We start from the raw sequence: 121,229 nt of genomic DNA on the forward strand, positions 1-121,229 counted from the left end.
ATCAGAATAGCAACAAAATCCCTTATTTTATAACTGCACTCTCTGCCTCATCTGATTAACACTAAAGAAAGTTACTTAAAAACTTAACAAACAAAACAAGAAGAAACCTGAGTATGTATTGTAGAAATGTAGAAGACAAATAAAATATTTTTTCAAATGTAATTACTTTTAATATATGCTTGTGGAAGGTCTGATCCTATGTATTCTGTCTCTGTAACTTTTGCTGTAAATAACTTGGGACAGTGAATACACTGATTTTTTTGTATGTCTCTGTTTAAGCATAAGACTTTGTAATGATTTTTTTTTAAAGAGGAAAAACTTCAAAGAGCAAATTATGTACTTGCTTCCTGTAAGTGTAATGTACTCTTCAGTTTTTATGGAAACTGATTGTAATAGATAAAGCCTTTTGACCAGCCATTGATGTTTAGTGTATACTTCTGTTTGTAATGGGGTAAAAAAAAAGATGGGACTGTCAATGAAACATGATCCCAGTGAGTCTGTACAGTGAGTACTGTATTAATACCTGCAGACTGCATTTGACTAATATAATTTGAAGAAAGGTTACTCAAGCAAATAATGTTTCCTTGCAGCATATGGCTTTTACCGATCCTTCTGACATTAATTATATTAATAGAAACCTTTCTTTCCAATGAGCAAAATATTTTTATATGCCTTTAATTTCATATTCAACTTTGAGGTCAGATCACTCATAAGCTGTAATCTGAAGCCATAACTGACCTTCACCAAATACATATTTTAAAGATCATAATAGAAAAAGAAATTATGTCCAGATAATCAACAGCTAGAATAACACAGGCAGGAGCATAAATAACACACAAAGTATTTGGATGCTTTTCCAGCATCTCAATATGACTTTAATGGCTAATATTTTATGATTAGCAATTTATAAAAAAGAAAAAAACATAATTAAAATAGATATTTAGATTTAAATGAAACTTTCTAATATTTTTGAAATATCCCTGAAAATGCTTCCTTGCTTTTAGGATTGTGAGAGAAAATGATTTTTCTTATACTTCCCACTTTCAAGTATCTAATGCTTTTATCCTATTTCCAGTTCTTTTTGTTAGAGTGAAATGAGATGTTAAGACCCAGATCTCCAAGCCTTGAGCTAGTTAGTGCTCGGCTGTAGATATTATTGCTGTAAATCAATTTGATTTGAATTTTGGGGGTGTGTTGCTTGCTACTTGATAAGCATGCTTACCAGTGTTGGTAACACACAAGAATTGCATTGCCTGTCAAGAAGTATGATAAAAAACAGTCTTATGAATAGCATTCAAATGAATCACTCTCAAAAGCTGAATAAAAATTTCTGTCTAAAATTGAATGTCTCATAGAGCCAGCAGTTTTGGGTTTTTTTAAGCTTAATTGTATAATAACTGTGATGTGTCTTAACTGGCTTGTAGATGCAAAAAGCAAAACCACAAATGAACCATGACATTCTGGGTAAAAATCTGTTTCCATCGAAACCAACTGCAAAATCCCTCACTGATTTCCATGGAGCCAGAAGTTCATCCAGCATTTTTACATCTGCAGTTTTCTTCTGATCTTTCTCCCTTGTTTAATATAACTGACCTAATTTATGTGTATGTGAGTAAAAATACAGCCTGATTCATTTAGAAAGTGACTGTTGAGGGGTTTTTTATCATGAATTTCGTAGGACCAGCATCCCTGTCAAATGAAAAGGTTCTGTATTACTTTAGAATGTAATAGATTTTTGTCTTATTTTATGTCCTGTAAATTATTAGTTCAATACAGTTAGCATTCCATAATAATGCACACATGATTTTTGAATGTTTTCTGTAAATGACAATCAATGTCGATGAAGTTCTTTTCTTTAATGCAAAATTAAAAAAAAAAAAAAACTGTATAAGAAAATAAATTCTGTTGTGTGACCTTTTTCCTTGTGCCTTTAAATTGCCTGGATCTGTCAATAAAAGGTACAGTCTGTGCATTTCCAAAAGAGAAGAGGAAAAACAAAAATGTAGACATCAGAGGACTGTACTTCCCAGGTTTTCTGTTAACATTTGAATTAAGTATAGCATGTTGCTCCATCAGTGCATCAAAAGTGGATCTGTTTTGCAATTTAAATTACAGCTGCAATTTCTGAATATGAAAACTGATAGATTATTTATTTATTTTTTGGAAAGCCTCAGCCAGTAGAAAAACAACATAAAAAAAACTCGCATGAAGACAAACTGCACAGTAATGTAACAGAACATTATTTTATTTAAAAGAAGATACTGTATTTAAAATAAATTATAACTATATATCAATTTTTTGTTAAGTTTTTGTATGTCTAGTAATAATACTGAGGATGGAACAGAAACTGCTAGCTGTTGAGCTGAAGATAGTACCTTTCAAAGGTATATCTAAAGCAGGAGTGAATTTTAACATACAGTATCTAAAGGCCTTGTTTTGCAAACTATTAAGTTCATTTTAATAGTGTTATTGACTTTAACAGTTTAATGCATACACTTATACCCATCTATAATTTTAGATGTTTCTTGCATCACAATGCAAGCAAGCGTGGGTTCTGAGATGCAGTAAGTAAATAAATCTTCAAGTTCTAGATATTTAAGGCTCATTTGGAGATTTCACACCCATCTGAAATAATTTCAGACAAATGTGATAAGTTCATATAAGCATATTTGAGATATCATGAAGCTGAACAGTTTACTAGCATATGAAGCACATTGACCGTTGTATTTAAATGTTACAAAACAGGGAACCCTACAATATGCTGTTTGTATGTGTAGTGTCATAGCATCAGAAGTACTCTTTTTATACTAACCAATGGCAGTTTTTTCAGTTACAAAATTAGAAGCAAATTTTTTAAAATTATATCAACAGATTTTATGCAGTTCATGTTTTCTTAGTATTTTATTCTCTTTGACATTTTAAGACTGCCTTATCTGATTTGGGAAAAAAGGTTTTACTAAAATACCTAATTTTCCTGAAAGATGGAAAAAAACTTCCATAGGTTCTGACTGGCAAATAGCACAGCGATCAATACTCTGAAACACAGTTATGGACAGAGTCTTACAGGGTGTTGCTTACTAGTCTGTTGTGCTAGTTAAAGGACAATGTAAATTAAGTGTGCCCAGACCCACAACAGATTTTCTCCTATGTGTATGAACTATCATATACATTTTACACATTACAGTTTCTCAAAGATAGATGGATTATTATATGCTTTCAAGAAAAGCAATGGTGAAATGCATTAGACAAAACAGGCAATAACAATAGCTGTCAGTCTCAGAAGAATTATATAGTTAGAATCATAGAACAGTTAGGGTTGGAAAGGACCTCAAGATCATCTAGTTCCAACCCCCATGGCATAGGCAGGGACATATCACACTAATACATCTCACCCAAGGCTTCGTCCAGCCTGGCCTTGAACACTGCCAGGGATGGAGCACTCACAACCTCCCTGGGCAACCTATTCCAGTGCCTCACCACCCTAACAGGAGAGAATTTCCTCCTTATATCCAGTCTAAACTTCCCCTGTTTATGTTTGAACCCGTTACCCCTTGTCCTGTCACTACAGTCCCTGACGAAGAGTCCCTCCCCAGCATCCCCATAGGCCCCCTTCAGGTACTGGAAGGCTGCTGTGAGGTTTCCACGCAGCCTTCTCTTCTCCAGGCTAAACAGCCCCAACTCCCTCAGCCTGTCTTCATATGGGAGGTGCTCCAGTCCCCTGATCGTCCTCGTGGCCCTCCTCTGGACTTGTTCCAACAGTTCCATGTCCATTTCATGTTGAGGACACCAGAACTGCACACAGTGAGGTCTCATGAGAGCAGAGTAGAGGGGCAGGATCACCTCCTTCGACCTGCTGGTCATGCTCCTTTTGATGCAGCCCAGGATACGGTTGGCTTTCTGGGCCACGAGTGCACACTGAAGCCGGCTCATGTTCATTCTCTCATCAACACCCCCAAGTCCTTCTCCGCAGGGCCGCTCTGAATCTCTTCTCTGCACAACCTGTAGCTGTGCCTGGGATTGCTCCAACCCAGGTGTAGGACCTTGCACTTGTCATGGTTGAACTTCACAAGGTTGGCATCAGCCCACCTCACAAGCGTGTCAAGGTCCCTCTGGATGGCATCCCTTCCCTCCAGCGTATCAACCGGACCACACAGCTTGGTGTCATCAGCAAACTTGCTGAGGGCGCACTCAATCCCACTGTCCATGTCAGCAACAAAGATGTTAAACAAGACCGGTCCCAACACCGATCCCTGAGGAACACCACTCGTTACCGGTCTCCAGCTGGACATTGAGCCATTGATCACAACTCTTCATGTGTGGCCATCCAGCCAGTTCTTTATCCACAGAGTGGTCCATCCATCGAATTGATGTCTCTCCAATTTAGAGACAAGGATGTTCTGTGGGACACTGTCAAACACTTTGCACAAGTCCAGGTAGATGACATCAACTGCTCTACCCTTGTCCGTTCAGTTCTGTAGTCCCATCATAGAAGGCCACCAAATTGCCCAGGCAGGATTTCCCCTTAGTGAAGCCATGCTGGCTGTCACCAAGCACCTTGTTGTTTTTCATGTGCCTTAGCATGCCTTCAAGGAGAATGTGCTCCAAGATTTTGCCAGGCACAGAGGTGAGACTGACTGGTCTGTAATTCCCCAGGTCCTTCCTTTTCTCTTTCTTGAAAATGGGGGTTATATTTCCCTTTTTCCAGTCATTGGGAACTTCACCTGACTGCCATGATTTTTCAAATACGATGGTCAGTGGCTTAGCAACTTCATTCGCCAGCTCCTTCAGGATCCATGGATGGATTTCATCAGGTCCCATGGCCTTAGCCTTCCTAACCTGGTCCCTAGCTTCCTGGACAACATCGCTGTACTCTTCCCAGGCTGCCTGTCCTTGCTTCCATTTCTTATAAGCCTCTTTTTTTCATTTGAATTTTCCTCAGCAGCTCCTTATCCACCCAAGGAGGTCTCCTGGCCCTCCTGCTGCACTTCCTCCTATTTGGGATGCAGCACTCCTGAGCTTGTAGCAGGTGATCCCTTGAATAGCAACCAACAGTCTTGGGCCTCCCTGCCCTCTAGGTCTATGTCCCATGGAACCTTACTAAGCAGGTTCCTGAAGAGGCCAAAGTCTGCTCTCTTGAAGTCCAGGGCAGTGAGCTTGCTACACGCTCTTCTCACTGTCCTGGGGATCTCAAATTCGACCATCTCGTGATCGCTGCATCCAAGGCTGCCCTGGAGCATCACATTCTCAACGAGCCCTTCCCTGTTGGTGAGCACAAGGTCAAGCATGGCACCTCTCCTTGTCGGCTCCTCTATTACTTGCAGAAGGAAGTTGTCTTCCAAACAATCAAGGAATCTCCTGGATTGCTTGTGCCGGGCCGTACCATCATTCCAACAGATATCAGGGTGGTTGAAGTCACCCATGAGAGCAAGGGCCTGTGAGCGTGAGGCTTTTCCTATCTGTCTGTAGAGTGCTTCATCCGCAGGTTCTCCTTGATCACGCGGTCTGCAACAGATCCCCACAGTAATGTCTCCTATGGCTGTTTTCCCTTTAACCCTGACCCACAAACTGTCGGCTGCTCACCTGCCCCCAGACAGAGTTCCATACTCTCCAGCCTGTCCCTAACATAAAGGGCAACTCCCCCATCCCCACCTGCTGGGCCTGTCTTTTCTAAAGAGCCTGTAACCTTCCATTCCAGCACTCCAGTCACAGGAGCCATCCCACCACGTTTCTGTGATGCCTATTATATCATACCCCCGTAGATGTGCACACATCTCTAATTCCTCTTGTTTGTTCCCCATGCTATGGGCGTTTGTATACAGACATCTGAGCCGAGCTCCAAATGAAGCCAGCTCGTTGGCTGGAGTGTCTGGAATATATCTACATTGCTCCGAGCATTTATTATAGGTGTTGGCAACTGACTGGGTGTGTTGGGATGGAATGATGCCCCCCTCCCCCAACACATCTAGTTTAAAGCCTCCTTAACCAGTCTGGCAAGCCTCCTACCAAAACTGCTCTTCCCCTGCTTTATCAGACCACCTCCACCAGCCTCCAGTAGACCTGGTCTACAAACTTCGGTCCCATGTTGAAGACACCCAAACCCCTGACTATGACACCACCCTTTTAACCATCTATTGACCTGGCCAATCCTCCTAGCTTTTTTTAGGTCCTCCCTTGTGTCCTGGAGAATTGACGAAAAGACTATCTGAGCTCCAGAGCCCCTAACCACCTCTCCCAGGGCTCTGTAGTCTTTATGTTCCCCAGGCTACTACTATCTATATCCCTAGCACCCACATGGATCACCAGGAGTGGGTAATAGTCTGTGGGACTTACTAGAGCAGGCAGCCTCTCTGTAACATCTCTGATCTGTGCCCCTGGTAGGCAGCACACCTCCCTTGAGATGGGGTCAGGCCGACAGACGAGTGCTTCTGTCCCTTTCAAAGTAGAGTCCCCTATTATTACGACCCACCATTTTTTCATGGCAGTGCCAGTAGAGATCTTTACCGGTGCACCAGCCAGCTGTTTGTGGTGCAAGTGCGTTTCCTCGTTAGCCTCCTGCAGGACAGCAAAGTGGTTTTGCGTGGGGACAACAGATTTAAGAGGAAGCCCCTTGCTTTTAATTGTCCTTTTCCTCTTTTTTGTTGGGTTTTTTTATCACTAATTCCCAGCTTCCCGGGATAACGGCCTCCTTCTTTTCTTCATGAGCTGGAGGGGAAGCTTGAGGCCCCTGCAGAGTTTGGGGCTGGAGCAAGCAGCCCTGCTTCCTCTCAGCTTCCCTGACATCTTGAAGCCTATTAATAGCATCCCTCGGCTCAGCCCCTGCTGCAGGAGGACCTCCACGAGGGAGCACCGAGTGCAGCCCTGCCCATCGTGCACCTTTCCCTCACCAGCCCAGTGCAGGCACCCTCTACACTCCGAGCTCCGCACTGCAGCCTCCCCTCTCATCCGCTCTGTCTGGGTGCCTACGCTGGGCACCGCCGGGGCAGCCAGAGCAGAGCTCCCAGAGCGGGCCCCGGTCATACGACGGGCGCTCGCCATCCTGCGCAAACTGCCTCGACCCACTCTGTTCACCACACTTCTGGTTGCTCTCCCTCCCTGGGGCAGGTTTTTACCCCCTCAGGGCTGGTGCCGCTGCTCCTGGCTCTGCCCCCTGTGAGTCCCTGCTCGCGTCAGGGGAGCTGCCGGCTCCTGGGCAGGTCCTGTCGAGGACTTGAGGCTCCCTCCGTGGCTCTGGCTGCTCTGAGTTGAGGCTCCTGGACGCTGATCTCTCCCCCACTCCAGTGTTGAAGGTGTCCTCTCTTGAGCTACTCACCTCAGCAATTGAACTGTATGTGTAGCTGTGATTCTTCAAAAATCTGAGCAAATCTTTCATCTGGGTATTCTACTTGTAATAGTGATTCAGAGAAAACTCCAGGAACAAGCTCACCAACGAAGTTTTCAAGCTGACAAGAAGGTATTCTTTATTGCGGCACCAAGAGACACGGGGGATAGCTCCTCCTAACGTGTGTCTCCCCAGTTGCCACACAAGCCATTCTTTTATTGTCACCGGGCATACATACATATTCATGAGGTTACATATGGATTGCATCATTTTCCAGAGAGCTCCCTGCATGCGTACAGAATTGTGGTGGTGGTCTCTGAGGGGCGTTTACTTCTTCCAACAATCTTCATCACTTCTGGCAGCCTTTGGAGCATGCGCGGTAGATGCTTATACCAGTTTAATTGGTTCATTAGCACCAGAGACTTCTATCCTCCTACTTATCAGTTGGTTTAACTGTAGCCCATCCTGGATACCTGCAGTTCCCAGATACTCCTTATCCCTGTGTCCTGTTCTTCTAGACCATTTTTCTTAAAACTATGTCAATGATAACGATTTATCTTGTGTGAGAATTCTCAGTGTGTTCTCTAGCTGTACTCTATTTTTTCTCTATGTATCCTGCACCTCAGTAATTTTCCATTGCTACTGTTACAAAACCATCAAACTTAACATTACTTAAAACTAATTTTAAAGGTTTATATATTCCATTTTGTGATTTTGTGCCCCCCTTGTCTCAAATTCCCCCCTTTTTCTGTCCTTTTGCAAATTCTTTTGCAACATTTTCTATGTTACCATTACCATCAAAAGTCTTTTTGAAATAATTTCCCATTTCTACTTGGTGCTTAATTTCATTCCTTTTCCAGTCTTCATGATTTATCATAGATCGTTTGTGCCCCCCTTGTCTGAACAGCTCAATTCAATTGGGCAGACAGGTGTGTTGGTTCTCTTTGCATTGTTCTTGGGTACCTTGCTTGACCTCCTCCTGCTGTTCCTCTAGGTCTCAGTTTTATAGCTTTTCCCAGTATATGGACATTTTTATATAATTAGAGCAATTCCAATGTAACTATGTCTTGGTATTCAGGTATCCATAGAGTTTAAGCATGTAGCATACATGCTTCATATGAAAGCCTGGAATTTTGCATGTATGACAATAAAAAGATTAGGCACCATCAGTGATTTGGAAATAATTGTTGTGAATTCCCATCAAAATCCTCACGACAATAACTGCAAGATAGAGATTAAGAAACTACTTCCATGATCAGCAGATTCAGCTCAGTCCTAACAAAGCTGGTGTGCGAGGTGCTTTTATTTCAACCAATTAACCAATAGGAATTTTGAACAAATGCTGAGCTTGCCTGTATTTCTTCAGATTAATAAAAATCTTTCTCAGAAGGCTTTAAAAATTGCATCCTTTATCCTCCTGTTTTTTGTTGCATTTTGATATTTAAAAATACATTCAGTTACAAAGATAGCATCACAAAAATTGTAGTAGTGCTTGATAAACTTTGCAGCACTCCTCTAAATGACCCAATGGCTGATATAGGTGAGGTTTAGCATATCCTTTGCTTCCATGTGACAGCTGATGACCAAACACTGTGAGATTTTAGCAAATATATACTGGTATTACTCTCTTACCAACAAAAAATTCTGTTGGCTTATAAGTTAGATTTCTCATTTATTGGGTTTGTAATTAGCACAAAAATTTTTTTCTTGAGGCAGTGTACTCCAGAGTACTGTGATATCAAATTGAATGTAAGAGGGCTGGCAGGGAGGTCATGATATTAGGAGACAGCTCATCCTACCTTCATCTTTAGAAGACCAGGCTGCCATTATCAACATACCTATCTTTTTACCACAGAAGGGAGAGAAAAATTAATTTTCTTTTTCAGGTGACAAAATAGGTTTGTGCATAGTGCTTTGTATTAGATGCTTCTGGAGACACTCCCAGCAGATGTGGAAGGAATAGACAATTTCTCCCTTTTATTCCTCAGTCTGTGTATTTGCCTGGTATGAGTACTGAACTGCCATGTCTTACACTTCAGTGTAACTTTAAAAGGGGCAATCCTCTATTTCTGTCTTTTCTAAAGGTCTTTGAACCACCATATTATTAATTTTCTTCTCCACCCTCCCTGCCTTAGAAGAGAAGCTGAAGGCCATGCTGTTGAGGAGTCCCTGGAGAATCAGTGCCATTAGCTGATGTGTTCTTTTTAAGCTCATACCCTATCTGGAGAAATCAATACCTGCTCCCTGAGCTTACAGCTAAACGTGCCTACATAACTGTCTGAATGTAGCTATCCATGCAGCTTCAGGAAGTGCTGAACATTTTACTAGCCAAAAGCTTTGCAGAAAAATTCTGCTTTAAGAAATTAGTATTCTTGGTCAACAAACTAAATGATAATACCTTTATATAGCTAACTAAGAGACCTTTTGGAAAATGAGAATACCAAGTTTAAACACTATGTTTGAGGATGCTGGCTTTGATCATTGACTACTCCTGTCAATTTAGGCAAGCAGAAGATTTGGCATCTGTGAATCTATTTGTCTATTTTTCTTGGCATTTTTAAGGTTTTCTTCATCTTTACTGTAAGGTTTCCAGATGTTACCAAATAAACCCATACTGTCTTGGCAATGACAACCTCATTTTCTTGCTGCCATCTGGGTCACAAATGAAATCCACTCTGCCTCTCTCCAAGGTGAGTTATTGTTCAGGTGTCTCAGAGTGACATGTTCTGTGCAAGTTAGTCTGAACTGTAACATTTTCGTCCTTAAGAGAAAATCTTACAACCCAGTCATATCACTGAAACAGCTTGCTGAGAAGCTGCATCTGTTTGCAAATGAAGGTTTAAAGTTATGACTCCTAACCTTCAATGTTGCATGTTAAAGGATATCCAGCACCTCTTACACCTTCTATAAACACTAGAAAAACCTAAGTACCATGACTTGTATAACCAGTGAGCCAGACTGATAGACTTCAAATTCTTTGTATGAAATAAGAAATCTAAATTTGTTATTTTTCTTTTAATTTGAAAACATTCAGTGAGTACAATCAAAATATGTTTTGCATTTTCAAAGGTATTAAAAACTTTAGCGCCCAGGGAGAGATGTTATCCACCAAAACCAGGGCTTTTTTGACTGATACTGCTACAGGCATATGCACTCAAAAGAGTGAAAAACAAAATGCAACTAGTATTGGGTCTAGTGTTCTTTCAGTGAAAACAAACAAAACAAAACAAACAAAAAAGCAAACCAGCAGAATTCCTGTGAGGAATTTTACACTGAATTATATTGTCCTGTTCTCAGCTGGTATAAAGTTAATTTTCTTCCCAGTACCTGATACAGTGCTGTAATTAGCTTTTGGCCAAGAATAATATTCATGTATTTTTTTATTAAATTTAAAAGAAAATAGTATGTCTTTTTACGATTTTCCATAGAAAGACTAAGAATCAGAACACATGCCATAGAAGACCAACAACAGAAGTTCCATTTAAACTTCAGTCATTTAATGACTGTATATAACTCATTATTTACTACAAAATGTGACCCAAAATGTGTCCATTAAGTGTCTGCATCAAAAGCACAGAGAATAACTCTGATTCCTCTATTTTAAATTTACAGTCAATCCACTTGAGCTAATGAATGGTGTGTATTAGCTAAGTCTGAGGCGTAAAACTTTTTGCCAGTATCTTTTTAAGCTGTTTCCCAAGAGCTTCTCTTTCCAGTATTGTGGTGAACTTGGACCTCTATTTGAGCAGCTGTTTCTTTCCAATATGGAGCAGACTTGAAATATGGAGAGCCATTGACAGATTGCATTCTGGTGGAAAGATCAGCATAGGGTAAAAAAATACTTATTTCATCCTGTCTCCAGTAAAGAGGTGGAGGCAGGAGTGCTTCACATTAGGCCAATCTGTTTTCTTCCATCAGAAATTGTGTTTTCCCAGTGTTAAGTAGACAAAGTATCCATGCAACCATATGCTTCAAATGCCACTGTAATTTTTAAATAGAGGTTTTAAAATAATCATAATTTCTTTACTATGATTCCCTTAGAAAACATATGTAAGTAAACTGAAGAAAAATAAAAGCACATGAAACAAGGAATAGTTGATGTATTTGATAGTCAAGAACAGTCCTTTTATAGGAATGTTAACCCATACTTACTCTGAAATAGGCAGCATTACTTGACAGTGAGCTGGGGGCAGAAAAATGTCATATGAGTATAAAATTTACATGAAGAAATACGTACAGAAACTAAATATTTTCAAGTGTAAAATAAAATTATGGCAGGCTACAAATATTTATAGCTGCTACCAAACACGTGAAATTTTCTGCATATATTCAGTCTGTTTAAGGTAAAGAAACTCCCACTGAAGTCCAGACTCCAGACACTGGCTGCACAAACCCACAGAGTGAACAAAAGAGCACCTCTGACTTATGGAGGTTGTTTGCTGAATTTTGTTTCTCATCTGCCTTTGGCCAAACAGCTTGCAGATTGGTACGATGCCAAAGAATCATCCAGAGCAGGTGGGAAATTTTTTATCTCTTTACCTTTCATCATCACATATGCTGATCCTGTGTCACTGGTATTAGTTATTGAGTACTCTAGCTTAAGCAGGGATTTCCAGACCATAGGTCAAACACAAGCCATTTGGTCTGCTACTGCGCCTGTGGCAGTTCTTTTTAGCCTTGGGAGGCAGCTGTAGACGGAAGGCTTTGAAATAACATTCACTGCAGCTGAGTAAAATTATACTCCTTATGAAATTCAGATTACATCATTAAGTAATTTTCATAGCCACCTACTTCTAACTGCAGCCCTGATAGCCCATAAAGATAGGGTTATATAGCACCACTCACCCGAAACTAAAAGAAACATTAGAAGAAACATTCTCTCCATCACATCTGGCTGAATACCTCCACGCACATGCTGCAGTTCCAGCAGCTAGGTAGTGTGGGTGGATCCCCATGGAAACACCTGGGTAAGTTCCAAAATTAACACTTCACTCTCAGAAACCAGCAATTTGAATGTGCCATGTAATTCAGTCAGCTCCAAGCTTGGCTCATCGATGCCTCTGGGACACTGTGGAGCATTTCTGAACCAGTCACAGCACTGTTCTTCCTTCCCTGTGTTTTTCACGTCCATTTTGGGGATAACCAACTAGATATGGGTGAAACAAATCAGAGCCTGTGTTCCTGCAAAATACTGTGTGTGACCCTACATGCAGAGTTGTCATCTGGAGAGCTGCTCTGCTCAAATATGTTGATGAGAAATAGAGGACGCTGTGAAAGCGACAGGTTTCTGTAACAAATTAGAGAGACATTAAAATTTAGGGGAACATGGAAGCGGTGAAGCAGTGTGAAGGTATCAGTGGCAAACAAGGAGATAATGAAGTTCAGTAAGAAGATGAAGACTGCACTTTAATTCAGGTGCTACAGCAGCCCAAACTCTCCAGAAGAGTCCCCTAGTTTCCCTTATCAATTAAATCAGGTTTGACTCTCCATGGTTCTTCACTTCAGCTTGAATTTGAATGTCCTTAGAATAACCAGAATCAACTAGGTTGGAGAAGACGTTTAAGAGCATCAAGTCCGACCTCATAGACCATGTCATGAAGGGTCGGGTCTCATCTACACAGTTTTTGAACACTTCCAGGGATGGTGATTCCACTACTTCCCTGGGCAGACTCTTCCAATGCCTGATCACCCTCTCAGTGAATAAATTCTTCTTAATATCCATTCTAAACCTTCCCTGGCACAGCTTGAGGCTGTTACCTCTTATCCTATACCTTGTTACCTGAGAGAAGAGACAGACCCCCACCTCACTACAACCTCCTTTCAAGTAGTTGTGGAGAAAGATGAGTTTCCCCCTGAGCCATCTCTTCTCCAGGCTAAACGTCTCCTGGAAACAATGAGTTTAACACATTTATCTCCAATGGGAGCACACAGCCATCAACTTCCACTATGATGTCCTCATCATAAGTCCCATCCCAACTCCAGCTGCCATGAGGCTCCTTCTGTGAGTGGCTGGTTCTCATCTAAATCTCTGTCAAGTGGGAGTTCATACAGATGAGTTATTTGCAGATTTGAGGTCCCAGCTGTATTATTAAATGTCCTGCAATAAGAATTGCTATTTGATAAGAGACAGAAGCTTTTGAGAAGTGTTATTTGTGTATTCCTGCAACAGAGAGAGGCCTGAGAAGTGTAAATTTTCTGTGGAAGTTTCTCCCTCCTTCACAAAAAAGCCACTGACTGCCCACTGACACAACTCTGTGCCAGGGTACATCCCATTGTCAGGCAGAATTCCCAACCAGAGCACATCACTGTCCTAACATATCTAGTAACCTTCTGGACTTGGATCCAGTTCTCACAGTAAGCAGTATCTCTCTCCCCCACTGCTGGTAAGACTCAGGCCTCAGAGATGTTCCCTAGCACTGCCTGCTTCCTCAGCAGGCAAATATGGACAGCGCTTTTTGGACCCAGTTGTCCCAAAGGGCTTTCATTCTTCTCTTTAACTGTAATGTGAGAATTACATGCTTTGTCGTCACCTTCTGGTAAAGACAGCTGCAAGCTTTTCAGGTCTTGCAGGTCACCAGCATCTGCTGCCACTTTGTGGGTGTTATCGTGGGAATGGCAGCAATAAATGCGTGATGGTCCCTCCACCATAGGCACTTAAGTTCACTTCTTGCACTGGGGACCCCCATCATCTCTTGCACTGAGATTTGCTAGGAAATGTCAGTCAGAGCTTTTAGTTTACAATATGACAAGAAAGAGCATGTAGGGTCCTTGCAGAAGCACCAGCAAGCACAGTAGTTCCTGCTCAATAACCTCGGCAGTGTCGGGCAGGAGTCTCTGGTTCCTGTTGGTCAGAGCAGAAGAGTACAACAGCCTTTCCTGACCACAACATCTGTGGAGAAAGTTGATGTCTCTGTCAAAACCCTTCAGCCTGATTAAGGGCCAAGTTATTACAAAGATTGTTGAACTGCTGTTCAGTTTTTTCTTCATCCCATCTCCCAGTTTTTTTCCAAGTCAAAGAGGCAGAAGCAGATATCAACATGAGAGGGCACTGGAAAATAGTTAGAAAAGAACCATCTGGAAAGGTGAGAACTCTGCAATATGTCCTCCCTGATGTGGAAGCAAAAGTTTCACTGACCGGCTCCTGTTTCTTTACCTTCCACTGCTAGGAGAAGAAAACTCTCCTCTCACATCACCTTCATCAGAGAGGAACAATTGCCTCCATATATAATGCAGCCCATAATCAAACCAAGCCATCATTGCTCCGCCTGACGACAGGAGGATACAAGGTTTTTAGGCTGATGTTATTGAGTCTTTACTAGACATTAAAGAATTTTTCAGGGAAAAAAAACTCTAAGCACACCCTTGCTTAGTAATGAGCTTAAAATTAAAAAAAGAAATAAATACTTCTGAGTGCTTCCCACCTTCAAAAGCCTTGAAAGAATATAAGCTGCATTCAAAGTGATATTAATCATGCTCAATCTATTTTCCCTCTCACTGCAAATCAGTGCAGTTTTCAGCTAACAAGAATGGGTGCCCTACTTGAGCCGACAGACCCTATTCCCCCTGGTAGGAGAGGCACTTAGCATGGCATTACCATCATTACATCCCAAGGTTAAAGGCAATGAAACTCCAGGAGTGGCGAAGTCAAATCAGTTCAATTGTCTGATTGTTCATACTCATGAAGTAGTGAGACTGGCAGGGGTCCAGCATAAAACTTAGGGCTTTCCAGAGGAGCTCCTTTAAGGTAATTCATTGCCCTCTACAGTACCTTAAATCAGAAGGGCTAGAATGGTCACAGTAAATGTGGCTCCTGACATATCTTGAGAACAATATTAGCAGATAGCCAGCTGCTAGGCCAGATGTCAAAGGTGCATTAAGAGCACTTGGTTTTGATCTAACCCATTCCTGAGATGTAGAATGGATTTGGCTTTGAGCAATGCAATAAAAAAAGATTGTGATTAATGAAGCAGTACAGCTTAATAACATAAGTTGACTCCCGCTTCCTTCTCTCTGGCATTTTCACTGTCCACGAAGCAGTTCTTTTACTTACCAGCAGGGACATGTAAAATGTTAATCATCAATCTATGGGCCATTAAAGAAGTTGCTTTTCCTTTCTCAACTTGAAAACCAAGGGGAAGGATAATACGTTTTGTTAAGAGAGCTGTTTAGATAATGGAGAAATTCAAAGAAAAGCTTTCCTGGAGTCAGCATGGGAGCTCGGTGCCTTAATTCACCCCTCTTACTAACTTGAGTTCAACAGCTACATGAGGACTGGAATTCAGGATTGAGATTGAGGTGAAGGATTCTTTATCTTTACTAGGATGTTCCAATTCGGTGTGGCGTAGAACAGCAAGAGAAGATGAAAAGACATTACTCCTTGTGCCTTATCTTTTGAGCAGAGGGCACGCTTTCAGAAATAACTGGTTAATGTCTGCATTTTTGGACTTTCCGCTAGGTAAGGAAGTAAAACACATGCAATTGCAAATTCAAGAGAGAAAACTAAATAGAACATGGTATCTAATGAACAATGGATATTTATAGCAAGAAGTGAGCATATAGAACTCTCTCTATATTCATTAGTCTGCTACAAAGAGCATCTTGCACAGAAAACATTTTGGCACAAGCTTGAGCTTGGAAAATTGAAAAGACTGGCAATATTTAGGACAGGCTTCATGCAGCTCTGGAAGATATTTTGCAACCTGTGGGTGAAGGTAACACCAGTTCTGCTGTTTCGAGGAGAGGAAGAGGATGTAATTATTCCAAATATTCCAGAAAATTACTGTCAGTCAGCTGTTAAGCTATGGCAGTTAAAGGGCCCTGGAGATGCTTCCAGAATCCAGAACCCTGTCAAAACCACAGTACATCTGAGACCTCAGGCTGGATTCAAGCTACAGCTCTGTTCTCACAGGCATCTAAACTTGCCTTAGCTACTGTGTTTGAATCCTCGGCTTCAGGGGTGCTCTAGCATGAGATACAGGTCCAAAAAAAGAAAAAGTACTTTTCAGACTACCAGCTGCTCTTTGTAAATGATTTATTTACTTTGTGTGTTATGTGTCACATCTCAGAGCTCATTAGCAAGAAATAAGCTTTAGCTGCTCAAAAAAAACCTGTACTCCCACCTTGAAAGTTGCTACAGTAATTAATCTGAAAACACAAGTACCTGACTCTTTATACCACTAGAGTAATTATATCTCTGCTTTTATTTTTGTAGTGCTTTTGAGGCTTGCAGAGGGTGGTGTTGTTGGGCTTTCTGCTTGGGGTGGGAACAAAACAGATGCTTGATATAGAAAATGGTTATTTTACAAGATCTGTCAAATTTTAATTGGAAGGCTGTCACCAGCACTGTCTGTAATTTCCTCCACGTTGTGGACCCTGCAGGCTTCAATTAAATGTTGTTGCTTTACCCTTGATTTTGGTTTTCTGAGGATGAGAGGAGTGATCTCTTTGTAAGATCGTATTTCGCTTTCCACAGCTGTGCTACAACTCCTTGGGCCAGGCTCCCTTGCTGTGCTCAGGCAGCTTAGGTGGACTAATCTGTGAAGAAGGGGTTTGTAACCAAAAGCGACCACCACAAGATTTTTCAGATTTTGCAGTTTATAGTGCGATTTCCTAACAGCAGACACGACAGTCTACAAAAACCCTTTACGGGATTTTTTTGTTGTTGTTTTTTGGGGTTTTGTGAGTGTCTGTGTGTGTGCACCATTAAATCTGCTTTTTTTTTATAAGAAAAGCAAAACAAAAGTCCGAAATCATGCTATTGGAGTAGCTGGTTGTGTAAACAGTGATGGATAGATGTGGTGCCAAGAAACTACTGGGTATGAGCCTTGCAAAAAAAGTAATGCAGGTTTCTCACCACTCAAGTCCAATCTCTCATAAGCAGCAGTATTGGGAAGCCAAGAGCAAATGCTATGCGAATTGTGTGCCTGGCCCTGAAAAACAGAATGAAAGGTTTTAGAACCCAAACAAACACAGAGCAAACAAAAAAGTTAATCATTGCCAGATAATAATAGATGGTTTTGTTTGAAAATGTGCTTTGTTGCCCTTTGTATTATTTCAACAAACAGATGGCTGTTTAGTTCGCCTACACTTAAGAACAGAGATACCAACAGAAGACAATTTGTGCACTTTATATTATGTTAAATGTCTGAGTGTAAGAATTGCCTCCACCAGCACTGAATTGCAATTTGTGGTGAAAAGCACATCAGATTTTTATTAGTTTTCAGAGGAAACAAAGAACACTATGTACTACTGCTTCATATGCATGAAGAGCCCAGCTTAGTCCTTAAGCCTTGTTAACTACAATTTTTGACTAAGACAATAAAGAAAGAAAGAAGCAATGAATGAGATGTGGCAAACAAGCACATGGGAGGTTCATGAAAAGATTGATGTATGTGTGCTCCACTGTGTATTATTGACTGTTTGGCTTAACTAGTTAGATCAGATTTCCTTGGAAGTGAAGTTTACTCTTATGCCCTGAATGTGTGCTGCTCCATTTAGGTTTATGGGCTTCAACACAGTGAAGACCTACCTGTGATAAGGATTCTGTTCAAGATACACCATTCTATGAAGGACACAGAGGCGATGCGCAATATCTGTCAAACTAACGCATACGTGTCTTGTTTAATATCTTGGTCACACTTGGAACATTGAACAGAGGGGAGGGGTTCCTATATTAGATGACTCTTTGTTTCACAGGAGCCAGTGCGTCATTCTGCCACCTCTGAGAGAGAGTTAAGGTTCAGTTTGCTTCAGAAAATAGTAATAAGCTCGTTGTAATGACAGTTATAGCACTTACAGCAAGTATTGACTGGAAGATAGCAATCCCAATGAAACAGCTGAGAAAATAAATCTCAGGGGGGGGCCCTGAACAGACAAAAGAAATCATGATGCCTGCTAAGATTTCGATTTCTTTTTTTCAGTTTTTTACAACACAGTGGCCCATTTCTGGCTACAAAACATTTCATCTGGCTTTCTAGAAAAACAGGCTGTTGAGAAAAGAGCTAAAATATCTATTACAGTGATAAAAAGTTTCAGCTTGTTTCTCAACAGAACCATAGAAGTTTCAGCCCATGGATAAAAGAGCAGTAGTTCAGACTTCTATGAAGGAAGAGCAAAAAACTTTGTGTTTGCATTCAAACAAAAATCACAAAGCAGCAAACACAGTAGCAGCTTGCTCATCTGCTTGTTGTTTTGAGTACATGTCCCAAAGGTGAGGCTGAAATTTTGCACTGTTGCCTTCCTTTGTGGTCAGACCAAAGCATCATGACTGAGGCCAAGGCTCAGATGTTCAGATAGGATCCAGGACTGGATCTCATGGCAGGGAGGTAGTAAGATGTGTAAGGCAGTGGAAGCTTACAGGCAGAAGTAGAGGAGTAAGGCTACAACTGATGAAGTATGTAGAAGCAGAGGGAGGTGTGTCAAAGATGGTTATATGGAGGAGATCATGTTCCAGGCATGGAGACAGAGAAAAGATTGCACAATCAAGGAGAAGGTGAGGAACAGTAATATGGACCATCTAAAATAATGAACGTGGGTAAGAGCAATAGTCTGAAGCGAAGGAAACTGGTGTTCAATTTCTCTGCTTGCAAAGGGAGGCTATAGGATTAGAAACTAGGAGAGGCTTGAAAAATACATCAAATTAACTGCGAAGTAATGCAAAAGTAAGCCTTTTGTTATGAAGGTGCCATGCCCTAAGAAAACTAAGGCCTGATGCCTGCCTAATGGCAGTCAGTGGTGGTAAATGGAAATCTTTAGTGGCTATCCAGTAATCTAAATTGTGTGTCATTGATGTGCTGGTTTCCAGTTCTTCCTCCTAGCAATCAAACACAGTTGATGGAGAAAAGTACAAAACTTAAAACTACTCTTGCTATTTTCTTTGGTGCTTCAGTGAATCTGAACCAACATTGTTACATTTAAAGGCCACAAAAAACACAACTTCATCCTTATTCACATAAATAATCGTGTTATAGTAATTAAACGGAAACAAGCATGTAGATAGGTGAAAGCAATTATCTGAAATTTGCTGGCACACAGAGGGTAAACAGCTGTCTGACTTCTCTCTTGGGATTCTCTAAGGTTTCCAATTAGTGTATACATTTGTGCAGAGGAAAAAGACAGCAAATCCATTCTGTGCTGATATTTAGCCTATTCAATTTGTTTCATAATGATCTATTATGTACTTAAAGGATAGTAATATAGATGTGTCTACAGAAATTTAACTTGAACATGACAGCTTTATGTAGTGCTCTAGAAAGTCTATTAATCTCAGCTCGATATCTATTGAATGCTAGAATTTCAGTAAATGAAGAACTCAAATCTGGTGTAATTCCAGTCAAATTCTATCACCTTATTTCTGCCCCACAAAGGAATACCAGTCTTCTACCCTAACCCTTACCAAACTCTCCCCTCCATACACTTCCAGGCACACTAGTGCACAACAGTAGGCCTTCCTGCACAGACACATTTGCAGTGACAGTAATTTGATCTACACCCTATGATTGTAATATTCTTGTTGGAGTAAAGTGACTGCAGTAGTTGATGAAGTGTGTGAGGGGAGATGTCTGACTTGGGGAGAGACGTATTTTTTCAGTTTTGAACTTTGGTCTTTTCCAGTGGCTACACATTTATATTTTATTAGAACACACTTGAATCACCTAAGAAACACAAGTGGTGTTCTGTAAGTTCAAAGTTTATTACAGCAAAGGAAACATGAAACATTCAAAGAGACATTAGCTAAAGGGAGTAATGCATATGAGAGTCTGAGTTTCTAACAGGACTGATGTAGAAACTTTTCTTTCCTTCTGGGTGAAAGCGTATCACACAATGCAAGACATCTTGCAAAGGACTTGATATGCTGTTGAATGTAGGAGATAAAAGCATTTCCGTTTCTGAAACGAAGCAAGGTAACAAATATGAATTAGCATGAAGCCAGGGCTGGTGTTGAATACTTTATCATTTTGTATATTGTGATTGTACTGTTCATGTCCTTTCTGGCTGGTATCACCTGTCATATAGCTGGAATTTGTAGTTTTTTTAGACTAATGATGAAGGAGCAGCAAAGGACAATATATTTACTTGATGCTATCTGAGATTTTTTGTGGCTCAGGTTTATTATTGTAAGGCTATTTTTACTCATGAAGAATATGCAATGGTCAGAAAAGTATTGTTAGGATGGTTAATCTTGAAATCAAAACAATCCAGAGAATCATATAGCTCCACACAAGCCAAGAGGGTCAGTTTCAGCTGACAAAAGATGACCGCTGTTACCTATGCAGGCTGGATCACTGAGATCAGTTCTGCTCTGTGATTTAGTAGACAACCTAACCTAAGCCATCTTACCAGAAATACTCATCAGCAATACCTCTGAGGAATCTACCTGATGGAAAGTTATTCAGCACTCTAAGCAGAAAGCACAGAACTTCACAGCAAATGCTTCCATAATTCAAATACTAAGTTAATTTCATGTCTGCCTTGGTAGGAAACCTACCAGATTAATCTGGATTCTGAAGGATGTATTAGACACAAACAGTTAGAGGGATTTTAAATTCTGATATTTTTACATTGTAGGATGGACAGAATAAGATACTCTGGTTTAGGCGTTTTTGTGGCTTCACTCAAAGTTCCTTCTTCAGAATGAATGGTATTTTAAATTTTGGAAGTTCTGATAGTACTCAAAAACTATGAATCCAAGTGGGTCTTAGGGGAGAGGAAAACATGAGAGGTTCAGAGAGAGGGTTAGATGGCTAGGTAGACAGACATTCATTTGGAAACTGAAGTTTGGGTTTAAATCCTGGCTCCACTGAAGTCAATAGCAAAGTTGTGGACTTCCTTTAGTCCTGATTTTTACTGAGAATTTTGTGCAAATAATGTCTTTGATGGCTAACGCAGAACTATGAATGACATTTTGAGTCCTCAGTTGAGCCTGTAGCTTCAGTGAGACACTAGAATAGAGAAACCACATACCAGTTATCAGACAGCCCGCCACAGAGCTGGTAGCAGGACCTCAGGAATTGCTGATACCTGGCCCAGCCTCCTATTCATACGCATATGAAGCCACCTGCAGACTATATGTCCTAGTCAGTAGAAATCAGAGGTTGAGCTTCTCGTGGTTTAAGCCCAGCCAGTAACCCAGTACCACACAGCTGTCTGCTAACAGAAGAAGAAACAGAAGAATGTAAACCCCCAGTAACTAAAGGAAAATAATAATAATAATAATAATAATAATAATAATGGAAATAACAAGGGGAGAGAATATGAAACTAAAAAGAGAGAGAGGAAAAAAGAAGAAAACAGTAAACACAAGTGATGCACAATACAATTCCTCACTACTAATGATGCCCGGCCTGACCTGAGCAGTGATCCAGCCTTTCAGGTATCTCCCCTGAGTTTATATAGTGGGCATGACATGCTGTGGTATGGAATACCCCTTTGATTAGTTTGGGTCAGGTGTCCTGTCTCTGCTTCCTCCTGGCTTCCCCTCCTCCCTGGCAGAGCATGAGAAAGTCCTTGGTCAGGGTAAACATTACTTAGCAACAACTAAAACATCGGTGTTATCAGCATTCTCAGAATGAAACCAAAACACAGCACTGCACCAGCTACTAGGAAGGAGAAAAACAACTGTTACAGTGGAACCCAGCACAAGCTCCAGCATGCTTTGGTGCTCAAACTCTCTGGTGGTAGCTGCTAGCCTCTATTTGCTACTCAGATGACATTAATCTTCAGTGTGCTGATTTAATTTAAATCTCAAAATTCAGATGTGAGAGAGGGGATATTAATGGAGATCATATCCTGACACCAACTTTTGTAATGGAGTCAAGTGAGGTTAACAATGGATGCAGACTACAGTTAGGTCACTGCACCATTTTGCTGCTTAGGACACAACAGGCTCATTTACTTCTCCAATTTAAAGGACTCTTACAAGATCAATTACTCCCTCAGTTAATTATTCAGGGAGAATGTGAAATTAAATAATATTCTAGGTCCCACATCTGGGCTCAGGGGTCATGAGTCCAAAGCTCAATTACTATTCCAATTTGCTACTCAGGAAACACTCATAAAACTTAACACTTACATTCCATTTAGCTGAAATGAATTATCACCAACCATCTTCACAGTGATCACATAAAGTCCCACAGACTTTCCTCACTGGATATACCTTCAGAGGTCATACGCAGCCAGCACTGAGTAGCTGGATGTCAATGCCAGCCCTAGTTCACACATCAAAGGTCAATGAATATCAGTTGCTGACCCAGTTCACTGAACAAGGACGTCCAAATGTTAATAATACCCAAAAACATGTGTAAAGCCCAAACAGGGACACTTGCTGCCCTATTTTCAAATCTAGACATACTGTCAAACCCACCTGCCCACAACTTCATGATTAGGTCAGAATAATTTAACTATTGTTCCAGACTGCTGGTCAGAAGCAACAGGTATCAAATCTACCTTCTACATACACTGCACAGGGATTATCTGAGGTCAACTATTGAGCCACAGTTGCATAAAGAAGGTAAACGAAGTTGAACTAACAAAAACATTCATACATATTCAGTTCAAATACTGCATTAGTCTTCTGCTAAGATCAGTGGAGATTAAACACTGACAAATTCTGTGATCTCTGGTTGTCTCAAGCAACACAGTCGTACAGTTCTCTGCACCAGCTAATAGTAAAGAGCAGCTACTGTGAGATACAGTTTGCTATTTGGGGTTAACAGAGCTCAGTTCCTGCCACATCTGTATACAGAGCAGTTAGCCGCAGTCAGGCACAACTGTTTCGTAAAAGGACCATGGAAATAGAAGGACTTTGTCTTTTTTGTATGAAGCTGTGACCTGAGATTGAGTGCAGCCTGGGATTCATAAGACAGCATATAAACTCTCTCTCTTTGCACTCTTCTTAAATACAATACACAGAGGAAGGAGCTCAGATATGACACCAATTTGTTAGGCAGAGATTCTTTCAGTTTAAGTGCTAACCATATTTTATTGATCAGAGATCACTTGAAGTAAACCACTGCCCTCATTTTGATGCACTGTGGTCCCATGCAGAAAACAAATCCCCTTTTTCGCAACTCAGGAGTTGTTTGAAGTCAGCCGTGGGCCCAGTTTTCTTCTGATTCACAGGGCCAAGTACCAGCCACAGGGCGTAATCTCAAACACTCAAGCCGGGATCAAGAGTTGTTAGGATGTCTGACGAGAATTATGTAAAATTACAGATAGACAATCAGCATGACTGGACAGGCTGTGTTTTTAGCAAGTTAAGGTAGGATAACAAGTTGAGGCAAGTTTAGCGTGAGGTGACCCTGCCCATGGCAGTGGGGTTGGAACTAGATGATCTTGAGGTCCTTTCCAACCTTAACTATTCTATGATTCTATGATTCTAAGTGCTTGATACATCAAATATTTGACAGACACAGACAGACTGTCTGTGTCTCTCAGACAAGAGGGCGAGCAGGAACATAGCGAAGTGTGACAAAAGCAAATGTAAAGGCTTGCACATCCGATGCACTAGCTCCATGCAGCTGTACAGGCTGGAGGCCAGCTAGATTAGGAGCAGCTTTGCAGAAAAGGACCTGATGGTTTTAGTGAAATAAATAAAAGATGTATGATTCTACATTTTTAGCGAACTAAAAAGCTAACAAGAGTTAACAGAGTGACTTGTAGCAAAAAGTATGTTAGGGCCTCAGTGTGTCAGCAGGCTCTGTAATCTCTTCCCCTCACTTGTAGCTAAAATGCATTTGCTCTGGCACAGTGATCTGGGATAAAATTGCTATGAAAAGAGCTATGTGACAACGGGCCTTTGGAGGACACTGTCTCTCCCCCTAAGAGCCAAGGCCCTCAAGCTTGCTTTCTACCTGCACCTGCTCCATGCTTAGCTAGACATTGACCTGCGGCCTCGTCTTCGTGCCTTGACACCACAGCTGCCCCATCATTGAAGCATTGCCTGGCAATCAGAGCTATTGGCAGCAAGCAACACATGAACAGACAGGAATGAAGCCAGCAGAAAATATAGCCAGCAAGAGGTGCAATGGACACAGGTTGAAATGAAGGAAATTAACAGTTGAATGCATGGAAAACTTTTTTTAAAGGAAAAAAAACAAGAACAGATTGCCAAGAAAAGTTGTGAAATCACCTTTGTTGGAAAAAAAAGCAAAATTTACCTGGTAAAGGGTGTGACCAACACAATCTAATTGTAACTCCCTTGTGAAGAGAGATGGACTAGATGAACTTCAGAGGACAATTACAGACTGAGCTAATCTATGTTTATTTGAGTTGAGGACAGTCTTGGCTGTCATTTGCTCTTCAGAGATTGACTGAGGTCAATGTGAGATGCAATTAGATGCACAGAGGTCATTCAAGGTCAGCCAGCTCTCACTGCATGACCAGGTCAACTTCAGAGCCAATTACCTACTCATGGAGTCATGTAAGGTCAATCACAACCTTTATTTTCTGCCTTGTAGGTCATTTAAAGTCTAATTTAGACCCAGTGAATTTCATGGGCATAGTATGAGGTCTACCTTGATATCAATTCAAGGTAAAAACAGACCTCATCTTTTGTCCAGGAATCATGTGGTTAACTTGAGATACAACCAGTTGACAGTGGGATATTTGAGATAAGCAAAGCCCTTGTGGGCTTCCTAGGAGTCACTTGAAATAAACCTGAGATCCATTTAGCTCCCTACAGATCATTTCAGCCCAAGAGTCTGCTCTTGCAGCCTGGGGTCATTTGACATCAACATAAGAGCCACTTATCTATTTGGGGATCACTCAAGGCCAATCATCAGCCCCGATTTCCTCCTTACAGGTCATTTGAAATTACCTTAAGGTACAGTTAGAGGCTCCCATCTGAGGTGAACATGAAACCCAAGTACCCGCTTGGGGTAATCTGAGGTTAAATGAGAGTCAATTAATCTGCTCGTGACAACTGGAGGTCACCATAGCTATTCAGGAGGGTCATCTGAGGTCAACTTGAGGGCAAATTAACCCGTCTGGGGTGGAGTTTAGCTGACATCACCATGAGAACCAGGTACATGCAAGGTGTTGTCTGAGGTCAACCAGGCTCTTGTTTAGAGCCCAGGATCATCTGAGGTCCATTTGACATCCAGTTACTTCCACAGAAGTCCTTTAACGTCTACACTGTTCTCAATTGAAGGAAGAGCAATGATTTAAGGTCAGCTGAGAATTAAGCAGCCAAGGTTCACTTGAGGTCAACCACATAGCTTGTTAGGGTTCATGTGAGGTCAGTGCAGCCAGTTGTTAGTGCAGAGGTCATATAAGGTAACCTGAGATCCAGTCAATTGCTTAGTTTGTCATTTGAGGTCAACTTCGACATCATTTGGTTTGTAGGAGTCATTAGAGGTCAATCACAGCCTTTGTTTCCTGTCTGAGGTCATTTGAGTTCAATCTGAAATGCAACTCTCACTGCAAGGTCATCTGAGGTCAACCCTGATGGTTGTTGGCCAGATAAATTCAGGTAAACATGAGTTCTAATTACTTACAGGGGTCACTTGAGGCACAACTGTTGCTTGTTTGAGCCCAGGGCTCATCTGAGCTCAGCATGCTAGGAAATTAGGTAAAATGGGTCACCTGAGAACAGCATGATATCTAGTGATCTGCTTGGGGGCCATCTAAGGTCAATGCTACTCTCATTTCGTGCCTGGGGTCATTGAAGGTCAGCTTTACACCCAATAAGTTGCCCAGGAACATCCTAGCCTTGTTTTCATTCCACAAGCTATGTCAAGTCAAATTCAGAACTGATTAACCTGCATGTGAGTCATCTGAGATCAACCTTAATTCCAGTTGGTTACCCAAAATCACCATTTGAGATCAGTCTGCCCTCCTTTAGTGCCCAGAGCTTACTTGGAGTTAATCCACACCACATTTCCTTAGGGTCACTTGAGGCCCACCTTAAATCCAGTTAATAGCACAGGGGTAATTTGTGGTCATGTCTAGCTTTCATTTGTTGTTATGGAGTCTTTGAAGACCATCTTGGGCCTCCCTTGCTCTCCTTCATCAGTTACTGTGTAATAGGGACCTCTAAGTTTATGTTCTCCAGTCCCTTAATTTGATGCACAGAAGATACTTAAGATCCATGTTAGACCTCTTCTATCTTCACTATTTTGTGGCCATATTCTGCTGCTATACTCTGCTAGCACTCCTCACAGGTCAACCCCACTCGTTTTGTGCTTCTCAAAGATTGAGAGTGGTCACAGCTCTTCTGTTCATTATGGCTATTTAATCTCAGTTTAGGCCTAATATGAGGCAGGTGCTGCAAGAGTTCAAATACCTCGCAGGGTGGGTGCAGGCTGGGATAATCTGTAGTCATCTACTCTTAATTTGTCCAACAGTAAGTTGAGCTCAGTTGGGTCCAACACTCTCACTCTGCTCCAGGTTCAGGGGAGGTCAGCCACTGGTTTGATTTAAGGCAACCTGTATAGCTTGAGTTTAATCTCAACATTTATATTGTGTTCAGTGGTCACCTCAGCTGAAATACATACTTTGTATTGTGGAAGATAGTTACACAATGCTACCTACTAACCCAAGTTGCTTCGCAGAGAAATTGAATATTCTTCTCATTTCTTGGGCACAATCTTACAGCCTGACCAAATTTCACTCTCCAGTGTATTGTGAGGTTAAGGGTCAGTGCTGATTTAATGGAGCAGTTTGCTCTAGTTCATGTGACATGACAGTTTGCTGCTCAGACACTTTCAGAGGTCATGTAATACTTCAGATTTCATAGAAGGGATGAACTGAGGAGAAGCACCACTTTTTCCATCATGAAGTGAGAGACTCCTGCTGAGACCAGGCCATCCGGATACACACAAATGATCTGCTTTGGGAAAGCCTGTCACATGCTACAGACCACAGAAACAAATTGATGTTAGCAGTATCTCCATGAGATTAAGAGTTCAGCTGGGTCAAACAGCAGGAGAAAAGCTCAGAAGTCAGAGATTGCTCTCTGTACCTCAACCCCCATCTACTTCTTCCTCTCCCTTCTCCTCGTCCTCTTTCATCTTCTCCTCCATTCTCCCAGCCATGGATATACTGGACTGCTTGCACAATGTCTACACCTAAATTGTATTTGTTCAATGACAACAGAAGAAATTGGGGGTTTTAGCCATCTACCTAATCCTTGACACAAAGAACACAGACGGACTTTCTGAAGAAACAAAGTCACTGCTTTTCTGCAGGACTTTTCACCCATTTTTCTTCTTTTATCTTTAGCACATCACAACTGAAAACCAACATCTAAATGGACAGAGGTTATTTAAAACACTTGTATTTGCTCTGTCCTGTTTATTTGTTCTGTCCTGCAAACAGAACTGATGAAGCCAAGCAGGCAAATGAACAGAGCATTGCAGCTGTTCACACCTTCTTCTATATCAAAAAGGAAAATAGCTTTTGTTTGGTTTTAGTTTGAAATTTTTCTTCCCCACCAACAGTTGCCTTAAATTTGGGGACCAAACTGCTTCCCAGAATAATTCAAGATCTAACAAGTACAGTGAAGAAAAGCTGAAAAGCAATATCAGATCTTGAAAAAGGTCTAGCAACAAGTCAAGGGGTGACAACTCTGGTGTGATCACAGTTGATGTAAATGAGTGGGTCACTCAAGACAGGCTTTTCTTTATTTCTGAGATGACTTTTTCAAGCAAGAAGTGACTGGCATCAACATCCTAAGAATGGAGGACAGACACAAAAGGTAGCTGACACAAAATAAAACATTTGACAATGAAGTCAATGGAATACCACTTATTTATATCTGCTCCTTGTTTACACTACTGGCTGTACACGCTTTTTACATCACAGATCTAGAATTAGAATACAAAATAAGACTCCCATGTTACAGGGATGATATTTATTTTTTTTTAAATCTGCAACAGTGATTTGGTCAGTAAATAAGTTTTCCAAGAATTTAGCATGCAACTCAGAAAAAATCTAAGTCTATTGAACATCAATTAAATTATGATCTAATAAATAATGAAAACATCTCATAAAATATCTACTCTCTGCTTCTGTAAAAAGAGATTTTTACTTATGGGACAGTGTAGAAATATTCTTGCTGTATTATATTGACTACAAGATTAGAAACTAATGCTACTACATTGTTAAAACAAAAGGAGCACTGGCAACCACATGAGAAACTAATTCCTGTTTATTATTTTGAGATTAAAAATAAAAATAACTGTATTCTTTTCTGTATGTTACTTTCACCTATTTCCTTCAGTGCTTGGAAACGTATTATTTCATTCTACACCTGTCAAGAACAGAAACATTTTGAAAATGTGTTTTTATTCTTTTGAACAATATGACATAGATTGACAAAACCACAACAGATATAAATCAATTTCTAGAAAATACAGATGCAATATCCCTTCTATCTTTATTGCACTAACAATAAATGAATAACCCCGAATATACCACAACTATGAATAAAATGAAAAAAGCCTTCCTGAGAATGAGGTTTGCAATTTCTGAATATTCTTCATGTTTAAACTACATCTCCAATGCAACAGCTGCCACAAACACATTTTGCTTTGAATAATCTCAACTGAATTCCTAAGTAAGATTATTTTAAGATCATATTACAGTGTGAGTTTATAAATACTTTGGTTTCCTTTTTTTTCCCCAGAACTTTACTGCCTGACTTATTTGAGCAAAGTAAGCAGGACTTCTTCTCCTGAACCTACTAGAAGTATAAAATAAAATCCTGTATGTGCTTTTAAGCAAAAAAAAACCCATTGAAATTAATAATCCTGCAGTTTGACACGCAATATTTCCTCTTCCACACTAGCTGTCTAGCAGCTAGAGGAAGAACCCTGTCCTGCACATCCTTCATTCCACATGCACCATAATTTTAGTGTGGGGCTTGTCTGTTAAAGGCTGATGGGTTTTTTTCATGTTTTCAGTGGCATGGGCTTCATTCAATCTGAGGTCAATACGTAGGCATCAAAAGACAATCTGAAGAATGCATAGAATTTGTAGTAAGAAATACATCAAGGACTCAAAAGAAATAAAAACAACTTTAAAAATTATTTTAATTATAACTTATTACTGAACTGTGACAAAGTTGGGAGGGGGTCTTTAACCAAATATCCAAATCTACCATTTAGTACAACGGGAATCAGACCTCCCCAATAAAATGCAAAAAAGAAAGGTGAGGCAAAATTAATCATCTGCAGAATGACTGGAATTTTTCAGCTTAGTCTCTCCATGAATGGGAAACTTAGTGCTAGCATACAAGTATATAATGGAACAATTCCAAATGCCTCCTTTTCTTGTTTCATCACATTAATATTTCATACTGAGTGAAATAAAGTATCAAACAAGTTTCTATCAACTATATTTTAACACAGATTAGTATCTTGCAAGGATGCCCAATTCAAGGCGAATTGCAGGTAGTAGGTAACTTCATGGGTATTAACATGAGTGAAGAAGATGAATAGACACTGAGCTGCATACTGTAAGAATTCTCACAAGTATTGTTAGCGCAGAATCCACTCACTCCTGAAGGCAACAAGGAGGGCTCTCAAGAAAAGAACACCAGAAGTATGACTTGTGTATATCTTCAAAACTTTAAAAGAAACTAAAGGTGCTCAGCCCCAGCCTTCTGTGGAGTTTATTTTTAGTGTTATATATATATATGTGTTCAGAATTTATGGAAATGATGGAGGAAAACAACATTATTAGGACAGAGCTTAAATTGTCCTTGGCTTTAAAGATAAATTTATGTGTCATTTAACTTCACTGAATTTGAAGGCATACTAACAGTTAGAGATCCTGTTGAGAAAGTTCTGTCTTTAAAGTATATATGTATGCATGTAAGTCCATATCTCCATAAAGCCAAATTTTAAGACGATAATCACTGCAAGCAGAACTACTACCTTACCAGCAAAGGGATCAAAATCCACCATCATTCTGTAGAGACACAGTTAAGCAATCTATTTCACAGACAACCTAAACCTTCAGATACATTGAATTGCTTCCAAAAAAGCCAAAAGGAAGTACATTTTTTTGCAAAATGAACAGTATATTCTAACAGGGTTTTCTACAAAAATAATCTTATAAAATTATTTTTAAAAAGATACAAAATAAGAAAAATCTTTCCCGGATGCTCACGGGAACTAGCATCTCAGCTGAACATAGTGTGAGTGATTATTTCTATGCCATCTTCAATACCATAATCAATATGAAAACTGGGAACATATAACTTTCAATACCTACGTATACATAGACATTTTCTAACTATAAAAAATGAATGATAGATCATAACAAATAGCTCCCTTAAGCATTAACATTTACTATAGCTGTAGTGGAAATATGATTTTGTTTCTTATTCAAGTATAAAGTTTTCTCTTGACTTACATTTCAACAGCAAGTATTTCTACTCAATACAAAAGTGCAAAGTTGCTTTAATGATAGATGTTAACTGGTAATACAACACTGGTTGTATTAGAGATATTTCTCCTGAGCACTTCATTTCAATCTTTAAAAAATCATATCGCACAGTTGATTTTTGTTTTTGTGAACTTCTACTGAAATCATGTAACATCAACAGAAACAGATGCAGATGCTGCAAAAGCATAGATATAACTGCACCACTGTTAAATGAAGGTCCTACATACAGCCAGACATTGACAACAAGAAGTTACATACCAAGTAGAATATATTATTCTTTGTGACTTTTAAAATCTTTGTTGCCAATTACAACTTTAAAACAATCTGAAGCTAAAATATTATAAAGAAAGGCTGGTCCTGGTTAAAAGTTGAATCACATTCAAGGTTATTTTTCATGTTTGGCTTAAAGAGCATAGATTTATCAATTTCATGAACTCAAAATGAGGAAGGTCAATGATGTTTGTGGGTCTAATTACCTAACCCTTTATTGTTCAACTTGTTCTTGTTATGTGAAAAGAATTCAAGCTGAAGGCCCCACAAAATTTTTCAGTCTACCTGCTATATCAGTGACTACTGTCTAAAACACTAATCCATTACTCATATATTCTTGGTTTGTTTCTGCATCAAAATCAACAATACAGAGAAAGTAGTATTTCTGCAGTTCTTGGAGAGCCTCCTATGCCCAAGAAAAGTGAACATGGGGTGGAGTGGGGTCTGCCTCTGTAAAGTAATGATTTGTACATGTGTATATATTCAGTTATTTACTAAAGTGGAGACAGAAGAACATCGAGTCACTCCTTGGAAATATGCTTGTCACAGTCATTTTCCTATGAAAGCACCGCTTGGAACCATTATTCACACTTAAAAATCCACAAACAAACAAACACTGACAGATGCTGCACTCAGACACCTGCATTTTGTTCTTCTGGACTGACCCATGGCAGTGATAAGCAGGCACATGCAAGCACATGGGCTCTGCTCACAACCGCTGCTTCACAGCCGCGTATCATACTCCAAAGGCTCATCTGCATCATCAGCTCCTCTGGTGCTTGTCTCCATTTCTGTTTCCAAGGCTGGACTGACCCTTTCTAGTGTGCAGTCACTTCTCAAATCTATGGCAAGAAAATAAATAAAATGATGCAGCAAAATAAATGTTTGAAAAACATGTACACCCCAGGAAGCGTCCAACCTGATGACAATGGTAGTCTGTTAGCTGTTTCTAGAAGGAAGAAAATCTGCAGCAGTGCAAATCAGAGACAGGGGAATAAGAGCCCTGGGGGACCCAAAATGGTGTGAGCTGATATGAAAGAACCTGCCCTGACTGTACTAATTCAGCTGATCTTTCCGTCTATTACCTCTAGCTGCCACAGACACAAATAATAAAAACCAGTAACACTACAGTTTCTGTTTCAGAATCAAACAGCAATTACTCCTCCATGTAGGCACTAAAGAGAAACCACTTTCCCCTAGGAAAAAATAGGTGGGTGGAAATTCATCCAGCATGGCAATCTGTTTTGGTTTTGAGTCTTTTAAAATCTGCCCTATATCAAATATAAGCATATTCTACCAAATCTAACACAAATAGGAAATCCAACTAAGCAGAAGGAAAGGCTGCATTGTATAGGATCCTACCCTATGGCCAGGAAACCTTCAGTGAGTTTTACCTTAGCTAATCCATTGCCAATTTTCAGATTGTTACTCTTTCTCATTCTAAAATTATTGCTGATGTTACGTGTAGTGATGACTGAGAAAATGAGCTGCCATTTTGCAAAGCAAAGGAAACAGTTCAGTGGGTAAAAGTTTTCAGGCTGAATGCTAACATCAGGTTGATCAGCTCCAGCCCTTATACAGCAATATGCTCGTATCCACCCTTTCAAACAGATAGTGTGCCTGCTATAATCTTTCAGCTCAATAGAATTTTGGTCCTCGTGCTTATAGCATGCTTAGGCCTTTACTTCCTTGCACTTAAAAAGTTGTACATAGATTCAAAATCTTTACTTTGCATACCAGGAAGTTTCAGCCTCCTGCAGCAAGAGTTACAACGATGCTTTGTGATGAAATTTCTTATTGCACCTTCTCCTAGGTTTGCTGGTCCAAATACCATCTTTCCAGATCTAAAAGAAAAATCATTAAATGATCAATGAACTCAAGATAAAGCAACTATAGGGGAGAGAGATGATAATGTTTTCTATTTTTTAAATCAGAGATAAATTAGCTTTTTGCATATAGACAATCAAAGCTTAGTACATGCACAAGTTTCTTAGCTCCAGGATAAGAAAACTGCCAGTTCTGGTAAAGTATTAGCCTACATATACCCCATGCCACTTTTTCCTCCTGCTGCATCTGAGATAGGCTCTAAAGGGAGACAGAACAGACCGAGCAATTCCAACAAAAATGCTCAAAGAAAATTTGGGCACAGAAACATTTAGACAACATATGCTAGAATCTGACTCTGTTGCAGAGTCTCATCAAGCAAATGGTTTGGTCCCAGTTTTGATGGTAGGCACCTGGGAACAAACCAGAGCTTGCAGTGACTTACTATTACCTTATTTAAGAACAGAAAGCCAAAAGCAAGCAGAGCCCTAGTCACATCAATATGCACTACAGAAAAAAACACAGTTATGCTGCTGACAAGCAAAGCTTTAAAATTTATTGGCTTCTTCCTATACTCATTTCCATGTGTCTGCACTCTGGCCAATTCAGCAACATTACTAGAGGATCCATTTGTGGAAGTATATTGCATATTCTGAATGCAGCTGCCACAATCACAAACAGAAGCAAGCTATGCACACACATGTATTAGAAGTACCACATAATAACAGATTCTTGTTACAACAGATTCTTGAAAAATCAGTGTTCATTAATTTTAATACTGCTCAATCATTATTCTCAAGAATTTGACATTCTAGACATCACAGAACACAGCACACAAGAAACATTTCCAAAGAAACTTTATGAATGCTAGTATTTTATTTTAATGATATACAGAGTGTAAACAACACATTTGAAAATGTGAAATCAATTACAGCTCTGAAAAGCTACAGAAAAAATTTTAACTCTTGCAAGTCTATCTAATCCACACTAACAAAATATATTCTCTCTAAAGAAAGCAGTTTTGAAATATAACATTGTCCCCCTTCACACAGGAAAAAAGCAACGATTAGCCAAAACTACTACAGAAAGCTTAGTATCTCTCTAATTTCTGGCAGATGCTAAAGACTGTCTCCTGGATCATCTGAAGGACTTGTACTTTGTACTGCAAATTAGTACATCAAATGAAGTAAGAAGTGAAATATCATTTAAGTGCCATATATACACTTTAAATGACATGATGCTATATAGTCATTTCTATCCCTTCGTATAATCTGGTAAAATGCCAGTAAGAATAGAACATAATTATTTGCTTGGGCAGGCATAGGAAATTGAGAGGACTTCACTAACTCCAAGGCTACAAAACCACTCTGATGCTTCGTCTGATCTTTTATTCCATGCAAAGTGCAGCAAACAGCACAAGACGGACTGGTAATTTTCTCATGCTTTTGTGAGATGAACAGGAATACTGTCTGCAACGTATATGAAGTAACCTTCCCTTTCTATCTAGCACTGGCAATGCTTCAAAAGGAATACTGCATTTAAATTTGGAAAATTATTTCAAGAAATATGAGGATAAATTGATAAAAATAACAAGAATGACCAGCAGTCTAGAAATCATGGCACACATGAAAAGATTAGGGAGTAGCCTAAAAAGGAAAACAAAATACAAAACAAAACAAACAAACAAAAAAAGAAACAAACAAGCAACACAAAACCCAAACAACAACAAAAAAATACAATAAACCAAACACACACAAAAAACTAAAAAAAAAAAACAAAAACCAACCAATAAATTGAGGAAGAAGATGGTGACTAACTTTGAGCTTTCGGTAATATATTTTTTTTTCTATCTGTTGACAGTAGACAGGACCAGAAAGAAATGCTTCAAGATGGAAATCAGGAAAAATCTTTCAGACAGTAATGATAGGTCTGGGAAGTTTTTAAGGTCATCCTTGGAAAACCTGAAGATTTGTCTGTACAACACCTATAAAGCCAGGAATGACCCGATGCAGAAGAACCAGCTGAACATTTCAGGTCCCTTCTAATCCTACAAATATGTTACAAACAACTGTTACTCCCCTGGTTATTCAAGTTCTGATTTTGTCTCCAAGAAGAGAAAAATACTGAGCCCAGCTTTCCTGTTTCCCAAGCAGGTGCATTAATGTGAGCTAATGGGCTAAAAACAACAAAACATGTTCTTCCTTTTGTGCAGAACCTAACCTAATAGTTAGGCTCCATTAATGCATAATAGATTGCACCAGATTGGTGCTGGCCAGCAGGCAGGTTAACATAGACTGTGCTGATGCAGAGTGCTCCTTATAGTCTAGAGCTGCAAACACTCAAAGCAGACGATAAGACATTTAACAGGGCTTACTGATGGAAGGTAAAGGACTGTGTGGGGCTTCATGGCAAGTAGCATCTTCCCAGGGAGGTGCCCAAATCATTTATTCAGTATGTTTTTGTAGAGGTAGCTTCCAGCCCACCTGTTTCAGTTGTGCACATTTCTACAGCAAAGGTTCAGTTCATACAGATGTTATGTCTACTGGCAGCAATTCAACCATAAATTGTTTGGCTGGAAGCGCACAGCTTGCTAAAATTCAATAGATTTGTTCTTCAAAACACATGCTAATAAGTAGCTTCAGCGGACATAGTCTCTGCTCATTACTAAAACCTGCAGCCCATCACTATCTGCTTGAGTGCTTTCAAAAGGGAGAGTAAGAGACCTAGCACCTCTGACTCCTTTTCACATATTTGTAATGAGATTTTTGACTACCAGCATCCCTTTTCTCACCCCTCTCAGCAGGCTTAATGCATTAGTTCTATCCAATTTAAACTCAGCCCACTATTTTTCTCATCTCCAAAGCTGCTCTACAGACAATCTGCACATAGTGTCCATGAAAGCTTTACCAACGTGTACTTTGTTGTGGATTTGGCAAGTAGTACACACTAAAAAAGGCATCCAGAATACTGCTTATGAGGCAATTCTTCCCAAGAGCTGGGCAGTACAGGAGTCTGCAGGGACTGCACTGTCATAACCTTGCTGCTGTGCCTCTATTACTTCTGGTTTTTAAGGAAATCCTCTCATTAACATTATACCCGCCTTATTTGATCACATATACGTCCTATGCAGTGCACATGGCCAGATCTTCAACCGATGTTAAATATCCACGAATTTACACCAATTTACATCAGCTCGGGATCTGCTGAGACATCACAGTACCTGACATGCCTTCCAAAGAAATCTGGTATTTTTGTCTTGGTGCTATATATAAAACCAAGCCACAATGCACTACCACAGAATTAGAGTTCATATATTGCCATTACAAAGTCCATTTCCAGGCATGCAGTATGTATGAAAGAAAGGACTCATTGCAAGCTAAAAACATGAGCCACTAAATCAATGGAATTACAGAAGCAAAACCTAAATAATTTAAACATAACTAGTGCTAAAGTTTGAATCACTCCCATCAGACAGATGCCATCTATTTTCTCTCAGGCTTCTAAGACAGCATGAGCTCAAAGCAACTTTTGAGGCAGCACGCATGATTTGATTAAATATCTTACCTACAAATGAAAACTTCAAACAGATCTTGCTACTGCCAAAAATATTTATCTTGTGAGCAAATGAAGGTCAGAGCAAAGACAGTGTTTTTACATTGTTATTGTTATGACTATTTTAGGAAGTGTTTCTTAGAGCTGGGTATCTGCTGGCTGCTTACAGAAACCATCCATCATTTCACTGTCTTACTCCTTTAGATCACTGAATCAAAACAATATAGTTTCACAACTTGCTGTTCTGAAGATTTCCCCAAACATACATCAGAACTGGTCTTGATTAATTAATAACACTTCTCTTAAACTAGGACTTACCTGTTTTGCAGATGGTAAAAATAAAACAATAAAACATTCTGAAAATAAGATCTGTGTGATCAAATTTTAGTAAGCATGAAAAAATTATTTAATAGCAAAAATAAACATGCACTTCGAGAAAATATAGATAAATATAATTTCTATTTTAAAGAGGATAAGCTGAGTTGCCAAGTGAAATACTGTGGTCAGTGACTGGCCACAGTCTTCAGTAACAGCTATTACAGTTTATCCTAACACTGATACAAAAAAATCCACTTGAATGGTAGCAAACCAGATTTCCATACATCTGTAGCAATACTTTAAAATGTTTGCTGAAAATTGGTGAGCAACTACATGACTGACCTCTCTGCCTCTCTATCCTAAGCTATCCTTCTGTCCTATGACAAACTTAGGGCAAAAACTTAGTCACTGTGAGGTGTTCGGCGTATTTTTGATGTTGCTTCCAAAATAAATATTAAGTGGCTGATACACCTACATTTATAATTTAAAAATCATAAAACATTAATACAGTCATTTATTACTAATCTTAGTAATTAAATATTAATAATGGTGACAGAGTTAAGAGCCTGCTTTCAAAATTAACTTGCTATGAGTTCCAGGCAAGTCGTCTGATATTTCTATAGCTAATTGAGCTTTGTATTAAATCAAACTATTCATACTTAAATCTTCCTTCCAGACATTAGAAACCTCTTCAGCCAGATTACATGAACTGACCAAGAGGGAGCCAAGCTGAACACAAGACAGTGGAGGAGCAGAGGTGCCAGGACACAGCTGGAGATATGTATGGGCTTAGGAAGAATCTCCATAGAAAAGGACCCTGCAGAACAGCAACTATCAACACCCCGCTTCTCCTTTCGCTACAGCAAATACTAGTTAGGAGCAAGGTCACAGGATGGGAGAATAGCCATGGTTCTGATTCCGAAATTTGACGCATGTAGGCAGACTGCTATTTCTGTAGTCTCTAGTTTTTGTAAGTTTTCACACATGACTTATCATCTCCATATCATGGCTTTGAGATTGCTAATGTGTAGCATGCTTAAATGTACCACTAGAACTTATCAAAAAGATCAGAGATCCAGAAGCCCCTTCCTCATCCTCTTAAACCACTGTGGCCCCATATACTGCATGGAACAGTGGCCCACCAGGCAAGGGAAACCAGTCGGGTTTAACATTTAAGTTACTGATGACCTCCTTCAGTACAAATTTGTGGAGAGACTTACAGAGTCTTCTGTCTCTTGTTCCTGCTCTCCCTGGATAAACTCCTGTGCTCTTAGCACAGCAACACAGGCTCTTCCCACTTTCATACACTTTCATACACATTGGGAACTGGAACACCTGCAGTCCTTCTAAGCACAGCAGAGTATGGTGTCTCTCCACTGTCATCAATACCTTCACTTAACCCAAACACAGTGTGAAAAATAACTATGTCTCTCACAAATCATAAAAAACCACCCTAACTATACAGACTGTTAGCAGAATGTGTGAAGCAAATGATAATTTCATCAGAAATAAACCTACTTCTTGTCTTCAGGTTTAATTACAGATGGATCCGTAAGGTTTTCCCCAACACCTACAACAAAATCAACACCTGTGTGTTACAAAGGAAGGTAATCACGATTTTATAATCTGGCACTTCCAAAAATGTAAATATCCGTGTTCATACTGTCTCATAGTTAAAGTGGTCATGAGCTAAAAAGAAAATGCAATGAGTATAAAAATCTGTTAGGTAGTGGCAAACATATAGAGTTCTTATTACAGTCCTGCCTTCAGTTGCTATGAGGTTTATTTATTTGTAGATGGAAGGCTTATGCAAATGCACTAAACATTATGCTGAAACTCAACTAAGCAAAATGTGACCAACTCTAAGAATGCTACTTAAATTGGAGTAAAGGTATTAATCAGATGTGGATCTTATGGATATCAAAATATCTACTCTCGGACACATGTTCTTTTCAAGGTAACAAACATAAGCCACAACTCTGTCATTTGCAGATGCTTGGATCTGTTATCTCTTTTTTTCTTCTGTGTAGCCATGGAGGCTTATTAAATAAATTATTTCATATGATACCTGAATGCTAATACCTATGTGACAGTTTCCCCCAAATTGATGACATACTACCATTTTACCAAAAAGCTTTTTTCTTGAATCCACACAAATTATTCTGCTTTTACACTAATTAAAAAAAAAATCTAAGATCATACAACATGCAATTATTTTTATTTCAATAGTCCACTGATGCTAAGTTTGCATTCTGATTATGGAAACAGAATATTGTGACTGAGATATCCCCAGATTGCGACACTTTGCAATGAAGGTCATTTCAGTTGATGTAAATTAGGCAAAATGTGGTGCATATGTATGTGGAGATGGCCCAGGCATTATACAGTAAATTGTGATATAGACTAATCCTATTAGAATTCCAACAGGAGCAGCCCTTGCACTTTTCCTAAACTCCAGATTAGAGAACTAGAAGATAAACACAAGGCAAAAACTAGAGCAGATTTCAGTTTGTTTGAGATGGAAATTGAAGCTCCAGTCTTGATGAGATTTACATAGATGTCTAAATTCTCATGTCTGAGCCAACACAGTTGGTCTGGAACTGTCAAGAGTTGTATAATAAACTTAAGCAAACTTCAGACAAATTCTAGTATGCTGTAGTGAAGGCACACTCTTCCTGTATTTTTTTTCATATGCAGATAAAACCAAATGAAGGCAAGGATGGAATTATAGGTTTATTTTGCATAATAAGCATGTCTTTCTTGTAATTCACAACATATTTACATTTTATGGCATCCAGAAGCTAAGTCGTTGTCTATCCATACACATTTATCTTGACAGAAATGACAAACAATAGTGTTTGTACTGTTTGATGGGTGATGTTCATCTTCTGAACATTGTCAACTGTTTTATCTCTTTAAAATATGCCATGTTCCCACTTACACATGTACAGTAAAGTGATCACATGCTCTTTGAAGGAGTCACAAGACTTTGTGAATAGCATTCAGGTTTGTAGCTTATGCAAACTGCTTACAGATTTATTAATATGAACAATAAAATATACAGATAGCACTTCACACTTCTGACAGATATACACATACCATGTGCGTATACATGTGGGTACACTTGAATCTGTGGATTATTTATATATCTTATATAAAAATATCTTAACTGTGGAGTGGGTTTTTTTCTGCTGGCTGAAATGTTCCTGCACACTTTATCTACTTGCTCTTTTGCCCACTCAACCTAGATGTATTTGAACTCAAATTATTTTTCCTTTAAATCTACATTAATCTAGAGTGTCTGCGGATACCCGTTAATCAGTGCCACACAACAGATACCCAGGGGTTTCTTGAGCTTTGACAGTAGGTCAATGAGAATAGAATTTGGACCATTCCACAGTATTACATTCTTTTTCGAGGTAATTGCTTTACATTGAGTGTCAAATAGTGATCTCTGCTACAAGTCACCTTGCAAATCCAGGACAAGGAGCTCCCCACGGGTGTACACGTAGGTCCAGTGAGAGAAGGCCAGCATCAGCTCTTCCAGCAAGCTGCTGGGGGTAATCTCATCTCCATTATTGTTGTTGTATTTCCGAAACTCGCCAGTCATGTACTTCTCAATGGTCAGCCACTGGTTCGCTGAATGGCAGTAGATGAGGAAAACTTCCAGGAACCTGTAGATATAAATGCTGACTATCGGGACCTGGCAGGATAATGAATATTCTCACAGTCAGCACACGGCATGATGCAAAGCAAATATACCATAAAGAAGGACACATCTTCCCTAACTGGAGCATTTGAACAGCAGGAGATAAGAAATGGTGGGTAGCACAAAGGCTTCTTTCAGTTTGATAACTCTCAAAACAAAGTACTTTTATCAGAAAATATAGTTTATGCACAAACAACAAAACCTGATTTACTCCATCCTACTGTAAATGAGCTATACCAAACTGTTTATTGTATAAAAGACACTTCTTACTTAAGTCTAAGTAACAGCATTATGAAGAAGCTTATTTTGCCATCACATGTAGCTATAAAGACAAAGTTCAAAGCTGCCTACCTTTCCTCTGATGTTCCAACCCACTGGAAAAGAAGGCTACACTAGACCAGGACACAGCTGAAAAGAAAACCTTTGACACCTAATACTTAAAGACAGTGACTTTACCTTGGAGTGTAAGGAATAGTATGAGGCTTCACTTGATTGAAGGTATAGATTAACTTCTGGGCAGCCCTTTGCTGTTGGATCTCCTGGAGAAAATAATGTTGCAAACATAATTTTCATTTTCACGGAGAAAGATGTCATGAATTTGTCAAAACACACACAAGCACACACAGAGACACGATCGTATACAGTCTACAAATGGGAGATGTATCTTCCTCAAAAGCTTTTTCCTTTCCAAAAGATAACATCGAACCACATGTCAACCATGCTGAAGACACTCTCATGTACAAGTATAGCATTTAAGGCACATCAGGCTACACCAGTCAGTGTGCCTTTAGGTCTGAACTCACCCTCAGGCAGAGATGCAACACTGTGCCATCATGAAAGATCTTTTGCCAAGTCTGAACCACCTCTGGCAGAAAAGACTTCACAATAAATACTTGTCCCAGCTTTAATATATCATTTTCAGACCACGTACAGATGACCTTCATGGCCCTCCGCAGACCCCCATCCATTTCCTCCCTTGACAAGACTTGGATCATTGCAGCCATCCCACGCTGGGACCAGGAAGACATGCTTTTATCAAGGTTCATAGGTGAACTTTCTTCTAGCCGATAGACGGTCACTTCCTCTCCATCTTAAATAAATGGAAGTGTTGTTAGCAGAAGTCAAACATTGCAGCCCCAGGAGAGAAACGCATTTTGATTAGTTGTCTTAAAATAACATGACCACTTTACACACCTTTGTAAACCACACTATAAAAGAGCTTTTTTATCATCACTGTTTATCTGTGTGAAAACTTTGCCAGCCTAAACTTACACTACTTACTACATGCATTCTGCTGAAAATCTATTGTGATTGTATAAGTGGTCCAAAGAGCTTGTATTAAACCTCTAAAAAGAGATTAATTTAAGACCTCCTGGACACTACCACACAAACAAAAATTGTTGATTTATATAGACAAGAATATCAATCTCATCTGCCATACTTTTTTGAGTACTCAAGAGATGTTGAGCTTTGAAAATACCTATTTTTAAAGGGTTACCATTTTATCTTCAGTGTATGAATCTTAAATATCCTAAGTGTGGCTCCCTCTGTTTATGCACTTGTGTGGAACAGGCAGTTTAAGTTAATCAAGATCCATGCAATACTCACAGTATTTTCCTCACAACTGTGCTCAGCCAATTAAAAAAAAACAAACAAACAAAAAAAATACCAACAAAAAAACACACAAAAAACCCACCAAAAAAAAAAAAAAACAACCACACACACACAAAAGAACCCCAAACAAAAACCAAAAAAAAGAAAGTCAAAGAAACACAAACTGCTTCTAACAGTTACTGATTACAAAAATAAAGGGCTGGAGAATACCACCTTTCAACACAAACAGACAGCTGAGTTGTTCCAAAATGGTGACTTGGCCACAATGAGCCAGGGAAATTACACTGAAAAGAACATGACGTTGCTTGGAGCAAGGAATCCTAGGAGAACACGCTAAAGCAAACTGATTGGACGTTTACAGTTCTGGTGTTTTAAACTAAGATTTCTATTTTTCCTATAAATTCCAGTGTTATTTGTACTGTGCAAAATTCCAGATGGTCTGCTCCTGCTGATAACATCTTTCTGAAAGCAATACAAACCTGGTGAGCTTTAACTAAGTCACACTGTTTCCCTATGTACTTGTAGTAGCATTCCTCTCTTGCACCGTGAGACACCTTTGTTGCCATCATTTGTAAACTATATAGAAAAGTTAACTGATTTTTTAAACTTGGATTTCCTTCTTGCAACTCACACTATTATCAATGCTAGTTTGTAAGAAAGGCTTTCACCAGCAAGAATGATGAGACAACTACATTCACAGAATGGCAAAGAATGGTATATGGAAGGACAAACTGGATTTAGACCAGTAGATTTCCTCCCTGCTCCCAAGCCTGACTTCACTAGTTAGCACAAGTGTCAATGCTGTCAAACACCACTGTTTGCACACATTTTTATTTATAATAAAGCCAACAGAGAGCCAGTGTCTTACATAAAACACAGACACTTGAATAAAGATACTATAACTAGACACCTTTTTTAATCTTACATTTATTCTTCATTTTATTATTGTTTGACAATTTTATACCTAGAAAGGTGTTTCCTGGGAGCTTCAAAGTTTAAAATGTTCAATATGCTCATAGCTATATTATTATCTGCAGCAATCTAGTCCCAGGAAATCCTATGAGCAATTAGTTGCTGTGAGACAAAATATTCTACCCATTGAAAAGAAGGCACCTAGATCTCAAAGTGTCTAGAGGCAAAGCTTCTGCTGCTGTAAGCTAGTACTGCACGCTAATTTCAGAACTCTTCCAAACGATTCATATAGTATTCTCTACCACTCCTCAGTTACAGCACAGTTCTTTTTTCCTTGGTATACTACAAGTCTTCCGTACAAGATACAGGAATAGTGCCCTCTCAACCACTACCTTCTTTATGGGATAGCCTATACCTATAGCTACGTGAGAGTGTGGCTGTGAGAGAGAGAGGGGTAGAGAGTGAGCAGGTATTTAGGTTAAAGGCAATCATTTTGCTGTCTTCAGCTATCCTAATGATAGCTATAGAGAAGACAAAGTTAGATTCACCTCTGAAGCTGACAGCAGCCACATGAATGCCAACAGGTAACAAGCTACAACAAGGGAAACACCAACAAATACTGAGAAAAATACTAGGTTCACATTGAAGTCAGTCAAACACTGGAAAAGGTTGCCCAGAGAAGCTAAGGAATCACCATTTAAAGACATTTTCAAAATGGAAATGGACAGGACCTCAGCAACCTGATCTCAATTGGCCACAGAGGAAGTTGGACCAGATGACTTCCAAAAGTCTCTAAATTATTAGATGACTACAATTCTATCTTGCTTCACCTCTTTTAGAAAAAAGAATTGATGAAATTAACCCAAGCAAATTACTTAACAAGTAATTTAAAAGATAATGCACTATTTATAAAGTTTATAAATAACATTACCAGGAAGTTGGTACTCACCAAAGAGCTGAACTGGTGTAAATGGTATGGTCTGAGCAAGTCTCATTAAGTTGTTCCTTTCAACAGCTGCAAAAACCATAGATTTCACTACTTTGTAAATAAACAAGCTGGCTGAATTTCAGAAACATTTGGTGGCACTTTAGTGCACAAAGCCTAAGAGGGTGCAGTGTGATCCTATGTTAGATTCGATCACCATTCTACCCAGACAGCAAATCCCTTTTGCACACTCACAGTATGCCACAAGCGTTAGCTGCCACTCTTTACCCTGTTCACTGATTCCCTTCTTCCAAGGAAACAGGCTTTCCAGGTCAAGCCCCCTACACACTGGCTGGAAGAACTGCTTCTGCTAATTCTTCATCCTCCTCCTTTCACCAAGGGCTGCCACTACTTCCTTCTCCTGTCAGCTCCGGTGCAGCAACATTCGCACTGCCAGTAAGATGCACTGGCCCCAGCTGCCCTCACTGCCTGTCTCATCAGGCTCAAAAGTACCTAGGAATTTAACAAGGCGTCACAAAAAATCCAAGCTTCCCCTGAAAAGAGCACTGTCTCTTCATCTGGGCTCCTCAGCAAACAACATACCTAACATTATTATGTCTCCCTAATCAGCAGCTTATTTCTCAAGTAAACGCCTTCAAAACTTCATAGAGCTATCTAAATATTTATGGATTTGTCCTCATCATGGCTTCAGTTATCAGGAAGGAGAAGGGAGCTGTGAAGTAAGCCACAAAGAGGGTAAGACTAGAATAAGAAGGCAACTCAGATGCTACAGTGCTGACTGCCTCATTTCCCTGTTTGATGGCTGAAGACAAAACTAGCATCCAAAGCAGACAGTAAACCACAACAAACCTGTGTTTCTCTGCAGAGCAACCAAAAAGCCTCGATGGGAGAATCTTCTAGAGCCTAGACACCATCTGTCCTCCTTTATCTAAGATTAACCCTCTGAGCAGAAATTAATTGGAGATTATTTAGCCCAGAAGAGAAAGCAAAGGAAACCCACACTACAACAACTCATGAATTAAGGTCTTCATTTGAAGATCTACATTTCAGACTCCACTTCAAGGCTTGTTTACATATGCCAAATGCGACAGGCATTGGTTAACTTGCCTGAGTAGTTTTTGGAACATGGTCCTCCTCTGACCCCTCACTAGGAACATGCTGCAGTCACAAAACTAGTGCATAGCATGAACAAGGATGTTTAAAGGGGAGGTGACAGACCTGTGCTGTCTGTCAGACCCTGCTAGCACTCACTCTAGAGGCTTGAGAAGCAATGTGACGTGGACATGCACCAGATGCTGAACTTGGGTCAAAACTCAAGGTTTTTTGGGTATGCAGGGAGGCAGAACTGTACTTGCCTGCACATGATAGCAAAAATAATGCATAAGCAGTATATGGTGCAGGATTTCAGTATCCAGCTTTTAGTCTTAGTTGGCTAAATTCTACCACAATCTTCCTGAAGAAAGAAAACCTTCACTGGAAACCTCTCAAATCATTTGTCAACTCATAATGGTAACCACTCTCTGTGCTAAAAAGTCCTACCTAATCTCAAATAGCATGCCTGGCGTGAGCCAAAATAATCACTGCAATGCCACGATGTCAGCGAAATTACTCCTGTACACTGATTACGAACCAGGAGGTGCTATTCCCAGTGAAAATCGCGGGGTTTTGAACTTTAGGAGGTTGATAATGCTTCTGGTTTACCCCCAGCTTCCGTTTAAAGGCGGCCAAGTCCTGTGGGAAATAGAGACATCTACTGGCAAGCTCTGCTCAGCTTTCCTCCGGGAAAAACAAATCCAAACCTTGCGGGAAAATCTGTGCACACTCAGCTCAGGAAAAGACAGGACTGCAGGCAATTAGCATTCAAATGATTTATTCCCTGCCAAATTTCCAGGAGTTCATAGGTATATAAACACAGATTAAGTAGTACAGGACCAATTAACTGAAGAAACCAATTCCAGAAAGTACAAAGGAGGATGTGGGAGGTGTCAGGGTGACAGCTATAAGCAAATGAGTGGCTCTTCTGCCCTCCCAGGAATTGGAGCATTATTCATTGTTTCTACTAGTAGTTCGAAAGAGATTATCTACATTCTGCCCTGGATTTACCAGAAATACTGGAATTGAGCAATTAGCAGCAAGAAAATAATTCATAATTTCCTCACTGGAGTGCTAGGCATGAATAAATAAAGAACCTTCTTAGCAGTGGGCAATTGTGCAACTCTTCAAAATGAAAATCACGGAACATGACAATGGAAGAACTACTGTTCTTTTTAATTTCTCAAATTACTTAGCTATCATTCCGGTGTCTCCTGCTTACCTGAATAGTGATGATGCAAATCTTGAGATGTTTTCAAGCAGGCAAACATATCTGAAATAATGTTTAAAGGATCATTACATTAATTGATTTTTAATTTCCTTCCATCCCAGAGGTTGTCATGATTAATCAGAATTACTGTCTCAACATTCTAAAGAGAAGAATTACTAATAGGCTTTAGCTACGTTATAATGTACAGTATATTGGCAGATTTCAGTCATCAATGTAATACAGCCAGATGACTTATTTATTCAGGGAAATGGTGGGAAACTTGTACAACTAACCTCAAGGACACGTAGCTTCTCTAAGCCAATTACACCTCTTGGATATTAAAAGCACTTTGCTGTCCATCATGCTTCATAGCCTTCCAAAGGCATGATTTTTCCAACTTCATCCTCAGACATTAAACATTCCATTAACTATACTAATACACCAAAATTATACTATCTCATTAACCTACAGCATCAAAAATTCACTTAAATAGACAAACAATTTCTGTGGTTACATATTTAATAGGCACAGCTAGATCAAACCTGGTCCAAAAATCTTGGTTTTATAAAGTCTTTTTAATAAAACCAAGATTCATGAGCGTGTTTCAATCAATTACATAAAATCGCTTTATTCTATTGGAAAACAGTCCTTCAGTATGCCAGATTTCAGAAAACATGTATACTGTACTACTTGCAATTCTGAAAAAGGAGATAATCAAAACTGAATCTGCATAAAAATATTTGAATATTACACTGTTTTTCTTGGTGTATTTTATTTGTTTATATTCCAGTTTTCTAGCAAAAGAAATCTTAAATAAAAAAACATAAATAGATTTTGGGGGTAAGACCCAGCATTTCCACTAAGCATCCTTGGTGATTCAAGGTCCCTTTTGCTCTCTTTCTTGCTGGACCCAACTAGTTTTGTTACAGTTTGTATGTTGTAAAACAACAAACATGAAGCAGGGAACTGGCATTAAGCCATTCCTTTTGAGGATGGCAAAACTGGATTTTAATCAAAGTAATGGTGCACTCTAGAGACCAGCCCCACAATTTGATAGGCCTGCAGCATTGTGCTTCTTTACAGCAGCGTTTCGTGCACAGCCAGACCCAGACAGAGCTGTACTTGAAGGGGAGATAGTCTAAGAGCAACTCATTTCTGCACCACAGCTAGCCTCAAACAGTGATTGATGCCCAGCTGCTCAGCCTCTTTAAGTGGCATTTCAGGAAAACTGGAAGATAGACTAAAAGGCAACAAACAGAAGTGAAGTTAACTAACACTACTGTTGCAGATTGAAGTTATTTTTCACTATAACCTTGAATTTCTTTATTGGCCATTTCATAATAAATTCAATCCTTCACTGATTGCATGATTTCAGGGAAACCACACAAACAGAGGAATTACACCAAACTTCAACTTCAAAAATCATGCATATATTTAAAATTTTATATCTCAATCTATCCTCAGGTATACTCCCTGCTTTAACCTAGGAGTCTCTGCCAGGGATGAAAGCAACACCACCATTTTAAACAGTTTCTTCCTGCTGCAAAGGACAACATTACTGGGCAGACTAAAGTAAAAAATAGATTTTTTTTCTTTTAAGATTTTGCAGTTACCATAAGGAAAACATATCCTCATAAAACATCTTTCATTTTAAAATACAAATTAGTAACTAACATATATATCCTATGTTTGATAAGAAAAGGGGCAATGGCTTCAAACTTAAACAGGGGAAGTTCAGGTTGGATTTAAGGAAGAAGTTCTTTACTGTGAGGCACTGGAACATGTCGCCCAAAGAAGTAGTGAATGCTCCATCCCTGGGAGCGGCAAGGTTGGACAGAGCCTTGGGTGACATGGAAAGGGGGCTGGAACTGGACGATTTTAAGGTCCTTTCCATCCCTAACCATCCTATGATACTATGAGATAATAGTTGAACATTTTCCCATAACCCTCCAACTACATTAAATTAACTTCTTTTCGGACTTTTTACTTCACAATTGACAGTGAGATTTGCAGAGAAAAATTAACATGAATGACAAGCAACCAAAAACTTACTGTCAGTTTCCTCTGAAGTTCTCAACCTGTTTTAAAACAAACATTTGCTATTTTACTCCAAAATTTCTATAATTAAGCTAACACTTATAAAGAGATGTAATCTATGTGAAAGCAAAACTCACAAAGGTTTTATCAGCAAACATAAACCAAAATAACCCTCAGTGCAACTTTGTTCATTGCACCAATCAGCAAATAATTTTACTGAAGAACAGACACATTTTACAGCATGCTTCTTTTTCTGCTTCATATTGAGCTGCTTTTACAATCCTGCACCACTGTTCATATCATTTACACTGAAATAACAGTGTCAGTTAAAGACCACTTCAATCACGTACACAATTGTTCATTTTTCAATCAATGCTGAGATGTATTCAGAGCTACATACGCTATTACCATTGCTTGCACAAAACCAGACTTTTTAAACTGATGGTCCTTTGGATTAGCAAGGCTGCAGAAAGACGACAGCATCAGCGTTAACATTAAAGCAGTCTTTGTTACAGAAGACAGCGGATATGCTTCACCTCACAGGCCAGAGAGATCCCACTGAAGACAATGGGCTAAGTGACAGAATCAGGCCACTCAACAGCCTGTATGTCCTGCTGGCAAGCATGAGGTTTTCCTACTGCCTATAGATGACCAGGTAAAACAAACAGACAAAACACCCATCACCAAAAAAAAAAAAAAAAGCCAACAACAACCAAACCACCAAAAAAAAAAAAAGAAAAAAACAAAACAAAACACCACAACACAACCCCAAAAGAACCTCAAAACCAAAACCCACAGTATGGTTAAAATACAAAGTATCTTTTTTCCTCTTTCCACAGTGATACCACATGGGATATGACAGCTTCCTAGTGTTTTTCATTTATTACATCTACAGTGTTACTAAGTAAGAGAAACATAAAAGAAATCTATGAAAGTAAGAAAGAAAAGGAAAAGGAACATAGACAGCACTGCATGTGAAAAAATTACCTCCAATGCTAAGATAATGATTGATAAAGCTGGGGAAAAAAATCCAAAAACCCATAGTAAGATTGAAACCACTTTTAAAATCAGTACACTTTCACTAAATATAATCAAAGCTTAATAACTATTGAAAACCTATTAAGAAAACCAAGCTAAAAATTTTGTGTATGTGCAGGCTCAGTACAAAAGAGAATAATCAAAGAATGAGAGACACTTTCAGTAGCTGCTAGCATTTTAATTATTAAAAAAGGAAACATGCAATTTGCACAGCAAAAGCAAATATAACTTTTCATGCTCACTAGATTGGAATAATGGCTAGTTAAAGATGCTATGGTGATCCTACTGATTGAATTAGATTAGAATATTGTTAGAATAAAAAGGAGTATTCATTCCACCCAAAATTATATACTTTGTTTATATGGATCTCCTTTGTCTCCACTAATAAGGCTTCATTTAAAGAAACTCAGACATGCTGAATTGCTGTAACTCTTAATTTTACATAAATTTCTCATTTGAAGTATACTGCAGAACTGAAGTGGTAACTTGCAGAAAGTACAGAAGTCTCTTTCTAAAAGCATGTAATGAGCATCTTAATATACTAATAATACATACGATGAGCTCCTGTTCTGATTACTTCTCTTGGTGGTTCCAAATATGCTATTACTCAAATCCTGTAATGAAGAGAGATACTTTTACTGGTAAAATCTGCACATGACTGTCATATACTCACTGCACAACTCACAAAGGTACAATCCTTAAAACACTTATTGATATACTTATTGTTTGCATGAATGATGATGCTGCAGGCAGGTGAATCACAACATTGCCATACCTAAACTAAAATGGAACTGATTTGCTCACATTACAGTTTTCCGTGATGTCTTCATACATTTGAATTAAACAGATACCCACCTATATCTCAAAACATGCACAAAAGCATGTTAAAGGTCATCTAATATGGACAGTATTAGAGAACTCTCTTTATATTAGAAAATTCCAATTTAGGGATAGGCTTTACAGTTGTTGAAAATAAAATGCACCTAAATCTCTATAACAGAAGAAGGTAACACATTGAGCATCTTTCCAGTAATATTTAGATCACATATTTTCCAGGTCTTATAGTTAAAAAAAAAAGTACTTGAATAGTCTTCTATTTTACTTCCAGACATATTAGGGAAAATTGGGCCAGCCAGGTCCTCCTAATATACTAGTCAGAAATGGTATTATTCTTCTGAATAGCAGTCAGGCAGATTTCAGAAAAAAGAGCCCCCAAAAAAAATTTGAAAACATAAAGGTTGAAGATAAATTAACTAAAATTCAGCTTTAAATATTATCTGAAATATAACTCACCATTTTTTAATTTCACTCATATTTTTACCTTGTTGCTTGCTTTGCAGACGGAAAAAAAATATCTTTAACAAAGCCCAAACCTTCCTGCATACACCCTTGCTCTGCTCCCTCCTACACATTAGGAGGGATTTCTGAACCACTGGTGTTTAATGGGTAAATCTGAAAAGCATCTCTTTAGGGAAAATATATTCTTTAAACCATATCAGACTCCAAATGGAACAGCAACAATTTACATCGCAGTGATATAGATAAACTCTCATAACCCTTTATGACTTAAGGAGAGGCACAGCAACTCAGTGGGCATTGGAAGCTGTATCTTGAAAGAAGAAATAATTTGAAGCTAGTGTTCTAGAATTGACTCGTTCCAGCCTAAGCCTAATCCTGCTGTAATCACTGGAATTTTTCTGAGAACTTTAAAAATCTGACCCTTGATTTTTACGCAAGATATCTTAACATGAATTTTGTAGAACCAAATTACTTGGTCCTTTCACACAGTGTTCCTGGCTGTACCTTTATTTTGCTTGTCTGACCCTGTTTTTCACATTTCAAAGTTATTGATTCAGACTCCAAGCTCAGTTTTACAGAATACAAAATCAGTACATGTATTTCTCTCTCCCTCTCCCCACTCTTTCATTCAAAACCCTGCCATTTTAAAAATTTAGATTCAAGTTCTCTTCCCTGGTATTTGGGATTCAAATTCTACAGCACTTAGAACAGCAGATCTGAAACTATCTAACTTATTTTTATTCCTTATAAAAGAAAAAAGCAACTCGTAGAATTTAGAGTGAAAAATAAGCCAGACTTATAAAGATCACCATTTAATAACCAAGAGTGCTATAAGTAAAAAAAGGGAAGGAAGGGTGCTGTTGAGAAGGGAAGAAGAAACGATTATTTCACAGTTACTTTTCTTAATTTATTCTTTGTTAATTTTCTTTCATAGTTCTGAGATACCTTATGCAACATGGTGAAAGACACATTTTCTTCCATTAGCTACACCATTTTAAAACAGAAATTTCTATAATCCAGATTCCTACTCCCTGTCTTCAGGAAATATAAATTGGTCTAGCTCCATCAAAGTCAATGAGTCCATGGTGATTTACATAGGCAAAGGACCTTTGCATGATGGAGCTGCAAATTAATTCTGATAAATTATAAGATATGTTGGTTTTAAGACAGGGGTTAAGAAATCTAAGCTTTGCAATTATCAATATTTAAGTCCCACTTTGCAAGAAATAACTATTTCTATGTAGCCAACTTTCCAAAATTTACTTCATTTTGCTCATCACTTCTACCCACTGGTTCAAACCGAACCTGTGTTCTTGCTCATTACTTAATGAAACATCAACCCTTGTGTCATTTCTGACCCTCTTCTTCATACTCATAAATCAAATCTGTGATTTTATAATATCTCACTTAAATAATCTTAATAGAGTGTTAAGAGGCATGAAATTACTCATTTACTTGCACATATGCACTGTGCTAGCAGACAACAGAGTTTCCCATCTCTCAAGAGAGACAAACAACCTATAGTGGCAAGTCCAGGGACATCAACAGAGCTACCCAGACCTCATCCCAGCCAAAACTATGGACTAGGATGTGTAATCTTGGGTCTTACCTCTTGGGAATGCCTCAGGTAATCACAGAATGGTATGGTATGCCTACCAATGTCTTGATTTTTCATTTTCTGGTGCACACAACTGAGACGTTCCAAACCTACCCAAAAAAGCAGGTGTCAGCTATTTCCAGAGTGCAAATGAACATCTTTACTGCTACAAACTAAACATCGATGTAGTGTTATAAAATAAACACCTATATACCATATTCCTCCAGCAAGTGTGTAATGGGCTATAAAAGCAACAACAGAATTGCATGCAACAACAGAATTGCATAAGGTTAAAACGGACTGTTTCCATTTCGTCAGCAGATTTCAGAGGAGTGCAGTCCTTCTCAGACCATGCTGTGCTGAGTCACAGCATTTCCTGGTGCTTCTCCCAGCAGCTCGCAGGATGCAGCCAGTAAGCCATGCAACAGCAAAGCTGAAAGATAATATGTACTATGGAAAGGATTTCTAAGAATGAAAGAGCTGAAGAATTACTAAAAGAAAAGTAAGAATGCCATTCCCTTTTCATTCCAACAGAGATAATACAGAATTCATTTCTTCCCTTTGGAGGATGTGTTTCTGAGTAGTGAGTAATGAATAATGCATGCAGAGGGTCTGCCAGCAGATACAGTATCGCAGCACTGCCTGTGAGTGTAAATTCATGAAAAATGAGTGAAACTCACAAGAGTTTATCTTTTTCAACTAGCAAGGATGCCACTTTAGAAGACATAAGACACTTCAGGAGAGGAGGCAAGGATACCATCCTCCTTGCTTCCCACTTATTCCTGAGGATAGTACTCTACTACCTTCCACACCACACAGGCAGCACTCCTAGAAAGATTTAACTGACCTTCCATCCAACCTACGTCTCTTTTGCCTCTGCAATGATGCAATAAATAACCAAGTCACATGTGCCTGCAACCTAAGCCTAATTCTGTAAAAAATATACCATGAGGTGAAAGCAGTGGATGAGAGTTTGAATTTATGGATTTTTATTTATTGTTGCTTTTTAAAAGCTTTTCTGGATTTCATCATCTCCAAAATATCACATACTTAGCTGACTGAAATTAGACACGGTGAGCCAGTTCTTGCTATGTTTCTCTTGCTCATCCCAAACATTGATCTCTGCAGGCTCTGAGCTCACTTGGGTGTTCTGGGGACAACCATCCACTCTAATCACCTGGCAAGACACAAACAAAGTGACACTTGATTTATACTTTATTTGACTAGCACCTCTACAGTTCCTCCGACAGCTTATGACATGGCCTTTCAGAGCACTACTGAAATGCCAATGACTGAAATCACACCCAGCTGAGAAAAAAATGTTCCCATTTTTGTTGTTACAAGTTGCAGAAGACAAATTGCTTTTGTCTAGCAAATACTACTGATGAACAGTGTAGCACTTTAGCTTTTGAAAGCAAAGTTTGAAGTCCCCCTGAATACCTTCAGAGGTATTAGTTAGGTCTCAATGTTCAAGTCTAAGATCTGTTGTTGTTGACCTCAGCATCTTATGTAAATAAATCAGTCTTCAGCTTCTATCTTATTAAACAGAGACAAATCTTTCCAGCTGACAAACATTTTACGAATCTCTTTATAACTTTATAAATAGATTTATATGTATGTGCACACATATACAGTTATAAAAGTTGCCCCATACGTATGACATAATCAATATGCTGTCTGCAATGTGCTAAATGTTTGATGGATTCAGAGAAAAGACTCTGGGACTCTTGTAGGCAGGAGACAACATTACAAGGCCTGGCTTGCTTGTTTATAGTTGCACACCACATGGATATGGCTTACCACTATTTTAGTCTATCCTACAGCATACGAAGCTTCCCCAAGTCCTCTTGCCAGCTAAAGTGCAAGGACTGACTCCTTTCCATGTTAAATCAGTAACACCTCTGGTATAGTATCTAGCAAAGTCCATAGACTTCAACACATTCCAAAATGAAATCCCACACATTCAAACAAACAGGAAATTAAACCAAAGCCTGACAAAAAGATGCCCCAGTTTGTGTGCAGCATTTTAAATGTATACATTTCAAGTAAACTAATCTTAATGAATGAAAAAGACAGCTACTGGGTATGTGATTCTCTTGCATTAGCACATACCGGCACCTGAAGGGTTTTTTGATTCTTCTTTTCTCTCCCAGACTTTCTGTCTCTGTTTTGTTGTTGTGCTTTTGTTGCCTCACTGTGGTGTAGCTCACTGGATTGTAAAGACTCTGTGGGAAAGTCAAAAAACACCATTATGCTACCAGGCTTTTATTTACTAAGAGAAGATCTGATAAGACTGACAGCTGGCACTTCTTCAAAGCAAGCTGAGAAAGACTTGCAACACCCAAAGCTAATACTCATGCAGTTCAGTGCAGAGATGTGCACCATCACAAGACATAAAACAACAAATGTTATCCATCATCTCATACTATTCACACTTAGAACTGGATTCTGCTATATTTTAGCTGCTGGTAAGCAAACTTGGTGCTTGACAGGGACATTTTTAAACTGGCTATAAAAATGTATACCGCTTCATTCTCCATGCACTCATCTGACTTATGATCTGCTAATATACCTCTTAGGAATTGTGTAACAAATTTTAGCTCCTGCAGTTCATGCGTTGAACCCCCAGGGCAGGAGACTCTCCCAGAGCAAGCACAGTCCCTCCTTCACCCTGGCTGTGTAGCCACAGCCACAGGGATCCATGGGGAGAATAAGCATGGTGCTGCTTGGATAGCAGGCACACTCAGCAATTCCCCACAGCAGTCAGACCCAGCACAAAGAAAATCTAGACTCTCTGCTACTACCCTCAACTGCAACTAATACCTAGATGCAACGGAAACATTTTTATCATGTCTTGGGGTCTCCAGTAAAAGATACTCTACAGGTGTAGTGTTTTATAATTACCACCTATGGCCTTGCAGGCTTTCCCTCTTTTCTCTTTCTTAGTGGACTGTAAGCTGGTGCTCCTGCAGAAACTCCAGTCCCTCCAGAGTGGGCTGATCCAGAAGGAGGTGCTACGTTTCAGCTTGTTGTGAGAGATGAAGCTGCTGCGATGTGACCTCTCTGAATTGCAGAAGGATTTTGATTCTCTTATCTGGACATGCCTGGGAGGACCACCAGTGCAACTGCAGTCACTGTTATAGCTGGAATGTATGCACAGGGCCTTCTTCTTTGTTTCTGAGCTAAAAACCCCTTTTTCATCACCTTCAGAAAATCCCAAGTTCACATAACCACCTTTAGTTTTTAACCTGTCATCACAGAAGGGTGCTGCACTCTCTTCAATATCCGGCGACGGGTGAAGACCAAGAGAATGATCAACCTCTATGGCATTAGTCTTTTCTGATGGCAAATGAATAACAAAGTCTCTCTGGTTCCACTCATAATCTTCTGGCCTTTTTCCAACGAGGCTGACACTCTGCAAATTCTGCTGCACGACAATGCTACTCAGTTCACCTCTGAACGCATGGTCCTTGTACTTGTCAGGAGTGCTCAAGAAAGACAAATTTAAGGTGACATCCTCAGAGAAAGACCCTCCCTGATGGTCTGGGGGCACCAGCAAAAATTGTCCATATCTAGGGGTTGATTTAGTCTCAGAAGATACTCCTGAAGTCAGTGTGTCACTTTCTATTTCTACCTTTTGAGAGCTGCCTTCTACCTGTTTACTCTCCATCCTAAATACATGGTCTTTGCACTCTGATGGCCACTGACTCCTTACCAAGCTCCGTAAAAGGGAGGATGGCATGCTGTAGTAGTGGTATTTCTTGTCATATAAACACTCCAGGCTGCTCAAGGTCTTGGAATAGAGCACATTGCTCCAGCTATGGGGCAGCTTCCTACAGCTTCGAAGCTTTGTGTCAGCCAGTAAGGCTTCTTCCACCTGCAAGGTGTCTACAGCTGAAAGCACTTTCAGGATGTCCACTGTCAAGGCAGACAGGTCTTGCAAATGTCCTAGCTGGCTGTCCAGGGAAAGTAAAGACTCCTTGATACAAAATACCTTCTCATGCACTTCTTTAAGCTGCAGAAACATCTCTTCCACTCTAAATGGAAAAAGAAAATATCATGAAAATACCAAAACATGGATCTTCACTTCTGTTTGCCAGATGATGAAGGAAGCCATTAATACATTTCAAAAAGTCAGTTCATATTTAGAACAGCCTTTTTATATATATATATATATATTTTTTTTTTTTTTTTAATGGTGACTTCCATTCACATGAATACCTGTATTTGAAAAAAGCAATCCAAACTTACAAAACATCAATCAGATTACTGGGCAAACAGCCAGTGACTTTTAAGGAAACAAGCTTTTTACTCAAGGGGTATCTGTTCCAAAACCTGCTATTTTCCTATTAATGTCCATTTGTTTCCATAGAACTACTAAACATGGACAGCAAAACACAGCTTTGGAAATGCTGCACTGACTATTGCATTTAGCTGTAATGCATCACAATGCACTTCCAAAGCTGCATCCCGCTGTCAGTTCCGTAAAGTATACTTCCTGTTACTCAGTCAGGTCGCATTTCTACATTTCTTGTGTGAGCATAAGAACACAGCTCACACAAACCTTCAGATACTCTTACATTTCTCAAATACTGAAGACTGCTGGGAAAAGGGTCTTCACAAGAACCTATCCGAGCTCTGGGAACAGTCTCTTCATCAGTCACCTTCAGGTAAAATTCAACTGCCCAAAAACCAAACGCTTTTTTTCTGGTCTTCAAATCCCCAGTGCAAGAAATTCCTGGCCTGGAATTATATCATTTTAACCAAATAAATACCTTCATGTTTCCTGAAGATACACTCTCTGGTCCTCTTAACACTAAGACAATGATAAACTAGCTGCAGGCAATGTGCAAAAGTTGTTTCTTTCCTTTGTCACTGAGGAACTAAAAGACGTAGTATTTAACCAGTATCTGAATAAAATCAAAGACCAGTACAAAATATTTTATTCATCTAAATTAATTTCTTGTATTAATGTTATGTAATGCTGTGAAGTGTGTTTAACTTCTGCACTCAGGAAAAAATCCTCCCCAGGTCTATATCTACCCACTAAATGAAATCTTCTTGCTCTAATCTATTCAATGTATGAAGAAAGCTACTTATTTCATTTCTTTTGCAGGGAACATTAATTTTGCTTGCATGTTTTATTTTAGTATGCAGAAAATAAGATTATGAATGCACAACGATTAAGAAGCTATCTTTCTTTAGGCAAAACAAATTTATTGATGAGATCAGTACTGGCATTCTTTAAGACTTCTTATAGCACTCACTTTCTTTAACTCGTCACATTAAACATAATGGCAGGTCTGACACTGATTTCAATAGAAAGCTAAATTAGGTCAATACTGAGACTTTTGAAACCCCTTTGACAGTTGTGTATTGACACTCTGCAAAGACACTACACTACAGCTAATGCTACAATGGCTATATGGTTATTTCTGTAAACAGCAGTTATACTCAATCACAAGCAATACTCTTGAAGTGTTCTTAACACTGCTAAGCCTTTAAATAATAATATGTACTGTATGCCACACTCTGGATTTTGTGGTGCTACCTACTCTGCAAAAGTGAAACTGACCAACACCTTACTGTACCCATTTAACCACCTGTGCATTGTACACAGCTGGGGATGCAATTCTGTCAGCAAGGCATCCTAGCCAGGCCCGTCACGCCATTCAAACAGATACGTTACACTTCCATCAAATTAGCAAGGCCTATACATGCTATTGCTCCTCCTGTTCACAGTGGTCATACCTGCTCCAAAAGCATTAGCTTATCAAAGTCCTTTAATATGACAAATGTATATAAAGAGCACAAATCTGCAGAAAAACACACCTTTCTGTTGTCAGACGAATCCTTTCACTGTCACTGGAACTCAGGTTTTCATTCTTCTCATGAAAATATTTCTCCACACACTGTTCCTCAAAGTCATGGAGCTTCTTTAACTCCTCATCACTCAGGTACAGCTCTGAACAAAGAGACAGGAGTCCGTATGAAGCATGCCAATAAATGTAACTGTTTATAAGCACCTATGATAAAAATAGAAAATTGTTGGACCTACTTTCCTCCCCCTCCCTTGAGAAGAGTGAGTCAGATGTAACTTCCATGAATTTGGGCTTATGTATGAAGACTCAACATGTCAAATACAGCTAAACATGGGTTTTATCTTTCCTCAGGCAGGGGGCAAAACCACACTGACAAAAATTCCAGTGTACTCTTTTTTTAAAGCCTCAAAAGTACATACCCAAATGCTGCTCACAAACATGTATTTTCTCCCAACCTTTTTTTCTTGCATTTTGTTATGTCTGTGTGACACATAAGACTTACGTATAGGTATGTACGACTTACAAAGGTTTCATTGTAATTTGGTCCAGGCATCCATTTAGGTCTAGTCATCTATAACAATTAGAGTCCTTTCAGGTACTCAAAGCTACAAAGCTTTTTTTTTCACCTAATATCTTCCCATGTTCAAGATGACTGGGTGAAGAAAGAAGAACACATTCAAAAGTTTCAAACTTCACAGCTTGGGCTGCTCATGATGCTATTCTAGCACACCAAGAGCACATCTGAGAGAACAGATTGATTATAAGTCAGTATGAAGAAATGCATGCGGTGGCAAGCTGCTTCTCTGATCCGAAATCTGCATCTTCCAAGTTTCTTTTTTCTTTCCTTTTTTACATGCCAGAGTCCTCACTGTACTTGCTAGAGGTGTATCAGTGCCAAGCAGTATGACAGTTTGTCACAACTATATAGTACCAGCCTGCAAAACACAGCTCAGCAGGAAAGCCCGCTGCAGTGTTCTGGGGTACCCCTCTAACTCCAAATAAGACTTCTAGACTCCTTCTAGACACCTTCTAGACTCTTTTCCCCCCTAATCCATCTGTGTTCTTGCCTCCAAGATTTTACTCTGTATCTTGGTATTTTCATTGATTTTCCACAGGGTGGCACTGGATAACCACTACTAAACCCAGTTAATTATAATCATATCAGAATTTAAGTAGAAGAAATGTACTAGGTAATAAACAAGCATACAGAAAAGGTATTTAGAAAAGGTACCTAAACAGGAAAAATGTCTCTCTCTGCTAGAAGGACTTTTATATGTGCCAAGCAGTGTTTCAGCTTTTCTTGTGCCTACTGTACCTTAGAAGAAAGACACCCCCTATGCTACGTTAAGCCCATTTCTGAAATCTGTAACCACCTGTGAGTGTGCTATATATCTTCAGGGATTCATGTTGAGCAGAGTGAAGTATAACCCGGGAGGGTATGCTCACCTGTTCTTGGGCATCAAGGACGTATACTGCAGCAGGAAGGATGAAACTGTATAACACTATGGGCCAGCCTTTCCCAGTGTTTTTTTGGATAAGGTTACAGCTACCAGCTGCTTCTCCTCCCCATTCTCCTGCCTCACCACACCAACCATCAAGCTCCACGACTGAGCATTCATTCCCATCCCAAAATCTTGTTGTCCCCTCCCTGCAACAGAATCATAGAATCACAGTATGATTTGGGTTGGAAGGGACCTTAAAGATCATCCAGTTCCAAACCCCCTGCCATGGGCATGGACACCTTGCACTATACCAGGTTGCTCAAAGCACCATCCATCCCGGCCCTGAACACTTGGATGGAGCATCCACAGCTTCTCTGGGCAACCTGTTCCAGTGTCTTACCACCTCATAGTGAAGAATTTACTCCCAATATCTTGTCTAAGTATACCCTCTGTTTAAAGCCATTACATGTTGCCCTGACACTACATGCCCTTGTAAAAAGACCCTCTCAGATTTCTTCTAGGCCCCTTTTAGGTACTGGAAGCTGCTCTAAGTTCTCCCCGAAGCACCCAACTCTCTCAGCCTGTCTTCACAGGAGAGTTGCTGCAGCCCTCTGACCATCTTCATGGCCTTGCTCTGGACTTGCTTGTGCAGGCCCATGTCCCTCTTGTGCTAGGGGCCCCAAAGCTGAACGCTGTACTGCAGGTGGGGTCTCATGAGAGCAGAGTAGAGGGGGAGAATCACCTCCCTCAACCTGCTGGCCACAATCCTTTTGATGCAGCCCAGCACGCAGTTGGCATTCTGGGCTGTGAGTGCACACTGCCGGCTCATGTTGAGCTTCCCATCAGTCAACACCCCCAAGTTCTCCTTAGGACTGCTCTCAATCCAGTCGTCACTCCACCTGGATTTGTGCTTGATCTATACTAAAATAGCTAGGGCTGCTCCTAGCTGGCAACAGCTGGACAAGGAACTGGCATCACCTTAAAGGGCATTATGAAGGACCCTGGGATGGAGAAGTCCAGTTGGGAAGGGTGAAGGAGGTGTGCTTCCGATGCAGTGATGAGCCAGTGCAGAAAGGGATGCAAGCAGTGAGGAAGTGAGAGGTCCCTGTGCTCTCTCTCTGCATCTGCCATCACTGGCTCTCCTCTGCCTTTGGACTCCGTAGCTACTTTCTCTTGGCAATTAAAAACGAATTGTTGTTTTTTTCAGGACAAATGCACAGAATATATACCTCCGGTATTGTTTACTTTCTTTCAAAATAAGGATATTCATTCCTACAGAATAAGCTGCTGTCACTTTATTTCAGCTCAGAGTTGCGATGTGTCTTGACTGAAGCACAGTACGCATCACAGCAAAAACCAAATACAAAGGAAAGCATTCCCCTAGTAATTTTTTTCTTACAAGAGTTCTTAGGCAGGCAGGTTAAATTCAGTTTTGCTAATAAAAACAGTCTCCTACCCAGACAGCTACCCTACTCCTACTCTCTTTTTTTTGACAAACTGAGCTACGAAGTGATGGGAAGCTGGCAAAACATTCCTCATTGGCTATTTTGTTTGGTCCCCAGCTTAGCTCTGCTTACTTAGTCCAACATCGCCTTCCTCTTGATCCAGCTCATTTGGAGGCTGATGGTGGAAAATGCAGTTTATCAGAAGTCCAATGTGGCTCAGAAGGATGAATGGTGGAGGCAGCCATGGCTTCTCATGGTAAGTCATAATGTAGCGGTACCTGTTGTACTTCCAGAGCTTGTTTGATATGGATTTCAAATCAAAATAAACATTACTGAGAAGAGAGATAGAGAGGGAAGGAGGGTAAAACACTCCTGTGAGGAATACTCCCAATACAGCACAAGATGCCTGTCTACAGATCTAATTTGACGCTGAAGAAAAGTCCCATCCCTCCAGTGAGGTAAATCAGCTTAGCAACTTTCATTTAACACAGCAGTAGCATGTGCCTGCAGCTACTGCACTGAGAATGAGATCTTCAAAGCTGCCTAAAGGATTTGGAGATCCAATTCCCATTCACATTAATGGGAACTGGGCAAAAAATATCCCTGAAGTGGCTTTGAAATCTCAGCCAGATTATTTAAACATTAATACATAGCTTAACTGAGAATTCAACATTGTCTGCCTCTTTGGACTAGATTAAATGTAGGAGTCAGGCTAAGGGAAGAGCATTAATAAAACAGTTCTGTGCAATCCCCTAAACAAAATATTTGCTGCAACAGGCAGCTTCACAAACAATTCTTCTGCAGGGTACTCTTTGGAGCCATGATATTACTAAACATGACTGTTGTTGCACTGAATAATTTTCCGTATCTACTATCATAAATCCAAGCACAGGAAAGCAACTTTATGGTCCCTGGCTCTGTAACTTCAGTTGCACCGTCATGCTACACACCCAATATATAATCACAAAAACATGAGCTTTGCTTCTGGGAGCATAATTAAATATATTGCTCATACCCACTTTTGGTCCCACTTCTGGAACAATCAAATCACTAAGCGGAAGATTTAATATCATAATTGCTATAGGTTTAAATCTAGAAATAATTCAAATTATAATTTCACAGCTGCGTATTAAAAAAAAAAAAAAATTAGTGATGCCTTACCACAATTTCAGGAAAGGGATTTCTAATTGGAAGTGGGAATAGAATGAGTTTTGATCATTCACTTTTCTTGAATATTAATCACTACATTTCTCCATTTGATTTTTTTTTTTTTTTTTTAACCTAGAGCTGACTTCCAACAGTTTTCTTCACTAGAAATAGAACTCCAGGAAAAAATAATTAACTGCTTCAGTTAGACCACTCTTTACTAGAATTTCAAATAAATTGATCCACTACAAGGATTTTCCTGTTAAAACTTGAAAGATTAGAATTACTATAAAGACACTGACTAATTACTACAGTGTAATACGAATTACTATAAAGACCCCTCCTACTCTGACAGCAGACATTTAAAAAGACATAAAACCACAACATTTAGCTTTCAGTCTAGAACCCATCAGCTTGCACCGAACAACAGGAATTTTCAAATTATTTCCTAAAGGAAGAGCATGTTTCTACAAAGTCATTATTTTCTTCCTTTGAATACCTTCTCAATTTATCTGCCAATTTAAATCTTAGGCTACACTATGATGAAATGGGCAGCTTAAAACACTCTCAGCACAGCAAATACAACTTTTAGGAACAAAGGACAAATTAACCCAGAGTTGAATTAAAGTTGCTTGTTTGCCAGCTTTTGTCCACATTCAGAGAGTCAGATTTTGTTTAAATGGCAAAACAGTTTAGTTGTCTGCTTACTATCCCCTTCCTCCCATCCTCTTGCTTCCACTGTGCTTTTTTTATTCAGCTTACCCCCATGGAAGATGGGATAACAACCACCATCACCATGCCCTCTGCTGAGGCATTTTTGGCGAAAAGCTTTTGTGGAAGTGTTTGCAGAGCATCTAAAAGTTGCTTTTGCTTTGGCATCAGTTTACCATGGTACCTACTTAAAGAAAGCAATCAGCAAGTTGACCATGATGATGTACTGCACAAAGAGGTAGACAGCCTGGAGGAACGGCGTGAGGAAGGAGCCAGGAGGACAGTCTTCATTGGTTTCACAGACTGAAAGTGAAGACCATACAGAGCATGATTAGAATGGAAATCAGAGCAAAGCACAGCAATGGCATGTGCTCCTCTTTTGCCACAAGAAACAGAATGGTCCTTATTACTTTCACAGAGATACATTATTAAATTTCCAACTAAAAAGTCTACCTCCATTTAAAGGAGATCTGAGACCTCTTTGTGATACTACTGCTCCATAGTTTCCATTGCAGTTCAGAAGCTATAGACACCATTTCATGAATACGAGTTCTTATGCCAGTCACCCTGACTTTCTGTTAAGGGGAAAATTACGCAGATGAAAAGTATTTGGGAGATGGCACACACTCAAGTGAACTGAAATCCAAATCTTTGATCCTTAAAGCAAGTGGCAAAGATTTCGCTGACTCCATTGTGGAAATGACAACGTGCAAAGGCTACTTTATCAGTACTGGAGTGTTATTCCTTCAGAATTTCAGTAAGATCATATGTACTCATGTGCAAAAGGATATATGGCTACTAATATTCGTAAGATGAAGCAAGAAATCATAGAAATTAAGGGATCCTTCTTAATGTTTTTAAATTGTCAAAATACTTTTCAGTCTTTATGATTTTTAATTAAATTTTATATCTTTGATGAATTTTTAAAACACATTGATAAGGCAGCAGCCCTAAACTGAGGACATATTCCACAGCATAAAGAGTCACTAGAAAAATTATAGCTTTATTTGGGAAGTGTCAAATTTCAAATGTTTAGCATTAATAAGTGATTAAATGGATTAAACTGTGAAACAGTGTGCTTTCATTAAAAGAATTATGACTTATATAACCAAAATACATAGCCATCACGTGACTGTTTCAGAAATAATAATAGATGCAATACCTAAAATTATGTTAATGAATTAGGTCTATGCTGAACTATGTGTGTTAAATATATGTATCTACTTGCATACCCACTTTTCTATTTTAGGGATGGTTTTACTTGTACCCATCACTTAGCAGCATGAGAGTGCCTTCCATCTGTAATGCTGAAATAGTTCCTGGAGTGCCTGGTTCTTCTCTGTTACTGAGACAAGGTCAAAACCATAATCATTGGTTATATTTTTCCTGTGTTCAACTGGTTTATCTGTTTTTTGAATGATGCCAGATAACTCTTACACCGATGAAAAATATTTTTTTTTTCTTTATTTTTCCTTTTTTGTGGTTATCACTTTATTTTATTCCTTTAAGGGAACTTTGTAGTCCTTCCTCCAAGAGATCAGCAGCTTTGGATTTGCCTAGTTAGAAATTCATTTCACTGCCAGATCCCCTGACCATGAACTAGCTTAGTATTAGTTCCTATGTGCTTTGCTCTGAGCTTTGCAATATACTTAATTTGAAAGGCTAAAGTTGAAGGTTTTAAAGCTTAATCTTTATTTTTAACAAAGAAACTAATATTCTCACCTTTATTCATGCAGTATTACTCATTAAGGACACATAGATACTGGAATCAAAATTGTCTGAGAAAGAATAAACTCAGTATGTAGTCCAAACTCTAGTAGCCCAAAGCAGATACGTTTCTGCACATATTAAATTTCAGGTATTGGGCTGTACTGTGAAAATTACCTACCATCTATTTCTCCAGCGTAGACCTCACCAAATATCATCCAGTAAGGCTGAAATACAATGTCTCGTGCCAGAGTCCAAGAAGGAGGTTCTTCTGGTGAAAGGATTGCCTTTCGTGACACTCCAAAACTCAACAGGACTATGGCCATCATGACCACTATATAGAACATGTTTGCTGTCTGGAAGATATGTATGCATGAAAGAATTAGCTGTGCTGATTATATGTAAAGGAAATACATTTTAAGGAAGAGTATCAATCACTGCTTTTCCAAATCACAACAGAGAAACAGGGCTAATAATCTTAGTATGCTAAAGGAAATAAAAATAACTTATTTCTATGACCTGGATTACCCACGTGTTTTGTAGAGGCTAAAGTCATTCTGGACCAAGAAGGGTAAAATTTCTGCTTGCCTCTCAAGTACCTCTCAAGATCTTAAGCAAGATTTGAAAAATATAAAGACCTTATGATGGTGCTTTTTCCTCAGTGGTATTTCCTCCAAACTAAGAGCAAGGAATAGCAGTGAAAATTATTTCGCCTTCTAACACTGCATTGGAATTACTATGCAAGACAGAATATAAAAGTATTAATAACATAGTTCCCAATAACCGGGGGAAATTACAGTGGGAATCTGCAGATATCCCTCAAGACTAGGCTGCACTTCAGCAGTAGTTCTTATACCAAAAGAGAAAAAAAGATTAACTTTGATCTCAGAGAAATTTTGCCAGCTAAAATGGGATATAATTATTTGAATCAAAATGTAAAATAATAATGAGACAGTTTCCAAGAGCTAGGGGAATTATCTATAGTAGTGAGCCTGTCTGCAAGAGACAATCATTTTTCTTTCTCGTATTATCAAGCTGGATCAGAAACTCAACTGCAATGCAAACATATTCTTAGGATCTAAGCAAAATGGCTTTTGTGAATAAATTCAAATAGTGAATAAATTAGAGAGAACTGAAATCTGATTATGGTCAACTTACAAATAGAAAAAGACATGGTATTTTCGAGTAATACATTCACTATGAATCAGATGACCTCTCCTTTGACCATCATTCTTTTCTGTTGCTTCTGACCATTACACGTTACTGTATAGATACCTTAACTACAGAACTATTTCTCCAAGGCATGATACTTACTTACCATTTTGCCAATCATTGTCAGGTATGGGCCAGCATGCTGATTCACAGCAAAAAGATCAAGGAGCCGAGCATACCAAAATATTATATCCAAGCAGTAGAGTAGCCTCCCTGCAGTCTGAACCGGGGGTTTGGACCAGCGCAAGCCAAAACCAATCATAAATAGGATGATAGCTATAGAATCAGTAAAATTCCAATATTCATAAATCCACACCTTCACTTTTTGAAGGATTTTTCCAGGTTCCGAGATAAATACCTGAGTAGAATGAGGAAGAAGGCAGGAACAAAACAAAGCTCCATTAAAATCACAGACACATTCTTTAATCTTTTTTGTCTGAACAGTTTTATGATATTTGAGAATGTGTAATTTTTTCCTTTTTTTACAAATGTTTGCAGTCCTGTGTACTGCATATTGCCATTTACCGACAACTGAAGTTTGTAATTACTCATGTCACATCTAAGGAATAATTCTGAGCCTGAACCTACTAAGTAAAGAGCATGCTCCTCGGCAGAAAAAAGCAGCCAGTATAGACTTGTTATGCCTATGTACCATTATAAATTAACAAGCATTTTCTAGAGGAATGGTCATGACCTGCAGCAGCCCTTTCGTAAGCCCCTAAGTCATGGAAAGTACCAGCCTAACCTTGCTGATGGAAAAATAACTAATGCTTTTATTTCAGACTGAAAATATAAAGAAAGATCCTTGTATTCCATCAAGGACATGCTAAAAAAAGGCGTGCTGGCAACTAGCAAGGTAAAGAATGAAATGTCCACCCCCTGAACTGTGAGGTGCCCCAAAGGGATTTTAAGCTTCACTGCGCAAATGTGTGAAGTGGAATCTGAGAGAGACCATAAATAAAACCTCTGCGCATTACGCAAGAGAAGTCAATTACGCAGTGCTATGTAAGATCATACTGATAAGGTCCAAGCAAAGGTGAGATTTTGAAATGTTAAGCCCTGATCCTGAGAGAACTTACGCATATGAAGACATTAATGTAAATAAGTGAACCTACTCAGTTCAGCTGGACTAACTCCCACGAGGAACTAGTTGCAGGATCAGGGCCTAAGGCTTTAACAATTAGTTGATACAATCTAGAGAAATAGGGGTTTGCAGTTACATATAACAAGGCCCTCAGCAGTTACTTAGCTGCACATGTAAGACACAGTGTCCTATAAAGTCTTTGCCAGCAGACCAGAACTAGCACATGTACGAACAAAACCAAGTAGAAGACATGAATTTCAAAGTCTCCAATAAATGTTAATGTACAGAACAGCTGATGTTTCCATTGCCCCACCACCAACATGATGCAACAGCACAACAGTGATTTCTAAAGTGCTTGCTATTTCACATTTAATTTTTAACTCAATTAGACAATCCTTGTGTTGATTTTTTAAATTTTATGCCTTGCAGACACAGAATTTAAATGTTTATCCAAACTTCACCATATTTCCAGCATTTCTGCTGTCCCTTGAAATTCTCCGCCTCTCTCATACTGATGCCACGGTCTTCTGAATGATCTAACAGCATCCTTCATTCAGAACTGACTGCTTTTTTACATTTTATTCCACTAAAAGTATAGCATTTCAAATGTCATAAAGAAGATGATTCACACTACTGTGGTTTACTATGTGCTGATTCAGTGAAAATATGTTCAATAACATACAATAATTTGGGAAACACACAGCTGCATTCGTCTCCAACCTCAGGTTTGTAGTGCAGATTGTGTTCAGAAGCTCAGACTTAATCAACTGCAATTAATTACAGTTAATTTTGTATGGAATGTCATTTTTCCAAGCCCAATGAGCCCAGCATTAAAAGTTGATGGTGGGTGGTTTTTTTCCAGTTTCATTTTTAGAGGGTCAGTTAGACTTGATAGAGAGACCACAGATTATTCAACACATAACACCCATTAATTGGCAACAATGTCAGCACTCAAATATCTAGAGACAAATTTCACGTTTGTTATAAGAAATCTAATGGTGTACTTGCTTGTACTTGTACTAAATGAAACAAGTGCCTAAGGGCTCCAAATCTCAGTTCAGCATTATCACTCTCAAGCAGCCTGCGGCTTTCCACTGTTTTTTCACTGAACAACAGAGATTTAAGGACAGATTTTAAGATGCATTTTCAAAACCTAAGTACTGGTCTTCAAGTAGAAGACTTCTCAGACATAAATGTGCTGTGTAATTCTTTCCTCTGCTAAATTCTCTACATAAATAATGGAGGATTTGGCATTTTTCAGTTTATTTTTAATCCCTGGTTTACAATATATTCTCTATAGGTAAGAAGTGTGAATGAAAAAGCTTACCTCCCTGACTTTTTCAATAGCAGTGCTGAAAATATAAATGATAACAAGCCACTCTTGCACACTTGGTCTTGGTTCCATTTTCACCAATACAGTGTAAGTGAAGAGCATGAGAAAAACCATGTACGCCATCTGCAAAACACACCATATACAATCCATATGCACAAAAACCAAATTTCTGCAAATGTACTAACAGGTAATTAGCCTGACTATATGTATTCAAACTAGTGGGTCATTGTCACATTTTTGAGCCCAAAATCTTTCCTTCAGCTCTCCAAAGTATGTTTATGGGAATATCTTTAAACATCACTTAGAAATTGGTGCTTTACTGCTGAAAAATGAGAGCAAAAGTTGGACTATTGCAGCGTATGTTCACCTAGGCTCCAAACGCATACATGAGACACACTTTTTTATCTGCACACACCACTTGAATGTAAAGGCAGTGTTATGCTTTTATCCTAACCTTCTATAGGAGCAAGTAATCATTCTGCTTGAATCACTGATTAATCAGTGCCTTCCAAATCACAGGAAGAACAATATCAGCACATATTTTAAAGGTACCAGAACATGCTATAAATGTATCTGAGATAATAGATTAACAGGTTATAAAGCAGTTAGGCACAACCTGTTGAAGAACAGTTTATGTACATAGTGGTCTGAGCCAACAGGCAGCCTAATCTTAAACATGCTAAAATCTACTGACACAGGGTTAATTACTAAATTTGATTTAATAAATGCATATTTCTCTATAGCAAATGGTCTCCTATAGATTAATATTCATTCCTTCAGAAAAAGCTCCTAAAGAAAGGGAAATGAGTATCTGTGAGATACTTAAGGTATTTAAGGCCAGCTTCAAATCTATCTCTACATGTGCAATTAACCACTGTAAAAATCTGTGCTCTGTTTAAATTTAGTTCTTTTCTCTTTTTTTTTTTTCCTATTTTTAATTGTGTTTTTAATGCAGCTCCATGATTTTGGCAGAAAAACTTTTCACTCAATTGTGAGAGAAATATTCAAGTGTCTTCCCATCCACTCCCACCACTAAGTGGCTGAAAATCCATGCTAGGCAAAGCAAAAGTCACATGAAGTGGTATTTGAAAGATCAAAGGAGGGTTTTGGCATTCCAAGTTTCAGCATGATGACCAACCGTGTGAAACCAGAACTTGACAATTGGTGCGTTGTAGAACTCATAGATTTTTCTAGTGCCAGGCAGGTTTCCTTGTCCACTGTCTACTTGGCTTTCATCAGACTTCTGAGCAACCTTCTCCACATCATAATCCTTCTTTAAAAGGAAACAATAGTTTAAAAGTAAGAAATCATGGTCTACGATTGCAAAGGTTGTGTCATGTTAAAAGAGAAGATAGGCACAGATGCTTAAGCTTTGTTCTGAATATGCAAACCATTACTGTAACTTGATTTTGTCTGGTTACAACCATTTCATCTGCAATAATCAACATGCACACTTTTCCACTATAAATACTCATTTAGAGTTCGCTTTATGACTACAGGCAGCAGACTGGGTGTCAGCAGACCTGAATCAACTCATGCTTCTGACACACATTTCTTTCAGTCTTGAAGCAAAGTCAGTCACCCTATGTCTCACTTTCCCCAACTGTGAAATACTGAAAAATAACAGCTCCCAATATGACATAACTGCGTTAGCTAGAACTCCACTGACGACTATGAGACATTTCGAAATAAGGGAATGAGCACCACATTTTCACTCATGTATACAGTTGCACAGAAAACGTCAAGGTAGTGAAATTCTAAATACAGAATCTAATTGAATTTTTGACATAGCGTACACCTGATTAGAAGATGAGGATGAAATAAGTACTCTCTTACAAAGATCTGCCTACAAAAATACAGTTAACTTCTTTAATATCTTCAATAAAATAACATGTAAAAAAAAAAAAAAAAAGCAAATACACTTGATTCTGTATTCAGAATTTGACACTTGTCTGAGTACCACTGTGAAATTACAAATATCTGACTGCTGCTGAAGCCTAGGAACTGCCAAGACACACAGAAGTGGGCAACTGATAAAACTGCAAGATGCTAAAAGGAGTTTTCAGAGACAAAGGAGAGAGGCCTGGGGAAACTATAAAAAGCTAAAAGCAGGGCAAGGATGAGGGAACCAAACTGCCTTGTTCAGTTTTGTTTTCATGCTGGACAAATTCCTTGGCTATTATCAATGCTAAAATTTACTGCTACTAGACATCTGTAGTACACCATTTTTTATGTGACATAGTTACCCATACTACATAACATTTCCTTGGTTTATCAGGGGAAAACTGGATTTTTTTTTTTTGTCACATTAGACTCAGAAAAGTGCTAAACTGGAGAATTTGATAACCAGAATCACCCTAATCTGTTGACATCAGATCCTCCAACATGAAGGAGAGAACTGTCCCATGAAAGAGTGCAACTTCCAGTTGCAGGAGGTCACTCGAACTCATGACTGTGTGTGAATGATGCTCTATATGGCACATGAACACTGTTGAAATTGTCTGTTAATTTTTCTATTACATTTCATATGAAAGTATTTAAGAAAAAGCCACAGCTTGGTCTTTCATCTTAAACAATGATCTGTAATAGATAAAAACATAAGTTAAGCTTATTGCTAGCCCAGGAAGGAAGCAGCCCCACCTGTGGCAGGTCAGAAAAATGCTTACACACATTGCTGTGTTGCCTTCTATCAAACCACAGGGGTGCTGCAAATGACAACTGGCTTGTCCTCTGTATCACAGCTTTTACCTAACCCCATAAAAAGCCTTTTTGAGCTATATTAGAAAGGCACAGGAGGAGATAATGGCTTCCAGCATTTTTCTGCATCAGGGAAAAAAATCACAAGTATGGCATTGGCAGGCCTACTATGCTGCTCTGAAAGCCCCCAAAAACAATCGACTTTTTATTTTATACAAATTGAAAGTTAACTGAGAAGGTCTCATGCTTATCTGCTGTAAGGTAAGCACAGCAGAGCAAAGAGATAGCCTGACACCTCTCACCACTTGAAAATCCTGCTTTCACTGGTTAGCACCTCACTAACATTTACGCTTTTGGATGTCAATTCTCCATGCCTGCTGTCTACCCCAGGCTGGAAGCTTTTGGAAATTTTCTGTTCAAGGAATGTTTTGTGGAGAATGAGAAAAAGAAAGGACAGGAAATTCTGCATTGAGAGTTCAGGACCTGAACTGCCTCACTTCTGCTGTTTCCCTGCTTTGGACAGCTTGACTGAGCAATACGAATTGAATTTTATGGATGTGATTCTTTTGTATGATATGGAACCATTCTTTGATTATTTGACATACAAGATTACATAGGTATTTATCTGCAGCTTGAATAGACTTTGCTCTAAAATATCTGTGTAAATGACAGATAATTATAATCTCATTACACTTCTTTAAGGCTGGGAAGGATTTTCGCATTATGACCAGTACAGAAGTGACACCCAGGAGATAAGCGACTTCTCCAAGGTCACTTCAGTCTCCGCAGCTAGAGATTAAACAGTTCTTGAGAACTGGCTCCTGACACTTCCAGCTGGTCACCTTCTCCTCACTTCTTAAGATTATACGATGGTAAACAGACAGCTCCTGACACAAAAATGCAGACTAACCAGAGATGAGGCATCTTTAGAGCTGACTGGGCTCTGATCCCCATGATACCATGTGAACTGGTGGAAGTCTTGAGACTGAGGCACATGAGACATTTCTGCCTTGCTTTTAAACTCCAGCATCAAGATGGTGGGAGGCAGGAGAATACTCATAATGACCTAAAAGAAATACACGAGTTTCAGGAAAATAATTCAGCAGTGATACCACAGACCTGATACCATAGTCACCGCAAATCTAGTAAAATTCTAGCCTGGCAAGGAACCACTGGTCTAAGGAATCTCTGTATCACGCCCCCATGGCCTCCAAACTAATGTGCTGCTCTTGACTGTTCTGTGGCTTTGAAGAGTGCCATCTTATCTGGGGATACTTTAGATACTGGTCCCTATGTCCAGAGAGCATTCCTCCCATCAGCAGCTTTGCCAGAGAACCAGTAAAGCAGGGCAGTGAGAGCAGGTGGGAAGTGACTGAAGGGCGCTGAGAGAATGGGAACAGCAAAAATACCCTCACAAAATACATTCTCCTAATGCCATCCCACAGTTACTTTTGCAAAGTAAACCAGAAGCAAGTATTTTTGTTTTCCCTCCTTGCCTTTCTTTTCTCTTTTCTTGTATTCTTTTCTCTGCACATTCCAAACCATGCTTAACCACATATCTCTGAAGCTGCATTAGATATGTTCATAACCACAAGACACGTATGAAGCATCTGAACAGCTAGACTGACGCTACCTTAAACCAGGAGTTCTTCCGCATCTTCAGGCGTCCCATCCACATATCAGTCAACAGCATCTGTGTGCAAGTATGGGACACAAAAGGCCTCAGCCCCACAGACACTGCTAGTTTTAAGCAAGTTGAGTTGCTCCAGTTTTTTAGTTCATAGGTCAACAACTTCATGGCCATCTGCTCATTTTGTTTGAATGCTTTCTCCAGCACATCTAAGGCAAGTTGACCAAATTCCCTAGAGAAGAAAGGAATTAACAGTTCATACAACAGGGATCCACTGAAACTCAGAATCACTGCTGCACAGAGGTTGGTTTGAGAAGTCCATTAATTAAAATTCAGCTGACAATCTCAATAAGTATGCCTTCTCCCATTTTTCCCATTGTTTTTTCAATGTATCTAGTGAAAAGCAATTTCAGGACTAAACCTAAATATTTAGCCCTGTTCACAAGATTTAGGGTCATCCTGTTTTATGGGGTTTTATTTATTTTGTCATGACCCCATTCAGTGGTCAAAACAGACCCTATGAAGTTCTGTGTATTTCATTCAACATCAGATTCATCACCACTGTGGGCAAACATTGCATGCATTTGCAAAAAGTCTCTTCTTTGACACTGACTCTTTAAACATCTCTGTAAGGAAGACTCAAGGAAGATACACTTTCCTTTAAATTAAGCATTGTAGCTACATACAAAGCAAGACAGCACATCTTATTGTACTCTGAGGCATGATGGCTACAGAGCAAAAAAATACGTCTTTAAGAAGAAAAACTACCAGAAAACACAAAGTGAAACAAAAAACTTTGTCCTGGGTTGAGCAGCAGCAGTCATTTTTCTCCTTCTTAGGAGCTAGTGCAGTGCTGTGTTTTGATCTTTTGGCCTGGGAACAGTGCTGATAACGCCGATGTTTTCAGTTGCTGCTCGAATGTTTGGTCTGGCCAAGGACTTTCTGAGCCTCCTGCTCTGCCAGGGAGGAGGGGAGGCCGGGAGGAAGCAGAGACAGGACACCTGACCCAAACTAGCCAAAGAGGTATTCCATACCACAGCACGTCATGCCCAGGAGGTAACGGGGAGTTACCCCGGAAGGGAGGACTGCAGGGGTTGGAGGAGGTATCAGTTGGTGCTCGGCTGGGGGAAGTGGGGCGAGTTATTGGTGCTCGGCTGGGGGAAGTGGGGCGAGTTATTGGTCAGCTGGTGTTGAGGTGTTGTATTCTTTCCTCTTGTTATTTCCTTTATCATTATTATTATTGGTGGTAGCAGTAGTGATTTGTGTTATACCTTACTTGCTAAACTGTTCTTATCTCAACCCGTGGGAATTGCATTATTTTCGATTCTCCTCTCCGTCCCTCCAGGAGCAGGGGGAGGGCAAGAAGGGGGGGAGTGAGTGGACGAGGTTTGTGGTTGGGTTTAAACCACGACAAACTTTAAGAAAATTCTTGGTCTACTTCATGTTTTATGCACTCAGTTATTTCAGCTTATGTTTTTCTTTAGGTCTTACACTGAGCAGGATTTAAGCACTAATTTTAGTTGGCTTATTACCACACGGTACAGGTTTGAAAAGTCCAACGCATATGTGCCATATGGCTTTTTAGCAAGTTGAACTGGAAGGGAAGCTATAAGGGAAATCTCAGTCTTCGACCTGACCATTTACCAGACAGTAAAGCATGCATTACTCACATAGTTTAGTTTTCAAATAAACAACTAGGTAACATGCTAATAGCTTTCCTTTAACTCTTGACCAGACTGATACATTATATAATATGACTAGCATGCATCTGAAAGTATTTCTTTCACACCCGATAGTCCACAGTACCACTAACCTTACAAACTCTTAGTGGATTACAAAAATAACTAACCATTCTAAGCACTGCAGATAATTAACTGAAGCAAAAGGAGAAGTCATACTTTGAATACTTCTTGAGTTCTTCTGAAGTGTCATCCACCATGTTGCTCTGTTTAGCTTCACGCGCCATCGCTCTGTAGAGTTTACAAGCCACAACGGCTTTGACCATGGCTTCCTCTCCATGCTGCCAGAAGAACATTGCCATCTTCTGCCTTTTCATTAATACTGCCCAAACCAGGAGGTCATTATAGGGGTATATAAAGCCAGATGACTCATAGCTCTCTGCAAAGCTTATACCCTCTTTTGATTTCTTCTTACACTTATGGAAAGCAGTGGTTCTTTCCTATAAATTTGTTTTTCAAAAAAAGAGAATCTCAGTGAATGGCTGAACTTCAGATTCATGAAAATAAAAATGCATGCAAGTTTGAATTACAAGGATCAAACCACTTGATCATTATATATGTTTAAGTCATAAACCACAGCTATGATCACATTCAGATTACAAATGCTAAGCTGGTAACATTAGTGGAGAGAAAACACTCCTTGCTCTGTACCCATGTCATATACAGCCTTCCCTTCCACAGTGTTGGGAAGTCTCCAAACCCCATGATACTAAGATTCACTTCACTCTTTTCTCGTACTTTTGTCACGATAGAAGAAAAAGCTATCAGTAGATCGAAATATACACAATGGACCATGAAGTATGTGTAGTGACCTCATAGCAGACCTTCAGCCATAGCTGAATGAGGCCTACAAGGATGCTGGAGAAGGACTCTTCACCAGGCACTGCAGGACAAGGGGTAATGGGTTTAAATTTAAACAGGGGATGTTCAGGTTAGGCATAAGGAAGAAGTTCTTTACTGTGAGGGTGGTAAGGCACTGGAATGGACTGCCCAGGGAAGTTGTGAATGCTCCATCCCTGGTGGTGTTCAAGGTCAGGCTGGACAGAGCCTTGGGCAACATGGACTAGAGTGAGGCATCCCTGCCCATGGCAGGGGGCTTCGAACTAGATGATCTTAAGGTCCTTCCCAACCCCAACCATTCTATGATTCTGTAACTTGCCATTCTTAAAGATGATTTTTACTGCCTTCCATATTTGCAATGTAAACTTGCTATATATTCATGTCTGGATATTTCTCCATTAAAGGTAAAAAAAAAAATCCTGTTGATATAAGTGAGATACCTCAGTGCTATAATGGGTTCATTTGGCTCACACTAATTCCAATGCAGCCATTTCAATTCATTCTACTTTGTTTCATCTGTCAGATATTTTTATGTGGCCATCTTTGCTCTTTTGTTATTATTTCTCTGAAAGAAAATATTCTGTCATGATTTTCCAGATACAGAATCATAGAATCACCTAGGTTGGAAGAGACCTTTAAGCTCATCAAGTTCAACCAATTACCCCAGCACTGCCAAGACCACCACTAAACCATGTCACTGAGGACCTCATCTACACGGTTTCTGAACACTTCCAGGTACAGCGATTCCACTACCTCCCTGGGAAGCCTGATCACGCTTTCTGTGAAAGCATTTTTCCTAATATCCAATCTAAACCTTCCCTGGTGCAGCAAGCTTACTGTAACACTTTAATAAGCAACCATGAGAAAACATCAGGAAAGTCAGAGAATTCCTACCATTGCTTCCAAATAAGAAGAGTTTTCACACATGCTTGATGTTCAGAAATAAGGTAATACTACATTTCAGTGAACAAAAGCCCTTAGAAACAAATGGATGGAAGTTAAACAGAATCACAAGGGGCATCAGTTTGACATCCACAATAAAATTGCAAGACATACTTCATGAACAGTGAACAGTAAAACGTTGCTTTCACTGGAATTTAAGTAGAATCATGGCAACTAACAGCCTGACCAGCATATGTCTAAAATCTCTCAAAAAAATTATTAGCAGCCTAAAACATAATAAGCAAAGTCTAGAATACAAAATTATATTACCTTGTATTTGTAAGGCTGTGCTGTTCTGAAGAACTGAGAATGCAAAGTACTTTCAGCAGATCCCATTCTGCTACCCGACTGATTACTCTGATGAAACGAATGAGACAGGCTCTGGGAAAAGCTGGAAAGCACTCTCTATATCCGAAGGCATACCATAAAACACAAGGAAAGAAATGCAAATTAGAGATTAAGTTTGCTTGTACTTATCTCTGACTGCAATGGTGTCTGTAGGAACTGATGTTATTCAAAGACTAGTGAGTCAGCAGTAGCTGTAACTACCACTGCAGATTACACCATCAAGGAAAAAAATACAGTTTCATATCTAATTTTTAAAATATGTATTTTTCTGAATCTCTGAACTCAAAATACTGATTTCCCTAATAGCATCTACCAATTACAACAACACAGCTTGCACCAGGTTGGAATCATCCAACCTGGAAGGTCTTCAAAATGCCTACCATAAAAAGTGCCAGAAGTCCTCTAAAGACAGAAGTTCTCTGAACTTTTTGCTGAACATTTCCTCTGAAGAACAGCATGTCTACCATCCCTGGGCATTTTGTTCAGTGTTGACTCAGAGGGAAGGATTTTAAGAGTTAAATCACTAATACTCTTCCCTGCGGTTCCTAGTTATATGATCATGTTATATGACCTTAACCCATCCCTGTTAAGATCTTACTTCATGAGGATACAGTGAAGAACTTCACAACTTCTCAAATATCTCTTTTTAAGCATCGCATTAAGCTGGTGACACACAGAAAGCTCTGTTTCTATGTTTCTATTCACTTCAAGGAACAGTTTTCATTATTTCTTCTCATTTTCTCTGATCCCCCTGAAGTTCTATTAGTCATGAAAGCAGTACATGGGGATATGAGGGTTTTGTTGTTTGTTTTTCAACATATGGAAGTACTTCAGTCAAAGCCCAGCTCTGCTTTGACAACTGAAGAGAATTCTTACACAATAAATCAGCTCCCTCTGTGATGCTGGCAATGTTACTCAGCTAATTTATTGAGAAATTTAAGCTGTTTTCAAGTTACTGGTTTTGGAAAGTCGACGGGGAAAAGTAAAGTGCTAGTATATTTGCATACTGTTGTTCTGAGGCAGTTTGTCTGTTTGTAGAGGTGATGCTACTGATATGCAGGCATGGGACAATGCTATGCCATAATGTGAAACACTTAAGCAGCTAGAAGGTGCTTAAGGCGCACGTCCAAGCACAATCCCTCTGCCTGCACAAAGCCACTGCATCATGGAAGCAGCCTGGCACACCCAGCATGAGGCTCCCCCTGTAATGACCAGTGTATAACAGAAAAATCTCTGCCAGGCAAACAAAGCTGAATGGCCCAGGCAGGAAGATGCAGCACATGCACTGAGCTGCTTCTAAAAGGCAAGAGCTTTGCTCAAAAGTAGGGTCAGGGTTCTTCATGTTGCTCTTCACTATGCTATGCTGGCATGCTCTAAGTCTAGCCCAATGCCTGTTGAATTCACTATTTCTGTGACATGATTCAAGCTGCAAGACCAGAAACATGCAACTGCTTTGTAAAAGGGAAAAAGGTGGTTGGATCAGCCTTGCTGATATTTACTGATGGATGACAGACCAAGAACACAACCTGGCTACCAGTCACAAAGGTAAATTTGCTGACCTAATAGTTAATTTAACAATCACCAGTGGTCTTGGGGGGCAGGGAGTAGTTTGGGGAGCGACTGCCTGTTTTATTTGCAACCTCTCCACAGCTGGCAAAGAGATTAATGAGACAGACAAGCATCATCTGAAGACATGACCCATAATGACAACCTGAGCTAGCTCTTGACTTTTCTTGGTGAACACTGGTAGGCATTTCACAGAATTTACCTTGTGTTTTCTGTAGAGGTCATTGTAAAGAATTCGGAAATGCTTCCTTGTGTAGCTGCTCCGGTAAGCTCCACCAAGGAGGTATTCTATCACCAGCCCAATATCAATCAGTGATATCTTGTAATCCAAAGAAAGAGTATTCTGAAACACCAAATGTCACACACATTTCATGATGCTATTACGTGCATCATTCAACCATGTCAAAGCCCTACTACTATGAGAGGAGTCTAGAAAAAGATGCAGCTGAGAGCTTCTGCCTCTGACAGGGAAGTGTACACATTCATTAGGCATATGAAACTCCCCTAGGAGGGAGAATACAGGCACGTCCACATTTTCAGCCTGAAAAGTGTGACATCTATAGCTCACTGCATCCCCATAGCATAGGGATGTATACTGCAGTGTTCACAAGATTGGCTGCGTTCAACAGGTAATCGTTCTTCAGGTTAATTGCCAACAGCCAGAGATACTGATAAAAATCTTCTTATAACAAGAGAAAACTACCATGGCATGATTTGCTCATTAAACTAGTTCCATAATTAAAAATTAAGAAGTGGCTGAAGCATGTATTTGATGTTGTAGAGTAATTCCCAGAAACTGGTAATCTCTTGAAGAGGCTCAAGATTGTCATGACAAAAAGGACAGCAGTTGCATGTGTATTAGTTACACCTTCTGAGTCTCTTGCTTCTGTTTAAAGCACCATTTCTCAGTTTACCTCCACTGTTCTTCCAAGATACAAGGCTTGTAACAAATTCTTGAAAAACAGATTATCTTCCATGCAGATTTTAATGATCATTGGTAAAACCTTAAACCACAACTCTTGGAAGTGAAAAATAGGCCTGTACATAGATGCGATCAGAGGCGATATGTATTCCTGACAGTGTATGTCTTTCAGACTGTGAAAAGTCATTTTCTTCATTAGACTGAGGTTTTTTTCAGTAGACTAGCAGCAAGCCTCAGTACAGTCAGCTAAGGCCACCCAGCCCTGGGAACAGAAGGCACCAACAGGCTGAGCACACTGGGGCAAAAGCAAGTCTCACAGGACAGAGCTTGTCAGCTCTGTCATTGAGAATTAGGGAAGTATTTCTGACAATCTATACTTACAGATACTTCGCTTCACTAAGAAGCATTTTTTTTTTATGCTATCAGGGAAAACCGCCATGTATCTCCATTCAAAAGTAGCAGCAGCAAAGCTGGTGACACTAATGGAGAAAATTTTCTGAAATCCACGATCACATCACTCTGCTGACTGTCCTGGCTACTGTGTTACCATATTTAATAAGACTGCAACTGCATAGCCCATCCACAGAACACTTATTCATACTTCCAGTAGCTCAGGTGAAAAAGGCTTTTCAGCCTGTTTCCAGGTCCCACGTGAGTTTAGCTTACCCAACAGCAAAGTATTGAAATTGTGCACCCATTTTCCATGTAAATTCCACTACTCCAATTCAAGTGCCAAAAGCTTCCCTTTTTAGATCACAACCCAAGTTTTCCTATAGTGTCCTGAGATGTAACCAGGCCACAGGGTTTAGGAGAGGGGTCATATCAAGGAGGAAATCACTTCAGTATCAGTGAGAAAGACATATTTCTCAGCCTGGAAAAGTTCAATGCATTTTCTACACTGACATCTTCCAGATCTATCATATAAGACCTCAGATATGCTCATCGGTATGAGAAAATACAGAAAATAGCTTACTATGGAGATCAGAATACCCTACACCTATCTACCAAGCCACCAATGAGACTGACATGAAAGTCACCCACAATAAGAAAAGTAGTACTAGAAATCCCACTACTTGAAACCACAGTCTGCCAACAGTCAGATTTATAACTGTGTTTTATCTTAACATTCATACCCAGGAAAGAATTATCCAATTAATCTAGTTTTGGATTTAGACATCTCCTGCAGTGGAGACTGGATGCAAAAAGAACAGCTCATCCCTTCCTAATCAGCTCTGTGAGGTGAAACAGACAACAGAAACACAAAATAAATTAACTGTGTAGCTAAATAACAAGGCTGCTACTAAATTACTAATGGAGGCAATGCTCCATGCCATAGTCATCCACTGCCACCTTCTGTTCTCCTAGGCAATGCAGCACATTAAAATAATACAGTATTTTGTCACAGTATCTTTTTGTTACTGCTCAACAAGGAAATACATTTCTAGCTTTGGCAAAAAAAAAAGCTTAAAGGCATGAGCATAATTACTGCACTAATTCACTATGTGTTTTTTACAATCAATTCATAATGTCACTTTAGTAACTTCAGAAAGAGAATCTGATCTACACAAACTGCCTGGTTTTCAAATTAAGGTATAGGAAGGACCCTTTGGAGCATTCAGTAGTGGTATGATAGTTAATTGCTTAGGGGGATCAGTGGGATGAAAATAAAACCGTTTAGTAGATACAGAAGCGTAGTAATGAACCCGTCACTTCTATTTCTAAAATTCGCCTGTATTACTTAGTAGTAGTGTGCCCATGGACACTGATGTTCTAACATATCATTTTGCTCCCCCGAATTTCCTGTGTCTATTACCTGTTTCACATCTCGAACTAGGTGATGCAAAAGTAGGTTTGATGGTCCTTGCTTCTGTGGTGTGAAAAGACAGTAAACAAACATCGTTGTACATTAGAATATCAATACAGTAAAATAAAGCAGCTAAAAGATCTTCAGAGTAAGTTCCTGTGATTCAAACTCTTCCCACAAACCTCTTCAAAAGCTTTTCAACACTAATCTGCAACACCTCTACTATCTTAAATCTTGACATATTCTACAGAGAAGTTGGTATCACTTTGCCTAAACAACAAAGCAAGATAAGCATGTATCACACACCAGATTAAAATCATGTTTCTCATGAGCCTCAGGTGAGTACTCAGTCTAGTTCATGTCAAAGAATTTAAAATAAGAAGCTGTGACACCAATCAAAAAATCCAACATTATAATAAGAAATGTTCAAAACCCATTAATTTTTTTTTTCTTAAAAATGTGGCCTAATTATCAAGTCTCCTAGGCAAAACAGCATGCTTTCTAGGCATTCTTACCTGAAATTGTACATGGTTTTCAAATACTCACTGTATTGTAGAGTTCCTCCAAACGAGATATGGTAAGAAAACGGTGCATGTTCACTCCATGCTCTATTAACAACTTAACAAAATCCACACGGTCCATCACTAAAGCATCCAGCATTGCCTGTTCCAAGGCACCAACCTCCACAAGGACAGAGATGAAGGAGAAGCTTAGAAAATTATTATCTTACTTTGGAAATCAATAAAACATTCCTGAACAGCCTGATTTGTCTTTACATATATTTAAAGTGCACAGTACAAAAGGAAAACATGCTTGAGGAATCATCAGTGTAAAAAATCCACGAGAGTGGGAGTAAAACTGAGTCTCCATAAACCCAATGTCTGCAGAGACTTCTACAAATCTAACTTTACAACCAGACTCTGATAACACATTCCCTACTCTTTAATTCACTTCAGAAGCTAATGTATGATAATGAAGCAGGCGGAGGGAAGCTTTTCTTTTTTGATATATGACAAAAGCCATTTCAAGGTGCTGTATTTCAAGATCTCTCTGTAGAACTCGAAGTTCTTTGAAACAGACTTCTTTTCAAATCTGACAGAGAATCTGCATTAGGATAAACTCTCAAAGACACCACAAAGCAGAGCTCTACCTACAACAGTGTCCAAATGGTGAAAGAATGGCACTTCGACAGAGCTCAGCAGGATTTCTACATGCAAAATAGCAAAGGAATTGAACATAGGAGACTCATATGAATCCACAGAAGGAATTTTTACAGAACACATATGAACAGAAAATGCAGTGGGGTGAGCAGAATGAGGATGCTGGCATACAAATCTGACAGGTATGGAGCAGGTGCTAGTGCTAACCTGGCACCTGAAGGAAGTCCATTCCACGTATATATTTCTATTTGGTGAAAATAATGTTAAAACATGACCAATAAATGTTACAGAATTGTCTCATGTGAAAACTTGTGCACTCTTCCTGAATTATCAGTGTTTCTTCCAGAAATATTTCAAAGTGACCACTCTTGTATTAAATTTCCTCCAGCAGTCATTCCTTGCACAGCCATCTGGTAACTACTAGGGTGACATTATTTGTTATAAAGTCTGTTTGAGACTGAGCTGACATTTACGCAGAAACATGGCTACAGCTGCTTATAGTCTTCACCTTCTGAACATTTAGGACCAGAGTTCTAAAAAGAAATGCCCACAAACTATATAAATGTACATGTTTCCCTAAAACACTCAGGCAGAAAAATGCTAATACTGCACAAACACCACCTAAAAAATTGGTTCTTAAATATTTAACTCAAAATCTAAACACAAAACCAAAATAACTACACACAAACTGCAGACCCTGACAATTGCAGGTCTGGCAGATCCTCTCAGTCAGATGGGTACTCCTCTTTTCAAGAAGCCAACTAAGCCAAAATCAAATTTTAAAACTGCGCTCTTCATTTTTTTTTTCCCCCTCTTCTTTACAATGCATGAAGAAAACACTGTTATTAAGACCTTTTCTCCTGTTTAGTGAAAAGAAAAACTTTCAGGAATATGTAACATTCTAATTTTTGCTTGGAGAAGCAGCAAGTGATATGAAACCTGTTTATTACGAGATCTTTACACGTTACTTGAAGGAGAGAACATATTCATTACTTGACAATAACTTTTCACTCAAAATGGTGCTGAACTATTGCACTGAAATAGATGTGAACAGGTACACATATCTTTTTCAAACTTATCAGAAGCACAGGAGCTTGGGAGTATGGGGATTGCCAGTCAATCTGTAAGGCCAGTGGATGATCAAGGTATAAAAGAAACACGCATGGAGACAAGGGTATTGCAGAAATCGTAAATTAATTCATTGCCTCACCACTCACTACAGAACATGTTAGGAAAGGTCCTACATGAAAGCTGTTCTTTATGGCAGACAAATCTGAGGAACTGTGTCAAATTGAAGTGTAGTAGAAAAGATAACAGAAGCCATCCATAAAGTGGTAGCAAATTGTCAAAACCAGGTGGTATTCACCTAAGAGTTCCTAGGGAACTGAAGTATAGCTGAAATCTGCCCTTCTAACAGCAGAATGGAGGATGGTAGAAAACATGCCAATTGTAAAAAGGAGAAAGAAGTGTACAAGTTGTTAAAGTATGGCATATCAATAAAATTAGAACTTTGGACAAATATAATAAAACTATAATATAGAACAGCAGTAATAGCAACATGGGTAAATACAGTAGAGTAAGAGGAAGCAAGGCTATTACTTTGTAGAATGAAATCAGAACTCTACCAAAATTTTGGCAGGGACAATGAGGATAAGCCTGTCCAACTGATACAGTAAGTTTGCATCCCCACAAAAGCTTTCGATGATGGTTTTCTTGACAGACTTCCAAGCAAATTAAGCTGTCATAAGGCAAAGGTCTCCCAACTGTTCAATAATGGATAAAATTATAGGGAAGGACAATATTAATAGTGGTGAGAGACCAGGAAGATTACACATATTGACTAATGATTCAATAATATTTGCTGATGATACAAAAATACTCATCATAATAAAACTGATTCTGAAGTGCAGAAAAATCTCATAATACGGGCTAACCAGCCAAAAAAGCAGGTGATATTCAAGACTGGTGAATGTGAAATAACATGTATTTGGGAAACAACCCTACCTGCATGTCGGTCTTGAAATAACTCAGAAAAAATGTCAGTGTATCCGACAGTATCTTCCAAAAGCATAAGTATATATACTATATGGTATATATAAGTGTATACAGTATATATACTATATATTACATATACACTATTGTATATGTAGTATATATAGTATATATAAGTATATATGGTATATAGTACAAATAAGCAGTGTATATTGACAGTATCTTCCAAAAGCGTAAATACAAGTTGAATGTACATTGGAAACAAGTGAAAAGGTCACATAGACTATTAGGATCTATACTTAGATGAATACAGAATAATCTATAAAATATTAGTATTTCACTAAGTATCTTTGTGAATAACCCTTTGTCTTGAATACTGAGTACAGTGCTGGTTTGCCTATCCCAAAATATTTTTTTAAGGCCTTAAAAAAAGTACACAGAAGAACAAAGGCTGTCAGAAATATGGAAAAACTGAACGCTGAACAGATAATCACCTTGGAAAAGGCAGGAGAAGTGGGAAGACAACAACTATGCAGTAGTTCTCTAAAATCTACTGTGTTAAAGATGCCGGGACTAGGAAACTATTATTTTCCATAAACAAGTGCCACATCTACACATCTTCTAAATACCTTCAGGAACGGCAACTCAACCACTTCCCAGGGAAGCCTGTTCTAATGCTTGATCACCCTTTCAGTGAAGAAATTTTTCCTAATATCCAATCTGAATCTCTCCTGGTGCAGCTTGAGGCCATTGCCTCTTGTCCTATCATCTGGGAGAAGAGACCGATACCCACCTCACTACAAACTACTTTCAGGTATTTGTAGAGAGTGGTACAGTTTCCCCTGAGCCTCCACCAAGGAACAGAAGGCATCAAACTAAAATACAGCCACCCAAATTTAACACTCTCAGTTTAAGCTCTCTTTACCTGTCTTTAACACTATTTCCCACAGCATTCTCCTGGAGAAACTGGCTGCTCATGGCTTGGACAGGCATACTCTTCACTGTGCAAAAAACTGGCTGGGTTGTCCAGCTCAAAGAGTTGTGGTGAGCGGAGTTAAATCCAGTTGGCAGATGCTCAAAAATGGTGCTCCCCAGGGTTCCCTATTGAGGCCGGTTCTGTTTAATATCTTTATCAACGATCTGGACAAAGCAATCAAATGCACCCTAGTAAGGTTGCAGATGACACCATGTTGGGTTGCCTTGACCTGCCTGAGGGAAGGCAGGCTCTGCAGAGGGATCTGGAAAGACTGAACCAGTGGACCAAGGCCAGTCATATGAGGTTCAAGAAGGCAAAGTGCTGGGTCCTGTACTTGGATCACAACCCCATGTAATACTACAGGCCTGGGGAAGAGCGGCTGGAAAGCTGCTTGGTGGAAAAGGACCTGGAGCTGCTGATTGACAGAGCTGAACATGAGCCAGCTTGTGCCCAGGCAGTCAAGAAAGCCAATGGTATCATGGCCTGTATCTGAAATAGGACGGCCAGCAGGGCCAGGGAAGTTATTGTCCCTTTGTACTATGTACTGGTGAGACCACACCTCCAACACTGCAGTCAGTTTTGGGCTCTGTGCTACAGTGAAGACATATAGGTGCTGTAGCTCAATCAAAGGAGACCAGTGAAGCTGGTGAAGGGTCTAGAGAACAAGTCTTAATGAAGAGTGGCTAGGGGAATTAAGGTTGTTTAGACTGAAGAAAAGTAGTCTACAAAAAACACCCAAAAGGAGGTTGTACCAAGGTGGGTTTCAGTCTCTTCTCCCAAGCAACAAGTGACAGGACACGAGGAAGTGGCCTCAAGTTGTTCAAAGGGACATTCAGATTGGATATTAGGAAAATTCTTTTCCCCAGAAAGTTTGTCAAGCATTGGAACTGGCTGCCCAAGAAATTATTTGAATCACCATTCCTGGATGTATTTAAAAGATGAGTAAATGGTTTACTGGTGGACTTGGCAGTGTTAAGTTTACAGTTGGACTCAATGATCTTAAAGGGTTAAAGTTATTTTCCAACCTAAATGATTCTATGATTCTATTAGTATATCACTTAAAAAAATGTACATGCTATTAAACAATGCAAGAAGACATTGTGAAAAATAAGTTTTCTTCAAAGGATCAAAACATAACAGGGTATTGTAAAAAAAAAATCATAAAGGTAAATATATGCACACATTGTGTATAGACAAATCTTTTCCACATTCCGTAACAACAAACATCCTGCTGGACAGGAATACTGTTAAGGTTATGCAGTTGAACACTCAAAAGTTATCAGATAATTCATCACCACGAATAATGGAATTCATTGCTCAGTTGCATTTTTCCCCAAAGGGCTTAGTTTTATTCAATTCACAGAGTGAATGAGAATCCCTTAGCAGGAAGCTATTCAACATTTAGTTCTAACTTTATTGTTCCAGGTTTGGCACATCCCTTATTATTCATACACTCTTTAAATCCTGAAAATGAAATCAGCACATTTCCTTACTTTTCAGTGGCCACCAGAAACCATTCATTTTACCAGGTTTTGTGCAAGAACATGACATGATCATCTCAACTTCAGATAGTGAACTGAGCCTAGAAAGGCAACAACAGCAACAAAAAAATCCTATAATTCATGGTTGCCCAACTGTAGGCATCTCAGGCACAGTCCCCCATGTATTCAGCCTTATACACCACAGGAAAACATGGACTGATGATCAATAAACTCAGTTCTCTGGTTGTGTCAAACAATCAGCTACGATCACTGAAAGAAAAATTATAGCCACTACCCATTTTCTAAAATCTACATTGTAAAGAAGAAAAGGCAATCAGGACCGGAAAAATCAACCTTGTAATTCTTGGAATGGAAAACTTCTAAAGTACTTCTGGGAGCATCAGATATAATTTCTTGAAGAAAACATTTACTCTTACAACAAATGGGAATAGTATGTGTTGAGGTACGTACCATTTTATATTTATCATCTATAAAAAGCACGTTATGTACATAAAAATTCACTTAGGGAGGGTTATACTTGAATACTGGATTTCATCTGAAAACTTGAAAAGCACAGGCCTGTGCTTTTTATAGGTCTGCACTTTTTATAGGTCTGCGTGTTCTTCCACATGCATAAAAGTGTAGGACTTTTTTAGTAGGACTAAATCATGGCTTGCCTTGATTTCAGCTATTCATAAGAAACAATATGTGAAACAATGTCTTGGTGCCATGTTACCACAATTAATTCTACCTTTTTTTTTTTTTACCTGGTAACACCATAAAGGGCTGTGATTTCTGTATTTCTGTCTAGGGCTAGGAAAACAGAGGCAACATTTCTTTGGAGTTTACTCCTTTGGAGTACTCTGGGCTACAATGAAATATCCTTGACCACCAATGACTGTCAACACTGGCTTGATGCATAGATATCCAGGAGGACCACTGAAACTATTTGGAAGAGCTAGTAGTGAAACTACAGGAATCACCTTGTCTCTGGGGAAACAAATGTGTTTGATTTTTCATCCGCAGTTGAACACTTAGCAACTTTAAGAATAACACCTCTCCAAAATAAAAAATGATTATTCCGGAAGACGGACTCCAAGCATTAAATCATGGAAAAGCAGTCATCATAATAAAGTGTAAAGCTGCTATTAAAAATAAAAGGTAATAGTACCTTCCAGTGTTGTCCATAAACCAGTATGTGTTTCTTGGCAACATCTACCTGGTTCCAGGCCAATGCCAAATCTAGCTGATCCGAAGCAGACATATTTGTACCTAAGAAACAAGTAAAGGAACTAGAAGTTTTCACACATTGGTGTTACACTTTTGCTTTAGAAAACATGTATTTTTAGATAGGTACCTTTCAAGAGTGCAGTCAAAATTGCCAGATCTATGTCCTGCTGATCTTCTGACAGCGCATCAAATATGGTTATCTGTTAGAATTGCAGAAGTATACTATTTGAGGTGAGGCAGAGAAGTCTGCAGTTATTTCTTCTTTGTAAGGGCTGTGATAGATTAAATCATACACATTTCAACACAAACAACGGCAAAGGCCCAGACATTATTTTCCTTTGTTTCAGACAGAAAATGTACCATTTTGCTTTTTAATGCAATGGCATCCCAGGGAAATTGGAATCAACCTACTCCATAACAAATTGAGTCTACTTGCTTTTGACTAGCCTTTAAATCTGAGCAATGTAAAAATGCAGTATGGCTGATATCTACTCAGTATTAAACTCAACAGTAGCCGCTCAAAGTGAAACAAAAAAATCAATCAGACAAACAAAAATAAAACATACATAGTTTAGTGATTACTGTTACAATCGTCATTACTCCCATAGCAAATATTTGGTCCTCCATCATATTCGAAAAGTCGTAATGGACTAGTGAAATTCCCAGTGAATGGAAAAGGGAAAACATAATCCCCTGTTCTAAAAAGGCTAAAAAGGAAGACGAGGGAACTACAGGCTAGACAGTCTCATCTCTGTGTCCAGCAAGATCATGGAGCAGATCCTTCTGGAAAATGTGCTAAGGTACATGGACAATATGAAGGTGATTGGTGACAGCCAACATAGCATCATGAAGGGCAAACTTTGCCTGACAGATTCAGTGGTTTTCTACGACGGTCCCATGGCTTTGGTGGATAAAGGAAGAGCAACTGACATCATCTACCTGGATTTATGCAAAGCATTTGATACTGTCCCACACAACACCTTGTCTCTAAATGGAGAAACACGGATTTAGCAGGTGGATAAGGAATTGGCTGGATGGTCACACTCAAACAGTTGCAGTCAATGCAGGCTCAATGTCTGGGTGAAGACCAGCGACAAGTGGCCCTCATTGGCTGGTACTGGGGCCAAGATTATTTAACATCTTTGTTGGTGACATGGACAGTGGGATTGAGTGTGCCCTCAGTAAGTTTGCCCATGACGCCAAGATGTGTGGTGCAATCAATACACTGGAGTGAAGGGATGCTATTCAGAGGGATGCTGACATGCTCGAGAGGTGGCCTTGTGAGAACCTCATGAAGTTCAACAAGCCCAGGTGCAAGGTCCTGCACATGGGGCAATCCAAACAGGGATACAGACTGGGTGATGAGTGGAACGAGAACAGTCCTGTGGAGAAGGACTTGGGGTTACTGGTGGATTTAAAACTAGACATGACTAGCAAAATGTGCTTGCAGCCCAGAAACCTGGTCACATCCTGGACTGCATCAAAAGAAGGATGGCCAGCAGGTAGACAGAGGTGATTTTCCCCCTTTACTCCACTCTTGTGAGACCTCTGTATGTTTGGTTCTCAGGCTCTCAGAAGGATATGGACCTTTTTGAGCAAGTCCAGAGGAGGGCCACAAGGATGATCAGAAGGCTGGAGCACCTCTCCTGTAAGGACAGGCTGAGAGAGTTGGGTTTTTGTTCAGCCTGGAAAAGAGAAGACTCCAGAGATGCCTTCTAGCAGCCTTTTATTACTTAAAGTGGGATACAGCAAAGATTGGGAGGGTCTCTTTATTACAGAGTGTAGTGATAGGATGGAGGTGAGAAGGAAGAAGGAAAGAGTGAATGAGCGGCTGCATGGTTCCGAGTTACCAGCTGGGTTTAAACCACCACAGAAGGGTAACGGTTTTAACTGAAAGAGTGTAGATTTAGATCAGATACTAAAAATAAATTTTTTGCTGTGAAGGTAGTGAGGCACTGGCAAAGGTTGCCCAGAGAAGCTGTGGATGCTTCAACTTTGGCATTGTTCAAGGCCAAGTTGGGGGAGCTTTGAGCACCTGGTCTAGTGGAAATTGTCCCTGTCTGTGGCAGGGGGATTAGAACTAGATGATCTTTAAGGTCTCTTCCTATTCAAACCATTGTATGATTCTACTTGCAAATAAGCACCTGAGCTGCTATACATGCCAGCACATTTCAAAGGTACACTTAATACTCAGAGACAAATTTTAGTACAATTTTGTTGCAAGTAGAAAAATAGAGAGAAACATTTTTAACTTACAAATAAGACACTTGTAAAGAAGGGGAAAAAGTAGGAATTACTTGATCTTTCCTGGGCATACAAAGATGTCTGACTTTTTAGTAAAGTTAGAAAGGCTGTCATTTCATAAGCAAGCACCTCAATTTGAAAGGTTAACTAAACAGGCTATGTGGAGCTACTCAATATATAAATAAGCCCAGACACCTTAGTGTAACCTTATTTTAGAGATAACATCATTACAACTGCTTTGCCCATGGCAACCCACTGCAGAAAGAGCAAAAAGGGAAAAGGGTAACTGCAAATGAAGACACCCTAAATTCAGAGCATGAACCCCACTCACAGAGTCTCTGTGCTCCATGCATTCCATCAAAATGTGAAATAGATGACTGGATTGTTTCTGTCCCAAGTTAAATGTGTTTTGGATCATCACTAAGACTTCCTCCTTCACTTGAGGGCGCAATTCCCTGAAAAACAGATATACAACCAAGAAAAAGTGTATTTCTGGCTAATTCTTATCAGCCCAAATGACACTTCAGCAAAAGACGAAACTTGTGTTAATCAGGCATTACTTCTGACTATATATATAAGCTATTGGAAACAGAACAAATTAAAAAGATAACAATTTTCACAGGACTGTCTGTGAATATAGAGCTAAAAACCACCAGAAGTTTAGCAAACTTCTTGTTTTTTTCAATAAACATATAAGGATAACATTAAAATCCTCATTGTTCATTAGGTTTCATACTTCTCCCATCTTTTTTCCCTTCATTTATATTCCTGTTAACCTTTTCATACATATTTACATTTCTTTTTGAAATGGCAGGAATTTTTTTAAAGGTCAAAAATGTCAAAGAAAAAGCAAGACAAGAAAAAGGTTCTCAAAAGAACACACTAGAGAAATGTAAAACCCCCCAAAAGAGTGTTTAGAAAAGATAATAAATAAATAATTAGGATATAAAGTTTATTAAATTGTTCTCTCTTTTTTTTTTTTTTATTTGAACAAATCCAGACCATCTTTTTAAAATTTGGTTCTTTATTTTAACAGCCCTTTGACTTTGAAAAATTTTCGCCGAAATATGAATTTGCTATACAAACATATGTGTATTTGTTTCCAGTTTGGATGTAAAATTTTCATCAAGGTGGGTTCAACAGAGAGCAGCTGAGGCTGCACAAAGCGTTACAGCTAGATGAGTATGACAAATCAGGGTTACCATTGACTGAGCAAACCATAGCCAAAGACAAGGAACCTTATTCCTTCTCCTTCCCCAGCCTGAGGGTCCTACAGCAACTAACCTCAGCCCTAGTCCCAAAAGTTTTGTGCAACCCAGATCCAAGCCTACTTATACAACATTGATGGCAGGAGAAAGGACTGAGTCGAAACCCAAGCAGACCCTCTGGGACAACCCAAAAGTACCCCTTACTGAAGGTGAAAACATAACAACTCAAAATGGCTAAATGCAGTTTCTTTCTCCTCTTAAAAAAAAAAAAAAAAAAAAAAAAAGGCCATCTTAAGCTGGGCATAATAATTCTTTCAGCACTAGTTTGAGAGTTTGAAACAGGGAAGGAAGAAATTGCTCCCATTTCACAGAAGTAAAAGCCAGCAAAAGACCACGGCAGGCTCATTACTAAAAACATAAGAAATTATCTTAGAGGTCCAAGGAGGACGAGCATTATGCCACTACTCACCCCGTATCACCCGTGTATTTGTGGGTAAAAGCCAGGATATCTGCAGCTCTGCCAGTGCCCTCATAGACCACCACAGGGACAGTTGGGCTGGCCCTCACGTACTCCCACACCATTAGGATCACACTGGGGCCTCCTTCCACCACCAACCCAACTATGGGTACACCTTGGCCCATTCCTGTTTCAAAACACACCTAACCAGTTACAAACAGGTCTAAGTCACACAAAAAAAATCAGAATATCTGGTAAATAAATACTTATGAAGGAGTCTCACACATGGTTCAATGGAGAGGAAATCATGCCTTCACCATCTCTAATTTGACTTACACTTTTTAAGATTTTCACAGAACTTCTGCAACCACATCAAAAAGACCATTAAAACCTCCTGATAAAATTGTAAGTATCTTTAGCACTAGAAAGAAGAAACATCCTTCAAAATATCAATCTGTCCTTTCCAATAGCTTTCACATGCAAGGACATTGACAGTGTTTGAAATGTGGTCAATGTCCATTTATTTACCTATACACACGAAAAGTAATCAGCCATACTCACTTGTGTGTATTTTTTGAAGTGATATGTACTTCTCCAAATTCCTCCTGAGCATCATTTCATTCCCATACTTGCCTACAGTCCCATCATCTGCCATTAAAAAATGAGAGTGCATGCTGTTGAGGGTACTTAGCTTGCTGAGTGGATTACCAAGTGTCTGGTACAGGCAAACTACCTAAGAAAACCAAAATAAAAGGATGTTCAAAAAAAACAAAAAAAATCACCATTTTATACATTTCTTCCTCATACTGTGACCTTCTGAAAGCCTCTACCACATTTTTTGCAGATCTCCTCAAATATGGATTTTCATTTGATTATTAATAGCAACAAAACCACAATTAGTACTACAAAAAAGCATCTCTAAATAGGCTTGCAGTCCTTGCAAGCCTATTTAGTCACTGCATGCCCTTCTTTGCAACAGCTGAAATACAGTGGCGTATTTTTGGTGAATGTATTCCCATTACAAACATTCAAGCTATCATTTATTTGAAATGTTTTCACCATACTCGTCAAGTGTTTTTAGAAAGTTATGTAGATTGTGCCTTCACACTGGCAGTCACATAAAGTTCTAGTTTATGAATAAAAATCATGCATATTAATAGCCTATTTGTGTATACCATTAACCTGATTGCTCATCCTGAATTACATGAATATACAAAATACATCATTTGCAACCACAAGAGAATTGCCTAATTAATTACAAAATCTCAAAAAGGAATGAAAATTTCCTTTAAGAACAGAAATACTTTAAAACTATTCATTTACATACAAATGGCAAAATACAGTGCTTCAATATGCCACAGAACTTACTGCTGAGCAAAATGCAAACCTAGTCTAAAATTTAAACCTGTTACAGAAGAAAAATATCAGACTAGTGAAATGAAGCCAGCAGAAAATAAAGTATGCAAAAAAAGCTATAACATCCTCTGAATATGAAGGCTTTTATTAAGGAAATGTGTCCAACTCACATCTTTTCCAATGAGATCACTCTGGTTCTCAATGACACCCCATGGAGGAATCCCAACAGCAAAGATCTTTCTCAGGTGGGGTGAAGCACGGCCTTTCAACGCATCCCCCACATGCTTCGACACTCCTAAACAGATAATTAAATCATCATTTTTCTTCTACATTTGGACACCTGCTACAGGACACCAATTAAAGAGTTTCCCATAATATAATTTATTCTACAGTTACGCTTTAATCAGAAACAAACCATCTCACCCAACTTGTATATTTGACGTGCACTGCAAGTATTGTAAGGCTCAGATGTAATGCACCACTGCTTCAAACTCAACACATATTTCTAATTAATAATACTCATATATGTTGCTAATGGTGCTTTATACCTCCATAAAACTTTACTATCAACACAAATTCACAGGGCGTTTCTCCTGTAAGGTCACCAGGTTGCTAAAGAAGGAAGTGTTTCATTTCCATGACTCAAAGACCCCCACAGATTTTGATAGTAGCTTATAGCAAGTTTCACAGATGAATAAGCTAATTAATGAATTATCCTAATTCAAAACTTTATTAATTATAAAACTTCAGCTAAATTTAGATTTGAAAACTGTTTCAAAAACACCAATCACAGTTCTCAGAGCCTAAATATTTTAATGAAGCAGATTAAATTGACTGCAAATAAGTTCTGGTTATCTACGATCAGTGTTTCATGTTACATGCACAATACTGTGCTCTATAATGAAAAATTTTAAAATCTGAAAATAAAAATAGTAAAACTATAAAAACAATGAACTATTTAAAATAGAGTGCCTGTCAACAGCAGATGAACATGTTGTCACTCTTTGAACTATACACTGCTCTTAAACTCTAAATTTTGTGCTAAAATATCACAAATTATCAAACAATTTAATTACATTCACTCTAAATTCATATGCTCATATGCAGAGAAAAAACACCAGAGAAAGACAGAAACAAAGAAAAGTAATTGCACTACCGCTGTTGATGCCTTCTGTAATTATCCAAGCTCCTGTAGTCTCAGCAGCCTTCACCAATCCTTTGCAAAAAACCTGCTTGATCTTTGAGGGAAGCTTGAAATTTTGAATGCCTCCATGAACAGAGATCACTAGCTTTGGCAACTCCATCTGCCATTCCTTAACCATCAGGTGCATCAGCTGTTCCAAATTGCTGTCATAAGAGAGCCTAATGTACTGAAGAAATAATAATGGGTAAAATAACCGTCCTATAAATACCCCAAAAGAAGAAACTGCAATATCTTACATCTTACAAAGTTCTCAGCATTAATTTATTAAAGATTTTGTACAGGATTAGCACTTTCACAATACCACTAATGTGACAGCACAAAAATACATCAGTGAGAAATACAGACAGCAAGACAGAGTATGCTTAATTTCAGTGAAGTTCAATACAAAAATATCATACACACACGCTAACCTGACTTACTTTTAGATTCCCCCTGCTCTCTTAAGGGAAAAAATCTGATATTCACCCAAAACCACTTTTTGCCTTTCCTGTGCTGAAATGATAAAAAGAAAACCAACATATAAACCGGATCTGTTACCTTAGCATGGTAAGTGTGATCTCCATCTTGAAAATTGATTGTACCAAATGCATCTGTTGGACTCATCTTCGTGTGGTTTTGCACAGACCATTCTTCACCATCTCTCTGTGGGGCAGCCTGATAAACAGGCCAGTTACAGTCCACTCCCGGGTGATCTCCAATCAGCCGTCCACAGCAACATCTCACATTAAAAATAAACCAATTATTTTACATCAAACACACATGTAACTCTTGAATCTTGATCAGAATAAGCCAGAAAGCTTTCTGCAGAGAAGGATATTGTAACTTTCTGACACAGAATGTAATAAAAATGAAATCAGCTGAAAAAATCTCAACAATGGCAAAATGATGTGGCATTAAATTGTAAGTAAGTTTTATTGGATACAGAATTTGTTCTCTGCTTGAGGAACACTAATAACAGTTGGGAGTTTGGACTAGATAATTTTCAAAGGTCCCTTTCCACCCAAACCTTGCTGTGATTCTGAATGATTCTGTAACTGCTTGAGAGTTCCATGTAGCAATTCTGACCTGCAGCTCAGATTTATAGCAATGCAGCTGAGATTTATTGGTCTCATATAGAACATTTCAGATGAGTATCACAGAACACCAAGTCTTGCAATGGCTATTACCAAAGGTTATTCTAGGTACAGAAGAAAAATCATTAATCAGGAGGAGAGGAGCAACCGTCAGTCTAGAGAAAACTTCAAGGTGAACTTTATACTAACCCTTAAGATGCCAGCAGAGTAAATATACAAAATAAATGGCCTGAAGTGCAATGTTAAGGGAAATTTAGCAGAAGCTTGGTTAGCATTGAAAGTTTGCAACTGAATAAATAACCCAAATTCCAAATTCAACTGGTATACTGTCAGGCTCTGACGTGCTCCAATCTCTTCTACAAAATTAACTTCAGTGTAATTTATAGTGGCATCTGACAGTCCAGTTTTCCTTTAGACATTTCAGAAGACCAAATACCCTTGGGAACGAAGATAAATTATTCCCTTAAACTCTTGTAAGATATCAAATGGCCTCCAACAACTCAAACTCAATGGCTGTGTTCAGACTCAGATGTATTACTTATGGATCTAAAGGCAGGATAGATGTAAACATTTGCAAAATCGTGAAGAGGTACATTCAGAAAGAAAGAGTTTTCTGTGGAGATGAGTAAGAGCTAGGGTGAAAGAGAAATAAATTTAAAATAACAAGCAAACAAAAAACAACCCCTTAAACAACCATAAGTAACTTAAGGAAGCAACCTGCTTTAGAAAGGTACTTTTTGACACACAGAATCCATGAAGTTATGTTTGCACTCCAGTTTTTTAACACAGCAATTTACAATTGATCGATTCAATGCCCTGCAAAAGCCGACTGGAGAAAAACAACTCAAAGTTACTCAGTGGAGAATTAAAGAGTTGCACACTACAGAAGAGTTGAGACCTACTGTCACATGTATGATGATGGTTAGCTAGAAGCCAGAAGGCAATAGGTACTACCAAAAATGCCCACATTTTGTCAAGCTAACTTGCGCCTTTTCCTTAGCTGAGACAAACAGTAAGATACCCCAGAAATCCAGCGATTTGCCAGAAGTCAGGCATGTGCTCACAACTGAGCCCTATAAAAACAGAGGAAATTATCTAGCCCAGCAGTTAGATCGTGTTGTGGGGGGTAGCATCACAGAGGGGTTTTATTGCCAAGCTACTCTAACCATAAATATTGCCCAGTTAGGCTCACTGCATGACTCCACAACTATTTGCACTGTGATAGCAGCAGAAAAAAATACCAAAACAAAAAACAAACTCAACAGAGATTAGGAGAGGGGGCATAGTAACTGCTGAAATAAACTATTAATCTATGGACCTCTTCTGATGACCTCAAAAGCAAAAACCATGGTAATTTTGCCTCCTCATAGACAAACCAAGACAAGCAGGTCAAGGCTCATTTACTAAACAAAAAGTATCCAAGCTGGAACAAGCCACATTATATCACTTCCAGATGTACAATTAAATTACTATTTCAGAAGACAGTGAGGGATCAACACAAATAGGAGATCACTGCTGACACTGTGTTGTCACATAATATGTGGACTCAGAATCCACACTCAGACTACTACTGAGATACATCTAAATTAAAAGAGTTTCAGAGCAATGTAGCTGCAAAGCAGATAGCACAAGGGGTACAGATTTAGGTAAAATCTGCCCACAGGGAGCACAAGGCCAATGACTATACTTGTTTATGACTCCCCTCCCTCTTTATGTCAAAAGAAAGACCAGAAGAAAGAGATGGATTTGATTTTATGATTGGTCTTCAGAGGACAAATGTCTCTACAGCCTCCTTGCTCCACTTTTTTTTCTGCTGGCTTTTTGGGGAGACTCCAAAAAGGGTAAAAGACAGCAAATGTCAGAAAAAAACCCCACATATATTTAGGTGAAACATTAGAAAAAAACAAAGATACCCTATTGTCCTTTGACCCTAGAAACATCTTGTGGTCACTGAACTGCTCCTAGAGTGGCCTCACAATAAAGGCCTTTCACCGTGAGTCATTCCAAAAGAAAGAGAACCAAATACCAGTCACAGCTAAATACTACATCACCTTACATTACTCACATACCACATTACACTGAGCCAAAGCAGAGATCCTCTGGAAAGGAACTAATCCTGTGACAAGACAAATCAGTGTAGTAACCTTGAAACTGAGAAGCTTAAGGAACATCAAACTGGTTTACTAATTAACATCATTTGTACTACGTATTTAACGTTTACATACAAATGCAACCAGACATGAGCGACATTCAGAACAGCTCAGTTATGCTGAGCAGGCAGTGGAAGAACTGCATGTAGGCATACGAAAGGTGTGCAAGGTCTCTGCACAGCTGGGTTTACCTCAGAGATTATCATAGCAAGAGGTCTCAACTCAGAAGGATTGGTATTTCCCAAATAGTTTATGATCTGCTCCAAGCTGGCATGCTCTCTCTGTCTTGCTGTCTAGCAGGAGCAGACAAGATGCTAAAGACTCCTGAGCTACCTGGGAGGTCAAAAGCCAAGACTAAGGGACTCGCAGGAAAGTTGAAAAAACCAAAGCAGAAGATTACACACAGCTGTTGGGACTTTTTTCTGTAAAGTTTCATGCTGTATGTGTACTTGAAAAGCTCAAGGAGGAGAGGAGCTACCAGCCAGGGATGATGATTAAGTAAGGACTGCTCAGGAGCACTTGACCCACACACACCCCAGGGACCTGTCGGGCTGCATCCCGAGGTGCTGAGGGAGGGGGCTGATGTCCTTGTGCAGCTGCTCTCCATCAGCTCTCAAAGGCCATGGAGATCAGAGAGGTCTCAATGAGTGGAGGAAGGCAAATGCCTCCCCTGACTTCAGAACAGGGCAGCAGCACCTGGGGAAGCTGCGGGCTGGGCGGCCTCCCGCCATAAAACCAAGGAGCGAGTCCTCCTGGAGCCCACGCCTGGGCAGATGAGGGAGCAGGCAGCAATGGGGGCAGCTGGCAGTGAGTTTCTACAGGTAAGCCATGCCTGACCCACCTGACTGCCAGCTGCGACAGGATCATGGGGACAAGAGGAGAGCAGTGGGTGCCGCCTGCCTCTGCTCCAGGCTTTCAGCCACCACTCCACCAGCATCCTCCTGCCTGAGCTGTGAGGTTATGATCTGGGAAGGAGGACACAGTGGTGGGTGAGGACCGGGCTGGGTGGTGGGCTCAGGGAGGTGGTTGTGGGTTGGACATTGCCCGGAGGCCGGTATTGAGCTGGGTCTGTGCAGGGCCTGCACTCTTCAGGACCTCCATCAGCGACCCGAGGAGGGGATGGAGTGTGCGTACAGCCCTGTGAGGTGGCAGCTCTGGGGGTGGCCCTGGGTGCTGGTGGGCAGTGAGGGGAGCCACGGCCACCCGTGTCCTCAGGCAGCAATGAGGGCCAGCAGTACCTGGGATGGTGTGAGCAGGACATGGCCCGAGAACCAGGGGAGGGCAGGGACCGTCCCCTCTGCTTGGTGTTTGCCAGCCCCTGCCTGGGTACCACCTCCATCTTGGATCCCCATCACAGGAACACTGTCAAACTGATGGGAACTGAGGGAAGGTCATGGAGAGGGTTAGCCTGGACCCCTTACTCTTGAGGAGAGGTGGCAGGACCAGGGCTGGTTCATCTGGAAGGAGCAATGGCTTTGCAGGCACCCATCAGCATCACTGGCAGAATGGGAGGGGACACAGGAAATGCATCCAGGCTCTTCACAGTGCTGAGTGGTGGGAGGGAGAGAGGCACCAGCACACGTGAAACACAGAAGGCCGGGGCTGGAGGGAAGGAGAAGCCTTTCCCCCAGGAGGACAGCAGTGGAGCCGGGGCCTGGGGAGGGTGGTCTCATTCCAGCCTGGGGGGTTCCACACCCCAACTGGTGAAGTCCTGAGCACGGCTGTCTGACTCCCCTGCTGAGCCTGTTGTGGGCATGGGCTCATGACCACCGAGACCTCCTCAGGTACCAGCCAGCCAGAGTTACACTAGGATTCTATGAATGTATCATATGCATTGATTCAAAGTGTCTGCAATGGCTTTACCTTCTTTGCCTCAAAGACTTACTAAGCTACTAGGGGAGGGAGCAACGTTAGTAACACAGACTCCTGGAAAAGTCACGCCTTGAGCAACATGGGGAATCCTGGAGGGTCAACACTGAGGTAAAAGTAACCACAGTAGCCAAGACTGCAAAATCCAGTGCCATAACAGGCAGTACTTCACAGACTGTATCCGTATCAGACAATTTGTGAGAACATCTCAGATGTGTAAGGATGCAGAAGACTGCCATCACATTCTTACGTATTAATGCGTGTGCCACCTTTGATGTGCTCATGAGCACTTCACTGAAGAGTAGGTAGAGGCCTTTCAACACACTGAGAAGCGTGAGCAAAGGTGCCAGTAACTTATTCAAATTTGATTAGCAACTACTAAATGGGAGTTATTCTACTTAGTATGAGCAAATGGTTGCATAACCTACTCATAAACTGTTTGCAAACCTTGGAAGTTCTCTGCACATAAGGAAACTTTAACAGATTTCATTTGCCTACAATATTAGGTCGAATTACAGTAGGCATCAAGTACATTCATATGACTTTTGGACTGTTGTGGAAAATTACAGATCTCAGGAGGCCCAAAACCTGTTTCATTGCTGATCCAATAAATACCATATAACCAGTTATAACACTTATGTGAAAATTGTCTCCCTTTGTTAGGAATAGAAAAATTCCCCTAGAACAAAGTTCTGTGTACACCTTAAGATACACAAGAAAACAAGAACAGCTAACATACTGGAAAATATACTTGCAAGATAGATAATGGCTGACCAAAATCAACATCAGACCCACACACATGTTCTGCATATACAGACAGACAAACAAATAGGATTCACATTAATTTAAGCAGCATGAAAATTCTAAATGACAAGTGAAAGAAAAAGCTACAAGATAAAAAATCCACAAAGGTACAGGATGTCTTTACTGAGAAAGTTGAGAGAAAAAAGCAAACCCACCCTGTGGGGTTCCCATTTTCAGTGATTTGGTGGAAAGCTAATCTTGCTTTGGTTTTCCATCCACCCCCATGTTAATTTTCATACCAAAGAGCTTCCCAGACCAAATAACAGCATGGTCACTGCTGAAAGGCAGCTGACTACAGAACTGTTGTAGTCTCAAAATGTTGGTGCCCTGGGTTCAGCTGTAACAGCTGAAGGCGTAGCTGCTAATCTTTCCTAGTAGCTGGTGAAGTGCTGTGTTTCGGCTCCATTCCGAGAACAACACTGATAACACACCGATGTTTTAGTTGTTGCTAAGAAGCACATATCCTGATCAACGACTTTTCAGTCTCATGCTCTGCAAGTGAGGAAGGGTGTAAAAAGCCAGGAGGGAGCAGAGACAGGACACCTGACCCAAACTAGCCAAAGGGGTATTCCATACCACAGCACGTCATGCCCAGTGTATAAACTGGGGGAAGTCATGCAGAAGGGCAGATCACTTCTCAGGTCAGTGGGTGGTGAGCAATTGTATGGTGCATCACTTGTGTTTATTTTCTTCTCTTTCCGTTTTTAGTCTTATATTCTTTCCCCTTGTTATTTTCCCTATCATAATTATTATTATTAGTTGTAGTAGTAGTTTTGTATTATACCTTAGTTACTAGACTGCACTTATCTCAACTTGTGGGATTTACATTCTTTCAATTCCCCTCCCCATCCAACCCAGAGCTGGGGGGAAGAAGGGGAAGAAGAGGAAGAGTAGATGCATGGTTCTGAGTTACTAGCTGGGCTTTAACCATGACAGTTAGATTGAAAACTACTAATTAATATGAACCACAAAATATTACCTATGTGAAAAAAACCCGACGCATTAGTTAAAAATGCCAAAGTGATATAGCTTTTGTTGCTTGTCTTCCCAAAAGCAGGGACTCAGGATACCTTCTGCCAAGATGAAAAAGCCTGCAGAAAACCTGTCATCAGGGATGTTTTTAATACCCTCCTTCTTCTTCATTTTGTTCTTCATTTTTCCATAATTCTTACTGTTTATTTTCATAGAATCATAAAATCATAGAATGGTTAGGGTTGGAAAGGACCTTAAGATCACCTAGATCATCAATCCGCCGCCATGGGCAGAAACACCTTGCACTAAACCATGTCACCCAAGGCTTTGTCCAACCTGGCCTTGAACATCGCCAGGGACAGAGCATTCACAACTTCCCTGGGCAACCCATTTTAGTGCCTCACCACCCTTACAGCAAAGAACTTCTTCCTTATACCCAGTCTAAACCTCCCCTGTTCAAGTTTTAACCCGTTATCCCTTGTCCTATCATTACAGTCCCTAATGAAGAGTCCCTCCCCAGCATCCTTACAGGCCTCTTCAGATACTGGAAGGCTGCTATGAGGTCTATTTTGCCTCACTCTCCTTCATATCATCCAGGATATAGCTGGAAGTGGCTCCCACTTAAAGGCACATTTCTTTTTTTTATTCCTCAGAAGAAGATTAAGACAGATTCATACACACACACAAAGTACTTGGATAAAATTTTCTACTGCAAATAAATGAAAGGTTATCATACAAGTTATTTCACCTGGATCAATGCTAAATATTCTCCAGCACACTCCCAGAAATGCTGCTCTCACAATACAAGAAGGATATTTTTGTTGTAATTACTTCCTTGACTAAGAATGCCTATCACTAACTTCAAGTCATTATAAAAGTCACAGATATACATTTATGTACTCTTACCTGACTAAATTCTGACACACCTGGCATCCTGCAGGACACCTGTGATAAAAGATGCATAATTAATACATGCTTGTATAAAAGAAAACATCTGTAATGTTATTCATAAAGTAAGGCTGCGTGGAGACCTCATAGCAGCCTTCCAGTACCTGAAGGGGGCCTATACGGATGCTGGGGAGGGACTCTTTGTCAGGGACTGTAGTGACAGGACAAGGGGTAATGGGTTAAAACTTAAAACAGGGGAAGTTTAGATTGGATATAAGGAGCAAATTCTTTCCTGTTAGGGTGGTGAGACACTGGAATCGGTTGCCCAGGGAGGTTGTGAGTGCTCCATCCCTGGCAGTGTTCAAGGCCAGGTTGGATGAAGCCTTGTGTTGGATGGTTTAGTGAGAGGTGTCCCTGTCCATGGCAGGGGGGTTGGAACTAGATGATCTTGAGGTCCTTTCCAACCCTAACCATTCTATGATTCTATGATTCTTTCACCTGTGAAATATTCTCATCAACAGCATTACAGGCTGTGTGCTCTTCTGCACTCAGAATCACTCATGGATGATACACTGGGTGATTTGTTTGGCATTGTACATCTCAGACTGTATGTTAAATCTGCATTTCACAGATGACTTATCTCTCTTAGCTACTCTACACTATCCATGTGTTCAAACCAATATGATCACTATCACAAGTTTACATTCTCAGAATATGATATCACTGAGTTTAATTATCCAACACCATCCACTGGATACACAATGTGGAACGCCAATTATGTTTGCTTTCTCAGGTTCTACAACACAGATTGAGGATTTGATCCTTTCCTCAGTCTTCTCACACTTTACACCAGCCTGGGCAGAAACCTCTATCTCAGAAGCCTGTGAGCAGCAGTAGGCATTACTCTAAGGAAGATGCTAGTACAGGATTAAGAATTCCTGTGCAGCCGTAACTCCATGTAACTCAGTCTCTCAATTGGATGCCATACCACAGTTTTAGTCATCAGTCAGAGAGCATCACATATAAGAAGCCTAGAAAGGTCAAATGTTGCCAACTTCTACTTCAAAAGAACAGCCTCACCTAAAACGTACTGGTGACGGTATCTATGAAAAAGCACACACACGAGCGATCACCAATGAGGGCACTGCAAAACTGCGAAGAACTTCATCCAAGCTACACACAACATCCATAAGAAATTATTCTCATTCTTTATAAATGTAACAAAAAATAACAGAAATTCATTATTTTACCTGTGAGGATCTTTTGAACTGGGAACGATCTGTGCACATTCTCTTTTACTGAAGACCTCTTCAATCCACGATTTGGGGGACTGAAAAGACATTTCAAAAACAATTGTATTCCTGAACTTAAGCATATAATGCCAAAAATTGCACTATAACATCTACATGGCTGTAACACAGAATGATTCCCATCACGATATTAGATGAAATCAAACACTGTAAGGGGAAGTTACAGCTCTGAAGAGTCACAGCCCTTCACACCCAAGATCCACAAAGCTCCACAGAAAGATCAATATTAAAATTTACCCCCGCCCCTCACTAATAAAGATGAAAATTATTTAGAGGATCTGTCAAACACATGTACAATAGAGGAAACGGTAAGAATGAATCAGGACTGCTTAAAGGACTGCACTTCCCTTCTGTCAGAAGACTAGCAACTGGCAACCTTGCTAAAGGTGTGTCAAAAAAAAAGGCAAGATTTTCTTTTTACCTGAAAGGGATGGTTGCTTCCTTCTTTTATTTCTTAACAGATTTAAGAATAAATTCATCTTGGTTATATTTTTATTCAACTAGGACTACAGTGAAATAAAAAAGCAGAAACCAAAGACTAGTCCTACCACTCAAAAGTGTGTCAAGTTAGTTTCACCCACTGGCCTCCTATGACACTGTGTGTCTCAGCAATGCCTGCTGCAGACAAGTAAACTGAATAGTCACTGCGGTATCAGATTTTTTTTTCAAACAACCTGACTGTCAGTCTTTGAACTTCTTTCTGTTCAAGCCTAGCAGGAGCAAATTTCCTGAAAGGAATTACAGTTTCTGGATGATGAACTTTGAAATCTCTGGGACTGAATTTAGTAATCACTGGAAGCAAAGGATTCTTTTTGTTGTCAAAGGGAACTACCTCCACAATAAATACACAATGGACAGACATCTTATTGTAAAGAGTAAATAAAACTGTACCAACTATTACTGTCTCATTTCTCACGCCCATCTCACTCTCTGTCTGTTGTCTACCTTATAGACAGCAATCTCTCCAGGACACAGCACAGCAGGGTCCGAGTTTATGATTAGGCATATAAGACAAACAGCTGTCAAATAATTTGCAAAATCTTTACCCTATAAAAATATTTATGGTAAGTACTTGTCTCCATATTTGTTTGCAAAAGGTGTCTTTCATACAATGACTTAGAAAAGATTTCAATTAATGAAAACGCCAATAATTCAACTTCTTAAGAATACTGCTGGGGGATTTTTATGACAGAGTTCAGCAACAAGTCTTACAAAAGAGAATACTTCTCTTTTATCTCCAGAATGGAGTTACGATCCTTAATAAAGCAGGCCCATTTGAGGGTTTTTTTAAATTTGGCTTCACATCCCTAAATACCCCTGCATAATTTTCCAGCTAGTCACACAGTTATGGAGGGCCACAAGCAACCTGAACTATCAGCTTGTCTGCAGATAGGGACCCAGCTTTGACCAAGACTAATGAGAGTCCTACCTTTGGTTTTAACGTACTCTGAAATGGGCCCCCACTGACAAAGATGAAACAGATCACTAAAGAGCAGTTGCTGGTATTGATGTGCATGTGTATTCTTCTGAGAGCAACTAAGTGAATGTGTCTGGTTGGGCTTCAAACAAGGGAGTAACAATGTGAAAGATCCTCAGGGCTGGACAGAGGATGGGCACGAAAGAAAATTAGTTATCTTAGTAAGAGGGAGACTGACTGAAGTCAAGGTGCAAGAAATTAAATCCATTAATCCTTGGAAGCAGTGAAGCAAATTTCAACACCTGAAGGCAAGCACACACTGCTCTCAGAAAACCATCGGTAGTATTCTTGTTAGTAGTCAGTACTGTTTCATGCTTCCTAAGGCACCTTATTCTCATTTGAGCTACCAAGCAAAACAGTCTAATGTTTCTATATTACAATAACCTGTGACTCTGATGTTTCTGCAACCCATTACTATTTTCAAGCAAAAGTGGGGAACAAAAAATCTTTTTGTTTTATGGGATGCCTCAGTTAAGAATGAACTTTATTAAACTTTTCATTAACAAGAAAGGGTGTGACAGAATGGTCAAAAGGCTGACAAGCCTTAAAGCATTTGTTGAGGCAACATGCCCAGTCTTGTGAGAGAACACCCAACTGCTGTCACTTTCAGTTTAGCAAGAACACTCCAAGTAATTTTGAGCAAGCTGTTGCATTGCAATCTAGGGTAGCTTCCCTTGAGCTACTTTCCCTCCAGCATGCCACATTCTGGAAATCAAGTGTTATCTGTGTGTCTTTCCAGGTGTGAAGGCCAGTGCTGGAGATACGCAGCCCAGTGTAACAGAAACAGTGCATCAGCCTAGGCACCAACAGCAAAACATGCTGCCAGCTGAGCAAGGCATCAGCTGCTAATCCATGTGTGAGTACACTCAAAAAGGAGTGTCAAAGAAGTCTTTATCTCCAAAGTTCAGTGATCCTCATCATTAAGTTACACGACACAAGATAAACACAAATCAATCATTTTAAAGGGAGGAGAGGTCATCTGGTACATAACAGCTGTTTAACGTGGTTATTTCAAATCAAATACAACTTACAGTCTTCAGTAATGGCAATACACTGTATGAGTTGAAGTTACATCTAATATGGGAGATGTAAAGGCTTCTCTACTACCAGCTTTTTAATATCTAAGTTATTTGCTAAAAAAAGAAATAAAATTAATTGTTTTAAATATTTTTTTTTTTTTTTTTTTTTTAGATTTTGGAGGGCAATTGAGGGTTAAGAAAAATACCAGTGCTTAAAATTCTGTATGTTTTGTGCATCCTTTTTCAATTTTGCCTAAAACCACCTGTATTTTCCTGCAGCTGAGACAGTAAGGACAGTGAACAACACATGCCACAGCTCATCAGGCCACTCTTGTCACAATGGGTCGGGCTACAGGTCCAACAAAGCCAATGGAGATAAACCTCTACAGCTTTAGATTACATGCCATGAGTCTAACTTTCCTACTAGAGCAGTCATTGATAAAATTCATGTTTATTTCAGCTGAATGAGATCCCTAAGAAATTTATTTGACCTTTGAATCTCAAAGTACCAAGATGCACCTCACCCAGTGGCACAGACACATGCACATAGCAGTTATGTAAGTTAACTCCACTACAGGATTCCAAGTCAACAGGACTGAAAATGACATTGCAAAGTGCAATTGATGCACTATTTGGATTTTTCACTCTGCCCTGAAAAGAAACATGGTATCTTCCCATAGAGATATTTCAACATTAATCTTTGCTTATTTATATAAGGAGTTTGCCAGTGTTGGCTATGCTGCAGCCTTATACCTCCCTACATCCAGTAATTTTTACATTTAAAAAAGCAGTAGATAGTGTATCATCTGTGTATGATCCTGACAAAGCCTGTTAACTTTAACATTTATATTCATCTCAAACAATGAACATGAATATAGCAGAAAAACATTGTTTTGCAAAGTTCACCATTTTTCTCTTTAATGAAGTTCCTGAACAGGTGAACAATGTAAAATACAGATACCGAAATTCCAATCAACCAACCACACAAAAAAATCCCCCACCAGACTATAGCATTGTATTTCACCTTATGAAGAACAAATTTAAAAACTGAGACACTGTGAGACACAACAAATTTATCCTTACTATTAATTTTATACAAGGTGAAAACTTCATGTAGTACGTAAAATTTACACCATAGCAACAGCATTCATTCATTAATTTAGGCCTTTACTTAGTTTCTAAGCTAACTGTATAGTCAGGAAAAGGGTTTTAAACTTTCATGCTTTTACAGTCATTCATGACTTCAGGGCTGGGCAAGTAAAAATGAAAAGAGGAAGCTTCTGAACTGCTGTTTGTTTGCTCTTGATTCCCAGCTTTGTAAAAGACCTCTGTGTATCTCCTTTCATAAAACTCTAACATTTCAAAACTGTCATCCTTAAATTCAACAACAAATAAAAACTTCTCCCATCACTACAGTGAGGTACATGCACCTCAGCCAGCAACAACCTGTATCCTTTCTACCACCAAACCCCAAAGGAGACAAAACACCTGAATATTCCTTCTGACTGGCAATTTTCTGTTCTTACATACAGAAAGACCCGAAGCCAAGTTTATATTGCAATTTTCATTCCATTAACTCCTGAGACCTTTGTTTGGGAGTTGGGAGTTTTGCCTTCTCATTTCTCGCCAGTCTGAGGATTAGGATTCCTGCTTATAGTTCCCTGCCACAGAAGAGGCTTTGGAGATTTCTAGACTGATTTAGTCAATGGAGTGGCAAGAGTTTGGCTCTGAAATTTAAGGCACATGAGTAGTTTTTAGAAAATTGCCTTTAATCACTTCTCCAATATCTTTACTGTCTGAGATTCTTGCATAATATGGTATTAAAGGGACAATGTCGGGTCAAATTTGGTTACATGTAAGTAACATTCAAAAATTAAGCTTTCCGGAAGAAAAGAAATAGACCAGAGCATAAAATTCACAGAAATACTTGCACTACTCATTTCTTTCAAATCCCTGCTGACAGGGAGTAAGAGCAGACAAAACCTAAAAGCTGAGCCTAGCATAGAGGTAAACTGTCCTCCAAAACCCAGGGGTGCCACCATCCCACTGGCATCACCACGCAGGTATACAGTGCTTGGCTCACCAGCATCAGAGGATAGTGTGATGCAGTCTGCGATCACCTGCCATACTGGTGCCTGCACTCACTCACTCCACCACCCACCCCTGCAGCACAAATGGGAGAACACTTCCATTTCTGCAGCTGCTTTCTTCTGACCCAGCCCACCCCACCCCCTCAGAAAGGACCTGCCAGAGTCAAAGCCTTTAGATGCACTGCACCAACTAAACACTGATAAGTAGGGGTCAATGTGCATTTGTCCTGCTCTGGAATTAGCTTTACTAAACCAAGATCTGTAGGAAACATTCAGTCCCTTCAAGACCAGACAATAAGCACTGTTCACCAGTTGAGTACTAACCTCAGGAAAACTAGGTTACGCTGCCAAAGCAAACAGCAAATTTTTGGTACAATTAGCTGTATTTATGTCCCTTTTGGGGTGAAAGGCACAGGTAAATGCATTTTCTAATGAAACCGCATGCTGCTCTGGACACTGTTCAGTTCCCTGCAAAAGAAAATTAAAAGGCATGTATCTCTATATCAGCATAATTTCATCCACTATTGAAATATAACGATTTACTAGACAAAATAGCAGTAACTGGCTTTAATGACACATCGTAGATCCAGACAGGGACAGATACTGAGAAATCACATAATGACTAGCCAGTTGAATTAACAGGCTAGTTCATTTAGGCAAAGCACAGTTGTGCTGGAAACTAGAAAGATCAACTAAAACTGCAACAGATTTGTATTGGTAACAGAGAACAGTAATTTCTATTTCATGTCTCACCAAAACACTACTGCAAGAGCTGAACGGTGCTGCCAAGCAGCATACCTCAGCTCTGCACACACTGTGTGTAGTGAATCTACTACACGCAACCACTCTCCTAAGTCTTAACTGTTTCCAGTTAAGAAATTACTTATCACCTTCAGAATTATTAGAGAAAAGCAAATACTCATTAAACAGCAACAGACAACCCTGGGGCTAATAGATGTGCCTCAGGACACCAGCATGCTACAAGGAAACTTTCCAGCTCATGGCAAGAATGAGAAACACCCAAAAATATCACAAACTGATTTTCAGTGCCTGGGCAGGAGGGAGACACCATTCTCAGCTGAAAACGTAACTGTGAGAAATCAGTGTAATGCTGCATGTGACCAACCCTTATTCAAATTCACAGTGAAGGGAAGGAAAGAACTTCCCCTTATTATCGCCACTGCAAGAATCTAGCCTCTCTGCTCAGCACAGTGCTCTAAAATGTCTTAAATAAACTTAATAACTTAAATGTAGTTATTGAAAAATATCTACACACTGAGCGAGCCACTTGCAGGAACATTAGATATCTGAAATGCAGCCACAGTTCTTATGAGCTAACACTCAACACTATTTCACAAGAGCTCTGCCTATAAGCACATTGCCATCTCTTGAACCCTTACCCCTGGAAACTCCTGAGCTATAAAAGGTAAGGTGGACTCGCAAGTATCATGCATAATAATTCTTACTTGAAAAAGCAGGACCTCAGCAGTATTTCTGCATCCCATGGCAACTGGTAAATTACTGCCAGTACTAAACAGATTTTCAACTTAACAGGCTGTCCTGCAAAAGTTTTTCAGGACAGGAACTTTCTGGTTCAGCATCCATTACGTGCATGTTTATGGTATGTAGCAACGTAACAACTGATTGTAACAAAGAACACTTTGGAATCACACAGGATAGAAGTGCATTGTAAAACTCCAGACTCATGCACTGTAAAACACGAACACAGCGTGAGTTTTTCAACAGATGCTCAGGCCTTCTAGAATTTCCTTGTGTTCAGGCCAATCTCTCAGAAGACAACAACCTGGCTTTGTAACACAGACACACTGTGGCTGCCCTGACCTTCATCACTACAGTACATCATTACATCTGTTGCTAACTAGCCTATTCTGCTTATCCAGTCTTTCTTACCTGCTCCTTTGCACAAGCGTTCAGGACTCTGCACATCTGTGGAAATACTGCAACTACAAGTAACTGAATTTGCAATTAAAATTTTCAGCACTACATACTTACAAAAATATTGTGTAAAAATCTAATTTGAATGCTTTCACCATTGCTCACCAGCTCACCATGCCCAGTTACAGGGCCTGACAGACTGCAGATTCAATAGCACAGAAATGTTTCTGTGTTTTCTGCTTTTAAAGATAACATGTAATTTCAGGTTACAGCAGAATTTATGTGACTATTTCCTAGTATTAATTCAAAAACAGCCACTGTAAACATGTTCTCAGATTTGCACAGACACATGACCTACACTAACAGAAGAGAAATTACCCATGCTAGCAGGGTAAATGCAGACCTAAGTCCGACAGAGGAAACAGGACTTGTTAAAAATCTTCAGTCATATTGAAGAGAGACTTTACTTTCCATGGCTCAAATGGAGGGTGTCAGCTTCTTAGAAATGCATAAATCCACCCTTCAACTAACAGCATGCTATGGCATTTCCTTTCACATTTAATCAACTGCACTTAAAAGCTAAGTATGTATGCCTAAGTGCTTTTCTGGACTGGGGCCTTACCTCGAAGGCTCATAAAAATGTTTCCAATATTTGGATCCCAAACTTAGCCCATAAAGAAAAACTCTTTGACTTCAGTGGGCTTTCCAGAATGCTGCTTCTGATCTCAGCATAGACCATACAATATAATTGAAAGAGCATTTCTGAATGCAAATAGCAGTGGGGTCATGACAAGAAAACGCAGGAAATACTAAATAGAAAACCCTTGCCTCATCAAAGACACTTCCTTGTTCAGAACTTGGATGCTGGCAAAGAGATAACCAACTCACTACTTCTGAAACTGTGTCTCACCTATCTGGCACTGAGTGACCACAGAGGTCAACCACCCACTGCTGTTACACATTCCTCCATCAAAGGATTCAACATTACACAGCACAAAGTTCTTCACAGTTTAAAGCAGGAGGAGGAAGAGAAGAATATTATCTGCTGGCAAATCTCAGAGCTTTCTTTTGTTTGTTTTATATTTTCATAACATGGGCATTAATATCAAATAGTGACTCTGAAGACAGGCCATATCTGAGGTATCTAAAGTGGAAAACAAATGCAATTTGCAACACTCAGCTGGAGGAAGCATGAAGGGTCCCAGTAAGTCACAGCTTGATACCATCTGTATTACACTGTAATACCATGAAGTTTAAGGGATGGGAGCCACCCACACAGTGCACTTCTGGAGCCACGTAACTGTTCGCTGTCACTCCTGCCAGCATTGATCTTTTTGCTCCTCTGCTTGTCTCACACAGTAATAAAATCTTCATGGGCTTCACAGCTGAGTACAGCAGCCCTACACACACCGCAATATGGGCAGACTGTCACAGGACTGAAATCCCATCTTCTCGGGAGAAAGGGAGCACAGCCTGGATGATTTCTGAGGAGTCTGAAGGTATGGTCCCACCCCGTGCTTCCCAGATGGCCACGGCTCAGTACTCTCCTCAGCTCTGCCCACCTCACTACCGTGCAAAAATCAACCAAATAAACTAAAAAAAGCTTTTCTTTACAGTGCTGCCTTGCTTTTAAATAGGAGTCATACCATTCACCTACCGACCACCACAGACTCATAAACAGCCACCTCAACCCAGCTGGAGGAAGAGCCAGCCTCAGGCTGGGAGCAGCCGCTTGGGGTCTTGTTGAGACAGACTCGTCCTCCTGCCCCTTTGCCGCAGAGGCCATCTGAACACACCCTCGGGCTCTCCACAGGGTCTTTCTGCACTTTTGGCCTCATGTGCCAAGACACATTCAAGCCTTACCATCTGGTTTCTTGCTCTGGAGGCTGGAACAGCAGCCAAAGCGACCCCCAAAGGCCTGGATTTCCCCAGGGCCAGGCAGTGAGGGGCAGCTTCAGCTGATGTTTATCCTGGGCTGCACAGGATGACCTGGCAGCCATCACCACTGCTCCCCCCGGACAAAACCAGGCTGCAACTCCTGGTCCCCAACGCACCAGGCTGTGCTCCCAGCCACACTACCCTGCAGCCTAAAAGGCCTGTGCCCCATCCTGCTGCCAACTCCTGTCCCCAGAGGCCAGCCAGCCTCCTGGGAGCACTCCTTACTCACCGAGCTGTCCAGCTGCAACTCTGTTTGCGTGCTCTCGTGAGCTGCACCAGCATGAGAAGTGAGCGAAGGGCCAGAGCAGAGACAGGCAGATATCTATGAGAGGGCCACGGCTGCATGGCATACATTTTGTAAGCACTACTAGAAGCTCATCTACCCCTCTTTGGGGGTTAAACTGTGCCAATATAACATAAATGAAACCAGTACTTTACAACAGCAGGACTGTGACCAAACATGGGATCGTCCCACCCCAGCCAGACTGGTGAAAAGTCTATATCCACAGTCTGACCTCAGCAATGCAGCCCAACCCCACTGACACTGCAGTCAGAACAGGCTACCGACCCCTTGTAATGTGGCTGTGTCCCTCATCACCTCTGTGTAATCCCTAGCACCACACGGCAGCTAGGAAACCACTTTTATAATGAGAACATGATATTTTTTTACACCAAAGAGCTGTTTACCGAGTTCCAGACCATTACACCTGAAACCAGTGAAGGCGAGGAGGAGAGTGTGTCCACCCTGACACAGTGCCCATGCAGTTTCCTCATTACTGACGACACTGAAGAGGGCTGAGCCCAATTCTCATCACTGACTTACTGATTAGGAAGAATCAGACACACCCATTTAATTAGCAACCCAAGGACATTTGATTTGCAAACAGTAGCAACAAGATGTCACACCACCAATAGGTTTTAAAAACCCGTTTTTCTGACTTGTATTTATCAACATGCAGCACAACAGCACTCAGCTTCCCTGCCAATGAAAACAACAGCAACAAACTGTTCTTAGATGCCACTCTCTGTTCCCCTACGAGCAGACAGAAGGAACTGAACAACTTAGAACAGCGCATACCAGCAACCACGCTACGGCAGAGATGTGCAGTGATGCCAGCTCCAAGGAAAGGATGAAGACAAGTGCTTAATAAATCCTGCCTTTCTTGAGGCTTACACACCTTACTTAGAGCTACAGCCCCTCTCCTCTTTCAGGACAGGCAAGAGAAGGTGTGACCAACTCTCAAAAACTGAGGCAACATTTTAGAGGTAAGAATGTAAAGCAAAAGAACTGGTAATTCAAATAATACAGCATGGATCACAAGGGTTCACCTAGCATGTGCGTTACAGAGAAGCGCATTTACGTATTACAAGAACTGGAGAAGCTTTACACAACAGCTGAGAGATCCAGTCTTAAAACAACACCAAGGGAAGATCAAACTTGCTAACTCATGGCCACCTCAGCGTCCAGTCATGCTGTGAAATGCCCGAAGAGACTCAAACTCTTCAGTGCAGTTTTCGGAAACTTGGATTACCCAACTTGGACATACAGCCTCCTTGGATAGTACGTAACAGCCTATAGATCAGCTTGCTAGGGGACATACGTACGGGGACCCACCTCTTCAGCTGAGATGGTGCTACTGAGTGGAAAATAAATTCATAATTGAGTCATGAAAAGGCCGGATGAAGGAGTGGCTTATCTAGGAAAAGATGCATGAAGAGATATTGCATACTTCAGGTAGATCTTTCTCCTGGGAAGGTTTTGTTCAGCTTCAGCCGATGTAACCAGATTAGATCTACTCTGATGAATACCGTACATGTAGCCCAGCAAGGTCTGTGCCATCTTATTTATAACACCAGCCATGTTCAGAGTTGTGATGACTGCAGCAGGAAAAGACTGACCACCTTCTCCTACTGCTTCACACTTCCCCTGACTTCCTAACCTGTACCACAACCCCGCTTTAAAGACAATAAAATAAATTGAGGACAGTTCTGGCCCCATGACCATTAAAACCTGTTTTCTATTATCTCTGTGCATCTCCCACTGTGGTTTCAGAGATGAACAAGAATTCCTTGGGATGAGAGAGGAGTGACCGGTTGCAGCTGCCCAGCCCTAGGTTCTATAAAAGCAAAGCAGCCATGACGTACACAAGTTTGACTGGTCCCAGAGGGAACCATGCTCTTACATGCCAACAACCTTAAAAACTGAGCCTTATGTACACAAATTGTTTAGATGTTTCTGAAAATGTTACCTTCTGCCCACAGAGGAGCACTGTGCATGCTGCATGGACAGAATGACGTTCACCAAAACCTCGTTTTCCTCTATAAGCCATAGATACTTTAAATTCACCTGCTCTTTTAAAACTACTATATGACTTACTGCTTTCCACTTAGGTGCTCACGAACGGTGGGAGGAGGTAAGAACGATCTTATCCGCTCCCTGTCCCTACTACATTTTAGAAGACAGAAAAAATGTGAAGGTGCAGACCAGAGAGAAATGTCTTTCTCGTATATGGTTCTGTATGATTCTTGGGCTTTCTTCCTGATAATGGTTATTTCCAGGGGTAACATACTTCAGCACACTCACTGTGGGGCCAATGACCCTGTAACAGCCAAGAAAGCTTTGGCATTTGTCACTTACCAAGCCACAAAACAATTAAGGAAACTTAAGTTTAAATATAACCTAGCCAATTTGATGTTTATCATTTTTTAATACCAATATATAAGCCTATTATTACTTTACATAAAACTGAATTACTGTGGTATAAAATAGAAAGAAAAGCCTGTAAACTGATTTCACAACTTCAGGCCATATTTTTTATTTTAAAAAAACCAAACAAACCCACCAAAAAAGCCACTGATGATGCTTCTTTAAATTAATTTTAGCCTTATACTGGTATAAGCTTATCCCTACAGATGACACTGCAATTCCCCTTGGAGATCCAAAATACACTAAATCTCTAAAAACTGGCCACTTTGTCCTGGTACCAAGAAAACAAGTTTGTGGTTTAACTTCAGGTGTTCACAACTTAAAACACTAGCCTGTTTTTTCTTAGTGTAGAAGCAGATAACTGCATATTTTGAAAACTGAATTAATAAATACTTACAAGGAATATTCCACTGTAAATGTATTCCCCATACCAGCAAGTATATCAGAAATGGATACATCAGACATGCTGCTACAGCATGATCTCTGCGAAATACCACCCAGTATCACAATTTTACCTATAATCACGGACTGCTGTTTTTAAAACCCCAACATCTGAATCACACACATTTCATCTTAGTTATTTCCAAAAAAAAAAAAAAAAAAAAAAGAAAAAGAAAAAGGCTTCAGTCAGCACCATGGTAAAAAGAAAGTAGTGAAAATTCACTATTTTTCTTACATTTTACACCTCTCCGTTGTAACCCCCATGGCACTCAAATAACGCTACCACAAAACCACCGCGCCCTGCTGTGGGGGCAACCCTTTTTGCTGGAAGCGACTCATGGCTACTAGACAGAACACAAGCAGCTGTGTGTGTATAAAGTCACTCAAGCGCACATCTGCAGAAGCACAGGGGAACAAGCACGGACACCAGAACATAAAATCACTGGCAGAACAGCCCCGTGTAGCCTGAAGGAGCTCCTCATTGCCATTAGCCCTTCAGTCCAGCAGTTAGGTCTGTTCCTTCCCCACGTAGCCTGGCCTTTCCTTCAGCTGAACTCCGACGCCATAGACCGACGTACTCAAGTGCCACTCGTGACACGGCGAGTGCAACGTGTACCGCCGGACAAGGAGCGGCAGGTGCGTGGTCAGCCTTAGCCGGCCACCCCTCCGCCCGCCCTCCCGGAGCAGGGCCGCCGCGGACACCTCCCGCCGCCCCGCGGGGGCTGCGCAGACCGTCCCAGTGCGGGGAGCGGCGAGGCCCCCGTTCGCCGCCTGCCCTCACCTGCTGGGCCGCGCCGTCGCGGCCGCCCCGCCGGGACCAGCGCGGGTGTGCCCGCGGCCGTCGCTCCTCCGGCGCCGCGCAGCGATCGGGGGACGGGTGCCGCCAGCCGCCTCCTCGCCAGTCCCGGCCCCCGCGGCAGACGGAGCCCAGCTGCGAGAAGAGCAGGTCCCGCCACGCCGCCATGCCACCGGCGATCCGCGCCCTGGGGCTGCGGGGCGGGCTGTGCCCTGCCGGGGCGCGGCGGCTCCGGGGCGCCGTCCTTTACCCCCGGCTTCTGCGGTCGGGATTTGACCGGTCGGTTTATTGCCTCGGCGCTGCAAGGTGCACGCTACCGCCGGGCACGCCGGCGAGGTTTCCGACGTGGGGCAGGCGAGTGGCGGCTCCGCTCTCTCCGCAGCGCTGCCAGGGAGCAGCCGCCTCGCAGCCCCTCGCCGACACCGTGACCCCCCGGCCCAGCCGCGCTTTGCTTCGACCCTTCCTAGTTCTTAACCACGTCGAGAAACTGCATCGCAAGTACCCCAAACTCGGCATACGGTTCTTGGCTCGACATTGCCTGCGTTTCAGCTTCCCCTCTATAGCCCAAGTTCTTCCCCTAGCTATGTTTTAGGGTGTTGTGAAAAGAAAACACGTGAGGTTACAGCAGTCGTGATAAATGTAACTGGAAGTGCAAGAGGAAGCCAACAATTGTCTCCCGAATTACGAAGACTTGAATCATATGTAATCAACACGTTACGGAAAAGCAAAAGGTGAAAAACAGTAATTGTATTACAGTGCAATATGATGAACAGGTCAACCAGTGTACAAAGTACACAGTACGTAACTAGTTTATTAATTACAGTCTTCATGAAGTGATGAAATTAAAACACAAACCCAAGCTTTTGAATACTCTGGCTCTTGATCTTCCTATTCTTGTATCCCTTTTTAGGCACTGACATAACAGGGAGGAGAAAAAGGATGAACCTCAACACTCCTTTCAGCAGGTATCTTTGTGCCCTGCAGGATCACAGCCATCTGACCAAAACAAGCATGTGCAGAAATTATAGTTGGTTATACCCGCTGCAGACTAACACAACAGGCATATGCCATTCTCCCCTTATTCTGAGTTTCATTTTCTTTCCAGTCTTACGTGTTTGCTCCAACTTGTTTCTCAAACTTGACTCAAAAATCCTTTTTTTCCAGTCCCCAAATACCTTCTTCCTAATAGCCAATCCCAGCCTACAGTTCTTTTGTTTCTCTGCTCTGCCCTCTCTGTATTTTGCCTACTGTTTCTTTTATTTTGTTGGTTTCACTTGTGTCACTGTATCGACTGTGAGCTCCAGTGCTTACCTGCCTCTGGATTTTATCATTGTTTTCTATCCACGTAGTCTTTCTAGATGTTTCTCCCTTCTTCTGGTCTAATTTTCCTTTCCAGCCAAGTCTCATCTTCCTCTGTGGTGCCCAGCTGTCCCTTCTTCTCTTCCTTCCCTACAGGAGAGCTCTGCCTTCAGGCCGCGTCATCTTAGTGCAGGAGCTTGGGAGCAGAGCCTCCAAGAGCACCAGGGAGAAGATACTCCCACTGCCAGGTGAAGCCCCAAGGCTCAGCAGCACCCCAAAAACTAGCAGAAAAGCTGGCTCAGCTCTGGGGTGTGCCTCAGGGCCTTTTGGAACATTACCTGGTAAACTTTGCAGTGGTTTCACATGAACTATTCTTTCAAACACAAGGATAAGAAAACTGCTCTCAGCCTCCTGCCAGACGTAAGTTTCTGCTTCTTCCACTGCATCTGTTTTGTCTTTAGACTTTTTACACTGCTCTTCTTAAACAGTAGGACTTGAAAAGCATTACAGCTTTCAATAACAGAATACACTGCTAAAAATTTTAGCAGGTGATGAATGGCATGTTCATTCTTTCCCTAGCTGCACCCTTTAAGATACTATTTTAAATTGAACGTTCTCAAACAGGTAACTCTGAGCCAGCACAGAAACTTTCAGCTCAATTTGCCTAGTTTCCCTGGTGTTTATAAATTAATGTTCTTTTAATAACATACATCAGTCACTCTTCATATGAATCTGAACCCTGTAAGAAACCTGAAACATACGTATCCCAGCACATGCAGATGCTCTGCACTTCAACTGGGACATAGCTAGGTGCACATACTCCACTGACTGCAAGCATTTTCTTAATTCCAAATTTCTGCCATTTCTAAGTGGCACATCTTCTTTCAGATATGGGAAATTCCCAATCTTCCCTGGAATCAAGACACACCATTTGTAATCTATTATGAAGACCTAAAAATCTGCTCTGCAAAACCATACAAAAGGATTCTTATGCTGCTGAAAATTCTCACACCAAATTTTCCAGCACTTCACTGATATGAAAACATGTTTTATAACAGACGTTTTAGTAGTTCAAAGTCCACATAACTATCCTGTTATCTCTAGATATCAGAACTGTTGAGATGTTTTCTCCTGCAGTCCTGCTGCAGAATATCAATCCTATATTTCTACAGGCTTACCTTGAGATCAGTGCTATCTTGTTTGTCCATCCTTTATAACTTCTTTTTTTTTCATAAATGATAAGCTGTCACTTCAACAGGAGTGCGGCCAGCTCAATTCTTGGATGCTCATTAGGAACCACACATCACACCTCCTGCTTTTCATGTCCTAAGTAAGTGAAATGCCAACAGGTCAACGTATGACTGCATTAATTCATGCATAACCTTCCATTGTTTTCAAAGTCCAAAAATCTGCTAGCAAAAAGCAATCTTAAAGGAGATAATACACATAACAGAAACTTTTACCAAAGCAGCAATGGCTTTGTTTCTGCTGTTCACATGGGGAGCCTGTAAAGGTGCAAATATCCAGATACCCACTCTGTTCACTGTGTTCTGTTAGATCGTACCTCCTATCCAGCAAGTATATTAATTTTGGTTTATACTTTCAACTGGGTTTAATCACAACTCCTAAAGGTGTGTCCAGATTCTGCCTGAAAGACAGAAGTAATCTCTATCTTATTCACTGATCTGCTTCAAAAAGAACTCCCAGTTTCATTGTTTCATCATCTCCAAACACATTGAAGACACTGAGTTTCGTAAGACTATCTACAAACCTTTACCTTTGCCTTAGTTCCCTAGCAGACCTTCAAGAACTGATGAAGCAGCAAATAGAGGAGCAAGGTGTAACACTGGTAGAGACTGCTTCTAGATTTCTCCCTGTCCCACAACTAATCATCCTGCCACTAGGCTTATTTACTTCTATCTTCCCACATGAAAAAAGAAGTCTCTTAAGTTAGTCCAACACCAAAGGCTGGCAGCGCATACATTGAACGCACGCTCACCATATGATGACTGTTTCAGCTACTGCTTTAGCATGCTGTGAAAGGCACTGTGGCAGGTTATTTTTCTTTATAGTGAAAAACTTAAATCTTGTTTTACCATGCAGAAGACGGACTACAACAGAATAGAATCTTCTGCTTTCATCTTTCCCTTCAAGTTACAGTGTGTACAGGCAACCTCCTGTAAGGAGCTTACGGCATGCTTTATTGCTTATTTCACAGCATGCAAATATGCAGCAGTTATTGCAGGTTTGATTGTAGTAAATCTTCCCTCCTGCTGGCCAATTCGCACTGATACTAGACACTGATCTGTTAGCAAATACTTTTCTAAGAAGGAGAACATGACTTCCCTCATCACAAATAAACTGATCTGATTTTATGCCTGCGGAACCCCGGCAGGCATAGAAATATCCATCAGCTACTGGTTTACATGACAGATGTGCTTCAACAGGAGGCAAGAACAAGGACAGTCTTGAATATTGAATTATATACAGCCAGGATGCCATGTGTTCTTCTCGTGGTTTTGTTTTTGTTTGTTTTTTTTTAATCAGATCATTCAGTGGTGGCAACAAGTAGTTAGTGATACCTGAAAATGGCTCAAAATCCTTCAAGATAGTTCAGATATCATATCTGCATGAAGAATTATTCAAAGTCAACAGGACTGTATGCAGAATTTGTTACATGAGGAAAATCAGCTTTTAAAAAGGTTTTATTAAGAGTTTGTAGTAAGTTGCCAGGAATGTAGTGGGGTAGGTTTTGTGAGCATGATGGTCACAGTCGCAAATAACCGACCATCAGTTCCCCTGAAACACATTCTGTACATTCCTTTGAAGTCAGTGCAGGTCCAAAGAACAAAATGTGATAGTACAGTTTAGTCTTTTTACAGTCTTGAGTAGTTTCTGTGCTTCTGGTGATAGTCTCACAGAAACCAGCATAATACTTCCTAAGGCAGGATGTCACAGTCCAGAATTGAAAACTACCGTTTCAGATTATGTCATTGGTCTCTTGTTACTCAATTTTCTCAACAGAGGCAGAAAATGAGTGAAGGCAGCCCAAGAAGACTCAGTGTAGGATTGTGTCTAACAGCTTTAAGACATAGCAGTCTCCATCTCTTGAGAATAAACCCTTCACATTATGGGATGGAGAAGCACAATATGCTTTTGTAGGGTAACAATCATGGAGACAAACACAAGGAAGATACAGGATAAAAGGATAACCAGTTGCTGCTCTTACCTCAGTGTTAGCTGACTCCTCAGATGCTATGTGTAGCTAAACTGTAACACCTCAAAAATTACGAAGTTTCTGGGGAGCCTTTCTTCAGTGTTAACACAATGCCTACGTCTAAGAAGTCATAGGGCTCTTGCAGAAGTCTTACGGAACACTGCCTGTTCAGTTTGCTCTGCCATTTCCTATATCCCTGCCTGGTAGATTTTTCAAACTCTTCCAGAGTTACTCCCAGAAGATGTAAACTCTCATTTGTCAGCTTCCTGGCCTGGGTCAAATGACAGGCATACGGACCCTTCAGTGATTCTTTCTCTAGAGGTGACCCCAGAGCTTTCAAATCCTCGTAACAATTCTTACAGCATGTTCTTTTCTATCTCACTTTTTCTTTTTAATACCATATACAATACAACTTTCTCAAACAGACTACACAGAAGGCAGAACTGGGAGGACGTAGGTTAGTGTTAGTAACCCCACTCAAAAGATGTGTCAAAGCAAATGCTTCAAGCTTCAGAAGAAGACAAACAGAGAACTTCCTGCTTGAGACTGAGAAGAACCTTATCCATATGACCTTTTTATTTTCAACTAACCAAAAGCTATTTTCCAAAAAAATAAGGGTTAAACAGTTATAAATGCACACAGAGCACAGTGCTTCACAAAGGACATCTATCTTTTATTGACCCATGGCTGGAGGCAGAAGGGAAACCTGAGGACACTTAATAGGGTATCCGCCACATACACTGAGCACACATGCTGTCAGGGTGGAATACACCTGTGCAGAAACTTAAAGCAACACCAGATTATTCCATGTCAGATGGACTGATTCATGGAGGATAGTACTATCCCAGTCCGGTCTTCCAAAGGCTAGGGGCATCTGAAGGCACATCTAGATTCATATTGACGCTGTGCCTTTAAGATACAATTGATGAGTGCTCTGCTAACAACTCCAAGCCACTTGGCTCTTGAGTTTCACAGGCTGTCCTAGCAATTGTCAGGGTTTGGGCAAGGGGTGCCTGATGGGAGGACCACCACAGCACAAGAGGCAAGTGACCATATGGATTCACCCAACAGAGATAAAACCCAGCACTATTTGTGATGGCAGTAGTTAGCACTGACAAATTCAGGATATTCACAGATAAGCTGCACAACATAAATGCGGGAGAAAGCAATATATTGAAATTCAGGTACCAGAATCTGTCTCACAGCTCAGAATAATGAGAAAGAAAGATAATGGAGAGCATATTCTACCTTTTACGCTACTGTTGGCATAGAAACAATTACGCAAGTCAGCATTCTCCTTACCTATTTGTTTGATTCAGAGGGACTCCACTGACCAAGCTGTATCCTTCAAGTACTTTATGGGCATATGTCCAACTTTGGGCATAGAGTCCACATATATAATGTGGACTCTAAGAAAAAAAAACAACAAACATACTGGCTACCAAAACCATTGTAATT

At 40.0% G+C, this 121,229-nt stretch overlaps 1 protein-coding gene across 1 annotated transcript; it reads right to left on the minus strand.

Annotated features, from left to right (window-relative positions):
* Positions 1-28,448: 28,448 nt before the first annotated feature.
* TRPM6 (transient receptor potential cation channel subfamily M member 6) lies at positions 28,449-115,423 on the minus strand. Its single transcript, XM_065662398.1, has 39 exons — positions 115,241-115,423; positions 102,832-102,911; positions 101,600-101,638; positions 94,363-94,543; positions 93,778-93,991; positions 92,792-92,916; positions 91,827-91,998; positions 91,278-91,452; positions 89,932-90,055; positions 87,484-87,556; positions 87,298-87,398; positions 81,064-81,198; positions 80,527-80,580; positions 77,994-78,134; positions 76,148-76,258; positions 74,255-74,535; positions 72,360-72,588; positions 71,637-71,792; positions 69,168-69,302; positions 68,024-68,152; positions 65,719-65,970; positions 64,582-64,756; positions 62,882-62,996; positions 60,969-61,168; positions 57,960-58,092; positions 55,032-56,164; positions 54,240-54,352; positions 53,178-53,304; positions 52,140-52,237; positions 49,787-49,845; positions 48,209-48,234; positions 46,169-46,219; positions 43,858-43,923; positions 41,186-41,472; positions 40,839-40,921; positions 40,142-40,347; positions 38,192-38,243; positions 32,717-32,823; positions 28,449-31,821 (listed from the first exon to the last, which is right to left on the minus strand). Exons 1-39 carry the CDS (start codon positions 115,421-115,423, stop codon positions 31,703-31,705), a joined length of 6,240 nt encoding a protein of 2,079 aa, XP_065518470.1. The 3' UTR covers positions 28,449-31,702.
* Positions 115,424-121,229: the final 5,806 nt, after the last annotated feature.

Source organism: Lathamus discolor, chromosome Z, assembly GCF_037157495.1.
Source record: "Lathamus discolor isolate bLatDis1 chromosome Z, bLatDis1.hap1, whole genome shotgun sequence".
NCBI classification, from domain to species: Eukaryota; Metazoa; Chordata; class Aves; order Psittaciformes; family Psittacidae; genus Lathamus; species Lathamus discolor.

What these genes read in the sequence shown, in the direction of transcription:
- TRPM6 (XM_065662398.1), bottom strand. Translation starts at nt 115,423, where the DNA reads ATGGCGGCGTGGCGGGACCTGCTCTTCTCGCAGCTGGGCTCCGTCTGC. An exon ending in GGAAGAACTCCTGGTTTAAG is followed by an intron (nt 71,793 to 72,359) that starts GTAGCGTCAGTC and finishes TATTTCTTTTAG; the next exon opens with GTCATTATGAGTATTCTCCT. An exon ending in ACCTGAGGCATTCCCAAGAG is followed by an intron (nt 49,846 to 52,139) that starts GTAAGACCCAAG and finishes TCTTCATTACAG; the next exon opens with GATTTGAGTAATAGCATATT.